We start from the raw sequence: 144179 nt of genomic DNA on the forward strand, positions 1-144179 counted from the left end.
AGGTAGATATTAGCACCACCAGTTTTGTGGATCTCTCACAGAAGTGTTGAGCTATCTTTTTACACCACTATTTGTTGTACGTATAGTGTTGGTATTAGGCGTTAACTTTGTTGTCTTAACTTTGCTGTCTTTTACAGAAATGGCAAAGTTTTACAATGTCTAAAAAAGGAACAGTATCTATGATCTATGCACCAAGACCAGTTCATTATGATTTAGTGCTTTTGGTGCTTAGAGTGTCACTATAATCTAGTAGTTTTTTTTTTCTATTTATGTAAACAAATTGTATCTACTCATGTTGTTTCTTTTTATTTATTCACACATTTATAAATATATATATCACTGATTTTATAGTATGTATTGATAAATAAATATGTAATATCTCTTTAAGAAGCTGTTGAAGATAACATTTCTTATTTTAATGTTTAATGGTTTTCTAATTTACCTGCATTCCATCTGTTACAACACTGCTCAGCTTTGTGAAGATAAAGCATCACTATTCCAAATGTTCTTTATGTAATGATTTCCTGTCATGTGTTATTACTATATACTATTTATAGGTCCATTGGTGGTGACATTCCTAAAATTGTGCCGGCAGTAGAGATCCGCAGGAGGGAACTTTTGTTTTGTTTCTTTTTGGATTGATTTGCTATTTTTCTAATTTCAGAAAATATTGATTTGGGAAAACATAGTTTCATTTTGGAAATTGAATTTTGGTTCCTAAATAAGTACATTTTTGAATTTCAGAAGCCCATTATTCTCTATGGGCAATGAATGAAGGTGACAGCCACAAAGCTTCCAAGATATCAATTAGGGAGTTTTCTTCTAAACTGTATATATCTAAAATAAGAAGCCTTTTTCCTAATTTTGATCTTAGCTGTCCATAGTCAATAACTCCCCTATTTGCTATCCTTATGGGTATTGTCATAAGGATACAAATTAAGGATACCAATTACAAAATAAGGGAGCTATCATCTAAATTTCTCCCTAAATGTGGCAATCCCATGTAAGGATGACATATTACTGAGTTATCTTCTAAACTAATACAAGAGCAAAATTAAGAAAAGGGCTTGTCTTAGTTTTGATCTTGTAGCTGTTCAGAAGATATTCTGTGCATATCACATACATTCTACATACATGCAGTACATACATTCTATAAACACAGTACATGTAGCACATATATTCTATATCCGTACGATTCATACATTCTATATGCACACAGCATATATAGTCTATAAATCTGCAACACATACATTTAGTATGCATGCAGCACATACATTCTATATGCATAGCTCTATTATTTGGCAAATATGGCAATTAGAGGGTTATGTACTAAACAGCTGAGAATTCTAAGTTAAGAAAAGCCCTTTCCTAAAAGGGACACTACACTATAGTCACCAAAACAACTTTAGCTTAATGAAGTAGTTTTTGTGTATAGAACATGCCTCTGAAGTTTAACTGCTGAATTCATTGTCATTCATGAGTTAAATAACTTTAGTTTCTGTTTATGCAGCCCTTGCCATGCCTGACCTGGCTGTGACTCACAAAATTGTTTCATTTCCAATCAGATGTTAACATACTTTAAAAGTTTTTAACTTCTGCTCTGTAAATTTAACTTTAAGTACATACCGGAGGCTCGTGCAGGGTCTAGCAAGCTATTAACAGAGCAGGAGATATTCTAAATGAAACAGAATTTGCAATAAATGAAGTGTAAACATTAGATGATTCTTTACAGAAAGTGTTTAGCATGACTGTGTTAGTTACATACAGAGAGGTGTGACTTGGTTTGTAGAAACAACATGATTTAACTCCTAAATGGCAGATAATTGAGCAGTGAGACTGCAGGGGCATGATCTATACACCAAAACTGCTTCATTAAGTTAAAATTCATTTTGTGACTATAGTGTCCCTTTAAAATTACATTTTCAGCTGTTTAGTAGAAAACTCCCTAATTTGCTATTGTTAACGTGGCATATTTAAGGATAATAAATTAGGGACCTATGTACTAACCAGCTGAAACATCAACATTAAGAGCCTTTTTCTTAATGTTGATCTTTCACCTGTTTAGCATATCTCGCTAATTTGTTATCCTTATCAAAACGATAAGGCAATTTGTTTGGTTTTTTTCTGCCAAAATACATTTTCAGTTTCTTCAGTTTTGGTCCTAATTGTTTATTTTTTTAATTAAAAATGTATTTTGGCAGAAAGAAAAAAAAACAAATTGCATATATCTAGTCTGTACTGTATGGTACTTACTTTAGGGTACTTTGCTTCTTCTTTTGTTACTGTTTATTTAACTTTTGATTATTTTTAACGTTTTTCTCTTTTCTTTTCTGCTATTTTGTATTTTATTTAAATTCTCAATTTATTGGTTTTTAATATCAATAAAGTACAATAACAGACAAAGTAGAAAGAAGAGCAGTGGGATAGAGCATTACCCACCTAACAGTCATAGAACAAAACAATTAACGAATGCAGTATCAAAACTGTGAAGATTGTAAAGAAATGTATTTTAAAGACATTCGGCTTTGTTGAATCGACGAATATAAGCAAGCTTTGTCAAATTCTGGCCTTGATTTCATATTTTTGGATACGCTTTTCAAAATATTTAGGTTTTTTATTAATACATTTTTAAGATGATTTAATATTATTGAAAACATTTTAATGTTCTAATATTATGATATTTTTTAATATATTTATATATTTGTTATGTTTGATATATTTTGATATGGTAATATTTTGAAAAAAAAAATACATTTGAAAAATGTATTCAAAAGTCTTAAATCATTTGGAAAGCTTATCCAACAATATTAAACCTAAGCCTTACATACGCTTTGAGTGGTGGTTTTCTGATGCAAAGGAGTGTTAAAAAAAAAAAATATCAGACATGGTCAAAAGTTGTAAGAGGAATGTATTGTTTTTTTTCCCAAATATATTAAACAATATGAAATCAAGGCTTAAATGGGATGAAAGTAGCATTTTAGAAAAATTGTAAATATCTGATAAGGTCATTATCATCAAAGTGTGAGGAATCAGACCTGTGGGAAAAGGTTTAACGTGCAGAGTTGGGGTAAAAGGGAATGGTGTATTTATTAGAGGAAAATGTACAATTAGTTTATCCCAAATGTATATGGAGGTATTTAGAGTTGGAGACATAGGAGGTGTTAAGGGTCGGGCTTCTTTTTGAAAACAAAGAATTGAGTGGCATGATAGCAATAGGGCAGACCAAGACCATCCACTGGGAACATATAACATTGACCATTTAAGTCTACGTTTTTTGTCTTAGCCCAAATAAATGTATCTATTTTACATTCTGCTAAAATTCTGCCAATCAATTAAATTCCAAAATCCTTCCAAGAGGCTAGGTCCTGGGAAGCTTTGTAGCATATGAAAGTGCAATTAAGAGTATACAGTTTGCTAAAGTTTGAGATTTATCCCTTAATATAAAATATGAGAGGGTATAAGTTGAAAGGAGTAAGTTGTTTGTATAAACGTGAGAAGAGTATTATCTAGATTTAAGAGGAGAACCTCTGTTTCATCCATATTTGCACTATACCCAGATACTGTAGACTAGAGAAGTTTCAGGAGTGGAGTGAGGGAAGTTGTGAGGTTGTTTAAGTGCAATAACAAATCATCTGAATAATGTTGGGATTTAATTGTCAGGCCAGTGATGTGAGAGTTGCAGCAGATTGCTTGCAACAAGTGTTCTAAAGATACCTCAAATAAAATAGGACAGAGAAGCATCATTGTCCCCTACCATTTTAATCAGTGGGATTGTGTGTGAGATAGGGGTCAAAATCAATTACTTGAAAAGCATTGATAAATGAGTATAGAAAAAAGTAATTTTTAGAGATAGTTGCTAATACTTAATAAAATGCTTTATCAGCAACCAGACATAAAATAAGGTAGGAATTATTTAATGGCCACGCAATGTCAAAGGATCTACAAGCTTGCCTGGTAGGGATAAAACCCACTTGGTCTGTGTGAATAAATTTCAAGCCGATTTGCAAGCAATTTAATAAAAATATGAAGGTCCTCATTGAGCAATTTAATTGATCTAAAGTGGCCAGGACCTAATTGAAATTCATTCAGCTTAGGTAGTAAACAAATATTAGCTTAAAGTATTTCCTTAGGGAGAGGGGGACCTAGTTGTATAGTGTTAAAGAATTAGCATTTTTAATAGTGTCAGCTATTTCTTCAACCTGTATTTCAGCGGCATTGGATTCTCCTGTCTCAGAGGTAAGGGATGGCCGAATATTTGGCTCTAAAAAGTTAGTGGTAAGGGAATGTAAAATGTTGGGGAAAGTTTGGGCCTGAGGGGACTGGTTTCATAAGCTCTTTAGTATTGCTCATATAAGCAGATAAAGTACTTCTGAAAAACAACCGCAATCTGAGATGGCAATTTTGTTTCTGACTGTATATAGTTTCTGTCTGTATTTAAATACCATATATACTCGAGTATAAGCCGATCGGAATAAAAGCCGAGGCCCCTAATTTTACCCCAAAAAACTGGGAAAACGTATTGACTCGAGTATAAGACTAGGGTGGGAAATGCAGCAACTACTGGTAAATTTCTAAATAAAATTAGATCCTAAACAAATTATATTAATTGCATATTTATTTACAGTGTGTATGATATATCCCCCCCTCTCCTACTATATTATACTTATTTGTACCGTCTATCTGCTGCTATGCCTTCCCTTCTCTTCCCTATCATAACATATTACTATGTTGGTACTACCATTATTGCCATAACCAATTAAGATTTTGTATATTTTAATACTATCCTAATTATTCAAATCACTTTGATAATTTTTGTTTATTAAATTATATGATTTTTATATTCCAATTGGTGTCTTAGATATGTTTCTATGGCAATTGTATTTATTCTTTAATGCTTTCAATTATATATATTATGTTTTTATGACTTATATTCTGTACGTTAGCATCCTTTTATTTATATTTTGCTCTCTCTTTTTTTCTGTTACCCTTTTTATTCCCATGTATGGTGTATATGGTGCTTTATGCTTGGAACGCAACGCACGCCATTTTTGATGATGCGTGCGTTCCAAGCAGAAGACACATGACCGCCGAGTTTCAGGCCGCGTCACTTCCGGTTATGACGTGTGCGGTCCACGGTGGTATGCACATCACGGCCGGAACTTGCCGACCGTCTCCTTTTGCCACATCACTTCCGGTATGCATTACGGAACCGGAAGAAGTATCCACCAGGTAGCGTTCTACAATCAACCCTCACATATTTATACAGGACATTGAAGAACCACCCCACACTTTTGATAAAGCCTCTGGAGAGGCGAAACGTGTTAAGTGGGACATTCTTTCTTTTATGGACATTTGTACCTATATTTTTATGTTATATTCATACAATAAATAGTCTATTTTATTCAATTTAGCCATATATTCTTTTTTATTTTAACCTACATTTTATGTCCTGTTGACTACCTGGTGCCACCATATCCTTAGGTGGGGATAGTACCACCCATGCTGTGAATACTAGAGCAGGTCTTGCTCTACAAATTGTGCAATACTTTTGTTTTATTATTCTGGATTATATTCTGGATTATAGTACTTACTACACTATCAGAGTGCTTCTCTCTTTTATTTACATTTGCATCTGGAGGACCAATACCACCCCTACCATCCTGTATCCTTAGATGGGGATTATACCGTCCACGCTGAACAAAGCAGAGCTCTTATATAGCTCTACTCTATGTGAGTGGTTTTCCTACAGTTATCCAGCACATATTTTGCACTTTAATATACTGTATTGCACTATTATTGTTTTTTTCTGTTTTATAACTTCGAGGTACCTACGAAATCTCCCTCCCTGAGGTGTATGTACGTAATACCTTTGGGCGCAGTATACGCCACATTTTTTTCTCTGTTTCACTAATACACAAGGTTTGGGAATCCTTGTATTGTATACAGCAGCCCTCACTGATCACATTATAGTGAGCGCCTATATACCCTGTTTTTTACAGTGTGTGTATATAATGAATGCAGCGTGTGTATGAGTACAGTGTGTGTGTATGAGTGCAGTGTGTGTGTGTATGAGTGCAGTGTGTGTGTGTATGAGTGCAGTGTGTGTGTGTGTGTGTGTGTGTGTTGCAGAGCCTTGGTGGGGGGTGGGCATTTTTTTATTATTATTTTAATAAATGTTTGTTAAATTATTATTTTTAATATTATTTTATTTTATTATTAATATATTTATTTTTTTCATCCCCCCTCCCTGCTTGTTAGCTGGCCAGGGAGGGGGGCTCTCACTCCCTGGTGGTCCAGTGGCATTGGCAGTTCAGTGGAGGGGGACCGGCAGGAAGCACTTACCTCTCCTGTAGCTCCTATCAGCTCCCTTCTCCTCCGCGCCGGTCCGGTCAGCTCCCCTGTCAGCTCCCAGTGTAAGTCTTGCGAGAGCCGCACTTTGACCCCGCGGCTCTAGTGAGACTTACAGTGGGAGCTGACAGAGGAGCTGACAGGACCGGCGCGGAGGAGAAGGGAGCTGACAGGAGCTGCAGGAGAGGTAAGCGCTCGCTGCCGGCCCCCAGTCTGTATTATGGCAATATAAATTGCCATAATACAGACATTGACTCGAGTATAAGCCAAGTTGGGGTTTTTCAGCACAAAAAATGTGCTGAAACACTCGGCTTATACTTGAGTATATACAGTAATCTGTTTAGATTGAATGTGCTATCTGAGTTAATGCCAGAAAAGGAAGTCTTCTTTGTTCGATTATTCCAAATAGATATGTTTGTCCATTGGAGGGTGTTTGCAGTTTCACTGTTCAAGAAAGATTGCAGAACTTTATGATAGGAAGAGATTTGGGTAGAGAGTTCTTAGGTTGTTTGCGTCAAGTCTCCAATGAACAAAGTGTTGTGAGATGTTTTTTCCATTTTATCAAGTGGCCTTTTGTTGTGAGCTGAAGCAATACTTATCATTTTCCCTATGATCACTGTTTTATGTACAGTCTGTAGGGTTGCTAAAGAAGAAACCAAGCCTAAATTATTAAAGTAATCAGATAGGCTGTGGGATTAACTACCAGGACCAAGAGTGGTCTATATCTACAACCTGCAAAACGTTGTGGTCACTATTCTATCCTAATTCTCCTTGACCTTTCCACTGCTTTTGACACTGTTGATCATCAACAGCTTTTTCTCATCCTCTGTTATCTCGGTCTATGAGATATTGCTCGCTCCTGGAGCTCCTCCTACCTCTCCCAGCACTCTTTTAGTGTTTCATTTTCTGGCTCTGCCTCTTCCTCCCAACCCCACTCTGTTGGTGTCCCTCAAGGTTCAGTCCTTGGTCCTCTACTGCTCTCAATCTATACTGCCTTTGGCTTTCAGTACTACTTCTATGCAGATGAAATGCAAATCTATCTGTCCTCCCCTGATCTCTCTTGCCCCTTTAGTGTCTCTGACTGCCTCTCTGCTATTTTTAACTGGATAGCTGCCCACTTCATTAAGTTAAACTTGTCCAAAACAGAACTTCTGGTCTTTCCTCCCTCAAGTGTTGCTACTCCCATATCTGTCTCCCTCCATGTTAATAGTGCTACCCTCAGCTCCACAACACAGGCTCGCTGCCTAGATATTCTCTTTCATTCCAACCTCTCCTTCACCCAGTCAATCACCAAATCCTGACGTTTCCATCTCAAAAACATTGTGTGCATCCACCCCTACTTAACGCCAGATGCGGCTAAGGTACTGGTGCATTCCACTGTCCTCTCTCGCCTTGACTACTGCAATCCGCTTCTCAGTGGTCTTATGTGCTCCCAAATTGCCCCATTGCAGTCTATAATTAATGCAGCGGCAAGGCAAATTTTCCTGTCATATTTGTTTCTTGCATTTTTCACACAAAAATAAATATGAACGCTAACTTTGGCCAGTGTTTGCGACTAAGTGGCAACTAAAAAAAGACTGGACATACCATATTGAATACTCTGGGTTCTCTACTTTCGCAAATGGTATGCCATCATGGGTGTAATTCTCATTCCTGGGCTACGATACGGTCTCAAAGGCAACATTACTAATCTGGAAAATTTCATTGAGTATAAACTGAAAAACAGAAAGTGCTTTTTTTGACCCTGTAACACCTGTTCATGGAGGGTACTGTGGTACTTTTTAGACATCGCTGAATTCAAATATGTGTATTTTATTGCAGTAAAACCTAACATTAACAGTTAAAATAAAATACCAAGCTAAAAAAATAACTACATTTCTTAATTTCTCACTTTTTTTACATTTTATTCATATAAAGTTGTGTTTGTTATATAAATATTTGATGTGGTGTGAAAGCCCTGTTTCTCCTTAACATAATGATATATAATAAGTGTGGGTTCACTTAATTAGAAAGTGGTGAATTACAGTTGAACAGACATATGAATTACATATTGAACAGACATATAGCACAAATTCCATTTTTTTGTTTAAATTTTGTTTTGATCAGAACTTGAACAACTGCCTCCATCCTTAAGGGGTTAAAACTAAAATATGTATGGATTCTTTCCATGCACAGAAAAAGTGAGCATGAAAGAGGATGTGCTACACAAAGAATGCTTTATAGTTTGCCAGAAATAGTTTGGAGCGAATTCAATTTAGACAGTACATGGTCAATTGATCGTGTCAACATGTGCGTGACAGGGTTAGCAGTGGGAGGGTTATTGCGAGAGCGCTGCTGGCGAATCGCGAGGGCATCGGCAATGGTCTGTGCGATGCCCTCATGGACTTATAGTACAGTGGTCTGCACGGATAGTGCTCTGATTGGAGCACTTGTCAGCAAGGGCTCTGTAAAGCGGGAAAACTGCACTATATAAGGCGCCCTGAGGTAGCCAAAACAGCTATAAAAAAATTGCCCACAGGAATTAACATTAATGGACATTTTGAAACCCGAGGAGGTGGAGGCTGCAAAAGGGGAAGACTCTGAGGAGAAGTCATAAATGTCCGTAAGCCTGAGTGATAGAAGTGTGCTTCAAAGAAGAAAGAAGAGAGTAGTTAAATCAAGCATGTTTTATTCCCCTCCACCTATCAGAGGAAGCAAGAAGATGAGGTTTGATGGAAAAGGAAGAAGAAATCCTGACAGCCTTCTGGAACTGGGCACGATGAAGATGGTTATTGAAGATGATGAGCAAGCTGGTACCTCGCTTTCTGTGCCGTCAGAAGGAGCGGATAATTCGGCTGGTGAGTCCTTTCCTGGGGTTTCTCAGCAGGCTAAGCTAGAATAGGCGCTGGGAGTGGTACTTCAGGCTTTACAGGGTTCAGGAAGATTTTGAGAAATTGTCTCAGTCACCTATGCCTAGGAATAATACAGTTAGTCGACCTATTATTATTATTATTATTATTATCGCCATTTATATAGCGCCAACAGATTCCGTAGCGCTTTACAATATTATGAGAGGGGATTTAACTATAAATAGGACAATTACAAATAAACTTACAGGAACAATAGGTTGAAGAGGACCCTGCTCAATCGAGCTTACATTCTATAGGAGATAGGGTGCTGCTGGGGGCCAATAAATACAATAACTTTTCCCAAGTGAGTAGCTCATTTAGTAGATAGTTGGTAGTGAGAGTAGGACCTGCCAAAGATGGGGTACATTGTGGCAGGCTTATGCAATGTATGATCATATAGTGTAACTAAACCCCCATTATTTTTTGCCTAGATTAGGTGTTTTTAATAAAACTAGTCAAATCTGTCAGCATCAAAGTAGCTGTTTAGTTGATAAGTGAGTGCGCTGGATTTCTATTTTTACTGTATTTATTGGCCCCCAGCAGCACCCCATTTAAGCATGTTTAGGTGAGTGCAGCCAGCCCATTGTTTTCCCATATATATTTAGGAGTCTAGCCAGCTCCTTGGTTTTGCACCGCCCCCTGTCACAGGTGTCTCATCTTAGGACCCTATTTAAGCCTTGTACTGCAGAGAACTCGAGATGGAAGGATTTCCCCAAGTGAGTAGCTCATTTAGTAGACAGTTGGCAGTGAGAGTAGGACCTGCCAAAGATGGGGTGCATTGACGTTTGTGGCAGGCTTATGCAATGTATGATCATATAGTGTAACTAAACCCCCAATATTTTTTGCCTAGATTAGGTGTTTTTAATAAAACTAGTCAAATCTGTCAGCATCAAAGTAGCTGTTTAGTTGATAAGTGAGTGTGCTTTATTTCTATTTTTACTGTATTTATTGGCCCCCAGCAGCACCCCATTTAAGCATGTTTAGGTGAGTGCAGCCAGCTCCTTGTTTTCCCATAAAAGTTGACATTAAGTCAACATTCAGATTACTCCCAATACAGCCTGATTGTTTTGGGTTATTGGGTTTCCAATTTGAAGGTAAATTTTACTTTGATAAGTATGTGCCTATGGGTTGTTCTGCCCCTTGTTTTTATTTTGAAAGTTTTCATGTTTTCTATAATGGTTGCTTAAAAGGTTTCAGGCTTACAATCGACTAATAGCTAACTAAATGAATTTCTTTTCAGCGGGAAAGCTGTATCCTCTGACTGCTTTCAGTTATTGAAAATGTTCATGTCTGTTGCTTAACAATTTGGCATTCCTTTGGCAAGGGAAAAAATGGTCTGGCCTAGTAATTGTCTGCAATTTTAGGTATAATTATTGACTCTGAAGGAATGGAATTTCATTTACCTGAAGAGAAAATAATTAAAACAAAGCAAGAAATTCCCAATTATTAGGCGTTAACAAAACGACAGTCTGTGTTAGGTTTTTTAATTTTGCATCAAGGGTAATGCCAGGGTTTGTTTCAGACGCATGTCTAGAGCGTTGGGGGTTTTAAAAAATCCATACCAGCATGTGCGAATATCTAGGCAGATCAAAGAGGATTTACAAGCCTGGAATGCATTTTTAAGTAATTTTAACAGTTCCAAGATTTGGCAAAGTAATTTTGTATCCAATTAGGATTTAGATATTTTCAATGATGTAGCTGGTTTACAAGGCTTTGGTATTTACTTCCAAGGGAAATGGGCAGCCGCTGGATGGCCTCAAAAAAAAAAAAAAAAAAAAGGACTAAAATGATTACACTTTTGGAACTCTCTACAATAGTGGTAGCTTTGGAAGTATGGGGCTCTGAGTTGGCAAATAAGAGAATTGCTTTTCATTGCGACAACTTGGGAGTTGTTTAGGTAATTAATTCTCTTCAAGCTAAATCGATCCCTGTCATTAATTTATTGAGAAGATTTGTTTTAATCTGCTTGGTTAAAAATATATGGGTAAAAACAAGATATGTAAGTGGCAAAAGTAATTGTATAGCTGAATCCTAGTCCCTTTTCGACTTTAAGTCTATTAGATCCCTCACACGTCTAGTGGAAGAATGTGGGACGAAGTTGCCCGAGCACATCTGGGATCTAAGTTCGCCCAGATAAGTCAATTGCTGGGTTTATCATTATCATCAATCACTTGGAAGCATATTTATTTGCATGGGAAGAGTGGAATCGGTTTATGGTGAATCTCAGTAAAGGCGCTACTGATCCCAACATACAGGATGCTATACAATTTGTCATCAATAAAATTCAGTATGGAGCATCTAAGTTTTTACAAAATAGATCGTTATTGGGTATTTCAATTTTCTTTAAAGTTTTTGGTAAAAAAAATCTACCTTTAAAGAATTTGTTATGCAGCAAATGCTAAAAGGGGCTTGGGTTAAGGAATCGCCTGTTCAAGTTAACAGGTCCCCTTTATCATTTCAACTATTTTTTGTTAAGAATGTGGGCTTCATTTGTAATGGTTCTTTTGGGAGTCAATTATTCACCACAGCTTTTGTTTTAGCCTGCTTTGGAGCTTTAAGAATTAGCGAATTAATGTCGGCTAACAAGTCTTGCCATTCCGGCATACAATTTGATGATGTACACCTTTAAGTGAAACTTTGCAAATCTTATTAAAAAGATAAAAAACTGATTAATATGGGAAAGGCAGATGGGTTCAGTTGGAAGCTACTTATCATGAGAATTTATTCCTAGCTAGTTCAGGAATTCCTCTTTCTAAGTTTCAATTTCGAAAAGTTCTCCAGTTATCACACAAATAGATATTTAAGGAAAAAGGATTAAATCTCATTCATATCACAAGGTTTGTCAAATGAGTTGGCTAAAAAAGTTGGGTAATGGTCATCAATAGATACAAAAGTTATGTTGGGCCTTAATGTTTTGTTAATATGCTTACTTACAGTTTCTCATTTCAGATGAAGGACCAATTATAGTGTGTGTGGATGGTTGGTCATTCTTTCATCCACTGAGCACATAGAAGAGCTGTGAAAGATCGTACGGAGAGAATTTGAGTTTTGCTAATGAGACTGTTTCAATATTTTGGGTTGGGGTAAGAGGTCTAGTAAGGGATGGTGTTTTTATGTTTTACAGGAATGTCAAAATCAATTTATATGGCCATATATTATTATTTTTCATTACAAAGGTAATGATATAGGTAGAGTCAAGTCAGTGGTGCTGTTTCACCAATTGAAAGAAGATATGTGGAATGTTAATAGGATGCTCCCAGACTCATTAATCATTTGGTAACTTGCCAGGTGTGGTTTGCGCAATGCAAATCTTAAAGCTTTAGAAAGATTTGGGCGCAAGCTGAACAGAGCCATGGAAAAATGTATGGCATCAATCGGTGGTGTGACTTTTCGCCATGTTGATATTGAGGGTCATTGTGAGATTTATTTTTTAAGGATGGTATTCACTTGTCTGAAGTCAGTTATGACAATTTTAACAATGATTTTCAGTGTATGATGGGTGAGGCCGTTGTCTGGTGGGGTGGGCTGTAGCATTAGTTAAATGCTACAGCTGGTTGGTTTATGGTCACCTGCCTATTTTAAAGGGGTGGGGAGAGAACTAGCTGAGATAGGTGATTGATTTGTTTAAGTTCTGGCTAATAGGGCGGAAATCTGATAATTCATGTGTTAAATCTCTGGGGGTTTAAAGACCAGAGATGTTTGGCTACAAGTTATATATTTTAAAGTGCTTAAGTTACGGTTTGTTATGATTTATAAACTAAATAAAAGACCACAGCCTTTTCCACCACATATCTGAGTCTGTGTGAGTTATTATTATTTAATTATTTATTATGTATATTCATGAAATGCTGATATGTTTGTGTATGTTAAGATTAACCCCTGCAGTGCACAAGACAGTACTCGGTCAATTGACCATGTACACATGAGCGCAGTGGGAGGGTTAATGCGCAAGTGCTGCTGGCGGGTCGCAATGGCATCGTCAATGGTCTGTGTGATGCCCTTGTGGACATATAGTGTAGAGGTCCGCGCGGACAGCACTCTGATTGGAGCACTTGTCCGAGAGGGGTCTGTAAAGCGGGAAAACTGCAATATATAATGCGCCCTGAGGTAAAAGCTGAGGCCAAAACGGCTGAAGAAAAACTGAGTGCCAAAATAGCTGTGGAATATTTGGATTAATGCTGAGTTTGATTCACAGGGCGGATTGCAACAGGTGCTCTATTTTGTCAGGCATTTGCAGCCACTGTTGGATAGCTTAATGGCTCACATTTTTTCAATCACTTCAGCCTTTCAACTTTATTTTGCTTGCAACCTATTCACCTGTTTGGATTCAGGCCTTCATTCTTCATGGACTCTAGTGCTTCAAATAAACTGATAGGGGTGTAGGAAATAAAATTAATGCCAGAAGATATCCAAGCAGCCATATCCGATAAACATGTCAACAGCTCAAAAAATAAAACGCTGATAAATGTGCATCGCAAGCCCAATTATTAGCCTTTTTAATGACTAACCCTGTTGGCCATTAAAAATAAAAATAAGCCTATGGGTTCAATATGACCTCCATGTTCAGTAAGCATGCCACCATTCACCATGCTGCAGGTAGGGGCATGTCTACTAAAGTGACACTGTATTAAGAGAAATAAGTCAATAATAAAAAACAGGGATGAACTGGCACAGGATCATAAAGTCACCCATCACTCACTGATAAGAATCGGGTAGTTGCTATCATATAATAACAACAAAGTGAGCTAGATATTTAATAATTAGCTCACACCAAAAGAAACGATGAATAATCAAAACTGTGAATAAGTGCAGCAAGTTAAAATGTAGCTTTCATTACAATCCATTCACAATATTCCTAATTAAAATGACACTAAACCTATATGATACCGTATATACGGCTCTCGCGAGACTTAGAGTGGGAGCTGACATAAGAGCTGAACCGACGGCGCGGAGCAGGAGGGAGCTGACAGGAGCTGCAGGACAGGTAAGTAAACTCTCTGACAGCCCCCCTCTCCCCCCCCCCCTGAACTGCCAATGCTGGACCACCAGGGAAGGAGAGCCCCCCCTCCCTGCCATATATCAAGCAGGGAGAAGGGACGAATAAAATATATATTAATAATAATAATGAAGTTAAATAATAATAAAAAAGTAATAATAATGAAATTAAATAAAAAATAATAATAAATAATAATAAAAAAAATTAAAATAATAAAAAAAATTAAAAAAATTGCCCACCCCCCACCAAGGCTCTGCAACACACTCACACTGCACTCATACACACACACACACTATACACACACACACACACACACACACACTGCGCTTATACACACACACACACACACTGCACTCATACACACATACACACAAGCTGCACTCATACACACACACACACGCTGCACTCATACACACACGCTGCACTCATACACACACGCTGCACTCATACACACACGCTGCACTCATACACACACGCTGCACTCATACACACACGCTGCACTCATATACACGCTGCATTCATACACACATGCTGCATTCATACACTCACGTGTCCTTCACTTCTCCTTCCCCTTCCGGTCTCCCTGAACGCCACCAATATACTACACCTCCCAATAAGCATTGGGACATACCATGTGATCGCGGTAGCTCGCGATCTCATGACTATTTATTTTATCCTTATGTACCATTAATAAGACTCGTTTTTACATTGTTTTTATAGTATTCAGTATATTGTTTTATAATTAAACCATGCTCCAGTTATTTTTATGTTATGTTTATGTTTTAAATATTTTTGTATTACTCTCATTGTACTGATGACGTCATTTTGGCGCCAAACTTCAAACAATTATGTATCCTCTAAGCTTATATAAGCTTCATCGTACCAGGTTAATGTATATTATTGCCAGTTGATAAAGCCCTGTGTGGCGAAACGCGTTTTGGCATATTTTATATATATATATTTTATTTGTACTAATGAAGGAATATTGGCTTTTTTCACCATACATTTGCCATATACCTTTTATTCTATTTTTTACCTTTAATTTTAAAAAAAATTTTTACGTTATACGTCAACCTGGTTATACGTCATTTTGGAGCCGACAATTGTCCAAAGAATCCTAGGTGGGGATCAAACCACCCACGCCATCAAAGTGAGCAGTATATCTTGCTCATTTAAATGTGAGTACGTTCTCTACTTTTAAGTTTTATTTTTATTCTATATACAGTGAGCACTATATTTTATCTCTCTTTTACATCGAGGAACTACCTACATCTATGTCCCGCCAGTGGGGGGTAAAACGCCACTGAATGCTGATTACACTTGAGCAAGTACATGCTCTTGCATAGGTGAGTAATATACCTCCCCTACATCTACTTTATTTTATACAGTGAGCACTATATTTTATCTCTCTTTTACTTCGAGGAACTACTTACATCTATGTCCCGCCAGTGGGGGTTAAAACGCCACTGAACGCTGATTACACTTGAGCTAGTACATGCTCCTGCATAGGTGAGTGAAATACCTCCCCCTACATCCACTCTATTTTATCTACGTCTATACAGCCTGCACTATTGGAGTCTATTTGTCTTTTTATTTACATGCTCATCATTGAGTCAAGACTACCTACACCATAGAAGACTCCGCCTTCCATCTACTACAGTATCAAGTCTCCATCAGCCTATTGGAATCCACTATATATTGGGACTATTACGCACACATTTATATTTATTTTTTGTGTATATATATGTGAGTAAACTTCATATTTATTTCTCTTTTTATTGGATTATTTTAGTATAGCGTGACCTATTATTCTGTTTTTGCCACATTCTTCCTTGAGGACATTAGAGGGAACCTCATACCCATAGGTTGCAGCGTTCTTTCTGTTTCTTTTCCTTTAGACCACCCAGCGCTGATCCTTGAAACCCTTTTTTTTTATTCATACACTCACACTGCATTCATACACACACTGCATTCATTATACACACACTGTAAATAAATATTCAATTAATATATATTTTTTTAGGATCTAATTTTATTTAGAAATTTACCAGTAGCTGCTGCATTTCCCACCCTAGTCTTATACTCGAGTCAATACGTTTTCCCAGTTTTTTGGGGTAAAATTAGGGGCCTCGGCTTATATTCGGGTCGGATTATACTCGAGTATATACGGTAAGTATAATCTTTCAATATACCAATTTTACCAAAATTGTAGTTATGGTGTAAAGTGATATGTAGAAACAAGATACTGAAATAGTGAATGAATGTAAAATTTCAAATCAATGTCACTTTTTTAAAAATAAACAAAGCTCATACAAAGTTGCAATTTATTCATCAACACCTTGCTCTACACAACCCATTTTACTTTAGGATGAAGATACCCAAACTTGGATCAGAGCAATCTAATAAAAATAATACAATATGTAACAGAAGGAGCGAAGGGGAATATATTCAATCTAGAGTAATGCTCATCATTTCCCTTTGCAATATAGAATGATATTCACCTAACATAAGTGCTTATTAGGGTAGCATTAATTAGCTATTTCCAACAGATCCTCAATAGATTACTAATGCACAAACCCAGAAAAACAGGTGATTAAAGTGTGAGTTGGGTGAAAATTAGACCATTGTTTGATCAAAACAATATACATCAGTGGAAATATAATAGGGAGAAAAAAGAAAAAGTCCCCAAAACTAGGTGATATAGCTGAAAATGAAAAAGATTTATATATTAATATTTTGGTCATTTTGATCCATGTAAGCTTTTTAAACTACTTCCAACAGTCAAATCAGATGAAGAAACTTATGACGGATTAGGTGCCTAATAAATGCAACCTAATATCCATATTCCATATTTTCAATGCAAAGAATCACTATTGGTTTCGAAATGATAATTATCAGCTTACGACAAGCCTTTAACGGCTGCTATTAAATCAATCCAAACTGTTGAGTGGCTTATCGGGGGCTGATAAACTGCCAATAAACATGATTGTTGCTAATTAAATTGATGGATTTGTGCTTTATTAAGGGAAACTATCATATCACATTTTTAAAAATCTGTGAAACGTGTTTATGGGATTAATAAAAAAAATACTTTATTTGCATTACAATGTCCTTATTTTTGCATTGTCGGTAATGTATTTTGAGCACACATTGTGTTAACCAAATATATACTGAATATTTTGATAAATAAAAACCAAACCTGTATTGTAGCTATACTTCATAGAAAAATCACTGAAAATGGTGTTTTACTGAAGACCCCAAAAACAGAGCTCAGAAAGGGTCTGTGATGAAGGTTTTTTTTCCCTTTCACATGAATGCTCCCATTGTTTTTACTGTTTTGTTGCCAGCCAGTTATATGGACTTAAAGAAACTCCACCAAATACTTTTGCCTGACTTTTGCATGGTCATTGTGTTATGCACAGAATCTATGAACCTTTTAGCAGAGACAGGGCCGGAATGGGGATACAAAGCAGCCCTGGAAAAAAAAATTATGCCAGCCCTATAAGTCACTGCGCCATATATTGTTGCGTGTAATATGTAAGGCAATGTCTTGCCATGACAGATGACTGAGTAATATATATATGCATGTCCCTACAGGCTTTTCAACGTAAACACTGACTTTTCGGAGAAAATGCAGTGTTTGCATTGCTTCAAAGTGACACCGCTAGTGACAGTCACTCAGACGGTCACTAGAGGTGCTTCCTGTGTCAGTGCACTTACATTCAGGGCCTCCACACTCTGTAGGTGCTGAACGTTCCCCATAGAGATACATTGATTCAATGCATCTCTATGAGGAGATGCTGATTGGTGTAACGTTTTGCAGCCAATCCAATGGCAAAACATTGGTTTGGCTGAGATCATCAAGCTTGATGATCTCAGCCATAGAGGCAGGGCCAGTCGAGGGGAGACCAGCACGCTGCGTGGGGAAAAAAAGGTGAGCAAAAACACTATTTTTAAACACACGTATACACCATGACAGACACAGAAACACACACACACACCATGACAGACCATGACACAGACAGACCCACACACATACCATGACACAGACAGACACACACATATATACCAGGACACACACACCATGACACAGACAGACACACATATATACCATGACACACACACCATGACACAGACAGACACACACCCCATGACACAGACACACACACCATGACGGACAGACACACCATAACGGACAGACACACCATGACACAGACAGACACACACACACCATGACACAGACAGACACACACACACCATGACACAGACAGACACACACACCATACAGACAGACACCATGGCATAGACAGACAGACACACACACCATGACACAGACAGACACACACACACACACCATACAGACAGACACCATGGCACAGACAGACAGACACACACATATATACCATGACACACACACCATGACACACACCATGACACAGACAGACACACCATCATGGATAGACACACCATGCCACAGACAGACACACACACACCATGACACAGACAGACACACACACACACACACCATACAGACAGACACCATGACAGACAGACAGACACACATATACCATGACACACACACCATGACACAGACAGACAGACACACCATGACGGACAGACACACCACGACGGACAGACACACCATGACACAGACAGACACACACACACCCCATGATAGACAGAAACACACACCATGACAGACAAACACACACACCATACAGACAGACACCATGACAGACAGACAGACACACATATACCATGACACACACACCATGACACAGACAGACACACACCCCATGACACAGACACACACACCATGATGGACAGACACACCATGACACAGACAGACAGACACACACACACACCATACAGACAGACACCATGGCACAGACAGACAGACACACACACCATGACACAGACACACACACACACACCATACAGACAGACACCATGACAGACAGACAGACAGACACACATATACCATGACACACAAACCATGACACAGACATACACCCCATGACACAGACACACACACCATGACGGATAGACACACCATGACACAGACAGACAGACACACACACACACCATACAGACAGACACCATGGCACAGACAGACAGACACACACACCATGACACAGACAGACACACACACACCATACAGACAGACACCATGACACAGACAGACAGACAGACACCATAACAGACACACAAACTCACACTGACACATATAACTCCTACCTGCCAGGGGGTTGTGCAGTGGCTGTCTGTGCTGGAGGCTGCTGGGGCACCCGTGCTGGCGGCTGCTTGGGGAGGTCTGCTGGAGGCTGCTGGGGCACCCGTGCTGGCGGCCGCTGGGGGTGCTCTTCTGGCGGCCGCTGGCTGGGGAGCTGCGTTGGCTCTGCTCTCCCGCCCTTGCGCGCTGCTGAATGAGACCGGGGCGGGAATATGATGTCATATTCCGGCCCCAGTCTCAATAAGCTGCACGCTGGGACGCAGAGCCAGCGCAGCTCCCCCAGCTGGCGGACGCCAGAAGAGCTCCCTCAGCAGCCTCCAGCAGACCCTTCCCCAGCAGCCTCCAGCAGACCCAGGTGTCTGCCCGGCCCACCGGGAAATTTCCCGGTATCCCGGTGGGCCAGTCCGGCCCTGAGCAGAGAGCGTAATCACTTGGGTCAGAAAGCCAAAAAACATTTTAGTAAAGTTGGAAGCAGGAGCATTCAGAGAACTCATACCTGTCTGTCTGTCAGAAGTAAGCAAAAAAGTGTCTTTGTAAACATGCTGTTGGGGCAAGCAGATGGATTGATACCTGCCCAGTAGAAGGAACAGACAGAGGGATTGATATCTGCCCAAAAGTTGGAGTAGTCCGCGTGGATGATACATAACCTCTTAATGGTAGAATTGCATTAGTAGTCCGTAATGCCAAAGGAAAACAGACAAATTTCATAGAGTGAAATTCCGGATCCTAAGACAAGATTTGCTCATGGCATTTTGGTTTGGACGAATTTTGTCCATGCAATCATTATAGGAAAAACAATTCAGATAAACCAAAAGTGTGCAAAAATTGGTCAATTAGTGTACTGCAAAATATAAATACTATGTGTATACAATGGACAACATTATAAACGCAACACTTTTGTTTTTCCCCCATTTTTTATGAGCTGAACTCAAAGATTTAAGACTTTTTCTATGTACACAAAAGACCTATTTCTCTCAAATATTGTTTACAAATCTGTCTAAATCTGTGTTAGTGAGCACTTCTCCTTTGCCAAGATAATCCATCCACCTCTCAGGTGTGGCAAATCAAGATGCTGATTAGATAGCATGATTATTGCAAATGCGTGCCTGAGGCTGGCCGCAATAAAAGGCCACCCTAAAATGTTAAAATTTGAAATTAAAAACACATTTCAAAAGGTGCAACCTGCAGAATTAGGCTTTAGTTTTTGTTTTTTAACAGGAAGTTGGTTGCTGAATAAAGTCGGAATTCCAAAGCAGAATCTGTAGGAGTTAGTACTGACTTCAATGCAAGCACTTCTTTCCTTAGGAAAGCCCTGATGTCTACTGTATTTATGTAACCATGATCACATAATGCAAACACAATGTCAGAATACTTGCACTCATGAGCATGCTCATGACAACATACTCAAAACAACACTTTACAGTCAGGAACAAAAACATGTATTCCTGACCCTATAGTGTTAAAACCACAATCTAGCCCTCCTTGCCCCTCCTTGGCTCCCTAACTATAGTGAAATCTTACTTGCATTAAAGACTGCAGCTGCCTCTGCCCCTGATCTGCCTGCTTGGCTGATGTCATCACAATTGATTCTGCCAGCCAATCACAATGCTTCCCCATAGTATTGGTTGATACTGTCAAGGGAGCAGATCATGGGGCAGAGCAAGCACAAGTCAAACACAGCCCTGGCCAATCAGCATCTCATCATAGAGATGCATTGAATCAATACATCTCTATGAGGAAAGTTCAGTGTCTCCATGCAGAGAGTGGAGATACTGAATGGTAGTGCTGCACAGTGTTCAGCACTGCCCCAGGAATCCCCTCTAGTAGCCATCTGAGGAGTGACCAATGGAGTTTTCACTAGGCTGTAATATAAACACTGATAGTGTTTACTGCAAAAAGCTTGAAGGGAATGATTCTACTCAACAGAAAAAATGCAAGAAGCTGTAGTTGTTCTGGTGACTATAGTGTCCTCTTAATGCTCCTCTCAGGAGAACAGTGACTAGATGACAACTGGTCTGCAATGTCCGAGTGAGCAGCAAAAAGGGAGACAGGCTGCAAAATTTAGTTAACCCCTTAAGGACCAAACTTCTGGAATAAAAGGGAATCATGACGTGTCACACACGTCATGTGTCCTTAAGGGGTTAAACCGTTTTTTTTCCCCCATTTTTAAAGCATTTTTCTATGCAAAGCTTTACAAAAAAGGCTGTAACGGATCGCCTGGCACCCCGACTTGGTACCTCCGTTAATGGATGCTCCTAGTGCTTCCTGAGGACTCCAAGCACTCTGGCAGACACCACAATCACCGAATCCGAGAAACCTTTTAAATTCTCCCAAGCATATGAATGCTGTAGACCATTGAATAGGAACCATACGAATAGGCTTGTACTCCTAGCAGTCAACTGGAACAGCATGCAATAAATCCTTCCCCCAATAATGAGACGACACATCACTTTGAGGGTAAAACAGGAACTCTGGACTGGCTCATCCAGCCTGGCTTTTATTACACTAATCCACATACAGGCCACACCCAGGGGGAGGCATAAAATAACCAATCACATACATGGTTCAGCCCACACATCCCCTCCCCTCAGATAACATTAAACTCAATTATCCGGTACACTTTTTCAGCCAAGTTCTGGATGTACCCTTAAACCCGGGGGTACACCTTTAAATCCAGCATCGCTGGATAGCCCTTATTCAGGGGGACAACATATCCAAAATTCAAGTAATTCGGATGAATGGTTCGTGAGATATGGGGTTCCAAAGATTTGACCGACCGCATGGGTAAAGTATCCGAAAACAGTTCCATGCATTTTGGCCCTGCGGTCGGTCACAAACAAGGGAATGAAAACAGGCGAATTGCCTGTGTTATAGAGCCTGGAGAGGGTTTGAATGAATTCCCTTGTTTATGGGGTTCTTTCTACCGAACGGCGGGTCATTCGGTAGTTTCCATACGAATTTCTGGAAGTATGGAGGTCTCAGCGGTGTTTGCCTAGTCAAGTGTCCGATTTTAGTTCCAGACACTCGACGGCAAAACACCGCTGTTCGGTAGTTTAAGATGGCCGCCGCCACGTGTTTGTTTCCCGAATGGCGGCCACCCAGAGGACAAAGAATACATTACATGGATTGCCAATTACCTGTTTGCAACATTGTTGCAAACTGTAATTGGAGGCACACTTATTCCTGGGTGGTCTGGTTGTTCGGTAGTTTCACTCAATATACTGAATGGAGTGATTCTACCGAACAATCAGTTGAATGCTGCATACATATAACCCAGGCTAAACTTAACACATGAATACATATACAATATTACAGGCAGCACACTAGAACATGCTTCACAGTCTTAAAGGGACAGTAGTCCCAAAAGTCCCAATGTGTCCATAGATGCTGTTAAAAGGGCCAGTAGCAGCAATATACAGTACAATATGCCCAAATATAAATCTTTAAGTGTACCAATTTTCCAGGGGCCATAGTCAGCAGGTAAGAGGCAGGCAGCCAGGCCCCTCCAATGTCCAGTGGCGAGGTGGGTTCCGCCACAAAGGCCATTTCACGCCTCTTTATGAACCGAGGGATATAAGATAAGTATTGCTTTACATGCCCATCTTGGACTTACTTACGTCTTACAAGTTCTTTGGTGTTTGGCTGTACTAATATAATATAAATACATGTTTGTAATATAACCCTAGTAAGTATTTCATTATCAAAGCATATATATGCAAATGGTCTTTAAATGCTTCTACGTTTTTATATTGTACGTTTTGCAAATTTCTACAGTAATTGAATAAAAAAGACAGATGAAGTGTAGTGATCGATAGTGTTTTATTGCATTTCAATTTTAAATCAATACATTTAGACAATACGACCTTGGGAAATATTTTTGCTATTACCCCTTTGACATACACAACTTCTCAGTTCCATATTAAAAGGAAAAAAATATTGTTTATCTTGTTGATTTTCTTTATTTTTGTTCCGTAGGTCATTTTTCTTATAAAATAATTTCAGAAAAAAATGCATGCCAGGGTAGCAGCGGTTTATTAAGAACACCTGTGCTTTATGAGGAAATAACGGCAGGCCTCTGAAGGATCCATTAGTTTTAGTGACAGTGTTATTGATTGTGTATTGCAATGTATATTTCATCAGGCATGAAAGCTGTAGCACCTTGTAATTGGTTTAGGTAAATGAGATTCTTTTCTCGTGTACCTGCAAAAGCTTATCTTTCTTGATATAACTATTACAGGGGCTGCTGAGGATCCGTCCTCCAGTGTGTGTGCCTTTGCATTTCTATTCCGCGACTTTGTGTTAATTGCAATGTTCATTGTCAGCAGTGTGTATAACTAATATGTCGGACAAAGAGAAGAGCAGAAAGGCAAGACAACTAATAGCAACCACCTCTTGCCATAAGGGATTTTACAAGACGTAAAGTTCATATCAGGCACTGGCAGACAACATTTCTAGCAGGTAAAATGTGATGGGTCCATTTGCATGATCTACAGATATATCTTTGTTGCATTGGCAGAGACACAAACGAGATATGATTTCAAGCTAAGAAGGACCTTAATGACTGATAGACCTCATTCCTAAAATAAATATATGTGAGCTAACAGTATGCATAGTAAATAGCAAGAATAGCTGGACCTATAACTCATAAGTTATAGCACTCCTAAATGAACAACAGCCATGGTAGCAATACATACTTTCCACAAAATGTTAAATATATACACAAATGGTCAAGCATTGGATGTGAGATATTATAGGCCAAGGGTCTCTCTTCACTGCTTAATGATAATACACTTGAAGAGGACGTGGGAGTGGCGTCTTAAATGTCCTTAAATGTGAAAGTTTGAAACTAAAAGAATGGGACAAAAGTAGAAACTAAAAGTGAAGTCGTGCATTAGTGTAGTAGATACTGCAATTACACGTTTTAGAGCTACAGTCTAGCTCCAGCCTATACACTTGAGCAGTATAACCCCTGCGTATGGTTGGAAGTACATTTCTTGTTCCACAATAAGGCTCTGTTAGATACGTAACAAAACAAAAGGAGGCCCAATATTGTGTAGTATCTTTTGGAGTGATGGATACAAGATAAGTTAATAAATAGAAATACATTTTTTGAGCCTCAAAATAGCTCCTTATGGTCAGCGTGGAGTTGTACAATACTCACTCGAGCATGTATGCAAGGGTAAGTGGCATCCTCACTTTTGTTTCGAAAGAGAAAATAAAACCATATACTACACGGAAATTCTAATAAATGGAAAATAACTTAGAGGATGCAGAGCAAATTTGATTTTTCAGTCCACAGGGCTTGGGTGGTATTCTCCCCACCAAGATAATAGTATCCAGAAGGCAATAGATGACAAAGGAAAGTTAAGGAGGATTTAAAAAAAAAATCCAATCTTTATTATGGATTGCAAAAACAGAAAACAAAAACAACCAAACAATGAAACAGCTCAAACAATTAATTTTGCAAGTTTGTATAGTGACCTGGTAGCCTTCTCTTTATCATCAAAAAATTTAGAAAATTTGAAGCAAAATGCTGTTATCAGATGACCGCGCATTAACTTTAAAAATAGTCATAGTAATACAGTTTATCAATTGAGCATTAAAGGGACACTATAGTTACCAGAACAACTACAGCTTATTGAATTTGTTCTGGTGAGTAGAATCATTACCTTCAAGCTTTTTGCTGTAAACACTGTCTTTTCAGAGAAAATGCAGTGTTTACATTGTAACCTAGAGATAACCTCACTGGCCACTCCTTAGATGGCTGTTAGAGATCCCTCCTGGGTCATGGCTTCCTAAAATGCATCTAAACATTCAGTGTCTCCTCTCTCTGCATGCAGACACTGAACTTTCCTCATAGAGATTCATTGATTCAATTCATCTCTATGAGGAGATGCTGATTGGCCAGGGCTGTGTTTGGCTTGTGCTGGCTCTGCCCCTAAACTGCCTCTTTGTCAGTCTCAGCTAATCCTATGGGGAAGCATTGTGATTGGATCAGGCTACCACTTCTGATGATGTCAGCAGACAGCTTGTTTTTCTGAGGGAAACAGAATGCAGATATACAGCTTCAGGCTTGAATACATTAAGATTTTGCTATATTTATGGAGGCATGAGGGGCCCAGGGGGGCTAGATGGTGGTTTAAACACTATGGGGTCAGGAATACATGTTTGTGTTCCTGACCCTATAGTGATCATTTAACTATTTAATAGGGGTGGATATTAGGTTTTGGAGTGTAAGTATACTTTTTGTAAAGATGGAAAGATCTGAACGTCAGATGGTGTCCCTAGCACTGTGAAGAAATGTAGTGCCTTGGCAGAGACATTATTGAACATTGCCATTTTGTAGGCTGACCTTCAGACAAAGGTAAGCTACAAGCTAGAAGATGGAAAGTCTGGAAAATGTCTAAATATTCCAGAAACGGATAAGCATAATTAGTTCATAATTGTTGGCATTATGAAGAGACCGAAGTGAAACCTAGGCAGAACAAAACTGTGCAGTAACAAATTAGAAACATTGTGGGACATCATGTGATAAGATGCTTTGATAAAAAGTACCTTATTTGACTAATTGAAAATCATATAACTTATAGTGCATGATGATGAAAGGCAATACATATTGCTATTGAAATATCATACACCAATTCTGGAAAATAAATATACTAATACCCACAAAACCATATGTATATACATACATATATAGATAGACAGATAGATAGATAGATAGATAGATATACTAATACCCACAAAACCATATGTATATACATACATATATAGATAGACAGATAGATAGATAGATAGATAGATAGATATATAGATATACTAATACCCACAAAACCATATGTATATACATACATATATAGATAGACAGATAGATAGATAGATAGATAGATAGATAGATTTCTTCAAGATTTCTCGAAGGCTGCACCGTTCCCATGGAACTTGCTTCCCTCCTCCGTTAGATGCTCACCCAGTCTCCACTCCTTCAGAAAATCGTTGAAAACTCACTTCTTCATAAAAGTGTATCATTTAAACTGTTAATAGCTCCCGACTGATTCCTCTTCTGCAACTGTCACTAGTCTAATACTATCCTTACATGTTTGTGTCATTTTACCCCACTCCCTCTAGCATGTAAGCTCATTGAGCAGGGCCCTCAACCCCTCTGTTCCTGTGTGTCCATTTGTCTGGTTACAACTACGTCTGTTCGTCCACCCATTTTAAAGCGCTGCGGAATTTGACGGCACTATAGAAATATCATAATAATAATAGATAGATAGATTGATATAAAGGCAGTAGGGACAGTTTAATTTCTCATGTTTCCTTAAAACATTGATGAGGAATTTATTTTTATCTACTAATTATATATATTTAATTGTACTCAAATTGCAACTCTTTTTAAACTTAAAAAAAGTTACTAAACTAAAAATGTATGCTTTGACTGCATGTTTTATGGACATTCTAGCTTTAATATCATCAAGTGTGCAGTATACCTACAATGCAGTTTGCTACTTAACAGTATATGCCATTCTTCTAAGCACTCAAAATTCTTTAGAAATATTGTTTGAACTCTTGTATAAGTCCATTTTCTAAATTATTGATGGATGTCTCTCTGTTGATATTAACTTTTGTTATTGAAACATTATACACCAATTCTGGAAAATAAATATACAAATACCCCCAAAACCATATAAAATATATTATATATAGTTAGATAGATAGATAGAGAGAGAGATGGAGAGATAGATAAGCTTCATTCTTATGGTTTTTGTTTTTTTTTATTCGAAAGATATTTCTTAACTGCTAAATGAAAGGTTGGTACAATGAGCTGGATTCACCAGCTACTGGTGGTACTGTGTTAGAAAACAACTCCCGTCCTGTCCTTGGTGATCAGTAGAATTATCTGCCCTGACCCTATAGTTCTATCAAGACCGAGCCAAACCCTTTTAACTCCAAACTTGGAGACACTCCATTGAAAGACATGGGATGCTCTTGGACTTTCCAGTCTGACAATGACCCCATAGTTGGCCAAGGCCAAGTTGACCCTGTCAAGTGCTTACAGCAGAAAACGGTGAAGGTTCTGGAATGGCCATCACAGTCTCCTGACCTTAATATCATTGAGCCACTCTGGGGAGATCTCAAATGTGTGGTTCATGCAAGCTCACCAAAGACTTTGCATGGCCTGAAGGCATTTTGCCAAGGTGAATGGGCAGCTATGCCACCTGCAAGAATTAGGGGCCTGATAGACAACTATTACAAAAGACTGCACTCTGCCATTGATGCTTAAGAGGGCAATACACAGTATTATGAACTAAGGGTATGCAGACTTTTGAACACGGGTAATTTCATTTTTTTCTTTGTTGCCATGTTTTGTTTTATGATTGTACCATTCTGTTATAACCTACAGTTGAATATGAATCGCATAAGAAATAAAAGAAATGTATTTTGCCTGCTCACTTGTGTTTTCTTTAAAAATGGCACATATATTACCAATTCTCCAAGGGGATGAACACTTTTGAGCACAACTGTATATGTTGATAAGCAGTGCTTTAGTTTACAATACATTTATTATCAATGTTAAGAAATTGATTTTTATTGGTTATGTAAAACTCTTCAACTCTTTTACCTTTTGCTTTGTTGTCATGACATGCTAGTGAATAACACCCAGAAACACATTGCATTTTTCCATTGCAGATTATAAACAAACAAAACATGTCATTGCCATTAGTATGCTTGGAGTCTTGGAGACATTTCACCATTAAGGAAGAAATATTTTGTCATAGGAAAATAGTTCTCTGTTATTTTCCTAACTCTTCTTATATACCATGACTATAAACATCAACATGCTTTTAAAGAGAATTCATCATCCACATTTTTGTATAGTCACACATTTACATTTAAACATAACTTTAAATAGAGTAATTTGCTGCTTCATTTAATGAGTAATTTAAATTAAAGTGTGTTTTTTATTAAGCATGTAACTCAGTTTTAACTACTTCACTACCTCTGAATATATCTCATTGTTTTACACTTGTGTCTATGTGCAGTTATGCAGCTTGGGTTATTTAAAAAAAAAAAAAAATATATATATATATATATATTTGCTAATTAAAAGTAAATGTTTTTAGACCACACTCCGCTGCAACTCACATATCTGTATGGATAAAAAAGGGATACCTATAGAAAAATAAATACTTACTGCTTAAACTGCTTCCAAAGACTCTCCTCGATTGAGGAGATTCTCTGGAAGCAGTTTAAGCAGTAAGTATTCCAATTACCGTAGCACATTTATCTCCCATGTTAAAATGTGTGTAGGGCATACCAATATTCGGGTACTGTGACATACTGGTGAGCTTAAAGGAACACTATAGAGTCAGTAGTACAAACATGGTTTAGATGTTCGACCCTCTTGAGTAAAAGGCATTCTGATTATCTTTTTCCTGTGCCGCATGGGTCTCCTCACTGCTGGCCCTTACAAGGTGTTACTAGAGTTAATTGCTGCACCCAATGTAACTTCCAAGTTCAATGCCCCTGTATTTCACCGCAGGAGATACTATGCTCTCTGCCATCATTGCACCTCAGATGCATTCCAATACTCTGCACCACTACTGCCACAGTTGAGCTACCTGCCTATGGCGAGGCACACCCCTACAACCCCCACACTATGCGACCGAGTGTCTCTCAGCGCACCTGTGCTCCCGGATGAGGAGTTGGACGGGGCATGCTGCCCACATGTTTGTTACCCTCTCCCCCCCCAAAGTTTTCCCCCTATGTGTCTTCCCCTACCCTTCAGATCCAGAAGGATATAGACCGTTTCACCCAAATGTCACTAGCCAGACGGGTCCACCGCAGATAAGCCCGCAATTGTGCACCATACTATACCAGGAAATGGCAGATGTTCTAGAAGCTCCCTATAGGAGCCTGCACTATATGCAAACCGCACCCAAGATTGCAACAACATGAAACTAGTCTCTCATAATGTTAAGGGGTTAAATACTCCCAGTAAACACAGGTTGCTCCTCAAAGATTTGACCAAACAAGGGGTAGATATCACCTGTATTCAGGAAACACACTTCAGAAAAGACCGTACCCCGGCCATATTCACCAAAAAATACCCCATACAGTACCACTCCCCAGCAAGTACCAAATCCAAAGGGGTATCAATTCTGATACACAAGGATGTAGCCTATACCTTCCAACGCCAATGTATAGATCCGAGTGGCAGGTATATCATACGGAATGTTCTAAGGCTCCGGACCTATGCAAAAACTACCGCCCCATTTCATTGCTGAACACGGACACAAAGATCTACGTGAAGATTTTGGCGAACAGGTTCAGTAGCATCTTGCCATTCCTCATAGGGGACGACCCTTTTTTTATTGTCCTGAAATAAGTTATTTTTTTCTGTCTCGGTGGTTCAGAAGAACCAAATTTTTTGACCCTGCACACATCTAGCAAGCACTCAGGAAAAGCTATAAATTACTTTTTCATCTTAATGATGGCACTCATAAATTGATTTCCTTTATGTTTTTTACCTAAACTGATTCCAAATTTCCAACACAAAGCTTTTTTTGCTCTTGGCAGATCATTCATTATCTTTTACACAAATAAATGCAAATCAATTGATGTCTAGTACGTGCTTAAGATCTCCACAAGGCTCAAAGACCTCAAGGTTTTTTCACCTTTGGATTCCACATCAATCAATTCTGGCCACTTCTGCGATATACATATTTTTGCTGGGATCAAGACTAAGATATATATTTTTTATTAAGAACCCTATTGTGTTCAACCTTAAAGCATCAATAGATAATTTGAAAGCAGAAAAAAAGTCTTTGCAAAGTCAGTCTTTGCAAAGTCTGTCTACGCGTTTCGCCGTCCGAGAACGGCGAAACGCGTAGACAGACACGTGACAGACACGTAATCACGCAAAAGAGGAGGCGGAGCCAAAACACGAGCCGGGAACACGGAAGTAGAGAACGAGCGTATACTCACCTGCCGACCCGACTTCAACAACAGGAGCTCCATTCAACTCGTGTGATTCAGGAGACATCACCCAGTGTGGGACAGTCTTGCTGTGAGCAAACGGGAACATATACCGTTATGCTCACCACCATTTCCAGTAAGCAGGAATTTGTTTTTACTGCTATTTAGCTATATTCTAGCCGTTTTTATGAATTGTATACAATAAATTGTTAATTTTTATATTATACATACGTATATGAATTTATATTAGTCCATGCAGATCTGTACTATGATCTCTTGTTGATCTTTTTTTGCATGTTGCATTTGAAATTTTAATCCTATCCAGCAAAGTCTAAGTATAAATTCATCTTTGTTTGGTGATAGGGGCTTATTCACTTCATATCGCTCCACTTCTTATACATCTTACTACAATATTTTATATCTGGTGAAGGGAACACCTGTAGAAGTGTGGAAGCTGCTTTATTTAAATTGTACATAACTATATGCTTAAATAGCTCTAAATCTTCACCCATATAGAGCTTGAGTACACTTAATTGCTCCAGTAAAAATAATTTTAGTCTCATATAAGGGCTGCATGCAAATTTGCTGTTTATTTTATTTATTTTTTAGATGCAAACTCTGAGATTAACTTTCAAGTAAACATTGATTTTTGCCTTCCTAAATTTTACCTATAGTGAAATTAAATTTTAATACCTGCCTGTCAAACCCCCACACTTTATAATGCTATGGTTCTTATTCCATTACTTTTAACCTTCATTACCCTCTCCTTCTGCTTCCTCTTTTGCAAGTTACATTTCTCATTGTCGTAGGTTCTAAGACATCCATTTAGTGTTTAGAACTTGGGGTCAAAGCATCATTGCTAGCCCATTTCACTTGCAAGATTGCTCTACTTTACAGAAAATCTTTTTTTTCACAGCATTAATAACCACAAGTCATATTGTATCCTATTGGCATTTATACACTCATTTAAACTAATGTCAAATCGGATAAACCGTTTTTTAATTTACAACATGCTAAAGGGTGTCTTTTATTCATGTAACCTTACTTGAATAAAATTGAACTTTTAAAGCATTTAAAGGTTACTTCTTTTTGATCATAGGAACTGCTCTCGTGTATCAGGATATTAAGTGCCTCTACGAAAGTGGACAGTACAGATTTTTCACCTCATGCCTTTCAATTATACCTGCTTACTCTGCTGTGAAACTTACTATCAGTTTTTGGACTTTGCAAAGATAAGGTTGTGATGTAATCAGCTGTTTATAAAACATTTTGTTTAGATTTAATAAAAAGTTAGTACTTTATAATGGAACAAACATCAAAGTGGATTGGTGCATATTATTAGACAAGGTACTTGGTATTAATTAAACTTGGGCAAACGTTTGTTTTGGATGGTTTATCCAAATCCAGTTCACACTTAGATGAATCAACCATCTGGAACTTACCTATAAAGTCTTTTGCCTAATATTGTAGAGGTCCCTCGTATGCTGCCAAAACAGCTCTGATGCATCACAGCAGGGACACCACAAGACCTCTGAATTCGTCCAGTGATATCTGGCTCCAAGACATAAGCAGTAGATCCTTTAAGTTCTGCAAGTTGTGTGGTGGGGCCTCTGTGGATTGTATTTGTTGTTCCAGCACATCCCAGAGGCTTGATTGGATTGAGATCTGAGGAATTTGGAGGCCAAGGCAATACCTTGAACTCTTTGTCATGTTTCTCAAACCATTCCTGAATCATTTTTGCAGTGTGTCAGGGTGCATTCTCTGCTGAAAGAGGCCACTGCCATCAGGGAACCCCGTTGCCATGAAGGGTTGTATGTGGTGTGCAACAATCTCTAGGTAGGAGATTGACATCCACATCAAAGTGACATCCACATGAATGCCAGGACCCAAGGTTTCCCAGTAGAGCATTGAGAAAACCAGGGATACTTGTGATCTGGGGAGATATTTACCAGATCGCCCTTGAATAATGACTTAGGTGCAGGCCTATGTCAAGCTCAGGAGGAGGCCCAAAGAGTGCAGAATACAGGATCCATCATCATGAAATGGGAGCAAAACAGACATCTGAATGTACCTTTCCTGGTTAACCCCTTAACGCCGTTACGGCGTTCTATGCCGTCCAGCATTTAAAGGGCTTTAAAGCCGTTGCGGCGGCATAGAACGCCGTAACGGCTTAAGCCCCCAGGAGATCAGAGGTACTCACCTCTGCCGCAATCCTCTTCTGGAGGGCTGCCTGAAAGCCCAGCCAGCCCTCTCCCGGCAAAAAAAGGAAATTATTCAGTTCTGCAACTCAAATTCTCAGATCTCATAATATAAGATATAGGTGGTTATACCCCTTAAAATTGTCTTTGACTCATGAAGAAAAAAGAGAGACTTTTGACTCGAATTTGGACTTACTTGATTGGCTGAAGGCCAAGAAATTATTATAACAGGTTTAAAGTGCAGGGAAGAATTGACCAAAAAAGGGGGTGGAAAGGAGCACAAAGAAAAATAATTTATAGGGTAGATGAAGAATAAGACCATGAAGAAAGAAGGGGGAAGGAAAGGGAAAGAAAGATGTATTGGGTTTCTTTTTTTATTTTTTATTTAATTTTTTTTGTGGTGGGGGTAACACGATGTGTGCAAACAAAAAAAGGTATATTACGTCAATTCAACATTAATATGGTCAATGCAGAGATACCTCGATAAAATATAATATTACATAGTGACACATTATTCTTTAACTAAGATATGACCCACACACTAATTGATATTCTTTGCAATAGCAGTTTGTCTATTGTTAGATTATATAAGTAACCACTTATTATGCAGGTTCACATTATTGTAAACTAATAGGGAGGGGTTCACCTAGATATACACTGATATAATGATATAATACAATACAACACAGTGACTTATTTATTTTGAAACACGATATGAGCTTTTAGATCCATGATGCTAATTAATATTTCTGGTTTGCCATGAATAATATATATTCTATACAATAGTTTCACCAATAGAATAACTCATCCAAGTGGTTCCGGTATAAATTTTGGTGTTACATAATGTATATATGATGTTACACGATTTTTTTATTTTTTTTTTATATATGGATTTTTGGATTTAGGATGCTAATTGACATTTGCTGTTAGCAATGAATAATATATATTTTACACAATAGCTTCTTTAAAAAATAACTTAAGCAAGTGAAAAATTTTGGTGGTAAAGAATGTATATAAAATGTTCATTTTTTTTTTCTCCCCTCTTCCCTTTAAAAGGGCCCTCTACCCAATCATAGATTACTAAATGGTTATTTAAATCTTATATATAATTTGCTGTTTTTTACCATAAAGCAACAATGGCTGTCGCAGTGGTTTTAGAATATGCTAACTGGATAGAGAGCCGCAAGGGGAAATAAGAATGAGAAGGAAATAGAGGGAATTATTTTTTTCTGATGCCGATTCTACTTATGTAGACTGAAATAATAGTAAAACAAAATGAATTAATTGTATTTTGAATATGATATGAGGTTCTTCTTTTTTCCATCTATCAGATATAGCAGATTCCGTTGAGGCTGTTGCCTGGGCCCCCTGGTGGGCTTGCCCCTCTTGGTGTAGTGATACTACATGGTCTCCGTTGATTTCTACTACTACCAGAAATCTACGGTCAAAAATAGAGTAGAAAGAACTACTTTTTTTTTTCTAATCTAGCTATATGCTGGATGATGTTGTTGGATCCTTTTCGATCCAATTTTAATTTGATAGTGTTTGGTGTAGTTTGGTTTTTTGTCGGTTTTCCTTTTTCTTTTGTTTTTGTTTTTTTCTCCTTTCTTAGAGCATATGAATTCTCTGATAAACTCATGACAACAAATGATATTAAAATTTCTATCTTTGGTTACTGGGGGTTTAAATATAAGTATACTCGACAAATTTCTGATAATTATAGATGCTAAAATTTCTATCTTTAAATGTTCAAGGTATAAATACTAATAAAAAAAGGAGCAGATTATATAATACCCTTAGTGAACATAATATTCAAGTGGCATTCTTACAAGAAACTCATTGGTTGCAGGATCTGAAGCAAAGATGGGGTGGGGACAAATTTGCTAATATTGCCCATGCTTCCTTAAGAGACAAGAAAAAAAGAGGAGTTGCAGTTGTTTTTAATAGTAATATAAATTTAGAAATTGAATATATTAGATCCAGAAGCTAGATTTATAATTATTGTTTGTGTAATGGATAAATTGACCTATACCTTAGTTAATGTTTACTTACCGAATGTCGACCCTATGACTAAATTTATATCCATAATGGACAGAGTTGACAAAGTATCTAAGGGATATTTAATTATAGCTGGCGATTTTAATTGTGTGGGGGACCCTAAAATGGACAAGACATATATTTCTGCTACTTTAATTGATAAAAGAACTATCAAACAGTCTAAGAAACTCCATAACATCTGTAAACAATATAATCTCCATCATATATGGAGATTATTACATACAACCGATAAAGATTATTCCCATCAATCTTGCGTGCATGGTTCATATGCACGTATTGACTTTTGTTTACTTGACGCAAACTCAATACCCTTATGTAACTCAATTGAAATTAAAGAGAGTTTATGGTCTGACCATAGCCTTATTCTAATGGACTTTGGTAATAAATCTCCTATGGTGCATACTACTTGGAGACTGAATGATGATCTTATCAATGATCCGAAGAATAAGGAACATTTAACCCAATTATTAAATTTTTTTTGGTTAGAAAACAGTTCCTCTGATACATCGCCGGCAAATAACTGGTGTACACACAAATCAGTTATGCGCGACTATTTAATTAAATTAGCCCATAAAATGAGGTCTATAAATGGTAAGACCCTAACTGATCTGTATATTGAGTTCTATAATTTATCTAAACTAAATAAACAAAATCCATCTGCAGAAATGAAAACTAAGTTAAATGTCTTACAAAAAACAAAGAAATATCCGGTGTAGCGCTCTAATGGCAGTGGATATATAGGAGTAGTGAAGGAAAAACCTTGCTATACCTTAATGGGTCATATATTTATGAGTAGTCCCAATGTTTTCAGGTTTACCTTAAATAAAAAACACAAATGTACAAAACATAGTGTAACCTGTATACAAAGAATAAATAGAAATAAAGTGCATAAATAACTAACTCACACTTTACTGAGCTAATACACTAGCTCAGGTATATGCGCCTTAGGGTCCGTAGAGGCGACCCTCACCCTCCTTTTGGTCCAAATTTTCTCCAGGTGCAGTATCCTAGATGATAGGTACAGGAGGGAACATATAGCGTAGTACAGTCTGTGTATATAGGATGTATATTATGGAATAATACCAATATACTCACAAACCCAGAGCCAGTATCTCGGCTCGCTTCATAGGACGTATGTGGTTAAGGACCACATTCCTTCTTTATAATAGCAGGTAAGAATAAAAGCCGTAAGTGTAGAAAAATGTATATATGTAATTTATTGTATGTAAAAAGTATAATATAACATCAATATAAAAATAGTATATAAATAAAATAACACTTGTGGCTATAGTCCAAAAGACAATTCTGTCTGCTCACTGTTCATCCAGGATGCGTTTCACCAAATTGGCTTCCTCAGCTGGAAAAAATGTTCACCTTTGAACATTTTTTCCAGCTGAGGAAGCCAATTTGGTGAAACGCGTCCTGGATGAACATTGAGCAGACAGAATTGTCTTTTGGACTATAGCCACAAGTGTTATTTTATTTATATACTATTTTTATATTGATGTTATATTATACTTTTTACATACAATAAATTACATATATACATTTTTCTACACTTACGGCTTTTATTCTTACCTGCTATTATAAAGAAGGAATGTGGTCCTTAACCACATACGTCCTATGAAGCGAGCCGAGATACTGGCTCTGGGTTTGTGAGTATATTGGTATTATTCCATAATATACATCCTATATACACAGACTGTACTACGCTATATGTTCCCTCCTGTACCTATCATCTAGGATACTGCACCTGGAGAAAATTTGGACCAAAAAGAGGGTGAGGGTCGCCTCTACGGACCCTAAGGCGCATATACCTGAGCTAGTGTATTAGCTCAGTAAAGTGTGAGTTAGTTATTTATGCACTTTATTTCTATTTATTCTTTGTATACAGGTTACACTATGTTTTGTACATTTGTGTTTTTTATTTAAGGTAAACCTGAAAACATTGGGACTACTCATAAATATATGACCCATTAAGGTATAGCATGGTTTTTCCTTCACTACTCCTATATATCCACTGCCATTAGAGCGCTACACCGGATATTTCTTTCTTTTCCATTATTTCTGATATACAGATAAGCACGGTGATACAGCAGCTCACGCATATTTATTTGGTATAACCTAGATCTTATCCTACACATATAAGCGCTTGTACTCTCCATTCTATTTGGTCTTACAAAAAACAAATCAATCTGAAAGTGGAACAAAAAATGTAATTAAATATTCATAAACTAAGATTAAAAAAATACTACACTGGTAATAGAGCCAATAAAAACTTGTCAAAAAGACTTCAAAATCATTATGCAAAAAATCGAGTGGAACAATTGATTGATGGCCAAAAGGTCTATTCGACACCCTCTGCAATAGGGGAGAGATTCAATCAATTCTATGAAGATTTGTATAATCTTAAATTGTCTCCTAACTTAAATGATATTCAAAACTATCTAGCCGACACTCAGATCCCAAACGTTACATCTCAAGATCTACTAACCTTAAATAGGATCATTTCGGTTGATGAAGTTAAATTTCAAATAAATAGACTCCCTATCAACAAAACCCCGGGCCCTGACGGTTTCACGAATCTATATTATAAACAGATGCAGTCCTTATTAATTAATCCTTTAACAGATATGTTTAATCAAATAGCTCTAAATAAAACTTTTCCAACTGAATTACTACAGGCTAATATTATCCCGATATTGAAACCTGATAAAATCAGCTCTAATCCTAGTAATTACAGACCTATAGCGTTGATTAACGTGGATATGAAGATCTATGCGGCCATTATTGCTGACAGAATTAAGACTATTATTGCGACACTGATTCATCCAGATCAGATAGGGTTTGTCCCAGGTAGGCAAGCGTCTAATAATACTAGGAGAATAATTGACATTTTAGACTGGGCCAATAGAGACAGGTTTCCCTTCCTGGCCCTGTCACTAGATGCCGAAAAAGCATTTGACAGGGTCGGGTGGGGTTATCTTAGCGAACTTCTTATTGCTTTAGGGTTCACTGGCTGGATACACGATGCCATTATGGCCTTGTATTCCTCTCCCACTGCTAGAACGGTGGGTCCTAATATTACAGCAGGGTGGTTTGCACTTAAAAATGGTACACGACAAGGTTGTCCTCTTTCCCCCCTGCTGTATATTTTGTCTATTGAGCCTTTGGCAATCAATATTAGGAATAATTCCCTAATCAAAGGTGTCCAAACGAACTCGATGGATGTCAAAATATCACTATATGCGGATGATGCGTTACTTACCCTTTCATCTCCAGAGTCTTCTTTAAAATCTTTAATGTTCGAAATTAATAGATATTCTAGCATTTCGAATTTCAAGTTAAATATAACCAAATCCACAGTAATGTTTTTGAATATGAACAACGATCTAGTAAATACCTTAGCCCACACTTATAAATTTATATGGACAGACTCAGAATTAAATTATCTAGGACTATTTATAACTGCTAAAGTGACAGGTATAATGGAGAGGAATATATTGTTCTTTATGAGAAATATGAATCATAAACTTAGAAGATGGAAACATTTAGAAACCTCCTGGCAAGGCAAAATAAATATTATCAATTCGTATATTTTGCCTAAATGGCTATATTTGTTCTCTATGATTCCACTTAAAGTCCCGGGGCCTTGGCTGGCTATGATTCAATCTAGTTTTAATAATTTTATCTGGAATAATAAAAAACCTAGAATCGCTCAAAAGATCTTAACTAAAAAACTGTCTAATGGTGGTTTACATTTTCCTAGTATTATCTATAGTTATCATGCTAATATTATTAGACATATATATCTCCTTCAGGACCCTGAGCAGGTCACTGAACCATGGTATATTATAGAGTCTGAAATGGCTCAAACAGACAGATTGCAACACTCGATGTGGGCAGTCACAAAGAACTTTCTAACTCTAATGAACTCGTTTAAGAATTCAACGATATTATCTCAAATTTTAGAAGAGTGGCTAGTAATTAAAAAAAAATTAGGTCTAAGTAACATGATACCTAAGTCATGTACAATATATATATTGCAAATTCTTATAAAAGATTTTTCTTTAAAGAACTGGGCTAATGCCGATAGAATCAAGTTTATACAAATTATGCAAGGTGATAATATTCTGCCATTTCAGAGCATCACTGATATTTTTCATATTCCACGCAGAGAAATTTTTACTTACTTGCGGATAAAAAATTTCATCCACAAAAATGTGCTCAAATCGACTTCTATTTTTGCTAAAAAGCTGGAAGTTATATTTAAGTCTCAATCTATTAAAAAGAGCATGTCTGTTGCTGCATCAATGCTGGAAGCCCTTAAGGAGTCTCCTTATAAATTGATTAAGACGTGGGAACTAGATTTGGAACTTCATATTTCTTTAGATGACTGGAACTCTTCTTTAAGCTGGGTGAATAAATTCATCCATTGTTTGAACTTGTCTGAATGCCACTTCAAAGCTCTTTATAGATGGTATTATACTCCTGCTAGACTAGCTAAAATGTTTCACTCTTTCGATCCAACCTGTTGGAGATGTGGCAGTCATCCAGGTACCTACATACATATCTGGTGGACATGTCCAGCTTTTAAATCTCTCTGGTCCTGGGCTTTTAATATTTTTTCATCTATGACTACAAATAGAATTCCGGAGAATGCTGCCTCGGCTCTCTTACATCTCAATCTGTCTTTCGATTCACAAAAAGATTTCTGTTTTGCCATTCATTGTTTAGTTGCTGTTAAAATTATTATTGCGAGACACTGGAAAGTATCCAAGCCTTTTAACAAACGACTATTGATAGAGCAAGTCAGGTTCCAAATATCAATGGAATATGAGATGATCAACAACACGATTTTTATTTCTAGGAAAAAGCAATGGTATTGTGAATGGTTAGACAAATATAGCCTATTATTTGGATAAGTTTCCCTTAGATAGTTTTTTCTTAACCTAATCTATACTCGATATATGGATATTTTTTATATAAATAGAGAAATATTTGATAAAGTGAAAATATAAGTAAAAAACTTCAGTCCAGGGGCAAGAGATTTCATTTTGATTATGTGCTCTAAGTTTGGTGTTTTTTTTGTTTAGTCTTGTTTTGTCGTTTTCTATGTATGTTAGTATGTTTATAATATATGCTGGTCTAAAAGTGAATATGAGATTATTATTTTTGATTATGTACAATGTATCATAAAACACATCAATATTGTGTATTTATTTGCTAGTTGAGCATACATGCTGTTGAGTTTTAGCTCCAACATATTTGTTTTATATGTAAAAAATAAGGAAACATTTTTCAATAAAGATTTATTTAAAAAAAAAAAAAAACCTGTAAATGCATATAAATAAAAATTCTACGTGTATATGTAAGTAATCTTTTAACATAATTATGTGATTAGATTAATTAAAATTTGATTGACATGCCTGACAACACAGGGAGAAAGTGCAGAGAATTTAATTCGCAAGCACTATATTTAACCCTGTAACTCTCCAAGACACCATAAAACCTGTACATAGGGGGTACTGATTTACTCGGGAGACTTCGCTGAACTCAAATATTAGTGTTTCAAAATGATAAATTGTATTACAACGATGATATTGTAAGTAAAAGTGACGTTTTTTGCATTTTTTACAAACGAACTGTACTTTTATGGACTATTTTATTGTTGTAATATGTTTTACTGTTTTAAAACACTAATATTTGTGTTCAGTGAAGTATCCATGTACAGGTTTTTGGTGTTTTGGAAAGTTAGAGAGTCACATATAAGGCTTGCATTTCATTTTTTTGACATTGAAATTTGCCAGATTGGTTATGTTGCCTTTGAGAGCATAAGGTAGCCCAGGAATGGAAATTACCCCCATGATGGCATACCATTTGCAAAAGTAGACAACCCAAGGTATTGCAAGCTGGGTATGCCCAGTCTCTCTTAGTAGCCACTTAGTCACAACCACTGGCCAAATATTAGTTTTTTGCTTTTTTCACACAAAAACAAATATGAATGCTAACTTTGGCCAGTGTTTGTGACTAAGTGGCTACTAAAAAAGACTAAACATACCCCACTTTCAATACCTTGGGTTGTCTACTTTTTAAATTGGTATGCCATTATGGGGATAATTCTCATTTCTGGGCAACCACACCGTCTCAAAGGTAACATTACTAATCTGGCAAATTTCAATTTGAAAATGGAACGTTCTATATTTGACCCTGTAACTTTCCAAAACACCATAAAACCTGTTAATGGGGGGTACTGTTGTACTCGTGAGACATCGCTGATTACAAATATGATTACAAGTATTATGACATTAACAGCTTACATGTCAGACGGAAATACAAATAAAAAAAAAATCTTATTTTCGAATATTTTTTTAAATTTTATTCATAATAAATTATGGTCCATATATAAATAGTTAATGATAAATTAAAGCCCCTTTTCTCCTGAACAAAATGATATATAATAAGTGTGGGTGCACTTAATGTGACAGCGGTGAATTATGGTTGACCAGACATATAGCGCAAATTCCAGTTTTTGTTTAAGTTTTGTTATGATCAGAACGTGTACTATTGACTCCGTCCTGAAGGGGTTAAATACTTTGTTATTATTATTATTATTATTATTATATATCCATCAATATAAATAAGATGTTACTGAAGTGACTCTGTGAGATCCTTGAATGCTCTCCTATGATGAAGGGTAATTGTTGAGAAGTTACATGCTTGTCCGGTTTCACTGTGCTAGCACTTATATTCAATTAGTTTATGTGGAAATAATGCATTCACACAAAACATCTTGGGGACGGATGGTATAAGCCATTTGTATTGGTTTGGCCACTCTGGGTACAGTCTAGCAGAAACATAGCTGTAGAGATAAATGGGGCAAGCAAAAAGATTGTGCAGGTAGGTGTATAAGATATCCTGATGGATGACTAAAGTATGCCCCGCAAACAGATATTATTCCTGCGAGATCTATCTTCCAGATCTATTAGTTTGATCTTATAAATTTCAAGTTGGGCCTCAATTCACTTGACATGTGAACCTCTAATTTGTTATAGACCTTTTTTTTTATCCATTTTAAATTCAACATGGGAGGTGCATTTTCCAAAGTGCTGGGTTACTTTAAAGATATCCCCCATCGATTAATGCAGCTTGGCCAATATAACATTATGTCCAGCAGAGATTTAAGGTCCATCTGAGAGATCCACTTGGTAAGGAAGATCCTCTTTACACATCTCCATCAGTGCATCTCCAGGATTCATATTTAGGGGGGGGGGGGGGGGCACATGAGGGGCCAGGGACAAAAATGTGTATATATGTTACATAGTTACATAGTTACATAGTTAGATAGCTGAAAAGAGACTTGCGTCCATCAAGTTCAGCCTTCCTCACACCTGTTTTTTGCCGTTGATCCAAAAGGCAAAAAAAAACAAAAAACAAAAAAAAACCCAGTTTGAAGCACAATTTTGCAAAAAGCTAGGACAAAAAATTCCTTCTTGACCCCAGAATGGCAGTCAGATTTATCCTTGAATCAAGCAGTTATTACCCTACATTGAAAGATTATATCCTTGAATATTCTGTCTTTGCAAGTATGCATCTAGTAGCTGTTTGAACATCTGTATGGACTCTGATAAAACCACTTCTTCAGGCAGAGAATTCCACATCCTGATTGTTCTTACAGTAAAAAAACCTTTCCTTTGCCTTAGACGAAATCTTCTTTCTTCCAGTCTAAACGCATGGCCTCGTGTCCTATGTAAAGTCCGGTTTGTGAATAGATTTCCACACAATGGTTTGTATTGGCCCCGAATATATTTGTATAATGTTATCATATCCCCTCTCAGGCGACGTTTTTCTAAACTAAATAGGTTTAAATTTGTTAACCTTTCTTCATAGCTGATATGTTCCATTCCTTTTACTAATTTTGTAGCCCGCCTCTGCACTTTTTCTAGTGCCATGATCTCCTTCTTTAGAACAGGTGACCAAAATTGCACAGCATATTCAATATGTGGTCTTACCAGTGATTTATAGAGAGGCAAAATATATACATTGTGAGAGAAAATGTGGCTTGGTTTTTGAGGGAATATATGTTAGACCCGATTTACTAAACAGCAGCCTGAGGTTTCTCAATTAAATGCCCCAGGGAGAGATGTTAGGTTTGCAAGATACATTGTTGGTACTCTGCAAACCCTGGGGCGGAGCATTTGGAGAGCAGGGTGGGCCAGTGCTCCAATAGCACTAGTTGCTATATAACAGCCAGATCAGATCTTGTATATACCTTAGGAGTTCCAGAGATGTGAACTCATTGATACTCACCTGTAGCTGGTCAATTAGCAGGCAGGCTTTTAAAAGAAGGGATCAGCCTGCTGCAGAGTGAGGGAGAAAGAGCCAGAGGAATGGTGTGTTTTGCAGCTATATTTTGCTATTGTAAATTGGTAAGTGGGAAAGCCACCCAATTTCAGTTAGTGTTTACTGTGTTTAGTAAGTGCTCAAACAAGAGCAAGGAATTTTGTTTTGTTTATTTTATTTTGAAACACCTGTATATTTTGCACAAAATAAATCAGAAAAACTGAGCTGGATGTGTCCTGGACTTTGATTACCCTAGAACAGGGATAGGCAACCTACGGCACTAGTGCCATGCACGGCACTCAAGGTGTCTTTGTACGGCACTCAAGGCTGCTAGAGCCAAACAGGCTCTGGCCTATCTGGAGTCCCAGTAAAACCTCAGATATCTGCTAATCCGAAAAGGTGGTGAAGGACAATCCTCAATTTATGCATCGCAGCACGTAGAGGTAGTGATCTCAGAGCACTTCCTCCCAGCACTTGTGAATAGGAATCCACACTGTAGTAGAGCAGCCTGCAGCTGCTGTTGCAGCCCCTGTCCTTGACATGTGCCTGGCCAGCCTGGCCCCCACTGGAACCCAGGGAAGCCACCCACACTGCTAGATATACACAGAAATGCAGAATAACCCTCCCCTCATACAAATAATACGGACAGCCCACACACAAACATACACACAATCCGCACAAACGAAACACCACTAACAATACACCTACATGCACACAACCCCACATGCAATACCCCAAACAGCCCCCACACACTACCAAACACACACTGTGACATATCCATCCACACACACACACAATTGCACAAGCGGCCCCCATACACAGCCCACATTCATATGTATCATACACAATACCATAAACTACTCATGAACATAAACAATATAATAGCTCATGTACGCAGGGCCGTCTTTAACGCGGGGCAAACTGGGCAGCTGCACCGTGAGCCCTGCTGGCCTCAACTATTTCTAACCCTCTGGCCGGTAATCTGCACACTAAGGAGGCCCACGGGGTGGCCCATGCACAAAGGACCACCTGGTGGGCTTCTGTCAGCAGGAGCCCGGTCGCACAGTGAGGCGCTTTAACAGCGCGAGCGTGCCACTTGCTTTTCGGCAGCAGGCTGGGAGGAAGTGATGGCCGCGCATAACTTCCTCCCACAAAGAGAGGAGCGCGCGGGAAAGAAGAGTAGGCAGATTGGAGGGGGGCTGGCGGAGAGCGCTAGACCCCAACTCCCAATACCTTCAACCACCAGCAGGAAAGGTAGGAAACTGGAGGGTGGGTTTTAAAGTGTATGTCTGTGTCAGTATGTCTGTCAGTGTGTGTGTGTGTGCTAGTGTATCTGTATGTGTGTGTGTGTGTGTCAGTATGTGTGTGTGTGTGTCATATCTGTGTGTGTCATTATGTTTGTGTGTCAGTATGTCTTTTTGTGTCAGCATGTCTGTCAGTATGTCTTTGTGTGTGTCAGTATGTCTTTGTGTCAGTATGTCTGTGTGTGTGTCAGTATATTTGTATGTCAGCATGTCTGTGTGTCAGTATGTCTGTGTGTGTGTCAGTATATCTGTGTGTGTGTATATGTGCATACATCTCAGCATTCACAAACTAACACTACACACAAATACACCTCTGCATTCAAATCTCAATACTATGTAACAAGTATGTCTGTGTGTGTATCTGTGTGTGTGTGCGCATTTCAGTGTGCATATATCTCTGTGTGTGTATATGTGCATACATCTCAGCATTCACAAACTAACACTACACACAAATACACCTCTGCATTCAAATCTCAACACTATGTACAAACACATGTCTGTGTTACACACCAAAATTATATGTAAATACACCCCTGCATTCAAAAACCAACACTACACAAATACATGCTTGCAATCACGCCAACACCACATACAATCAAATTCCATACAAAAACCTGTTAACATTCAAACAAACAAAAACTGCTTAGTGCTAAATACAGACCTGCAAACATGGGTAAATGATAGAGCCCCAGCTATCCATGCATTTCTGGAGTTGCACGACAGATGGGGGATCTACCGTTTAATCACTCGTGCAACAGGGAGATCCCCAAAAATTCTTGCACTTCTCTACTTTAGGTCCGCCACTGCGTTGAGGTGGAGGACGTGATTGCATGCCTGGGGAGGGGGGACAGGGTCCAGGGGGCCCTAAGCAAATGCTTTGCCCAGGGTCCAGTCACTATTAAAGACGGCCCTGCATATACGCACAAATACAACGATACAAAGCAATTACAGTAAAAATAACACAAGCAGAATACGGCAGCATACACACCTCGATTAATAAAAAAAAAAATAGGACCGGCACGCTACGGGACATCACAATCCTATATCGGCACAGTGCTGCTAAAAGGTTGCCTACCCCTGCCCTAGAAGGCTGTGGTTACCATAAGATCTGTGACAAAATCCTACCGGTAAAATAAGTGGTCTGTTACAACATTTATACACTTATATGCAGAGGCGTGCACAGCCTATTGTATAAAGGTGTGCACCCTAAAGCACAAAAACACACGCCGCGCATATATATATATATACGCAGAGGGAACTTGCTGGCATTTCGGATCTGGACTGCCCGTATGGGTGGGACCAGTCTGATATGTTTCAGAGATGTTCTCTCTGTAGTGGCACAAGATGAGCTAAAACCAGCTTAAGAACTGAGCGGGGACCCACCGAAGGGCAGGCTATTTCAGCTGCTGCCTGTTCTCAGTATTCTCTTGCGCCCTGTTTTTTGCTCTCCTCCTAGAGAGATATCAGCTATGCCTCACTGTTGATGCCTAACAAGGCTGAAACGATCATCTGGGGTTGCTGTGTCTCTCGTGCAGAGGGAACTTGCTGGCATTTCGGTTCTGGACTGCCCGTATGGGTGGGACCAGTCTGATATGTTTCAGAGATGTTCTCTCTGTAGTGGCACAAGATGAGCTAAAACCAGCTTAAGAACTGAGCGGGGACCCACCGAAGGGCAGGCTATTTCAGCTGCTGCCTGTTCTCAGTATTCTCTTGCACCCAGTTTTTTTTGCTCTCCTTTCTTTGTATCCACAGCAGAAACACATGTGAGAAATACTGAATTTCCTGGAACCATAACCACCATTGAGTGCTAATTTAAAAGAAATGTCTATGCACTAAAATAACTTAATCTTAACAAAGTGATTTTGGGGCATTGTTGTGGTCCATGCAGTCTTGCAGGTGTAAACAATTCAATTTCTGAGAAAAGGTATTGTTTACTTTTTGTAATTCCCAAGCCTCTAGAGACTGTCAAACAGCCAGCCACTTGGAACTCTAGGCTAAAGTAGCTACAGTAATTGATACATTGAATAGTACATTGAAACTGGACTTTGGGTCTGCACCCAGTGCTTTTATATTAAATGCTTGTCATAGACAAGTATTAGATTCAATGCTTGTCACCAAGAAGCATTGGAATGACAGAACGTGGCAATAGCCGCACATGCACCGTATGTCCGCATTGATTCCCTATCAGACACAGATCATCAAGCTTTATGATCTCACAGTAGGAGAAACAGGCTGGAGTGGGGAGTAAATATAACCTATTTCTCTAATAGCCAAGTATAATAGTGCTCTTTAATATATACATATATATATATATATATATATATATATATATATATATATATATATTTTGTTTTAATGGGGGCTCTAGTGAGCTGTACTCACAAAGGAACACGACTTATAAAATATCTTAAAGTTAAACTAAAAGCTAAACTGATTGGTAGTATCCCATTAAATGAAGTATCTATACCGCCACTAAAGGTGGTGCATCATGTTAACATTAGAATTTATTTTAAGGGTTTTTATACATTTTATTTCCCTCTGTTCACTAACAAAACTAAAAATAGTTTTGAAAACAAAATTGTAATAAACAAATGACTACCTTCCACAACAACATTACACTGATTTACACAGCCCATTCTTTTTATATATTTTTTTAAAACTACAAGAAGTGAATCAGTAGCCGTAATGAGCTATTGAGGGAGTATGGAATTCTGATTAAACTTCAAAGAATTGTAGATTCTTCTTCGAATGTATCTGTTTAAAATGAATAAAGAGGGCTCTAAAATGTTTAGCTTAGCTTGGCAGGATAACTTCTTTATGAAGAAGGCACTATTAAAAATACTGTTTCACAATTTTGCAAATGGGATAAGACAGTTCTCGTTTCTGAAAAGTGCCCAGACGCCTGTTCTTCTATTCATGACGAATTGATCGTTAATAAGAAGAGAAGCAGAATGCTTTGCAATTTTCCATTAATTAAGTGACAGAAGATTCATCTGAAGACAGCAGGGATTTGGTTTCATTCTCCACTAAGGTATGACCCTTTTTTTTTATTTTCTATGACTGCTCTGCTTACAATGATGGAATAAATACAAATAGATGCATGAAAAAGAAAGTGTATGTTCTCATGTTTTCAAGTTTTTTATTTTTTGTAGACTGCCAAGACTGGATTTCCCAATAGACTACCAATGTCACATCCTTGAAATGTCAAGTCTCAGTACCCTTTAACCCCTTAAGGACCAAACTTCTGTAATAAAAGGGAATCATGACATGTCACACATGTCATGTGTCCTTAAAGGGTTAAAGGAACACTATAGTGTGAGGAACACAAATGTATTCTTCACACTATAGTTGTAAAAACATAGTTTAGGTTTCCAGCCCCCCATGCCTCCCTTTAAAAAGGTTTTAAAAGTTTACTTACCTTTTTTACAGAGCTGCGCTGGTGTAGTCAAGGCTGGCCCCGCACCTCTCAGCTTCCTTGCCTGAGATCATCAAATTTTATGATCTCACCATTCATCTTGAGATGCATTGAAACAGTGTATCTCTATTGGGAACTTTCAGCATCTCCATGCAGAGTGTGGAGACGCTGAAAGTCAGTGCTGCACACTATGCAGCAGTGACCCAAGAAGCACCTCTAGTTGGTCTCTGAGTGACTGCCAGCAGGCGTGTTCCTTTAGCAGTAATGCAAACACTGCCTTTTATCTTAAATGGCATTGTTTACATAAAAAAAACTGCAGGGGCATGTTGTGGACACCAGAACAACTACATTAAGCTGTAGTTGTTCTGGTGACTATAGTGTCCATTTAAATGTTAGCGCACAGCTTAAGCAGGGTTAAGGACATGCATATGCTATATGCAAACAGGACTCATGAGCACCTCAATTGGAAAACATTGCCAAATATACAAGGTTATTTACTAAAGTGAGCATTCAAAGTAAATTCAAATTAAATTCCAAATTTAAGCCCAGATCAGCCAATCAGAAAACATAACTGACTTAGAGATTTTTTTCATTTTGGCTATTTCCACCTAAAAAATTAAATTCAACGAATTCACTTTGAGTTCTCATTTTAGTGAATAACCTTGATAGAACAGAAACATGTGTAGAATCACTGTAGGGGATAGAGCTGCAAGTGTTTTAATTACATGACAACCATAATAAGATGATCACTCACAGGGTTATTCACTAAATTGAGAATTCAATAATAATTTCAAATTTAAGACCAAAATAGTCAAATTGAAAAAAAAATATAATTGGAATTATGTTGTGGTAAGTAACTATAATACCATGGCTGATTTGGTTTAAAGCGGCACTGTCATGGCCGAATCCAGGTTTTTTTTAACCCCCCCTCCCAACTCTACTACATCTAATTGTCCCCCTAGTCACCCCCAAATGCCCCTAAACCCCCATATTACTTATTTTTTAATCTTTACTTTGTGCCCGGACCTAGGTCCTGGGCGCTGCCATCTTTGTGTGTCTGCCTGTGGCTACTCACTGTTGTAAAAATAAACCCCCCCTTCCCTCTATTAACTAGCAGGTGGGACATAGTGTAACCCCCGAGCCCCCACCCGTGGCCCGCGAGTGGGGGCTATTCAACTAAACGGGGGACATAGGTCCACCTTGGCCCCCACCCATGAGCATTGAGCATTGGGTGGGGGCCCTAAATTTCAGCCCCATAAAAAGACCAAATAAAAATCCATTATATCAAATAAAAAAAAACAAGAAATAAAAAAAAACAAGAACGCAAAAAAAAAATCCGCCAGAAAAAAAAAAATCCAGACGCTAAAAATTAATCCATCTTCACCCGGCGAGGGCACGGCACAGACTGAGCTCTGCAGGGGGGGAAAGGCTTATAAAGTCTTCCCACACCCTGCAATTTGACTCAGAACACTCTGATTGGTTGACTTGGAACGCAACTAATCAGAGTGCTAGTAATTTTGCACAGCGTGGGAAAGTTCTTTGGAATTTTCTTTAAATTTGGCTTTCTTTGAATTTGGCTTTGAATCCAACCAATCAGATTGCTCTGAGTCATTTTACACAGCATGGGAAAATTACAGGCTTTTCTAGCCTTTCCCCGCCCTGCGGAGCTCAGTAAGCGCCATGCCGGGTGAAGATGGATGAATTTTTAGCATCTGTTTTTTGTTTTTTTAGATGATTTTTTTCTTTTTGCGCTCTGTTTTTTTTTTTTTGATAAATTCGACGGGTATTATGTTTTTTTATGTGGCCTTTTTTGGGTTTTAGAAAAAAGAAGACTGCTAATGGTAAGTATGATTTTTTTTTCCACGTATTTAGTTTTATTGTCTCCCCCTCACTATTTTTAGGGTGATGGGTGTGGGTAGGTATTCGTTTAATTTGATTTGGGTGGGGGGGTGAGGGGTTTGGGAACCCCTAGTCATCGGAGAGGTGGTATTTTTACACTTAGCCCCCATCTGTCGCCCATGGGTGGGGGCAGGGGAGAGGACAATAGGTCCCCCCTTATTGTAATTTAGAGCCCCACCCACCGCTCATGGGTGAGAGCTGGGGGGAGGACAATAGGACCCCCCATTTTTCATTTAGGGCCCCCATCTGCCGCTCATGGGTGGGGGCTGGGGGGAAGACAATAGGACCCCCCATTGTCATATAGGACCCCCTCCTGCCGCTCCTGCGCTCATGGGTCGGGGCTGAGGGGTGGACAATAGGAACCCCCATTTTTCATTTAGGGCCCCCACCTGCAGCTCATGGGTGGGGGCCGGGGGGGAAGACAATAGGACCCCCCATTGTCATTTAGAGCCCCCACCCGCCGTTCATGGGTGGGGGCTGAGGGGGCGCAATAGGTCCTCCATTCAGTTTAATAGCCCCACTCATGTGGCGCATGTGGGGGCTCGGGTGGGGGGATACTAGGGTATTTTTTTTTAACAGTGATCAACCAGTAGACATGCTTTTTCATGTATTGAAGCTGTAGTGGGAGACCAATGGCAGTAGTGGGGGAATAGGGGCTGGAATTGGGGGGTTGCGTGCTTTAAGTGGGAGGTTGAGGTTTGTAATGGGGAGATAAGAGCTCTATTGGGAAGACGGGAGGTCCAGTGGGGAGACAGGAGCTCTGGTGGTGGGATATGGGCAGTAGTTGAGAGACAGGAACTGAGGGGAAAGGGGAAATTAATTTTAAAAAATAGCTGTGATAGGGACTATAGTGGGGAATTAAGGACTCCTGTGGGGGCTGTGTGGTGGTGGGGTAGGGGCTGTCATGGGTAGAGAGTGGCTGTAGTGGGGGACTTGAGTCTGTAGTGGGGGCATATGGGCTGTAGTGGGGGTAGTGACTGTAATATGGGCTTGGGGACATTTTTTTTAAAAATAGGGTCAATAATGGAGGAAAGGTTGTGGTATAGTAAATGCAGTAGTGGGAAAATATGGCTGTAGGGTTTTTTTTTTTTTTTAAAACACACATTTTTAAGTTAACAAAAAACTAAATACAGTTATAATCTGCTCTGTGTAGCTTACCTTGGGCAGGGACATGTGAATCCCTGGTGGTCCAGTGGGAGGTACACTTTATTTTATTCTACAATATTAAAAAATAGGAGCAGTAATGGAGGAATAGGGGCTGTTGTGGTATGGTAAATGCAGTAGTGGGAAAATATGGCTGTTGGGAAATTAAAAAACCAAAAAAAAAAACAAAAGCACATTTTTAATTTGACAGAAAACTAAATAAAGTTATTCTGGGCTTGTGAAGGAATACCCCATCACTTAGTTAGGTAACTTTAGTTTCTTTTCTGTTTGTTTGCTTGTTCGAACCCACATAGTTAAGTTCCTGAATGAGGACCACCCCAGCACCTCATTAGAACATGGAACACTAAGTATCCAGTGCGAAACCACAAGGGAAGCTATTACTAAAAGGCTCCCCCTGGTGGCTGCCATTTTGTGTAACCAAACTCACGTGATCCACAGAATGGATGGCGGCCATCTTGTCTCTCAAACACAGGCAGCGATACCTGGTCCTCGAGTGCCTGGAACTTATTTCTGCTAACACCGGTAAATATGGAACTGCTGCCTGTTCAAGTTCCCAACCACCTATACGAGCGGCGTTCAAGAGATATAAATTACCAAATGGGGGGAGCATTCACGTAAAGGCATTCAGATATTGTGTATGCCTTTTGAACAAAAATCCTCGAACTGAGACCAGCCATTCCCACAATTTCTCTGGAACAATTTTGGCTTCTATCTCGTGTCTGGCTGTTTAAAACTGTACCTCAAAGGAAATTCCAAACCACTGAACCGATCTGAGTGCTTTGTGAATATGTTAATCACTCAGAGCAGGGCTATCCGGGGATGTGACTCTTGAGGGGTTTCCATATGCTTTGGTGAGTACTTTTGGGGTTTTAATTTTTTTTTATATTTTCTGTACCTGGGAGATAATTTAGTTCTAAGTTTCCTGACTCATCTCTCAGGCACAGGGAGGAGCTTACTGTATGTATAAATTTAGAGAGCTTGCCTGCATTAAACAGATCTACTCCCAGTATTCAGTCTCGACTAATGTGTGGGGGGAATGGCGATACCAGCGACATTTCGTTTCATGAGTGATAGAGCTTTGTTATTTTGGAAAGGGAGTCTGTGGTGGCGATATACTGGCAGTCTGCCACACCTCTCCCTGTGGTTTACTTTGAACAGGGACAGGGGAATCCCTGGTGGTCCAGTGGGAGGTACACTTCGTAGCTTACTTGATGATCCAATGTACATGCTCTGGTGTTCGGTACGTTGCCACGGGATGAGCACTCTCCACATTTAGGATGATTTAAAATACCACGGCAGGCCAGAGCAGAGACGCCCCAAACCCGGGTATCCGAATGGTCAGTCTGCCCTGATATGCATGATGTTCTAAGGTAAATCTTTAATACACATGCTCCAGAACCAAAAATCAAGTTTTATAGAAGATATTTTTTCCCTGATAATATGTTGCCTAAAATTACTACTGTTTTCTCAATTGCCATAAAAAATTTAATTTAACCCCTTAAGGACCAAACTTCTGGAATAAAAGGGAATCATGACATGTCACACATGTCATGTGTCCTTAAGGGGTTAAAGGAAAACTCCTTGCCCCCTTAAATAATTAGAAAACTTACCTTATTTCTAATGCCGCGTGAGTTCGCCGGTGCTGGCTCCACCCCCAATCCTTGTCTGAAATCATCAGAATTGATTATGTCAGCCAATCACAATGCTTTCCCATATGAAAACATCAGATTGGGTGAGATCTTCAATTCTGATCATTTCAGCCAAATAGACAAGGCAGGGGTGGGGCCAAATGCCACCCTAGTCAATAAACATCTCCTCATAGAGATGCATTGAATCAATACATCTTCATGGGGAGTGTTCAAGGAGACACTAAACGGCAGTGCTGCACACTGTGCAGAACTGACCTAGGAATCACCTTTAGTGGCCGTCTCAGAAGTGGCCACCAGAGGTGTTACTTTTTCTCTGAAAAGGCAGTGTTTACATTAAAAGGCCTGGAGGGACTGACTATACTTACCAGAACAACTACATTAAGCTGCACTTGTGCACTGGTGACTATAGAGTCCTTTTAAAAAATCCTGTAGAAAATGTGTATTCATTTCAACTTGTGGAGAAGATTTACAAAATTGTCAGTTTGGCCTTATTTGTAGACTTCTTTGTTCAAAAGCAAAATACCTTTTTTCAAAATATGTTAATGTATCTTTTATGTCTTAGATTTCCATCTTTGAATATTCCTCTCAGAGACATAAAAGAGCCAGCATTTTACTCATTTCACTATTTAATACATTCACATTTAGAGCCAGGAAGTCCTTGCCATGCATGGAAGTCATGCCAGAGAATCAAGAAGCCAAAAACTATGACTATGCCGACATTTTATCACAAGTGCTTTCTTGTAGGTTCCATGAAACATTAAAAGCACTGCAGTTATAAAAATTCAAGATATTGTTAAATGAATGCCATGCCATTATATAATTACTCAATAAGTTCCTGCAGAGACAAAAAGGCACCATAGGTCACCTTCGATTAATGGGTTAAACTTGATTATGCTATACTGCATTAAAGACATTACCATTTAGAAAGAGTTATTCTAAGCAATTAGCTTTTCCTTTAATATAGCAACTCTTTGAAAGCTACATATAAAATAAATGATTTCTAAAATGTTGTAAAACAACAGTCATTAGTGTTTGAATTAAATCTAATAAAGGTTTCATACATTTTAAACAAGTTAATCTGATGTTTGCTCAGAATACCAGCTCAGCTCACTTACTCATGCAGCTGTAAAGAAAGAAAGTATAACTTATATTATATAGAACCAAACTACACAGAATTCTTTAAATCGCATGGCTGAGGCATATGGAAATTTGACATGGAAGATGATACACATTGATGATGCCATCTGTAACGGACCGTTTTGCACACAAGAGGTTAAAAACCGTTTAGGCGATATTCCCCTTTTCAGATGCACAGGCAGCTACTGCAATCACCAATCTCCCGAACTGCAAACACATGAATTCACCAATCTCCCGAACTGCAAAAACACGAATTCACCAATCTCCCGAACTAGAACCAGGGGAATGCTCCAAACTACCGAACAGGAAACACACGAATGCTGAAAACAGCTGAAAGGAAAAACCATACGAACAGTTTACACTCCTGGCAGTCGCACTGTAGCAGCATACAATCCAATCCCCCCCAAGAACGAGATGACACTTCATTTGAGGGTCACGCAGAACTGATTTACTGGCGCTACCTGCCCAGCTTTTATGCAGGTCTCCCACCTGGTGGACACTCCCCTAGGGGACCAGATGGGAAACTGGGAAACATATTGGACATTGACCAATCACAAGCTTACAATCCCACAATGCATCACAACCCCTCCTCTCTGTCCTGGAGATAATTGGGAAGTAATCCAATTATCTCCAAGGACAGAGGCAAAACTCCATTAGCCACATGGCAGACCAAGGACAATAAAAGACATAAAATTACATACTGTTACATTTATCACATATAACATACACATTATACCTATCCACAGATAGCTTAGATCTGAGCGCACATTATTACCGGATGGAGCTCAGATCACATACATACAGTTCAATCGCCATGGAGCCAAAGTCTTTCATACAGTCTTTCAGTATACGGCTGGGCTCTATGGCTATCTGGGGTAGCATGGCTTTAACAGTCCTCAGAAAGGCACGAACCAGCCTTTCTGCAGGGAAAAAGAAAAGTGTTAAACATGGGGCCATAGTCCAGTGGCAGGAGGCGGGTTCTGCCACACCATCACTGTTTATTTTAGGAGATACATACAATGAAAAATGGGTATGATTTTTGGATGGACTGGAGTGCAAGCTGAAAAAAACTGTTCTCCTTTAGCCAAAAAATAATATACAAATTTGTCATAAGATTACTTAAATATTATGCAGAATAAAGGAAAATAAATTTATAGGGAATAGAATATTGTGATAATACATAGGCATAGATCAATTAAAGTGATATTAACCATAAAGTGCAATAAAAAAAATAGTGAATGAGGAAAGTAAGAAGGAGTATGGAATTGTAGTACAGGCTTGGAGCATTCTCACTGTCAGCAGAGGCAAAGAAAATGAGTGGGGTTATTGCTTTCTATGATATATTTCCTTATGTGCAATTTGTATTGAAAAATAAAATACATTCATATGGATATGTATATTAACTAAAATCACTATATACAAAAGTGTCCCAATTAGGTAAACTTTTCTGGTCTTAATCCATAGGCTAGTGGTCCCGCGAGGCCAACATCCCCATCCTCATACTCGGAGGTACTACGCCCCTCGGGCCAAATCATAGCTAGCCGCCTCGCAACAATGCAAAGACAGGGCCTCACCTGTTACTCCCATTCTTTCTTATACTTTAATTGACACCGAGAGGCCAACACCCCGCCACAACATTCGGTGGCCTCAAACTTCCCCTCGGGCCCACGCATAGATAGCGCCTCTCAAGCCGCTTGGCAACTAGCAGGGACTCATCTGTCACACTCAAAAGTATAATTGTTTCACCGCTTGGTATTTAGCTAGCCCACCAGTACACACCCATTTCATTTCATGTACAAACCAACAAACCACTCAATTTTTCACCTAAACACTGACCCCTATCGATCATTCGGTGTACTACAGGCTTCTTGGACGTTTTGCTTTTCATGTACAAACCAATAAACCACTGCATTTTCACCTACACAGTGACCCCTACCGGTCATTCAGTGTACTACAGGCTTCTCAGACTTTATTGCATTTCATGTACAAACCAACGAACCACTGCATTTGCGCCTACACACTGAACCCTACCGGTCATTCGGTGTACTACAGGCTTCTCAGACATTATTGCAATTCATGTACAAACCAACGAACCACGGCTTTTTAGCCTACATGCTGACCCCTACAGGTCAAACGGTATACTACAGGCTTCTCAGACTTTATTTCACTTCATAAGCAAACAAACTAACTACAGCATTTTCACTTTTATACTGATTCCTATCTGTCACGGTAAACGGTATACTACAGGTTTCAGACATATGGTTATTCCCCTCATAACATTCCCACTATAATTATAATTACACAATAACACTTCCTTACAACTCATGCTTGCTATGATATAATAATTCCAGAATACCTGCCTACATAGGAATTTAGTTACATTTACTGACAATACGCATACATTTACCCAAGAATGCACATACTATTTAAAGCACTATGCAGGATTCCAGAGTCTAATACAGTATATTTGCATGGTGGCACGCTTAAATATAAGTCTTTCCAATTACGTATTTTCACATATTAGGTTATTCAGCTGCCAGTCATGGTTCACTACACTCATGTTTTGAGGTACAGTTGTATTCCATATCACACATGATATAACACTCCCGACAAGTTAATTCCTTCAAACAGGGACATTACAAGCATACAATAAACATTGGGATGGAGCACTTTGCTCTATTAAACTTGCATAACACACATATGGGTATACGCTTTTAAATGTCTATATTCAATTTTCATACATTGTTTTACCCGTCCGGGATACAGGTATTAATAACCCTTACGACCAGTAAGGGTACCTAATCATACTACCAGGTACATACACCTGCTCATGTGGTATATACATACATTTTCTGTTTCCCCCTGGGTATATCCTTAGCGTACTGGCAATTAGGGACTATAGATTTCCAATAGGTATTCTCCTTTCTTGGCATCTATGCCTGTCGTATAGTGGTCCCGCGAGGCCAACACCCCGCCTCAACGCTCGGAGGCAAACACCCATCGGGCCACTCATGAGATAGCCGCCTCGCATGGTATATAGAGAGGGCCTCACCTGTCACTCCCTTCCCCTTTTTTCTGGTTACAGTCACCGAGAGGCCAACATCCTGCCACTACATTTGGTGGCCACAAAATCCCCTTGCGCCATTGCATAGATAGAGCCTCTCAAGCCACTTGGCAACTAGCAGGGCCTCACCTGTCACCAAACAAAGGATTAATTGTTTCGCCATGCGGCTTTAGCTAGCAAGCCAGTAGTAGCACACTGTGTGTTCATATAATAATGGCTATCTTCATTTTAGTATGTATCAAGCAGGTGGTAAGGATATCTCTCTACCTAAACACTCGAGCTAGAGTCAACACACTTTCACTTGGAGAAGATGTTGCTAGTCCCACACGACAATTTTGTCCCAACACAGCGGACGATCACGTTTCAGGCTCTAGCACCTCTGGTAGTACGTAGAGAACTACCAGAGACAAATTGGGTTGTCTCATTCTCTTTGGCAAATCCCAGATTTGCAACAATTTCCATATTGGCACATGTAGTTTCAGTGCATGCAGACTGTTGCAGATATGTTCTCAATATGTCAGGGCACATGGAAAACCATGTGTCCCAATAAATGTACCCTGAACCTTCTTTCACGTCTGTAAACATTATGCATTTCCAGTACTTTCTAACTCATCACCCTTCCAGACATTTGGTTGATTTCCTAATCTCCGATTTTAAGGCCTTCCGTACAGGTATTGCCATATACTTTTGGGGGAATCTAGAATGCCCTAACTTGCAGTCATCACAGCAGCATCCAACTGCTGGCATTACACTCATGGCCCAAGAAATAGCAGAAAGATATCTACCTGGGCCTCTCCGATCTACACCATTTACAGCATGGCACAATCCCATTAGGATTGTCACAGGGAATCTTCCCTCACACTGTAACTGATCATAGACTTCTCTGCACCTCACGTCTCAGCTACCCCAAGTCTCAACTCCCTCATACCCTCCGAGGAGTTTTCATTACAGTATGCCACCATTGTTCATACCATTACAGCTATCACTCAAGCAGCGGGGGAAGCCTGGTTAAGTAAACACCAGGGTACACAAACACCGGTGCTGATCACTTGTCTCGATTTCGTTTTCAGGATTACTTCACAACACTACCCACCGCCTCCAGAGTGGCAACTCCAGTCCCAATTTTCAAAGACATGATAATGGATTAAAAGCTTTGTTAGATCACGCACGTCACATTTCTCACCTCGCACTTTCAGTAAACTCTAGAAACACATCCGATAGGGCTTTTCACATATTCAAGAAAATTATCACTGAATTCCACATCCACGACATGTTCACGTTATAATCAATATTGGGTTTCACTTCCTTTTGCCACATTAACCTTAAACTATAATTTAACACGATAAAACGGTACCTTACTGGCATTCAACATCACATGCTTATCCAACATCCCAACGCTACAGGTTTCCTGTCCTCATATCAAATTAAGACAGTACTTAACCCCTTAAGGACCAAACTTCTGGAAACCAGCGCCATAGGTCATACTATTACAATCCCCTTGTATCCTACTCATAATAAATGGTGCCCTGTACAAGTTTTGACGCTTATCTTCTTTCACTACACAAACAACCTTTACAACCTTTGCTCGAACTGCATGGTAACATTCTGATTACAACAAAGTTTATGCTTTATGTATGTCTACTATTGACTAGGCTCGGCCTAAACCCCAATCATTTCTCAGGTCATTCTTTCTGAATCGGGGCAGCATCTACAGCATCTGCTAATCACATACCCCCGCACATTACAAGACAATCGGACGCTGGAAATCCTCAGCTTACACACTCTACATACCTAATCCCGTTAAAGAATTAAGACAAGCTTTCTGTGACTTATCTAAATAAAGAAAGAAGTTGGTTACCGTATTACGTCTTATGGTATTTCATTTTTGCCCACTTTTATTACAGGCCTACTGCTTTGTCGGTTCCGGCACACCACAACCGACTGGTTCCAACTCATTGATGTTATGGTTATTATATGCTAGATTTCTGTATACGGCTATATTGCCCCGACTACAAATTTGAAGGCTTGGCCTGTAGTTGTGGGAGGGGCTTGAATTCCCTTCAAAAGGGCTGCCAAACCACTCCCACCTTATCGTTACTGGTCTGGCGAGTCATCCCACCCACCACTCCCTCTATTGATAAACACCCTCTAAGGTAGGCCCACTTTTATTACAGGCCTACTGCTTTGTCGGTTCCGGTTCCAACTCATTGATGTTATGGTTATTATATGCTAGATTTCTGTATACGGCTACATTGCCCCGACTACAAATATATACATTGCCCCCCCCCCCCCCTCCCCTCTAGAAAAAATAAACCCTAGGCCTACCTAAAAGTGAACGAACAAAGTAGCTATATATGGTTCTAACTGTGAAGTGTTGCATGGGTGAACATTTGTTAGTGAAACGGTTTCAGGTTTTGCTTCGTTATCAATTTATACATAAAGTTTTTCTTGTTTTTTCCCGGCCGTAGAAACACAGGGCCGGTACCTAGGCAATGCGGGACGGAGAGGTATACAGAAGCCCCCGCAGCCTCGACCAGGTAAAGGGCGCCCCCCAGGGGGGGAGCAGAGACGCTGAGCGTGAATTCACAGAAACAAAGCAGGTAAAGATAAACAAACCCGGGAGGGTTCTGCCCGTTCTTCTCTCGTTGGAAGTTCTTCTCCAGGTGAGTTACTCCCCATGACATAAAACAATGTACCGCAGGTGAACCGCAGGCAGAAACAGAACCCCATCCCCCTCCCAAACCAACGGCAAACCATCCCAAGCTAACCCGGGCAAGAAACTCACCGGTGACAGAGGAGGAAAGGGGCACTCCGCCGACCTCCCGCAACTGGAGGTAGGTGACCCCGCAGGCCCCAAGGAGAAGGCGGAACAGCGAAGCCAGGGGGGGGGGGGACTCGGTGAAAAAACAGGCCCCAAACCCACAACCTAGGGCTCCGTCCCATACCCCACCCCAATTAATTGAAATGGAAAAAAAAGGCCTTCAGCCTTCCGCAAGGCACTAGCCAGCAGGGCACGGGGAAACCAGGGAGACCATCGGTAAGGCAATACAATAGCAGCAGCAGTCAACGACGTCCTCTAGATCCTGCTTCCTTCCACTCCGAGGACAGACGAGGGAGATCCTCCGGGTACATCGCCACATCAGGTAGGTCAGAAGGTGGTTGTATGCCCAGGCCGCTAAGCAGGCGGTGGGGGTCCCCTCCCGGTGTGAGAATGTGCGCTCGGTCTCCCTGGAACACCATTAGCTTGAAGGGGAACCCCCACGCATACCTGATGCCGGCTGTACGCAGGGCCTCCGTGATGGGCCGCCATTCCCTCCTCCATTGCAGTGTGGAGGGGGCTAAATCGTGGTACAAGGTAACCACCTTTCCGGCACATCGTATGGGCCCCTCTCGGCTCTTCTTCATTAACGCCTCCTTAGTGCGGTAATAGAGGAAGCGGACAACGACATACCTCGGGGAATTGACGTCGTTCCTCAGGCCCCTGAAGGCCCTGTGAGCCCTCTCCATGTGCCACTGATCCTCTGGTAATTGCGGGAGCAGCGGCTTCAGGGCGGTAAGCAAGAGCCCCTGCAGGTCCTCATCAGCGCTCTCAGGTAGGCCTCGCAGGCGGTTATTATTTCTCCGGGACCGGTTGGCCAAATCTTCAAATGCAAGATCCAGTTGCGCCGCCATGCCATTTACCCTCTCCACCACGGCATTATGGGCCTGCGTCGAGGCCTCCACACGGTCCTCTAGCTGTGCGGTACGCTCTCCCAGGGCCCCAATCTCGGCCTGGAGGACCACCGTAGATTTGGCTATTTCGCCTGCAAGGAATGTCCTCACCTCTGCTAGCTTGGCCAGTACAGTGTCCCGGTCGTCAGGGTAGACCTCCCTGTCTGTACGAGGCGATGTCTGCAGGGTCATGCCGGCGCCATCTTGGGACCCCAGCCGGCCCTGTTTCTGTGCCGACAGGTCTAGGACTGTCTAGGACTGTACTGCCCGATTCAGCACCCCGCTTCTGCTGCTTTTTGGGGAGCCTCTTCTCCATGTCTGGAGGTATCTTGGGGTAATTAAAAGTGTAATAAGGTAATGTTTGCTATTTAGGGCACATTTCGCCGGGAGCTCAAGTGAGACACGTCTAGTCTCATTGACGGTCAGACCACGCCCCCCAAATATTAGTGTTTCAAAACAGTAAAATGTATTACAACAATGATATCGCCAGTAAAAGTGAAATTTTTTGCATTTTTCACGCACAAACAGCACTTACACGGACGATATTATTGCTGTGATACTTTTTGCTGTTTTGAAACACAAATATTTGTGTTCAGCGAAGTCTCCCGAGTACAACAGTACCCCTCATGTACAGGTTTTATGGTGTTTTCAAAAGTTACAGTGGCAAATATAAGGCTTGTGTTTCATTTTTTTTCACATTAGAATTTGCCAGATTGGTTACGTTGCCTTTGAGACCCTATGGTAGCCCAAGAATGAATATAACCCCTATGATGGCATACCATTTGCAATAGTAGACAACCCAAGGTATTGCAAATGGGGTATGTCCAGTCTTTTTTAGTAGCCACTTAGTCACAAACACTGGCCAAAATTGGCGGTTTTTGCATTTTTCACACACAATCAAATACTAACGCTAACTTTGGCCAGTGTTTGTGACCAAATGGCTACTAAAAAAGACTTGACATACCCCATTTGCAATACCTTGGGTTGTCTACTATTGCAAATGGTATGCCATTATGGGTGTAAATTGTATTCCTGGGCTACTATACAGTCTCAAAGGCAACGTAACCAATCTGGTGAATTTCAATTTCAAATGTAACGTGCTGGGGGGGCGTGGCCTGGACATCCGACGGAGATGGCTGACTGAGTTGTGAGCTCCGTCCCATGCAGCGATACCAAGCGCACGCATGGCAAAAAGCACCTCCTAAATGGGGCGAACTTAACGCCCACACACCCACCAAACACCAAAGGAACAACAGGGCACGCACCGACCCGGCTTGCTGGACGGCTACTTGAGAACGCCGAGCAGGTCCGCACGCGACTCCCAATATCCCAAGATGGCCGACAACCAGGCTGCGCAGCATGCACCGGAGGAACAGGCGCTCTCTCTGGCCGACATACGGGCCGATATTAGAGCTCTAACCAGCTCAATGGTCACCAAAACCGACCTTAAAAGCATATCTGATACCCTCCACGAGGCGATCCGCACAGAAGTGGCTCTGCTTGGAAACGACATAGCAGCACAGGGTAACCGCATCCAAGCATTGGAGGCCGCGGAACAGGCGACGTCAGGCAGATTGGAGGCACACAACACAGCGATCACCAGACAAGGTACCATTCTGCTACACCTAAGACGGCAGGCAGAAGATTTAGACAACAGGGGATGCAGGTCCAATATTAGGATACGAAATCTCCCTGAAGCACCTGGTACCGAAAATATTGACAACATACTAACTACCCTGTTTAAAGAGATATTAGGCCAAGATGCCCCGACCAGAATAATTTTTGACTGGGCTCACAGAGGTGCGAGGCCCAGAACCGCTGACAATATACCCAGGGACATAATATGCTGCTTACAAGACTTTAGGCTGAAGGAGCTGATCATTTCCAAGGCCCGCTGTAAACCAACATGGCGGTTCCAGGGGGCCGAGGTAGCCCTATATCAGGACTTTTCGCCCCTCACGCTGGAGGCATGCAGGGCCCTGCGACCCGTAACTCAGCTACTTAGAAGCCGTCACATTCCATATAAATGGGGCTTTCCCTTCAGCCTCTTGGCTAAACACAATAATGATTGGGTGCCTCTCAGATTGCCGGAAGAGGTGCCGACATTCCTCAGAAGCCTTGACTTGCCACACACATAAGTGGCTGACTGGATCTTGGGACCTTTGGAGCAGAGGCCGGGCCCCATGCAGCAAAGAGCAGCAAGACGTCGCAGGGAAGAGTCGCCGAAAAGACCACCGGCCCGCAGACACCTAAACCCAGCACTGCCGAATGCATAATACTGACACCTGTAAGCCGCTAACGAAAGAAGAGGTCCTCCTGAACCGCTGTGGGGGTACACAGAACCATGAAGATCAGCTGTTCGATCTATCCAGATAAGTACACTGGGACACTTAGACACTTGACAACTAACAGACTATGACTAACCGACATACTCCCACATGGAACTCAGCCTTTCATCGGAAAAGGAAGGCGAAAGAAATGGACAGATTCACTAGGACCAGCAGCTATGAGACTGACGAACCCACAATTGCATATTACCGAAAGAGACACTCTCAACGGGCCCACGGGAACAGCCAGAGGACTGAGACGACCATTGGGGTGGGGGGTAAAAGGGGGATGGGAGTGTTGAATGTGTTACAGGGGTCATGGAGGTAGAGGAGAGGGAGGGTGAGGGTACACGCCACCAGCTTAGGGTACTTATTGAAGAGATAAGGGGCTAGATGAGGGGAGAGTGAAGTAGCAGGGGAAGGAGAAGGGACAAAATGGGAGGCAAAGCCCAGCGAGGAGTGGAGGGAAAAAAACTGAAGATAGAGTAAGGGTAGACTGACGAAGATAAAGTATGCGTCCATACAACGCCCCCCCCCAAAAAAAGGGGGGGGGAGACGTAAGGCGCAACCAAAAGAGGGTTCAAGGAGGTGGACCCCCTATAACCATGAGCTCCTACGGCACCAGATCCAACAAACCCAGGCAGATATAGCAGGGTCGTGAGCACAGACCGGGGCAATATAAAACTCCCATCGGGGGAATGCAACACGGGCCAAGCAGACGCTTGCCAACGCGGACCCCAGACACGCACCAACGAGACCACTAGTAAAGACGTGGCATATTCAGACACGGCTTAACCTCACCCCCCACCCTCTGGACCGACAGCTCACTGAGCAACTGTACACCGCTACATATACCTGCGACAACACGGACAGTTAAAGATAGGTCCCCCCCGGCGGAACGGGAGAGGCCAACTCAATCCACTATAGACACTGATGACCTAGACCCCATGGGAGGTGCCCACGATAGCTCAGAACTGGCACTTATATAATGCACGCACATAGCAACACACCAAGTGGGCGGGGAGACACACCAGTCACGTAGAAGTAGACATTTATCACTTCTCCAGTTAAACACGGGCCACGACCTGACCTAGACCCGCGTATCCCAAGACTACTGGGGGAAACACGGCCGAAGCTGCCCCGGATAAAACCGGGAAGCGGTACGGCCTTGGTTATCCACTCAGTTACACGGGCCGTCCCCCCCGACTTAGGGGTGGGAACGAACACACACTAACCGACAAAACACACCCCTCATCCTCACAGATACCCGCAACAGACACACAAAACAGACACTAACTAACTCTAGCACGAACACCAGGAAACACACCTCTACAGCCTAACCGAACCCAGGGTAGACCCTAGCTTCCCCCCCCTGCCCTCGGATGCGGTGGCTCGCCGGGCGTGCTTGGGCTGTCCCTGGTGTTGGGGTCACGGGGACCCTGCCTTCACCGATCTTGGGACCGCATCACCCCTGCAACGAGACAACGTCTACATGGCATACACCTCGGCACCGCTGATCGCCGTAACACAGAACTGCAGGGGGCTGAACACCAGGGGCGTATTAGCCGCGAGGCAAACAAGGCATTTGCCTTGGGCGGCATTTTCCAGGGGGCGGCAAAAAAAGCCGCCCCCAAATGCCCAAGGCAAATGTCTTGTTAGCCTTGCGGCTAACAGACATGCTGGGCTGCCGGCGGGCTGGTGGGCGGGCTAGCGAGGGAGCACTTCCTCTGAGCTGTCTGCTCAGCTCCCTCGCGCGCCACACAGTGAGGCTGGGAGGCGGAGCCGGAATCTGACGTTTTCCGGCTCCCAGCCTCACTCTGCGGCGTGTGAGGGAGCTGAGCAGACAGCTCAGAGGAAGTGCTCCCTCGCCGCCCGCCCAGCAGACAGCCCAGCAGCCCGACCGGCAGCCCCACTAGACCCCAGGGAGATAGAGAACCCCCCCAGCATTCCCAAAGGTAAGGAGGCTGGGGGGGTAAATAAAAATAAATATATATATATATGTTAATGTGAGTGTGTGTGTCAGCCTGTTAGTGTGTGAGTGTGTGTATGTCTGTTAGTGAGTGTGTGTATGTATGTCAGTGAGTGTGAGTGTGTCTGTTAGTGTGTGTGTCAGTCTGTTAGTGTGTGAGTGTGTGTGTGTCAGTCTGTTAGTGTGTGAGTGTGTGTGTCAGTCTGTTAGTGAGTGTGTCTGTTAGTGTGTGTGTTTGTCTGTTAGTGTGTGAGTGTGTGAATGTATGTCAGTGAGTGTGTCTGTTAGTGAGTGTGAGTGTGTCTGTTAGTGTGTGTGTGTGTATGTCTGTTAGTGAGTGTGAGTGTGTCTGTTAGTGTGTGTGTGTGTGTGTGTGTCTGTTAGTGTGTGTGTGTGTGTATGTCTGTTAGTGAGTGTGAGTGTGTCTGTTAGTGTGTGTGTGTCTGTTAGTGAGTGAGTGTCTGTGAGTGTGTGTGTATGTATGTCTGTGAGTGTGTGTGTGTGTGTATGTCTGTTAGTGAGTGTGAGTGTGTCTGTTAGTGAGTGTGTGTGTGTGTGTCTGTTAGCTAATGTATGCATATCTGTCAATTAATGTGTGTGTGTGTGTGTGTATTTAGAAGGCGGGGCGGGGGGAAGGGTTGGGTGGGGGTGGGGGGCGCCTGAGTTTTGTCCTGCCTAGGGCAGCACAAAACCAGGATACACCACTGCTGAACACCCCGGAGAAGAGAACGCATCTTCTGCGAGACGTTAAGAGACAACATGTCTCCATTACCCTTCTACAAGAAACTCACCTAAAGGAGGAGGCTAATAGACTGCTTAAGGATAGATACTATCCGGTTAACCACTATAGCAACCACCCCACGTCCAGAAAGGCGGGAACGGCTATCCTGCTTGCAGCTCACCTGCAATTTGAAATGATAGAGGTACAGGGAGACCCTGGAGGCAGGTTCCTATTCGTAAAGGGAATGATCTCCGGGAAAATGTACACAATGGCTACCATATACACTCCGAACACGGGACAGGCCAGCTTCCTCCGCAGGACGCTCTCAAAACTGGCCAGATTCCTGGAAGGGATACTGATATTTGGAGGCGACCTGAATGTTCCTCAGGATCCCCTAGTAGACACATCCACGGGACAGAGCAGCATCCCGGGCTCAGCGCTCAAGACCATTCACAGGTCCCTCAGAGACCTGAGGCTAGTAGATACATGGAGAGCCCTGCACCCGGAGACTCGGGATTACACCTACTACTCAACGCTACACCGCAGATACACCCGTATAGACTACCTATGTGTACAACAAGAGGGCCTCATGTACCTGAGAAAGGCAGATATCCAACCCACACCCTGGTCAGACCATTGCGCGACGAGGATAACTATGACGTCACCACTTTACCGCCCGGCTAGAACATCATGGAGGCTCAACGATGCGCTCCTCTTAGACATGCCGACTCGGGACCAAATTATGACACACTTACACCAGTACTTTGAAGACAACACCACAGAAGGGGTGTCTGACATGACAATCTGGGAAGCGCTCAAGAGCGTCATTAGGGGACAACTAATACAGATCGCGACGCGAAAGAAAAAGGAAGCTGGCCAACAGCTCCTGGACCTTTCCAGGCAGATAGCGGATTTGGAACGGACCCAGGAGAGAACCCAAAGTGACCATACTTACAGGGAACTGACCACCAGTAGGAGGCAACTGATGGACATTATAGAACGCAAACATGTCAGATACCAGCACCGCTTAAAGGCCCTTTTCTATTTACACGCAAATAAAGGGGGAAGGCTGCTCACCCGAATGCTAAGGGGCCCACAGAATAGGGCACAGGTACGGACCCTGCATACACAACTAGGTAGATTGACGCAATTCCCGGAAGAGATTTCAGAGGAATTTAAGTCATTCTATATGAGGCTCTATAACATCACTCAAGAAGGGGAGAGACAGACCCCTGAGGGAAAACAAGCAGACATAGTCAGATACCTACAGGATTTTCACTCCGAGGCCCTTGATACACCCTAACTAAACATCCACGACTACAGGCACACAACCACCAAACACCCACACACATTAAAGACTGATGGACACACACTATTTCAGCCCAACTCACACCCGAGAGGGTAGCCCCTACTCACAACTCTAACAATTTCAGGAGGGTTCCCTATAAGATAACACGGATAAGCTAGGCCCAATACTGCCCTGCACTACCACACTCTGGAAGGACTCATGAGTCTCCTCTTCCGGACAACACTTATACAATTGCGATACAACACAAAGGGAGCTCTGAGAATAACAAAACACTATTGGAGGTAGTTAGACTAAAGTTAAAGTTACTAATGTCAGCGAACGACTGTCTAGAAAGTGAATTAACCATGCCCTGAAGGGGACATGCGTATCCATAGCCATTGGGGGTGTGCGGATCCTCAAGGGGACCAGGGAGCTATTGGGTATTAATATTCATAGATGGGAACCCTCGGTTAACCGAGCAAATTGAACAAGGGATGAACCAGTTTGGGAAAGGATCTATGTTTCTGGAAGAAGAGAAATTAACCCATTACTGTTGAGGGCCTGCGTGCCCACGTGAAAATTCAGTTACTAAATGTATCTTCGCGCATGTTGCGCTTTGAACGTTATGCTTGAAATACTGATAGAGACCTGCGAGTCTCATTGTATTCTGTTCTCATCAACATAAAACCAAATAAAAACCATGTTTACCAAAATGTAACGTGCTATATTTGACCCAGTAACTTCACAAAGCACCATAAAAACTGTACATAGGGGGAACTGTTTTACACATGAGACTTTGATGAATACAAATATGTGTATTTTATTGCAGTAAAAGCAAACAGTATTATGAAATTGACAGTTAAAATGTCATGTAGAACTAAAAAAATAAAAAAAAAATCTTATTTTCTCCCATTTTTTTCATAATAAATTATGTTTCATAGCTAAATATTTGATATTAAATGAAAGCCCTGTTTCCCCTGAATAAAATTATAAATAATTAGGGGGGGTGCATTTAATATGAAAGAGGTGAATTACAGTTGGACAGACATATAGCGCAAATGCCAGGTTTTGTTTTCGATTTGTTTTGTTCACAACGTGTACATTTGGCTCAGTCCTTAAGGGGTTAAAGGTTCTGCTTGGCAACTTTATGTATGTATCATACATAAATCTTCTGGTTTAAACAATGTCTACTAATATTTTTTTTAAAAAACATCTCATAGTCAAGCATCATGCCGGCACTTAAAACAAGTAATTGTCTTTGCCTACTCTTGACAAAGACCATTAAGTGGACAAAACCCAGCTGGAGCATCCACGTTCTTATTGCATCATGTTTCTGGTTTAGGTGGATGAAGTCTCTGCATCAAGAAATTTGAGTATTTAAATTTTTTTTATTTTTTTTTAAATTTAAAAATGGGGGAGTGCTCTTTGCCATTTGATTTCTACTTTCTAGATGACATCATTCAGGTATCCTTGGTTTCTTGAAAAACTGCAATTACCAGTCCTATAAAAAGCTTACCTTATTCTACCAACATCCAGCTTAATATGTTAAATGACTTTCACCTACAACCAAAGTTTTTTTTATACCCACTGGTCCCATCAACCTCTAGATATGCATGCAAGGTTGCTTAGAAAACCCTTAGGAATACTTAAGAATATTCCTGAATGCAGCATATTCCACAGTTCAATGCATTTTGCTTGTTTTAAATAAAGCCCTTTACTCCCATTTGGATGCTATGTACTTAACCTTCGTTGTTTCAATGATATGCCGACTCATGAAATAAGTTTGTAACAACATATCATCTTCGTCATCTAACATATTGGGAACGTATCAAATGATACCATGCTCCAGATAACTGACAGCGATGGAAACATGTAAAGTTTATGCAGTGATCAAAGATGTATCTTAATAAGTTTAATAAAAAAAAAACTATGTGAATTGCGAAAGAGAAATCATAAGGGACTTTTATGTAAAAATAGTTCTCAAGAAGATTTATAGATTGCTATTAATTTCACGCAAGAAGATAGCAAAACAATACTTTGTGTAAATATATCATGCTCTCTTAAACATGCATGTAAAGTACTAAAGGGATTATGGGAACTATTTATCAAACTTTCCTAGCATAAGCATGGTAACATTTTTACTAGTTTGCAAAATAAAGGAAAAACATTAAAATAAAATGATTCTCTGATGTGACTTTATTTATCTGTACTAGGAGGGGAATGTGCAAGTCACAGAGCAATGTTTCACTTGGCAGAGTTTTTAAATGCAATGAGAGATTAGGTGGTTATTCATTAAAAACCAAGCTTAGGTGCCTGTTGACTTCATATTCGCTCAACTACAAATGATAAAGATTTTAAATGAAACTAATCACCTTATGTTTCAGAGTTGTTTATCTGCTTAACGCAACTTTCTGCTTAGTAAATAAACCCCTGATTTTCAATGCATACAATTCACCCTTATCCCTTTGTTATAAATGTGTGCATTAAACAAACAAAATCCGGAGGGTGCAGGGGAAGCTGAGTTATACTTACCTGAGCCCTTATGGGCACGTCCATGCATTTCTTTTCCGTCCTCTCCATTCCTGGTGCTTCTGCTGCTTGAAGCATGTGCAAGAGTACAAAAATATTGTGGGTTCCTCCATAGACAGAGCCTTTTTCCCTCAGCCATCACTAGTGATTTGACGTGGACTTTTTATGAATCTAGTTAAGCAGAGCAAAAATACCAAGACAACGTTGTACCTACTTTGTCTCAGTATATCTTTTGACTGGGTTTGGATTTCAGTAAAATATCAACACACTAAATGTGAGTATTTCATAAAGCTTTTATCTTTCTGAATTTCTCTTTTTGGAGGGGGTGAAAGAGCCACTTTAAGCACTGGATAACTCTATACGATGCCAAATATTAAAATTATCGTTCGTTAGCAAAAAAGCAAGTGAACACTAATTTGCAAATATACATCCTACCAGATGCTTTTATTCCCAAATTTATTTAAAAGCAGTGCTTGGTAAATGTCTGAATTGTATAGATTCCATAGGATTTCAATGTGAGAAGCACTGATTTTAAAGCTGACATTGAATACCTGTGGCTGAATGGTGAAAATTCTGTCTGTTGACTGAATTCTGTCTGTAATTGTCTTTAGTAAATATAAGAATTGCCAATCTAGATGTAATTCAGCCATGTTCCCCCAATTTTGTCCAAAAAAAAAATCAGTGTTTAGTGAATAGACTCATAACAACTGTATTATAAAACCTAGGCCAAAATTGTCAAGTACAATAAAAAAAACAAAAAAAAACCCCTACAGCTATTTTGGTATATATCTGTTTAATCAAGTTGTCTGCATCGCAATAATATATAATGATGCAGGTACAGAATGCCATATGAACAACACTGTCCACAGTAAAAGTCAAAGGTTAGAGAAGCAGTTCCCTGTCTAAGGTCTTTTAAGACGCAATTCTTATTTGCAAGACTTTGATTTCTAATCTATAATGTTGTGTTTAAGTTTTTTTTTACAGTGAATGTATAACAATAATAAATTGACTGCTGTACATTTGTATCATTATTTTTTACTTTTATAGCCAGATGTGACACTAAGGATAGAAAAAGGTGTTTCATTTTTCCCTCACTTGCTACTTTTCTGACTGCTGACTTATTAAAACTTTGTCTATCAGGTGTTCAATCATTCAGCTGGATGTTTTGCAAATCACATCAATTTTTCGTGTCACCACACACCTGAGGATAGTGGCAAGCAAGATTTATTTCACAAAGTGTGCCACGATGCATTTACCACCGAGGAATACTTGAAGTTTTAATTCAAGTGATCTTTCTTCCGAGTACGCTCTTGTGAGGCTCATGGGAGTGTATCGGAGGCAGCGAAGCAACATTGCAATTTGTCCACAGCTGTCTATTCCTGTGGACATCTCATTTAAGTATATGCCAAGGCTGAAATTAAACAATGATCATAAGCTGTGTTCTATTAAAATCTTTATATAGCTTTACATAAAGCATTTTTTTTTTATCATTACTGTAAGTGTTTGTAATATAGGTCTGCTGAGAGAAATTGAGAGAAATAGAAGAAATAATAAGGAGAAAAATATGTATCTTTTTGAACACCATAAACATAAACATGTAAATTGGACAGTTGTTATAAACTATTTAGCCACACAGACATCCTTATTTCTGTCCTTATGACTAATAGAATTCCTCTAATACATCAGATAATATAGTCTTAGGATGATCTAGTTCTAATCTTTAACGTTAGCTCTGAGATATGTCTTGAGCTTTGAAAGTGAGATAATTATAAGTCAAATTGGAGTTGCCTGCATTGAAAGACATGAGGGCTGATATGAAATAGACAATATGATCTTCATCTATTTTACCATTCAAGAAAGCTCACTTTACATCTAGCTGCTCTGCATAAAACTTTTAAATGCTTCAGTAATTAGTAATTGTTCTGATTGTGTTGCACTTAGCTACAGGTACAAAGGTCTCATCATAAAAGGTTATTCACTAAGACAGAATCCAGTGACAATGGCTGAATTATGAATACTTCCTGTTGAATCAAAACCGAAAATGGGGGAATGAAGATAGGACTGACAGTAAATCTTCAGGACAAGAGTTTACATGAAATTATATTTTATTTTGCATGCTGATTTTTTTTTACTTATTTTTTTACTTGCTTTCTCTATAGCCAGGAATGACCTGGCTTGGTGACAAGTCAAGGAGCAAGATTTGTGAAGATCAAAGGCTAGAAAAGGACACAGAAGAGATCAAAAGATATCTCCTGACCTTCTCCTCTGACAGAGCTAGGGTGTCCACCTGGTCAGTATTTTACCAGCACAGCTGGTATTTGAGGCTGCCTGACTGGTGCTGGTATTGCAAAAATTTCAGGCAATACAAATGCTGGTAATTTTCTCAGTACAGACTGCAATACCAGTGCTGGCCAGTAGGGTTTGCTTTGTGTGGAGAGATAAAGAGAGACACAGATGGGAGTTAATAAGAGGAGAGACAAAAATTAGATTTTGGACAAGAGAATAGACACAGATTGAGTTTTGGACAGGAGGAAAGACACAGATGGGGTTAATAAGAGGAGAGAGACAGGCAGGGTTAATAAGAGGAGGTACACAAATGGGAGTTAATAGGAGAGACAGATGGGGGTTTGGACAGGAGGAGAGACACAAATGGGGGCTTGGACAGGAGAAGAGACACAGATGGGGGTTTTGACAGGAGGAAAAACACACATGGAGGTTTGAACAGGATTATAGACACAGAAGGGGGTTTGCACAAGAGGAGAGACACAGCTATTTAACAGATATATTTCCATAAAAACATTTATGATTTTTTATTTGCATAGCTGCAGACTTGCTGTCTGTAGCCTTTGCACGCCGTTCCCTCTTTCCTGGGTGCAGACTTTCAGTCTTTACTGGGGAATACTCTAATGAATACACTAATCAGAGGTTTCTCTAAATTCATAAATGCATTTGCACATAATGGCGGCTTTTCAATGCTTTTTGAAAACGGTAGGAATGCAGGCATGCTGTGCCAAACTAACAGAAGTAGAATAAAACATCCCAGCTACATGGTGTCCAATGATAAAAGTGCATATTTCTATTGAAAGCTGCACTTTTATAAACTTCTTTTTTTTTTTTTTTTTTTATAATAAACTCCATATACATAAAGCACTTCAGGAAGCTGAATTTCTGGATGTGTCTGGAGTGTGCCTATTACATGTCTTGTAAAATTCACTCCACATGCTTAAATACACAAATCTATTCACAAAAAGTAACATTAAAAGTAAATTGCATTATTGAAGCCATACATAGCCACACTTGGACTATAGCCGAACTGTAGACTTTTTTCAAATCCACTACTTTAGCATTCACTTCGTACTTTGATTTTTAATTTGCTACACTAAATTCTTTAATTTAGGGAATAAACTACAGAGGTTTATTCATTAAACTGTGAAATTTAGTGAATCAAAATATTAATTGCGAATTATAGACAAAAGTGATTGATTTGATAAAGTTCTCCAATTTAGCTTAGCTGTTGAACCTACATTTTGCAATTCAGATTGCAACGCATTACAATTTGGTGTTTAGTGAATGAGCCCATTGTATTTGTACATGTATATAATGTATTGATGCAGGCAGGGATGTGATGCAGACAGTATACTGCTGTGTCCATTGAGTGAGCACTCAGAAGGGCAGCCCACTCAGAAGGGCAGTCAAACCTACCCAAAATGCAGAGCAATCCCTCTATACATCAGAATCAAACCATAAGTAGTTTGTCTTTTTTTATGATTTACACAATTTTCCCCTTATGTCAGATTTACATCTTGTTATGTCATATCATGTGACATCACTCATATATAATTAATTATGCAAATTAGCATGGCCCGCATTTCCCCCCCCCAAGAAAGGTAACACATGATTGCTAATTTAATAATTAATGTATTAATAATTTAATTATTGTCCTTATTTCCTCCCTGCTACTCAATGCTGATGACAGTAAAGAAGAAGAGGGCATCTACAGTGCTAACTTTGCACTGTATTTTTGGAGTTAGCTCTGTCTTTGATACATTAGTGAAGTTTGCTTCTCTCTCCCTTGGCACTCTCATGGTGACTTGCAGTAACACGAAAAATTGTTTGACATCATCCCATAGTGCTCTGCCTTAATACAGTGCTTAGAAGGGCTAAAGGAGTTATCAAAGCAGCCTCAGCTACAGCATAACTAGTTAAGTCATGGCAATAGAGCTCAATAATGTTGGTAGATTATCTGGATCAAAACTAAAATAACCAAACCATAACTAAACCATAACTACAAGAAAATACTTATTAGTTGCAAGAATCATCCTAGAGCATTGAACATTTGTAGAACATGTTAAATAGTTCTCAAATAATACCATCAACTTATGTTAAATGCATTCCTATCAGGGCTATGAGTAAACCTGCAATGGAACCTATATTGCAATAAAGGGACATGAACATCTATATTAGGATAGCTATGATTCCTCAGTTACATAGCCTTTCCAATGAATTGAATATACCCAATCTCATATTTCTCATGGACATCAATGACTACACTATCAAGGATAACAGGAAAAGAAACACATTTATTGCAAGTATGTGATTTGATTCTGCAGGGTAGAAATCTAATTAGTGGTTACCCAAAATAAATGTAACTCATATCAGGAAAGCTTGTACGAGAATCATAGTGCTCAGATGAGTAAAACACTATAAACTTGGTCATATTGCATAGTTGGACATGCCTCTCAGCTAAGGGAGTTACTTCCATCACCCCTCCCACTTACACACCCTTCTCTGTTTCTGACCAGTATCATTGTGCACAGCATGAATGACACAAAAGGCATTGATAAGGGGGAGGGGCAATTGCCGCCACTATATTATTTATTGCCTCCTTCAAATGTATCCCCACCAAGAGTGCAAGTGCTGGGGGGCACCCACCACTAACTAAACTTGGCAAAGTTTACCCACATAGCAGCTGCCTATACTCTCAAAATATCTTGGAGTCCTGTGTGGGAGGAGTACAGGCATGCCCTGCAGTGTGACATCATCCCAGCTTCAGCATCACTACAGAGCACATATAGGATCTGTGCAGGGAGGTCACAGTGATTCCACCGGCAGGGCCGGTGCAAGGATTTTTGCCGCCCTAGGCAAAAAAATGTTGCCGCCCCCCATATGTCCAGCCCACCATGTGACATCACAATGCCCCGCCCATATGCTCTGCCATATGGGCCAACGCCAGTCTTCACAAAGTGTCTTATCTGAAAAGACAGTGTGTTTACATTAGAAAGCCTACAGGCACAGGCTATAGACACCAGAACCACTACATTATGCTGTAGTGCTTCTGGTGACTATAGTATCCATTTAATGTGAGGTAAATTAGAGATTAGTGCCACTAATAATATATTGGATTGCCTACTTACCACCAGATGAGGACAAGAGGCTGATGATGGGCTCAGTCTGGCTCCACAGGTCTGGTGTAGAAGAGGCTCTCTAGAGACTGTTTTTAACAGTGCTCAAAACAATTAACGAACAGGAAGCAGCTCCATTTTTTAGGGCCCCTTACACAGCTCAAGGTCTGGGCCCCCAGGGGGCATACGCCTACAATGCCCACCCATAAATCCACCTACATGGCCCATCCGTGAGTTGGGGATGTTTTATGTGTGCAATTTGTGTAAGGGATGTAGTGTGTTTATAGGGGATGTAGTGTGTTTTTGCTTGTAAGGAATGCATTGGATGTTTCTGTGTGTGTGTGTGTGTGTGTGTGTGTGTAAGGGGTGCAAGGTTTGTTTCTGTGTATGTAATTGAATGCAGTGTGTGTCTGTAAGGGATGCATTAATTATGTAAGAGAACGTAAGGGATGAATTGTGTGTTTCGGGTGTGTCTGTGTGTGAGTAGGAATGCATTGTTTGTTTCTGTGTGTGTGGGGGGGATGCATTGTGTATGTGTGTAGTGTAAAAGAGAGGGTTTGTGGGGTAGGATAGGGTCCTTATCCCCCCCTCCCTCCTATAGTGCTCCTTATCCCCCCCTCCCATAGTGCTCCTTATCCCCCCCCTCCCATAGTGCTCCTTATCCCCCTCCTCCCATAGTGCTCCTTATCCCCCCCCTCCCATAGTGGTCCTTATCCCAACCATCCCTCCCCTAGTGGTCCTTATACCCCCCCATCCCTCCCCTAGTGGTCCTTATACCCCCCCTCCCCTAGTGGTCCTTATACCCCCCCTAGTGGTCCTTATTACCCCCCCTCCCCTAGTGGTCCTTATACCCCCCCTCCCCTAGTGGTCCTTATACCCCCCCTCCCTTAGTGGTCCTTATAACCCCCCTCCCTTAGTGGTCCTTATACCCCCCCTCCCTTAGTGGTCCTTATACCCCCCCCCTTAGTGGTCCTTATACCCCCCCTCCCTTAGTGGTCCTTATACCCTCCCCCCCTCCCTTAGTGGTCCTTATACCCTCCCCCCCTCCCTTAGTGGTCCTTATACCCTCCCCCCCTCCCTTAGTGGTCCTTATACCCTCCCCCCCTCCCTTAGTGGTCCTTATACCCCCTCCCTCCCTTAGTGGTCCTTATACCCTCCCCCAGTGGTCCTTATACCCCCCTCCCCTAGTGGTCCTTATACCCCCCTCCCTTAGTGGTCCTTATAACCCCCCTCCCTTAGTGGTCCTTATACCCCCCCTCCCTTAGTGGTCCTTATACCCCCCCCCCTTAGTGGTCCTTATACCCCCCCTCCCTTAGTGGTCCTTATACCCTCCCCCCCTCCCTTAGTGGTCCTTATACCCTCCCCCCCTCCCTTAGTGGTCCTTATACCCTCCCCCCCTCCCTTAGTGGTCCTTATACCCTCCCCCCCTCCCTTAGTGGTCCTTATACCCCCTCCCTCCCTTAGTGGTCCTTATACCCTCCCCCAGTGGTCCTTATACCCCCCTCCCCTAGTGGTCCTTATACCCCCCTCCCTTAGTGGTCCTTATACCCCCCCTCCCTTAGTGGTCCTTATACCCCCCCCCCTCCCTTAGTGGTCCTTATACCCCCCTCCCTTAGTGGTCCTTATACCCCCCTCCCTTAGTGGTCCTTATACCCTCCCCCCCTCCCTTAGTGGTCCTTATACCCCCCTCCCTTAGTGGTCCTTATACCCCCCCCTTAGTGGTCCTTATACCCCCCCCTTAGTGGTCCTTATACCCTCCCCCCCTCCCTTAGTGGTCCTTATACCCCCCCCCCTCCCTTAGTGGTCCTTATACCCCCCCTCCCTTAGTGGTCCTTATACACCCCCCTCCCTTAGTGGTCCTTATACCCTCCCCCCTCCCTTAGTGGTCCTTATACCCTCCCCCCCTCCCTTAGTGGTCCTTATACCCCCCTCCCTTAGTGGTCCTTATACCCCCCCCCCTTAGTGGTCCTTATACCCCCCCCTCCCTTAGTGGTCCTTATACACCCCCCCCTCCCTTAGTGGTCCTTATACCCTCCCCCCTCCCTTAGTGGTCCTTATACCCTCCCCCCCTCCCTTAGTGGTCCTTAAACCCTCCCTCCCTCCCTTAGTGGTCCTTAACACCCCCCCCCCTTAGTAGTCCTTAACACCCCCCCCCCCCTTAGTGGTCCTTACCCTCCCCTCCTGCCCATGTAGCGTGGCCAGGCGGCGCGGAACGCGGGACAGGAACCATTGTTTCCTGTACCCGGCCGCCGGCGGAATGACAGGAAATGCTCACTGAGTGAGCACTTCCTGTCATTCCGCCGGCGGCCGGGTACAGGAAACAAAGGTTCCTGTCCCCGTTCCGCGCTGCCCGGCCACGCTACATGAAGACCGGCAGGAGGGAGTGCTCTGCGCTTCCCTCCTGCCGGTCACTCAAACCCGGCCGCCCTCACACAGCAGTGCTGCGCCGCCTGGGGCTTGCTAAAGCGCTCAGGCGGCGCAGCATGAGGAGGCGCACCGGGGACAGGGATCCGGCGCCCCCTAGTAAGTTGCGCCCTAGGCGGCTGCCTAGGTCGCCTTACAGGTGGCGCCGGCCCTGTCCACCGGCAACCATTTGCCACAAGGAAGAGGATCCCCTCCAGCCCTTCTAGAGAGAGGTAGGTGGACCTCTTAATAAGTAAAACAAATGTGTGTGTATGAATGTGCTTTGTGCGTGTATGTCTATAATTATGTGTGATTGTGTGTAGGTCTGGTTATGTGTGTGTGCCTTTATGATGATATGTGTGTGTCAGTGATTATGTGTGTATGTCTGTGAGTATACAGGTGATACTCGAAAAATTAGAATATCGTGCAAAAGTTAATTTATTTCAGTAATGCAACGTAAAAGGGGAAACTAATAAATGAGATAGACACATTACATGCAAAGCAAAATAGTTCAAGCCGTGATTTGTCATAAGTGCGATGATTATGGCTTACAGCTCATGAAAACCCCAAATCCACAATCTCAGTAAATTAGAATATTGTGAAAAGGTGCTCACAATGTCCCACTCTAGCTAAGTAAGTCATAACACTTGCAAATGGTTTCTAAGCCTTTAAATGATCTCTCAGTCTGCTTCAGTAGGAATCACAATCATGGTGAAAACTACTGACCTGACAGTTGTGCAGAAAACCATCATTAACACCCTCCATAAGGAGGGAAAGCCTCAAAAGTTAATTGCGAAGGAAGTTGGATGTTCCCAAAGCGCTGTATCAAAGCACATTAATAGAAAGTTATGCGGAAGGGAAAGGTGTGGAAGAAAAAGGTGCACAAGCAGCAGGGATGACCGCAACCTGGAGACGATTGTCAGGAAAAGGCCATTCAAAAGTGTTGGGGACTTTCACAAGGAGTGGACTGAAACTGGAGTCAGTGCATCAAGAGCCACCACACACAGACGGATCCTGGACATGGGCTTCAGATGTCGTATTCCTCTTGCCAAGCCACTCCTGAACAACAAACAACGTCAGAAGCGTCTTACCTGGGCTAAAGAAAAACAGACCTGGTCTGTTGCTCAGTGGTCCAAAGTCCTCTTTTCTGATGAGAGCAACGTTTGCATCTCATTTGGAAACCAAGGACCCAGAGTCTGGAGGAAGAATGGAGAGGCACACACTGCAAGATGCTTGAAGTCCAGTGTGAAGTTGCAACAGTCTGTGTTGATTTGGGGAGCCATGTCATCTGCTGGTGTTGGTCTACTGTACTTTATTAAGTCCAGGGTCAACGCAGCTGTCTACCAGGAGATTTTGGAGCACTTAATGCTTCCTTCTGGAGATGAACTTTATGGGGATGCTGACTTCATTTTCCATCAGGACTTGGCACCTGCCCACACTGCCAAAAGCATCAAAGCCCGGTTCAATGACCGTGGGATTACTGTAATTGATTGGCCAGCAAACTCACCTGACCAGAACCCCATAGAGAATCTATGGGGCATTGCCAAGAGAAAGATGAGAGACATGAGACCGAACAATGCAGAAGAGCTGAAGGCCGCTATTGAAGCATCCTGGTCTTCCATAACACCTCAGCAGTGCAACAGGCTGATAGCTTTCATGCCACGCCGCATTGAGGCAGTAATTGCTGCAAAAGGGGTCCAAACAAAGTACTGAGTCCATATGAATGCTTATACTTTTCCTTGTTTTATTGATTGCATGTAACATTCTGTGATGTAATTCCAGTAAAATACAAGTTTAGCAGGCTAAGATTGCCACAAGGCATATGTATGTATATGTGTTTGTAGTATCAGTTAGTTAATTACACGTAGCTAAGATACTGTTATCACTGTACTGACCAGGTGCAGGAATGTAAGAACTGGAATTACGCGTCCCTCTCCTTTGTATCAGATGAGCCACGTGGTTAGACCGGATGGATGAGTTTAGACTCTATTTATTAAATAGGTTAAGGGTATGTGTGGGTGTAGTTAATTGTGGGAGGAGCTACAGTGCTATATAAGGAATGTACTCTATGTATTCAGTACTCAGACTTTGCTGTATTTTGGTGACGCTAGTCCCTCTGAGTCCCGATCGGTGATCCAATAAAGAATCTCTTCCTTCCTGAAGAAACCTGTGTCCATCTCTCTGTGCTTGGCTTCCGTCAGTTTCTCCGGTATCATTTGGTGCATTGGCCGGGAAGCTCATCGTTCAACGGTAGCTGAGAGGCAGAGGCGTGAGACGGTCTATCTTTGCCCACGTTCTCTACGGCTGCACCCCTGAACTTCTGCGTGGACCTCCCTTCGTCTCGGCGCCACTGGTCTGTTGTCCAGGAGATCATCGGCCTCTACGTGAGAAGTGCTGGGGTGTCCCCGTCGATGAGTGTGAACTCAGGTTCAGGAACGAGGAGGTAAGACAACTGCTGTTTTAGACGGCAGGACCCACTAGGGGTATACCGATTGTGCGGTAGGCCCAAAGGGGTTTTGAATCTGTGTATCTGCCCCCTCTGTCGGAGGGAAGGAGCGAAGGCGCACCGCTCGATCGAACGCTCTTTAGTCAGACCGTTTGATTTGGTTAGTCAGGCGGGGTCCTGGTGTAAATAGCCCTAGCCGGACACCGGTGTCTTGTCTAGACTAGCGTTCTAGGGTGTATATTACGTTCGCTAGGTCGGAGGGACCGGGAGACTAAGCGGCGCCTGTGTAAATTCGGTTCGCTAGTTCTCATCCTATCTGGGCTAAGTGGGAAGGCGTGTAAATTTGGAACCCACTAGACTTTTGATAGTGCGACTAAGAGGCGCCTGTGTAAATTCGGTTCTCTAGCTCGCTATATATGTGGTGATTGGGCAGTGTGGCTAACCAAAACGGGTGTATATAGTTTTAGGTAGTCCATTCAAGGTACTGGCCAATAGTTTAGTTGGGAATTGTAAATGTGTTAACGATTGTTTTAGTAAAGTGTATATCTTGTTAGATAGCGCGAGCTCAGCCGTCTAGCGAGAGTGTTAATAGTGTGTTGCTGTATTATAGTGCACGGTACCATAACCCTGTATATTTACTGACATTATATAATAAGTACTAATCATTGTCGTCCATTGCATGTTTAACACCATAACCACTAATAATTGTATTGTGACCTTAACTTGTGCTTTGACCTATGCTAACCGTACTGTAACCGCTATTTGTAAAAGACGATGTTACTGGGGTGTGTTATAGACGGGTAATTCGTATATAGAGAATTATAGCGTGGGTGACTGTATAGTTACGCCAAAGGGCATAATATTGATTATATAGTGACTGGTGTAACAGCTGTGTGTGTACGGGAATTCCCTGAGTGTTTATTGTTATTGTGTACGTTTCACTTGGTAACCGTACCACGTGGTGCTGTTGCCAGAGGAAACGGGTGTGACTGTTGAATAGTACGCGTGTATAGTATTCGTTGTCGACGACGTTCCATTGTTAAGTATGGGTGCGTCGCAGTCAACGATTCCGGATCCCTTAGGATGTATGGTTAAGAATTTTAAAAAGGGATTCAAAGTTTGTGATTTTGGGGTAAAGATGTCTCCTGTACGTTTGGTCACTTTGTGTACTAGGGAGTGGCCTACTTTGGTTGCGGCATGGCCGCCACGTGGCAGTTTGGATCCAACTCTGGTACAGCGCTTACACGTGGCTGTATCGGGTAGGCCTGAACTTTACGGCCAGTTTCCTTATATTGACTGTTGGAGACAGGCCGTAAATGACTCGCCAAAATGGCTCCAGACATGCCACGAGGAGCAGTGTCGCCTCATGGTAGCTAGGACTTGCTCGTCCACTAGGACTGGTGTTAGGCCCATTTTGGACACGCCCCCTGAGTCCGAGATCCCTTTGCCGCCCCCTTACTTTCCGTTAAGAAGAAGTGACGCAAACGCAGGAAGTCCTGCACCCCTCCCCTCATTACCCTCATCCACTTCCGCTTCCTCCTCCAGTACAGGATCCACCCCCCCTCGTACTAAATCTCCCCTTCCGGAACCAGAATCCACCCCCATTAGAAACGAATATCCTGATTTGGCGCCACTTCAGACTTCCGGTCAAGCTTCATCTAGCTCGGCTCGAAGTGTTTTATTTACGACCTTTTCCCAAAACCGACCTCCCACATCCCCATACCCTATCTCTCCCCGACCGGAACCCATGACTGACGCCTCTCTACGTAGCCCCATCCAAATCCGACAGTTGACTGGTGCCCAACAATTAAAGCACTATCAGATGCCTCTTCGTCTGAATCCCGGGTCAGCTTATATCGATGCCGCAGGTCAAATGGCACACGCTGACCCAGTCTTCGTATATGTCCCATTTACCACAACCGATCTTTTAAACTGGAAGACCCATAATTCCTCGTATACTGAGAAACCACAAGCTATGACTGATCTGTTCACCTCAATAGTACAGACGCATAATCCGACATGGGCTGATTGCCAGCAGTTACTAATGACTTTATTTAACAATGAGGAAAGGACAAGAATAAATCAAGCAGCCATTAAAGCATTAGAGGATAGAGCCCGTGCTTTGAACCAAGCCAATCCAGCAGCATGGGCCGCGACACACTATCCCAACACCGATCCCGATTGGAACGTAAATGGTGCTGATATGGTTCAACTCAGAGCCTATAGAGACGCTATAATTGCTGGCATGAAAGCCGGAGGAAAGAAAGCCATTAACATGTCGAAGACAGTTGAGGTGATCCAGAAAAGCGATGAAGCGCCGAGTGTCTTTTATGACCGATTATTGGAGGCATACCGCTTGTATACCCCCTTTAATCCGGAAGACGCAGACAATTCCCGAATGGTTAACTCCGCCTTTGTCAGCCAAGCATACGGAGATATTAAGCGCAAGCTACAAAAGTTAGAAGGGTTTGCAGGTATGTCCATCACCCAACTAATGGAGGTAGCAAATAAGGTCTATATGAACAGGGATACAGAAAGTAAGAAAGAGGAAGAGCGCAAGATGCGTAAAAAGGCTGATATGCTAGCGGTAGCGATCGCAGGCGTAGATAAACGGGGCCCAGATAGAGGCAATAATAGATGGAGTAGGGAGCCTTTGAGTAGGGATCAATGCGCGTATTGCAAGGAAGAAGGGCATTGGAGGAACGAATGTCCGCAAAGAGAGCAGTACGAGAGAGACCAACCCAGGGCAGGCTACGGAAACTTTAGAGGTAGAGCGAGAGGTAGAGGAGGCCCCGGAGGGAGTAATGGTTATAGAGGGAGTAATGGGAACAGAGGAAGTGTTAGGGAAGACAGGTATATTCCAGCAGCGCAAAGGTCCCGCGATAGAGAAGGTAGGGACTTTGTAGGATTGGCTGACACTGTCATGGAGGACTATTGATACCGACCGGGCTCCATCCCCCTTGGTCGAGCGGAGCCTATGGTCGATGTATCAATAGGGGGGAAAAGGAGTGCGTTCATGATCGACACTGGTGCTGAACATTCAGTGGTGACTAATCTAGTTGCTCCTCCATCTGGAAGGACTATTACTGTGATAGGAGCAACTGGAAGAAGTGCTGAAAAACCGGTTCTTAAAAGTCGACTCTGTACATTGGGAGGCCACGTAGTAAAACACCAATTCTTTTATATGCCTGAATGTCCAGTCCAATTGCTGGGACGTGATATGCTATCAAAATTACAAGCGCAGATTACGTTCCTACCAAATGGAACAACATCCTTAAAGTTTAATGGACCTTCAGGTATTATGACTTTATCCGTACCAAAGGAAGAAGAGTGGCGACTTTATACAGTGTTGACTAGCCAAAACCCTAGGAGTGATGAGACATTGTTTAACATACCAGGAGTTTGGGCAGAGAACAACCCACCAGGACTGGCCCGCAATATTCCACCAATAAAAATTGAACTGAAACATGGGGTTTATCCAGTGAGCCTAAGACAATATCACATTCCGCAGAAGGCTAAGAAGAACATCCAATCCTATCTGGATAAGTTCATACGGTATGGTATCCTAAAATTCTGTACTTCCCCCTGGAACACCCCATTGCTGCCTGTTCAAAAGCCCGGTACAGATGAGTATCGACCTGTACAGGACTTAAGAGCAGTCAATGATGCGGTTGTTAGCATACATCCAGTTGTACCCAATCCATATAACCTGCTTGCTTTAATTCCGGGCGGGGCTACTTACTTCACAGTCTTAGATCTCAAAGATGCCTTCTTTTGCCTCCGAATTGCCGCAGAAAGCCAATGTATTTTCGCTTTCCAATGGGAGAACGCTGTAACGGGCTCAAAACGCCAAATGACTTGGACAAGACTGCCCCAAGGGTTTAAAAATTCACCTACCCTATTTGGTTCAGCTCTAAGTCAAGATCTACTGGATTTCGAGTCTATCCCAGGAGAATGTGTATTGTTACAATATGTAGATGACTTGTTGATAGCAGCAGTTACAAAAGAAAAATGTCAGCAAGCAACGCACGATCTACTACATATTCTCTGGAAGGCAGGATACAAGGTGTCCAGGAAGAAGGCTCAGTTGTGTTTGCCAACTGTCAAGTATCTGGGATTCCATATCTCTGAAGGTCAAAGGATTATGGGGCCAGAGAGAAAAGAAGCTGTCTGCCAAATACCAATACCCAAGAATAGAAGACAAGTGCGAGAATTCTTGGGGGCAGCAGGCTTCTGTAGGATATGGATTCCCAGCTATGCGATACTGGCAAAACCTCTGTACGCAGCCATCAAAGGTACAGAGCACGACCCCTTCTTATGGACCCAAGAACAGCAAACGGCATTTGAAGATGTGAAGAAGGCTTTGATGAGTGCCCCAGCATTAGGTCTACCTGATCACACACGACCATTCTACTTATATGTACACGAGCAAAGAAGAATGGCTGTGGGAGTATTGACACAGTACTTGGGATCATGGCAAAGACCTGTTGCCTACATGTCTAAGCAACTGGATGCAGTGGCCAGCGGACTTCCACCTTGTCTAAGAGCCGTAGCTGCAGCCGCCCTGCTAGTAGCTGAAGCCGATAAACTCACTCTGGGTCAAGAACTTTATGTACGAGTCCCACATGCAGTACAGACGTTGTTGGATTACAAAGGAAATCATTGGTTTAGTAACAGCCGTATGACCAAGTATCAAGCAATGTTGTGTGAAAACCCAAGAGTGCATTTAGAGACTGTAAACACCTTAAATCCAGCTACCCTTTTGCCGCAACCTACTGAAAGTCAACATGATTGTTTGGAAGTAATGGATGAAGTATTTTCAAGTAGACCAGATCTTCGTGATTTTCCCATCCAGAACCCCGATGTTCAATATTACACCGACGGCAGTAGTTATGTGAAAGAAGGGATCCGCTATGCAGGATATGCAGTGACAACAATAGACAAGGTGATAGAAGCTCGGCCACTGGCGAAAGGAACATCAGCACAAAAGGCAGAATTAATAGCACTAACACGAGCGTTACAATTGGCTGAAGGTTTAAGAGTAAATATCTATACGGACTCTAAGTATGCGTTTTTAACCACTCATGCCCACGGAGCTTTGTATAAAGAAAGAGGACTACTGAATTCAGAAGGCAAAGAAATCAAGTACGCAGCTGAAATCCTACAACTATTGGAAGCAGTGTGGGAGCCGAAAGAAGTCGGTATCATACATTGTCGAGCGCATCTGAGAGGAGATGGTGATGTAACCAAGGGAAATCGGATGGCAGATAGTGCAGCTAAGCGTGCTGCTGAATCAGGAAGACAGGAGTATGTGGGGCATATAGCTGCTCTTATACCAACTCCACTGTCCCAATGGACTCCAGTTTATACAGCTCAAGAAGAGGAGTGGTTAAAGACTGAACCGGGAAAGTATTTGGAGAACAAGTGGTATCAGCTAGAAGATGGAAGAATAGTCATACCAGCATCACTAGCGGTAGAAATTGTCCAAAATTATCACAACGGGACACATTCTGGGAGAGACAGTACTGAAGAATCTCTCAGGAAACATTTCTACATACCAAGATTGTCCAACTTGACTCAGGCCATTGTACGCAGATGTGTAACGTGTGCTAAGAATAATGCAAGACAAGGACCAGTAAAGCCACCAGGAGTCCAGTTTATGGGGGGACTCCCCATGTCCGATCTACAAATAGACTTTACAGTAATGCCTAAATCGGGTGGACATCGTTACCTGTTGGTAATTGTGTGCACCTATTCAGGCTGGGTAGAAGCATGTCCTACTCGTACAGAGAAAGCAGGAGAAGTTGTAAGATTCCTGCTACGAGAAATAATACCCCGATATGGACTACCCTGTTCTATAGGATCGGACAATGGTCCAGCTTTTGTTCATCAGTGCCTACAACAACTGACTCATATGCTTGGTATAAAGTGGAGGCTTCATACTGCATATAGACCCCAGAGTTCTGGTAAGGTAGAGAGAATGAATAGAACTATAAAGAACCAGTTGGCTAAAATGTGTCAGGAAACCCAACTTAAGTGGAACGTTCTCTTACCCATAGCTTTATTGCGAATCCGCAGTACCCCTACCAGAAGGATGGGCCTCTCTCCTTTTGAAATCATGTATGGGCGACCACCTCCCGTACTTGGTAACTTAAGGGGGGACTTGAGTCAGGTGGGAGAAGGAATTACCCGGCAGCAGGTTGTAGAGTTGGGTAAGACTATGGAGGAGGTACAGAAATGGGTACAAGATAGATTACCTGTGAATATTTATCCCCCTGTTCATAGTTATCATCCAGGAGACCAAGTGTGGATTAAAGAGTGGAATAATGTACCGTTAGGGCCCAAGTGGAGAGGTCCTTATGTTGTTCTTTTGTCTACCCCTACAGCGATAAAAGTAGCCGAAGTAACTCCGTGGATACATCACTCCAGGGTTAAACCAGCAGCAGTCGATTCTTGGCAAATTACAGCAGATCCAGAGAATCCCTGCAAGATCCGGTTGAAACGCACTACTCAGTCGGAGTAACGAGGAATTATTGTGGATTACAAATTTTATTGTTACAGGTGTGAGTGAGAAGGCCATAATAAAGCCTGTCCGCTTACCAACACATAGTGTATAAGCCAGGAAAGTCTCGAAGGGACACCTGTGAAGACGAGCAGAACTCCATTCCCTGCAGCCCTCACATCCTGGAAGCTGAGGTTCCATCGCACGGACGAAGACTGAGGATGACGGCGAAAGATGTGCTTTTGATTGTGTTTATTTATATGTGTTTTTATATTCAGGAAGGTAGAGGTACCGACACTCCTAGCTGTGAGGTATGCATTAAGACTACGAGAACAGGTAACCATATTTCCCAAACCCTAATTTGGCATTCACAATACGAATGTAAAGGAGAGGTATCAAGATGTAGATACCTAAATATAGACTATAGTGTGTGCCATTTAGGAGTAGGAGAACCTAAGTGCTTCAGTCCAGAGTATCAACCTCGTACAATTTGGTTGACTCTCAGGAATGGAGATCCTCAGGGGACCCTAATTAATAAGACGGTGTTAGAATCCGTACATTCTTCGGGTGTTCTGCTATTTGATGCATGTAAGGCGATATCAAGTGGTAGAAAACCGTGGAATGTATGTGGGGATCTTAGATGGGAGAGGACGTATGGGTCTAATGATAAATATATTTGTCCCAGTAGTAAAAATAAATATGTGAGTCCTAGATGCCCAAATAAAGACTATAACTTTTGTCCATATTGGTCTTGTGTGGGGTGGGCGACTTGGGGACAGACAGTAGATAAAGACATGATAGTGACTAAGTTGCCGACTAGCCCTTATTGTAAGTCTATGGAATGCAACCCAGTCCATATACTTATTAATAACCCCGACAAGTTCCTAGATAAGTATGGAAATTTATTTGGGTTTCAGATATACGGGACGGGTTTAGATCCTGGGACATTATTGTTTATAGGAATAGAGACTGATACGGTATCCTCCCAGACTCATCAAGTATACCATTCCTTTTATGAAGAGATGAGTATAGATAATAAGATCCCCCATAACGCTAAAAACCTGTTCATTGACCTAGCTGAAAGTATTGCCGGTAGTCTTAATGTTACCAACTGCTATGTGTGTGGAGGTACTAACATGGGAGACCAATGGCCTTGGGAAGCAAAGGAGGTAATGTCCGGTTCTGAGGCAGTTGACCAACTAATATCTACACAAGCCGATTATCATTTGAGTGTTAGAGGTAAATCTGAGTGGAGATTAAAGACCTCCATCATAGGTTATGTTTGCATAGCAAGGAAAGGAATAATGTATAATACTTCTGTAGGAGAATTAACTTGTCTAGGGCAAAAAGCTTATGATGATGATACTAAAAATACAACTTGGTGGTCGGCTTCAAATGTCTCAGAACCATCTAACCCGTTTGCTAGATATGCCAGTTTAAAGGATGTGTGGTTTGATTTATCCATCACATCTACCTGGAGAGCCCCAGCAAATTTGTACTGGATCTGTGGTAAGAAAGCCTATTCGGAGTTGCCACAGGACTGGGAAGGGGCATGTGTGTTGGGTATGCTCAAACCATCCTTCTTCTTGTTACCGATTGAAACAGGTGAGACTTTAGGTGTTAAAGTGTATGATGTGAATCATAGGAAGAAAAGGGGACCCTTAGAGATAGGCACCTGGGAAGATAATGAATGGCCTCCCCAGCGTATCATAGATTATTATGGGCCAGCCACGTGGGCAGAAGATGGTACCTTTGGTTATAGAACCCCAATTTATATGCTCAACCGTATTATAAGATTACAGGCGGTGGTTGAGATTATTACTAATGAGACCTCACAAGCACTCAATCTTCTAGCGAAGCATAATACCAGGATGAGGACAGCAGTGTACCAAAATAGATTAGCCTTGGATTACCTTTTGGCAGTAGAGGGAGGTGTATGTGGGAAGTTTAACCTGAGCAATTGCTGTCTTCAAATAGATGACGAAGGGCAAGCAATAGCTGAGCTTACTAGCCATATGGTTAAACTAGTGCATGTGCCTACTCAGGTATGGAAAGGGTACAATCCAAGTAGTTGGTTTGGTAGCTGGTATGAGTGGTTTGGAGGGCTTAAGGCAGTGGTAGGTGGAGTCCTACTGATTTTACTGTTGTGTCTACTCCTACCGTGTCTTATACCCTTAGTAGTTAGGTCTGTGCAAAGCCTGATAGGAAGTATAGCAGAGAGGAAGGCTGCTGCACAGATAATGGCGATATATAAGTATAAGGCTCTAGATCAAGGAGAACCAATGCAGGAAGATGAGTGTTAAAAGATTCACATCATAAGATAAGTCTGGTCTGGTTCATGGTAACCTGAGGTATATGCAAACCAAGGTTAAGTGATGCCTCAAGTAATTGTGAAATATCAGAGGCATCAAAGGGGGGAATGTGATGTAATTCCAGTAAAATACAAGTTTAGCAGGCTAAGATTGCCACAAGGCATATGTATGTATATGTGTTTGTAGTATCAGTTAGTTAATTACACGTAGCTAAGATACTGTTATCACTGTACTGACCAGGTGCAGGAATGTAAGAACTGGAATTACGCGTCCCTCTCCTTTGTATCAGATGAGCCACGTGGTTAGACCGGATGGATGAGTTTAGACTCTATTTATTAAATAGGTTAAGGGTATGTGTGGGTGTAGTTAATTGTGGGAGGAGCTACAGTGCTATATAAGGAATGTACTCTATGTATTCAGTACTCAGACTTTGCTGTATTTTGGTGACGCTAGTCCCTCTGAGTCCCGATCGGTGATCCAATAAAGAATCTCTTCCTTCCTGAAGAAACCTGTGTCCATCTCTCTGTGCTTGGCTTCCGTCAGTTTCTCCGGTATCAATTCTAATTTACTGAGATTGTGGATTTGGGGTTTTCATGAGCTGTAAGCCATAATCATCGCACTTAGGAAAATCACGGCTTGAACTATCTTGCTTTGCATGTAATGCGTCTATCTCATTTATTAGTTTCCCCTTTTACGTTGCATTACTGAAATAAATTAACTTTTGCACGATATTCAAATTTTTCGAGCATCACCTGTATGTGTGCCTGTGAGTATGTGTGTATCTGTGATTATGTGTGTGTCTGGTGTCTTTGATTATGCGTGTGCGTCTGTGAGTATGTGTGTGTATGTCTTTGATTGTGTGTGTTCGTCTGTAATTGTGTGTTTATGTGTAGGACTGTAATTGTGTGTGTGTGTGTGTGTGTGTGTGTGTTTGTGTATTGATTATGTGATTATGTGTGTGATTGTGTGTACATCTGTGGTTATGTTGGTATAGTTACATAGTTACATAGTTACATAGCTGAAAAGAGACTTGCGTCCATCAAGTTTAGACTTCCTCATGTTTGTTTTTTGCTGTTAATCCAAAAGAAGGCAAAAAAAAACAGTTTGAAGCACTTCCAATTTAGCAACAAGCTAGGAAAAAATTCCTTCTTGACCCCAGAATGGCAGTCAGATTTATCCTTGGATCAAGCAGTTATTACCCTACATTAAAAGATCATACCCTTGAATATTCTGTTTTTGCAAGTATGCATCTAGTAGCTGTTTGGCCATCTGTATGGACTCTGATAAAACCACTTCTTCGGGCACAGACTTCCACAGCCTTATTGTTCTTACAGTAAAAAAACTTTTCCTTTACCTTAGATGAAATCTTCTTTCTTCCAGTCTAAACGCATGACCTCGTGTCCTATGTAAAGTCCGGTCCACACAATGGTTTGTATTGGCCCTGAATATATTTGTATAATGTTATCATATCCCTACTCAGGCGACGTTTTTCTAAACTAAATAGGTTTAAATTTGTTAATCTTTCTTCATAGCTGATATGTTCTATTTCTATTAATTTTGTAGCCCGCCTCTGCACTTTTCTAGTGCCATAATATCCTTCTTTAGAACAGGTGCCCAACATTTCACAGCATATCATGTTTATGATTGTATGTGTAGATCTGTGATTGTGTATGGGTATCTGTGATTATGTGTGTATGTATGTGGTTATGTGTGTATATGATTGTGTGTGCATAAACATGTGTATGTGTCTAGCAAGACTAAGTGCCATGTTGCCGAAATACGTCAAGCTGTCTCCCTGGGATATGCTTTTTAAGTGGGTTTTTTGCTGCTATGTCCTTGAATTTGTAAATTTGTTAGACTATTTCAATAAATGTTATGTTTTATTTTATCATGGACTGCATTTGCTTTCTACATGACTTTGGGTGTTAGCCAGTGTCTCCCTTGTGATATTTGTGTTTAGCAGATAGCTCCCTTACTTGGGATCCTCAAATATGGAAATCGCACACAAGGATAACAAATAAAGGAATTATGTACTAAACAACTGCAAGATTACAATTAAGAAAAGGGCTTGTCTTAATATTGATCTTTTAGCGTTTAGTAGATAACTGTCTAAATTACAAGATTTTTCTACTATCATGATGTAAAGTCATGATTTTATTTAGATATGGAGACAAAAATTATGCTTAACTCTTTCTTTTATTCCCTCAGCAGTAAAAAAAAGAGAAAATATATTTTTTAACTTTAAATATGACAAATGTGGCATACAAATAGTTAGCATAGCTTCATAACATCTAAACAGAACATTCCATAATACATCTCATCAATATAAATGTGCATATGCAAATAAATCTGCCAAATATTTTGCATCCAGTCTGCCAACCGAGAATGATGTAAGGGTCAAGCAAGGAAAATTAAAGTCTGGTGCATAGCCAGACACATTAGAAGCCTCCTCAGATACCAACTCAGAGTCGACGTGTCAAAAAGAGACTTCGCTCTCTTCCTCACCGATTTTGCCCAATGGGAAGCTCTCAATGACAGGACATACAGTTTCCATCTTGTGGTTTTTGGAGGCAAAGTGGTCTTTTTTAAAAAAAATGTAATCTTAATTTTAATCTTTATTTGATTGTCTCCTCAATCAGCATTTGTCCCTGACGAAGTCCCTGGAGGTGACGAAACCCATAGGACTGTTATATCCGTTGTTTCTTACCTACGTGTGAGTAATAAAGACTTTTTGGGGCACTTTACTTGGCCTTTGTTTTACACGTTGCACTTTATTCCTGTTTCTCCCACGGTACATGATATTGAAGTAGAAGTGAAGTGAGGACCTAGGAGACTAACTTTCTGCAAGGATTATATGAAGGCTTAATTTTAACTGGAAAATAATGAGTGGCCAATTGGAATTTGCTCACAGAGTGGGTAATGTTCTTTTCCATAGAGGGATTACCCTCATACACTATACAGTTAAGAATAACGACCAGCAAATAAGCAGCACTAGAAATAAACACTATAACAGTGAATTAGCACCTAATCTGTGAAATAAGCATCACAAAATGGCTGCTGCTTTCCGCTCAGTGCAGCTGCACGAACAAGATGAGCATCACCACTTAGCTGTGTTGCTTGTAGGGTGGATGGCGCAGGGGGAGAAAACCAAAAGAAGAGTAGGACAAAACCAAATCCCCAACTTGGAGAAAGTGCAAGAGAAAGATGACAAGCATTTGAGCAGGGGCCTAAATCCAGCCAGTGAAATGGGAGTTAGAAGAAACAATAAAGTACCAGTATTAACTATACTAGTCTGAGAAACTGCTAAAACTATAGAAATGCACCAAAGCAAAAGGCACAATGCGGGTCTAAAAAGTAATAATCAATACCTAATAAGGTCTAAAGCGATATTGGTGGGCACACAACCCATTTCGGGATGAGTATCTTGAACTATAGGAAAGGGAAATCACACAGAGACCAAGTTGAATATAAGAATTCACATCACACTTTATTGTCCATAAAGGGACCCAATACAATATAAGTCGTACTCTCATTTAAGTTATTGCATGCATTCACCTCAAACAGCTTAAGTATCTAGATATCTATGTATCTTAAGTATACATCACCATTAGAGAAGTGTCACTCTGCTGCACATGACTGGGGGAGCTCAGGCAGTCAGGACCCAGAGTTGTAAGAAAAGTGTCCTCCCTGAAGTGGGTGTGGAAAACATAAGAGAGAAGAAGGTAAACATGCAGAGTGAGACAACTGTGTCATTCAAAACTAAAGCTTTTGAATGAATGAAACAGTTGCCCTAGAGTGATGCATGTCCCTTTAAAACAGCTCATTTATTGATCCAATGTAAAAATACAAAATGTACGCATGGTGGTCCTAATGTTGACAAGTGGAATTACATGCTTGATGTGCTTTGTACTAAAATAAGTGTTTAGTCATAAGTAATGTAGCATGTATAATGATGCACTGTTTAAATGTCACAGTTAGAATTTCAGTCTGTCTGTTGGGTTAGGCAGAATTCGGTAACAAAAAAATGATAGGAGCATTTTCCCACATTTAGTTCACAATCAAGTAAAAAAAAAAAGTAACCAATAGAGGGAAAAAGTGGAGGAGCAGCAAACAAAAAATAAATTAATATTTATATAATTATAAATATTCTAATAAATATAGATGTTATTTTACTGTTTTTCCCCTGTATTGCTCATTTCTCACTTAATCTGTGAATAAAATGAACATTTGGTGACTGTGTCCTAACCATCATTCATCTATTTTTCAATCATCTCTTTATGGATTCTGGATTCCAGAGGCGGAATCCAGAATCACAAATCAAATTGAACATGCTGGCTCATGTTTTGGTTGGTCTGTGATTTGGGTATCTTATGGCAACTGAAACTAATCTCCAAGTCTACATATGTGCATTTGCACAACATAATGTATATTTTATAAGATTGGTGAATGTACACTGTAAAATTTTCTGCATTCTATACTTTTTGGAGAAGAGGGACACCTATTAAATTCCTTCTGAAGAGTATCTGCAACTTATTCATCCTTGGCCTTATTTTCAGCTGTAGTGAGAGGGTAAATTCGACCACAATGAGGCATTTTATCAGACTGTAAGCAAAGTGCATTAACCTGTCTGTTTCGCTATCAAAAACTTGGGAATAGAAACGACAGAAGAAGAGGAGGCAGATAGGATATGCTATGTTATTCTAAGGCTGTTATTATGGCATTCCAGCCTCAATAAAGTAACAGAACAAGATTTTCAATAGTCAATATTAGAATAGTGCTGGGGATCAAAAGTGGGCCGCCAGGATGATAATACTCTGCAGCACCTGATTCTACAATTTCAGAAGTAGAACTAGATATTTATGAAGGCAACATCATAACCATACTGGCTCTGATGTGACATTGTGCCTTACTTGCCTTGATTATCTTAATGTAATCTTTGTATATCTCCTGTATAAATCACATGTGCTGCTTTTCTGATGCTCAGTGTCAATCCATTCCAGAGAATGAGAGTCAATCTATGCAAGTCCTCCCTATTTAAAAGCAGACCATTTTTCCATAGAGCCTTTGCAATAGGTCATATTTGCTTTTTTTCTGCTAACATTATAGCTCATTGATTATGTACTATGTACTAGAACTTGTAGTTTGGCTTTGCTTGCACAGCTTACTGGATATCCCCCTCATCTGTCACCTTTTATTAGATAAAAAGACAGATAGATAGATAGAGTGACGGACTGCCTGGCACCCTGACTGGGTGCCTTCACCAATCACTTCTTCCTAGTGCTTACAGAGTACCACAAGCACCGCACCAGACACCATCAGCACCGTAGTCCCCACTTCCAATGTTACAGCTTGGTTGGAGTCTCGCTGTCCTCCACCCACCCTGGACCCAAGACCAGGATCCAGCTTCCAGTGGGTAGACCTCTCCTATTCTAGAGAGTGTAGAAGGCTGCTCTTAAAAGAGCAAGTGATTATAACCCAGGGGATGATCGTGATATAGCAATCTCCAGAACAGATACAGCTGTTCCCCTCACACATGAGATGAGATTCTATGTTATGGGTAGGCAGGAACTTGTTTAATGGTAGCCACAACTGGTCTTTTATGCAAGTCCCCATGCAAGGGGCAGTCCCCCCTGGAGCTGAGTGTAAACCACAGTTAAAACAAATACACAACCACATTGGATGTCAGATCCTGGACACATCTCCATACATAATCAGATAATCCCTCCTCTGTACCAGGGAGATAATTGAGTCATGGACTGTACTAACTTAATTATCTCCAGGCAGAAAAACACACATTTTTATAAAACTTCCAAAATACCTTAAAACACACAAAGCCCCCACATAAGTTACATCCCCTGATAGCCCTGATCTGGGTGACCAACATATCCAAGTATCACCCAGATCAGTTCAGGGGTTCAGGAATTTCCTGGAAGTCATTTATTTGACCGACCGCACGCATGGTCCCGTGCTCAAAACAGTTCCATAGAATTAGGGCTTGCGTTCAGTCTAGTTCAGTAGTTTGGAAAATGAACAAACTACTGAACATAGTCAATGTTCTTATCATGGAGTGTGTTCCCCTCATCCAGACAAATGATTACACCGAACAGTGCCCTAAATTGCATAGAGCCGAAAACATTCGATGATGGAATTCCAGCGATGATCGGGAGTTTCTGTGTCCAATTTTAGTTCCATGAGATTCATGCCCAAACACCGCTGCCTGCGCTCATGCAAAAAAAATGTCCACCACCTCTTCGTTGTCCATAGGAATTGCGGCCACCCAGATGAACAATTAGAACACTGCGGTGAGAACCGTTCCAAGGTGTTAATAGGTATTAACAAGCTCCCGGGTGGTCCCTGGTTCATGCGGTTGTTCAGCAGCCGAACGGGCCAATGTTGGAATAGGAGGGGAATGCAAGCTACCGAACAGAACAGCAAACAGGCAAGAACAAGGTCTTTTATGAGCCTTTTTGTATTGCCCATAGTACTGAGGCAGGAGGCTGGCAAACAGGACCCTCCAAGAACCAGTGGCGAGGTTACTTTTGCATAGATAGATAGATAGATTGATTTACAATGCAAGGATATATAGGCTGAAAGGAGACATGTGTCCCTCAAGTTCAGCCTTTCTCACATCTGTTTCTGCTGTTGATCCCCCAAAAAAGCAAAACTCCCAGTTTGAAGTGCTTTCCAATTTTGCAACAAACTAGAAAAAAATGTAATCTCAACCCCAGAATGGCAGTTATTTTTCTCCTTGGACCAATAAACTGCTACTCCACATATTAAAAATTATATTCCTTACTGTTATGTTTTTGAGTGTATTCATTCAGTGTTTGTTTAATCATCAGTACAGATGCTGATAAAACCATCTCTTCAGGCAGAAAATTCCACAATCTTAGTGTTCTTACTGTTAAAAAAAACAAAAACATTTCCTTTTCCTTAAACTAAGTCTCCTTACTTCTAGTCAAAATGTGTGGCCTGGTGTCCTATGCATAACAAATATATAATTAGATGCTTTCAATGTGTTGTCTGTTGTGCTTGTCTGTTCAATTCTAAAAGATTCACATATATCCTACTCTTACCTACTATGTTGAAATTAACCATGACATTTATGGGGAATTGGCTATTGTTAACATTTTTGCACCAGGTTGGCATGAACTTTTTTGGGATAGTGGCAGCCACTAAACAATAGTGGCAGGATTGGAAACAAGTCGCTAAATGGAGCTAAGTGGCTCCCATAGAGAATAATGGGAGCCATTAATTGATACTTAGTGATGAGATTTAGTCTAGGAGGGGTACACGAGTATCATAAGTGTAATATCCATCTGTCTGTCCGTCCCTCAATTTATCTATCTATCTATATATCTAGCCATTGTGTACGTACTTCTAGTCCACTGTTTTTGTTGTTTGCCTTGTCAAGATCAGATTGAAAGCCCTTATGGAAACACTGAACAATAATGTAATGCCACCTCTTTTTATTAGCCTACAGGACATCTGACAGAACAAGTTAACATAGACGGAAAACACTTTAGTACAGGTACTCCTAACTTACCGACCGGGCTCCTTTCCTATGACACAGTCGTAGAACAAATTGGTCGGTAAGTGAGGAATGCAGGGATTCCCTGCTCTGGTGCTCTTGTTTATGTTCGGGGAAATTTCCCCGAACATAGACGAACGCACAAGAGCAGGGAATCCCTCTAATTCCCACAACAGCTCACACTTACCACCCCACAAGAGAGCTGGTCGTAAGTGTGAGCCATCGTAAAGCAGGTAGGTAACAAAACGAGGACCACCTGTATTGATCATTTTATTCAAGCAAACTTCTAGAACAATAACAGAGACAAAGAGAAACTGAGGTCTGTAAAAAAAAAAAAACTTACACTCTTGTTTAGTTTCTATTGTCTGCTTGCTTACATTCTATTTTAAAACACGATTACTGTTCAATTTTAGTTTAGCATTTAAACAACCCAGAATGAAGTACAAAACTGGTCAAGTGTCATACTTTTTAGAGCTAGAGCTGTGAACAGCACATTATGAGCTGCTGCTTTCCCCTTCAGAAGTGAAATAGGTATATATCTTCAAGAAATGTAATTACACATACATATCTTACACCAGGGCTACCTAAAAGGTAAATCCCAAGATGTTGTAAAACTACAACTCCTTTGATGCTTTGCATGCTTTTAGCATGCCTTTAGAATAACAAAACATCATGGAAGTTGTAGTTTTAAAACACCTGGGCATCTACTTTTTTGGGTACCCCTGTATTATACCCTCTTTGAAATATATGGCTTTATGTCTCAGGAGATAATAACAATCATCTGTTCCTTATCAGGTAAATAGAACCTCAGATGAGCAACAACACATAGCATATTATGACAACGTGTCATGATTTATTTAACAAAAATAAAGTCATAATGGAGAAGCCATGTGTTAAAAACAAAGTACACCCTAACTGCTTCCATAGTAAATAATAGGCTAAGAAGCAGACAGGTGCTGCTAATCAAATGCCCTTCATTAACTGATTACCAGCACATATGGCCACCTCTACAAAAGCTGAAATGTTAGCAGTTTGTGCTATCTGTCTATATATATATTTATATTTCATTGCAGTTGTATAATATAGATCATTTATGTATAATCATATTTTTTTTTTTTTGTGCTAATTTTATATATATATCATAAGATATATATCCGATCCGAGTCATGTGATTGCAGGACTTGCCTGGGTTGTCAGGCAGGTGCCCTGATCACGATTGGTGTGGAGGGTATTTGGACTGTGGGGAGTGCTAGATTGTTACAGCGTGCTATGCTGCCCTAACTGCATTACAGCCCTCCTTTTGATGGATAGCATAGCACGTCTGAAAAGGTTAAAACTGTAATCTGACACAGCTCTCATTGTGAGTAAACAGTGTACATTGCAATTTAAAGTAGTTTAAGCTATACTACTCATTTTATGTAACATATTGGTACATAAGTCTGACATATAGTCATGCTGGAGCTTGTAACATGCCAGAGATATTAAAGAGACCTCTGCAAATATTTTTAGAAATAGCTTACTAGCTTAATGATAACCTAAACACAATGACAACTTTTGAATTATTTGAAATATAGACATCCACCCTCTCTTAGATAGGTAGTAGGATTGAAGTGATCATTAATAGGGAAGATAGTACATGCATATTATGTATACTGATTGAATGGTGATGATAATAAAAAGTAGGAGCTAGAAACCCTCTGTATAAATGACTATACATGTGTGATTCTACAACAGACACCTAACGTGTGGAACTGTATAAACTTAACAATGGCAAGATATGTTTTATGTCAAGTGTTTCCATTCACATAGTAGGATTCATGTCCTTTGAGAGATGATTTTAACAAATAAATTAGACTTTGAGATACAAAGCATAAATCAGATTAAGTAGGATCAAAACGTTCACGTCATCAGATTCAAGAGACATACTATGCTATCTGATCCATTGTTCTGTGCTCGAAATATCAATCATCATCATGACACTAACCACATTTTCTGTTACTTTTAACCGGGGAGCCTTTTATTAAATACAGAGAGGAAAATAAATTGCCTTCTCTCATTTTGTGTAGCTCTATCACACATTTAGATTCACTGTGTGTCTTAAAAGCATGAAGTGTTGAAATCTGGTATAAAAGACAGTATTTTATTTGACAAATGGACATCTGACACACATCAGGTTGTTGAACTGTCCAATTTAAGTGGACAAAACCCAGCTATTACATAGTATGGGTATTGTAAAGGAAGGTAACCTGTAAAATAAAGCTTGCATCTTATCTATTCCATGGTTAATATTCTTCTCAAGGTATCTACCCAATCATTTTTAATTTACAGGTTTCCATAACATTGTATTTCTACATACCTCTTACTTTTATATTATTTTAATTTTATTACCTAAATTTATATTTAATTGATTCATATTTAAGTGAAAATACAACTACATAAACGGTCTGTAATTTTGCTGTGGATTTAGTTTATTGATTATTTTCACATTTAACTCTTTGGAGCATTGACTTTTGATGCATTTCCAAATTGTTTTAATCTATTAGATATATTGATCAATCAGTGCACCATTGTTCTCCTTCAAATATTTTATTTGATGGGGAAGGTGACTTTAATTTGAAGGGTAATCAACAAAAAATGGGAATTGAATAATATGTGTGAAAGCATGAACTTAATGGACTCGAATCCTTTTCCAACTCATATACTATGTTGTTATGATTACTAATCTTACTATAACAGCTGAAATCAGTTGGTTTAGATGATAAATCATTTTCTTAGAGTGCAGAGAGTAGTTGTAAATAAAATATTTTCCAATTTGAACAAAAGGGCAAAAATCTATTTTCAAAGTGGGGACATTGAAAGTCAAAACTAGGTAAGATAATATAGCCTGAACATTATATAACTTCTCTACAGAAGGATCTGAATACATTGAGAGACAGGGCAAGCAAGTGTGGCAGATGAGATTCACTACAGCTGATAACTTTGAATGCTCTTTGTGGCGAACTTGCCCTTGCCACGAGCTCCTGGAGGAGCCTGCTTGCTAGCCTCCTGCCTCAGGACTATGGGGCCTGCTAAAATAATATTAAAAGACATTGCTTCATGGGATTCCCTTGGACTGTTCGGGAACCGAACCAACCATGAACTGCAGTCCATACGAACAAACGCTACCAAGAAGCCAGAGTGTGCGTTCGTTTTTTTTTCACATGGAACCCCTGAAGTTGACCGACCAAAAAGCACAAAATGCTCTGAAACTATTTTGGGCATAGGATCATGTGTGCGGCCGGTCAGAACTTCCACACAGTGGCATTTCAGCTCTGTTTGTGGGATCTGAGTGCTCTTTGAATATGTTGGGCGCTCAGATCCAGGCTATCTGGGGATGTATAGACTGTGGGGGTTCCTATGTGGGAAATATGTATTTTTATGTGTTTTTATATGTCATATTGTTTTGCTGAGTCATGGTGACACTGTAATTCTTGGATATATTGTGGGTGTGTTTATGGGTGTGTACTGGGTGTGTCTACTGTACCAGATCCTGTATAAATGTGTGCCATTTGGCTGGCTATAAACAATTATTCTTCACCCTTCACTAAGCCTCGGCTCGTGTTTGTGTGATGCTGCGGTTACTCATTCAGTAGTAACTATAATCACTACTCAGCAATACCTACAATCACTGGCAGCTATAATCATTTTGGAGCTATCACAACCAGGAAGGGGTTACCACAGGCGGTAGAAAACTTCAGGAGGGTATACCGCCACACTCTTTTACTGATAAGAATTACAGTTAAGGAGAGAATTGTTCCACTTCTCTTTCAACCACACCTGGACAATGTTTTTCCAACCCTTAAAGACTTCTCCCTAGCTACTCAACAGGCGGTGACTGTGCTTCTCACTTCCTCTGTCCCCAACATTTGTCCACTTGATCCCATTCTATTTGAACTAATCAAATCACTCCCCCTTCTCTTGTGCCATTTTTAATACACATCTTCAAATGCTATTTATTCTGGAATTGTCCAAGCTCTTCTTAAACATGCTACTAGGGGTCTGTTACTCCGACTGAGTATCTCTGCCAAGTCAGCTTCCTAGTTGCTATCAGGGATCCTTGAACGCTTCAGTCCTAGTCGCCAAAGTTTGACTGGGGTCACTGAGGACTTATTCCACCCTGGACCAGGCTGCTGCCTTTCAGGCAGGTATCATTCCCTCTGCCTTTGCCTCTTCAACTCCTCCCCCAGGCAGGTATCTACACTTCAGCCTACACTATGACCAGCTACTGCCTTTACAAAGCTCTTTTTCAGCTTGTTCAAGGAATCAGGGATCAGCTAGCAAACATGTCTAAAGACTATGTTACTGGGATCCCTAAATAAACCAACCTGGACACACAGTTCACAATGGAACTAATATACTCAGCTTTATTTTTACTCAGGATTAGCCTGTTTGTGCATTACATTAAACTTACTATGACAAGCTAAATTTATTACAAATAACCAAACCATATGGGAAAAAACATACAGGAACTTATAATAACACACTATCATATTTATAAAGGGGTGAGGAAGTAAATAACTAACACCTGCCTGCAAAAATCATAATATGCTAATCTACCTGACTATGCAAACTAACGAGTCTTGCTTTGCAGGTAGTGTATTTAGCTGTTTCAAGATCCTCACAACCAATGAATGGCGATGCACAGGCTCCACAGCCAAATCCACCTAGTTGGTTGAGAGCATCAGCAGGACAGACTAACCAGGTACTAGACCAACCGGACTGTGCAAACGTTAATCAAGTAACCAGTCCCAAAAAGTCATTAAAACCTGGCAACCTTCTTGACAGTGTTCCACACCATAGCTGTATTGTGTCATTGAGGAGGGAAGCCGACTGCTTTCTCCCTCTGTAGTTTCTCCTAAAGCTCGGGAGGAAGGGGACTGCCTTTCCCTCCCTTGAATACATTCTGCCGCTGGAGAGTGAGGTTGCTGGCCTCCCCTACTAAAAGCTCACACTGCCGCTGGTGAATGAGATTACTGACCTCCCCTCCCTGCTACTGCTGCCACTGACAAAAGAGGTCAACTACTTCTGCACCCTGTAGCCCAATCTGCCACTGGGAAGTGAGTCTGACAACATCTTCTGCCTGGGTTGCACTCTACTGCTGGGGAATGGGGTTGGCTACCTCTACCTCCTTTAGCTGGGTTGCAATATGCCTATGGGGAGGAAGGCAGGTAACCTCCGCTCCCTTGGTTCTTATCTGCCGCTGGGGATGGAGGCCGATAACCTCCGCTTCCATGCTTGTGATCTGCTGCTGTGGAGGGAGGCTGACTACCTCTACCTCCTCTCACAGGGTTTCCAGCTTTGAAAAATGCAATTTCATCAGAATATTTTACACTGGAATACTGTTTTTAATTTATATTATTTTGTTATTTATTATTCAATGTGTTATGCGCATACAAGGTCAGGACAAAGTTAACATTAAATATGAATCAATAAATCTCCTCTCTAAGTCTAATTTTATACTGAAGTGGATGGTAGTGGGAGGAAATGGCTACAAAATTGCTCTAAAGAATCGGAAAATAAGAAAAACAGAGTTAGAGTGTGAAAACAAGATAAGAAAGGATATTATCCAAAGTTCATCAATCAGTTGATACACTCAGATACATGATACATGAAGCAACCCTAAGGCAAAATTGTGAAATCCCTCATTCATCACTTAGACATTATTAAAAATCCATCTACTTGCCTAATTTAGTAAAAATTAGAAACATTTCTATAAATGCTTTAATCAAGTGTGACTCATTCTCATACTTGTTTATTTTTGTTTTTAACAGAAATCGTATTTATATTGGTCCTTGTCATTCGTATCTTGTCATTATTGAAAGTGTTTTGACAACGCAGTTAAAAACTTCCATAAAAATCCATATTTATCATAAAATGTAAGCACACTTTGGTTTAGAACATTTCTAGCATTCAGCAACAAACAAGAATAATAGATTAGAATAAATGCTGCCATGCTCAGTATTTTTTTTCTTAGGATATAAATATTTTTCTTGAGATATTTAGAAAGACAGAAGAAACAGTAGAAGAGGAGTGCAAAAAATATGTTCCTGGTGATCTTTTGTCTTGTTTATTTATATTATTGTTAATGCAGTTTAACTGAACTGAACTCAACAAGTGTCTCAAAGAAGTAGAAGAGTATCAGTTGGTACAATGTTGCTGAGGATGACCGAAGTTCTCTTGTCTTGTATGATTAATGTTCAATGTAAGACAGGAAGAGGTCAGGTAAAATATTCACCTTGACTCTTCAGAGCATCAGAATGGATGTCAAACTATCTGATCAACACTATAAATGTACTGTTCTTCTGATTTTAATGTTTCTAAGGAAACCAAAGGAAAATAATATATATATATATATATATATATATATATATATCCCTGCTTCAGTGTCAGGAATATTTAAAGAAGTTTATTAAGACTATATTCAATTTTTATCGTTAACCATTGACTAGAACAACTCTCTTTCCTATCTTCCTGACATAATCTACTTTACTTTTTTTTTTTTTTTTTTTTTTTGGTCTTCTGTGTCAGTACTATTATTTCTATCAAATTCTCCAAAATGTCTGTGTATTTTAATGCTTAATTTAAGAGATTATAAAAAAAAGTTATAACATCTATTTGCTACATGTTCATCTTTGGATGGCATGCTAACATTGTTTATTGCAGGAAAGAACAATGCGGAAGCCTATACTTGGAAAGGGGATGGTTAAGAAAGAAGATTGGCTTTCAGGATAGAAAGGGGACTGGGGAGAAAAGGGGAGGGGGGGCAAGGGAGTCTTCAAATAAACATTGCGCAACCGGTTATGCCCAGGGTTATGTTCATTGTTATTTCTAAGGTTACATCTAAATCTCTGCAATAATATGGTATGTTGACTGCAGTTATTAGCAAAATCACTTCTAAAAGAAATTATGTTTTCGCAGCTCTACCCTTACTTCTAAAATATAATGCTAAATGTCATTCAGGCAAACAGTTTAATTAGACTTGGAGATTTGTTCTGGTCTAAATTGCAATGTGTCAAATCATGAACCAACCAAAATGTGCAATGGCCAAGCATATTTGTTTTGATTTATGATTCTGTATTCAGTATGTGGCACAAAACAAAAAAGAGGTGATTCATAGAAATAAAAAAAATATAATTGATGGCTAGTGTATATACTATAAAAAAAGTCTATGGATCCTTGTACTCAGTCTACAACTCACATAAATGGCCAGGTGCAATATAGCCAGAGCTTCAATATCCAAGCATCATGTAAAGGTGGCTGCACTCACAGATCTTGTTAAAAAAAAATCCAAGGGGGGCGGGGCCGGACCGCCAAGCCGAGTGGTCGCAGGGAAGAGCAGCTCCTGCATAGTATGGCTTCCCCACGTTATAAATCGTGATTTTCACGGACCCAGGCGACCAACAACTGTGACCGGCAACACAGATGAGCTACCGGAGCCAGGGAGAGGCTTGCTCCCGGAGTTCTAGTCCCCCGGAGGAGGTTTCCCTGAAGTATTTAACGGGATCCAGCCTGGTGGTGAGTGGAGTGGACGGCCGCCGCTCCACTATCCCGCCCAACGGAGCACGCCATGCATGAAACTCAACGGCGGTTTCGGCCCTGAAACCCCCCCCACCGGACCGGGGGTGTGATCCCGGTCCATGCCCCAAAACTGAGATCGGAGGCGCTACCAGACCACCGTGCAGGCCCAAGGCCAAGCTGGCAGAGGCCACATGGGCGAGGACTAGCCTGCTGAGCCCGAGCCAGAGAGCAGACACAACCTGACATGGCACACAAGGCTGCAACTCACACCACAAAGAGGTACCCAAGCCCAGAGAATCACCGGGCGCAAAGCCCCGCAGACCCTGCTCGATGCACAGCTCACGTGGATGGGGCTGCCCACGAGGCCGCTCGCCCTTCTTCTGAGCTGTGCGCTCAACGAGAGGAACCCCTCTACAGCCTGCCATACACCCTGGGAGAAGATAGGGATCGAAACCCAGGGCCCACGATCCTGCTGATGGGATCAATGGCATAAGGGCGCGAGCGCCTACAAAGGCCTCAGGCCGAAGGTTAGTGGCGTCCAGACGCAGTGCTACCACAACACATGGGAAAATGGAAGACGGACGGAATCCACCTCGAAGCACAACAACGTACCCGGTGGAGTGTGCAGACGAGCAGGGGGGGGGGGGTAATACCACGTAACCTGGACTTGGGCCTAAATCTCTGGAACAGCCGGACGCAACATCATTGCACATTGCCTTGGTCTGACCGCTAGACATGCCGCACACACCTTGGGACGCAGCAGGCGGGAACTTCGCTCATCGGGACATACGGGCATGCAACACTGGGCAGCCTGCAGCACCAAGCGGGACATTAATACTCGCAGCACTTACCATGTATAATTTCTTTGCCCATACCAAAAGGCAAGACTTTCATTTTTGCTTAACCTGTTGGCCCCCTCATAACCTTTGACGTTGGGCAAGATCTAACGAAGTTTCACCTGTACCAGACACAAGGTGCCGGTCTTAGCGTCCCTGCCCTACAAACGACACGCATGTGAGGCTGTACGAGTCTAAGGAGCCAGGTTATCTAGCCCTCATATCTAGCTTGTATTTATTTATTTTTTTTGTCAATCTTTCTTTTATTGAAGCATTTTTGATGGGGTACAGAAGAGAAGGAGGGAAAAGTATAGTTTGATTACAGTAGAGGGTTTAAACATTATCAGCTTTAAACTATTACATTTCTGGGATAACGATGCTTCGTTTTTTAAATAGTTAACTTGTCGTTCAGGAACAACATAATATATTCATGAGCACTGCATGACGTGTTAGAATGTCAAAGGAATAGCAAAATACAATATAATTTCCTAGACATGCAGTTAGTAAATATAGCACGATTCAGGCTGGATTCGCTCCAAAAACTACCGAACATATCACAACAGAATATAACCACTGTAGCGTAGCAGACAATCACATAACACATAAATTAAGCGGGTATGACCTGCGTATGGACTAAGTGAACTGTAACACGGCTTCCATTGGTGCCTAGCGCCTCCTGCCCCTTAGTATCACCCAGTTAGACTAACGCTTAAACGGTTTGGTTTTGGGCATGTAGACAATATTAAGGTACCCCTATGCACCGGTCCCTGTCTGTACAGTGTAATGCCTGTTTATAAATCAAATGCATGTGAGCATGTGTTCTCAAGTGTGTGTAAGGTCAGGTGGCAGGTATGTGTCGGTGTTGCATAACTGTCTAAGCTCTAAAATGCTTTTGCTGGCAGCATATAACGTGTATCTGTACCTGCCACTGTTTACCTACATAGCAAGGTATAAGATCAGTTAGATAGGCATCATATTGTCCAAAAGCGTGTCCGACCGTCCGGTAGGATCTACTAAGAGCATGTTAGTGCCCAGAGTATGCAGGCTAGCAGAGTGACAGTGTCCCGTACCAGCGCTTACATGCAGCCTCCATCCGGTTCTCTATCACCCGATGCCGGCTCTGCAAAGGCGATGTGTGTCCGACTCTCGGTAGTTGTGGTTAGCTGCAATTCCTGTGTCAGAGAGGGTGTCCCCCCAGCCCCAGGCTGGAGTGCAGGCCTGCATCTTCGTTCCACAAACTCGGTTGCCTCTGGGGTCCGGGTTTCCTCCTCTTGTGGGAGAGACGGAAGAGCGGGTCGTTGTCTGTCGCTTGCATTTATGTTTCCTCCGCCGATGTGGACGATGCTTACGGGCTCTATGCCCTACGGCCTGCTGCCCGGGTGGGTAAGGTTGCGCTTGGATGGGTAAGTGAGATGGGCTCTTACCCGGGGTTAGTTCCCTCCTTCCCCAGCATTTACAGTTCCGTTTGTCGTTCTTCTGTGGTGGAGGCGTTTTGGGTCGGGTCGCCTGTTGTCTCCCCTTAGGTGAGTCCCAGGGGTGGGACAGGATCGCCTCTGGGTGCCTCAGTAGTGCGGTCGGTGGCTGCAACATCCTCACCATGCGGGATAGTGTGCCGTCCGCCATTTTAGGTGGTCTCGTTAAGGGCCTGCTGATTAGTACGCCCGTGTCATGCTTGTGCGGTCTGCTCGGCTGCGTACTTTTGGAGCAGATTGCGGACCGGGATAACCCCCACCGGTCCAGGGGGGGGCGGAATAGAAATGGGGGCTTGAGAGGGTCGATATCTGGCATTACCATCCAGGAGAGCGGCCGTCTCTCCCTGGCTCCGGCACAGATAGGCCCCATACACGGATTTCGGGTTTCCGGGCGATTTACTACTCGTTTGTGGCTTCATTCGACGCCCCATGGTTACCCTGATTCGATGGGTGCACTCAGGCTCCAGAACGTGTCCGTTAGCGGGGTTTATACCCCCGTTTTCGTCGTTTTTTGTGGGAGCTGATTTACAGCACGTCTGGTCGGCTCGGTGGTTAGGCTCCGCCCCCATCTAGCTTGTATTTAAGCATGTATTCAGCAACTCGTACTAGCGTATGATGCCTGTTTGCTCCCCTTGTTATGTCTTCCTTGCCTCCCGGCCACTCACTCATTGGCCTCTGCATAGCATAATATATATTTTACCTATACTTAACTACAGACCAGACTCCTAGGGCCAATACTATAAACATGTGTACCTCCTATGTAAGCGACTAGCATTTCCACAGGGCCAACTGCATAATACCTAGCATGCACCCAAACAGATACCACATAAGTATTCGCAGTTGAACCCTGTCTAGCATGCACCCTACTCTTGGCTATCACCAAAGCAACCTTATCTTTAACAATGTTTAGCCTGTTTTACACGACCTATCCAAGTTTCGTATATGTCTTTTGTTTTGACTTCATAGAGAGGCTTTGGTGACCTGCTTAAGGCTCTCTACTTTATTATAAATGCTTTCCTCGTGTTCGTAATTTTAAAATATAAAATGAGGCAGTTTCTCATGAGAGATGATGTACTGTATTGATGTGACCCCAAGCTGTATGAAACGGTGCACCCCCTCTTTATTCTGTACCCCACTTAACCAATGCCTCAATAAAAGACAGATTGACAAAAAAAAAAAAATCAAAATTTTATTCCAACATCGTTAAAAAGATCAATGTTACAGTCCCTCAGAGGAACTTTCCTCAGGATCACAAAAATATCAACAACATACAGGTATATATAGGTATCTTAAATAAGAATATTCACTTAACCCAGGTGTACAGTGTTGTGACCGGCGTCCTGCCAGTTTCCGTGCGCATGCACGCACAGGCTCCACCCCTAATAGTGATGTAATTGCGTAATGCCGTTGCCGTCATTACCATGGCAACATGATGCATAAGTGATTGCTATGGAGCCAAAACTACATTACAGTGAATGCCTGATCACGGGCTTAAAAAGGTAGTGTGCTAAAAGTGAACTATGTATACAATTGGGCATCATGATCTATAAAGTGATCTATAAAATATGGTACGGAAAAGTACTAGTAAGTGCTAATTAATATAGAATGTCACCATATGATAACGTGCTCCTCTAAATATATTTACTATACATATACACATTGTAGAGAATTTAAATCTAAAGGTTGATTCCAAGTAATTATATATTGGACAGAACTATGGGCATCAAATCCACATACTACCCTGCTGTATATATGTGGATACTTAAATCCGCATCCTAACACATATATACAGTTGCAAGAAAAAGTATGTGAACCCTTTAGAATGATATGGATTTCTGCACAAATTGGTCATAAAATGTGATCTGATCATCATCTAAGTCACAACAATAGACAATCTCAGTCTGCTTAAACTAAAAACACACACATAATGAAATGTTGCCATGTTTTTTATTGAACACACCATGTAAACATTCACAGTGCAGGTGGAAAAAGTATGTGAACCCCTAGACTAATGACATCTCCATGAGCTAATTGGAGTGAGATGTCAGCCAACTGGAGTCCAATTAATGAGTTGAGATTGGAGGTGTTGGTTACAGCTGCCCTGCCCTATAAAAACACACACCAGTTCTTGGTTTGCTTTTCACCTGAAGCATTGCCTGATGTGAATGATGCCTCGCACAAAAGAGCTCTCAGAAGACCTACGATTAAGAATTGTTGACTTGCATAAAGCTGGAAAGGGTTATACAAGTATCTCCAAAAGCCTTGCTGTTCATCAGTCCACGGTAAGACAAATTGTCTATAAATGGAGAAAGTTCAGCACTGCTGCTACTCTCCCTAGGAGTGGCCGTCCTGTAAAGATGACTGCAAGAGCACAGCGCAGACTGCTCAATGAGGTGAAGAAGAATCCTAGAGTGTCAGCTACAAGACTTACAAAAATCACTGGCAAATGCTAACATCCCTGTTAGCGAATCTACAATACGTAAAACACTAAACAAGAATGGATTTCATGGGAGGATACCACAGAGGAAGCCACTGCTGTCCAAACAAAACATTGCTGCACGTTTACAGTTTGCACAAGAGCACCTGGATGTTCCACAGCAGTACTGGCAAAATGTTCTGTGGACAGATGAAACCAAAGTTGAGTTGTTTGGAAGAAACACACAACACTATGTGTGGCGAAAAAGAGGCACAGCACACCAACATCAAAACCTCATCTCAACTGTGAAGTATGGTGGTGGCGGCATCATGGTTTGGGGCTGCTTTGCTGCGTCAGGGCCTGGACGGATCGCTATCATCGAAGGAAAAATTAATTCCCAAGTTTATCAAGACATTTTGCAGGAGAACTTAAGACCATCTGTCTACCAGCTGAAGCTCAACAGAAGATGGGTGTTGCAACAGGACAATGACCCAAAGCATCGAAGTAAATCAACAGCAGAATGGCTTAAACAGAAGAAAATACGCCTTCTGAAGTGGCCCAGTCAGAGTCCTGACTTCAACCCGATTGAGATGCTGTGGCATGACCTCAAGAAAGCGATTCACAACAGACATCCCAAGAATATTGCTGAACTGAAACAGTTCTCTAAAGAGTAATGGTCAAGAATTACTTCTGACCGTTGTGCACGTCTGATCTGCAACTACAGGAAACGTTTGGTTGAAGTTATTGCTGCCAAAGGAGGTTCAACCAGTTATTAAATCCAAGGGTTCACATACTTTTTCCACCTGCACTGTGCATGTTTACATGGTGTGTTCAATAAAAACATGGCAACATTTCATTCTTTGTGTGTTATTAGTTTAAGCAGACTGTGATTGTATATTGTTGTGACTATTGATGGTGAACAAAAAAAGTGGGAAGTAAACCTATACCATGTAGAGCCGAAAAAAAATTGTGCTACTGGTACAGGGAGACTTACCCAGTACCTAATGGAGACTCCAGCAGTCTCAAGGGGCTTAACCCCAGGTTATATACAAGAGAAAAAAATGAAAAACACAGAAAGATTCAGCCGCAAAAAGCAGGTGTATCAAGCTGTATAGATCTGGAAAAAATAAAGTAGTCACACAAATATAAACTAATAAAAGAATATCTTACTCTCCTTGTGAAAAAGAAAGATAGATAGATAGGCACCATCTATCCCAGAACCCTGATATTAGATATGAGTCTATGAACAAAATGGAGCACCAAAGATGAGCATTAATGAATCATGCTCAGAGGTGTTCCCCAATATATATAAGGACTCAATATCAAATAGGGACGGAAAAAAAAGGGAATAGATATAGGGATACAAACCCAATAAACTACCACTATGGAAATCCTCTAAATCATATAGATACTAAAAAAGAAAGAGAAATCCCAGAAAAAAGTAATAAATGATGGGCTCGTATATTAGTATCAAATATATAGATAGAGCTAATAGGAGGATGTAGATATCGTGGAGCTTAGAATGCCCACGGCATATCTATAGACAGAACAGGTTAGTAGAAATTAATATGTAGAAAGAGAGTAGCACAAGAGCTGCTTAGCCGAATATGTAACAGTCTGACTAGCAACAAAGTTGAAAGTGCACTTGCTACATCTACTAACCATCTAAATAGTGGTAGAACAAAAAATAATAATACTATCTATATAGGCATTAAACAGGTGTCACCAAACCATTATTGTGCCATGTGGTGAAAAAAATGTGGGCAAAAATTGATGTCCGAAAAAACGGACAGTAAAAACGCCTGACACGCGTTTCAGTGCTCTAAGTAGCACCTTCGTCAGAGGCAAATCCCTATATCTATTCCCTTTTTTTCCGTCCCTATTTGATACTGAGTCCTTTTTTTAGTATCTGATTTTTTAGTATCTATATGATTTAGAGGATTTCCATAGTGGTAGTTTATTGGGTTTGTATCCCTATATCTATTCCCTTTTTTTCCGTCCCTATTTGATATTGAGTCCTTATATATATTGGAGAACACCTCTGAGCATGATTCATTAAAGCTCATCTTTGGTGCTCCATTTTTTTCATAGACTCATATCTAATATCAGGGTTCTGTGATAGATGTTGCCTATCTATCTATCTTTCTTTTTCACAAGGAGAGTAAGATATTCTTTTATTAGACTATTGATGGTGATCAGATCAGATTTTATGACCAATTTGTGCAGAAATCCATATCATTCCAAAGGGTGGACATACTTTTTCTTGCAACTGTACAGGGAGTGCAGAATTATTAGGCAAGTTGTATTTTTGAGGATTAATTTTATTATTGAACAACAACCATGTTCTCAATGAACCCAAAAAAACTCATTAATATCAAAGCTGAATATTTTTGGAAGTAGTTTTTAGTTTGTTTTTAGTTTGAGCTATTTTAGGGGGATATCTGTGTGTGCAGGTGACTATTACTGTGCATAATTATTAGGCAACTTAACAAAAAACAAATATATACCCATTTCAATTATTTATTTTTTACCAGTGAAACCAATATAACATCTCAACATTCACAAATATACATTTCTGACATTCAAAAACAAAACAAAAACAAATCAGTGACCAATATAGCCACCTTTCTTTGCAAGGACACTCAAAAGCCTGCCATCCATGGATTCTGTCAGTGTTTTGATCTATTCACCATCAACATTGCGTGCAGAAGCAACCACAGCCTCCCAGACACTGTTCAGAGAGGTGTACTGTTTTCCCTCCTTGTAAATCTCACATTTGATGATGGACCACAGGTTCTCAATGGGGTTCAGATCAGGTGAACAAGGAGGCCATGTCATTAGATTTTCTTCTTTTATACCCTTTCTTGCCAGCCACGCTGTGGAGTACTTGGACGCGTGTGATGGAGCATTGTCCTGCATGAAAATCATGTTTTTATTGAAGGATGCAGACTTCTTCCTGTACCACTGCTTGAAGAAGGTGTCTTCCAGAAACTGGCAGTAGGACTGGGAGTTGAGCTTGACTCCATCCTCAACCCGAAAAGGCCCCACAAGCTCATCTTTGATGATACCAGCCCAAACCAGTACTCCACCTCCACCTTGCTGGCGTCTGAGTCGGACTGGAGCTCTCTGCCTTTTACCAATCCAGCCACGGGCCCATCCATCTGGCCCATCAAGACTCACTCTCATTTCATCAGTCCATAAAACCTTAGAAAAATCAGTCTTGAGATATTTCTTGGCCCAGTCTTGACGTTTCAGCTTGTGTGTCTTGTTCAGTGGTGGTCATCTTTCAGACTTTCTTACCTTGGCCATGTCTCTGAGTATTGCACACTGTGACGAAACCAATCTCGCCACATTGTATTGGAGGAGCCTGGTTGCCCGCCTGCTGCCTCTGGACTATGGACCGGCAGCTAAAGGGTTAATTTTACTGTGCAGAAGGATTTATTTCTCCCTTTCTGCACAGCAGTTCGGTAGATTTCATCTACCGAACAAACAGCCGTTCACCAACCTCCCCAGAGCCGTGGGAAGCCGGCCGGCGTTGTTAATTGGCCACCCAGGAGCTGGAGTGTGCTGCCAATTTACCTCCCTGAAGCTGCGGTTAATTGCCTGTTAACGGTGTGGCCGCTGTTACACTTAGCGGCCGCTCGGTGGCGCTGTTCTGGAGCTCCCCGGGCAGCCAACACTTTTCTGCCCGGCTTTCATGCACCAAAATCGGACACTTTTACGTGCAGGCACCGCTGAACCTCCATCCCCTGGTTCTCATTCGTTTGAATTTAGTGAATGCAGGGAAATTCGGTAGTTTATGTTTTATGTGAACTGTAGTAACCCAGATAGCAATGCCATGGAGCCTGTTCGTATAATTAAAGACTTTAGCTCCATGGCAATTAAAATGTATTTGTGTGGTCTGGGTGCCATTCACCTAATAATGTGCACCCAGACCTGAGCTATCTGGGGATATGTTACATGTCTGTGTTTTGTGTATAAAATGTGTCTGTATGTATTTTAAAGTGATAGTCTGTTTCTGTGTCACCATGTGCATAATGGAGTCTGGCCTTTGTCTTAGGAGATAATTGAATTACTTCATTAATTATCTCCAGGGCAGGGAGGAGGAAACCAGGATGCATTATGGGACAGTATTGTGGCTGTGTGTACGAAAATGATACATGTCTGTCTGCTGTTTCAGTCTTCCATCTGGTCCCCTAGGGGAGTGTCCACCAGGTGGGAGACCTGCATAAATACTGGGGCAGGTAGCCCTGAATAAACAGACCACTGCTTGACCTTCAACACGGAGCCTTGGCTCATTCTTGGGGGGATTCACTGTAGAATCACTGTGGAGATCGACTGCTAGGAGTGTAAGCTGATGTCTGCTTTTCCTGTTCGTCTGCTAGCAGCTATTCGTGAGGTTCCAGTTGGAGTGCTACCTTATTCCCTTGTATGCAGTTCGGGAGTTTGATGCATTCACCTGTATCTAATTCAAACGGTCCGTAACAATTGGTGGCAGCGGTGGGATGGCGTCCTAGTGCGAGGTAAAGCAGCTCGGAGACACAGTGCGTTTGGATTTACAAATTGAGGGCGACGCTGGTGTGCATACAGCGTCCCTGTTTACATAAAGATTTGGGAAAATGGGGTTCGTAGACCCCTGGGCAACACACACACCTGAGGAAGAGAGTGAATTAGAATGGAGAGATAATGCCCGGATAGAATTATGGTACGATGCCCTGGAGGAAGTCCAGTATCAACGGCAGCAGCGCCTTCCTGGTGTCGCATACCGGTTGGAGGAACAAATGGCCTGGCGGATGCCGCTTCTGGGAGACCAACCTGGAGGGCAGCGGGTAAGACAACTCGAGTACCTCGTGGAAAGGGAACTGAGCCTGGACACCTCATACCGGGCACTGTGGTGGTGCACTGTCCAGCCAGAGACGTGGAGGGCAGAGGGCATCCAGCCAGAGGGGGAGAACTACGCTAGCCCTGGCCTGTTGTGGAAAGCCTTAGCGGAAGACGTCGACTTCGGCAGTCCAGCAGAGTCACGGTACTGGGCTATCTTGCATTACCGAGGTGAGATGATACAGGGCCCGAGATCTATTGGACTGGGAGAAGACCTCCGCCGTTTCGCTGCCATGGAACGAGAGCTGGAGATGGACTATGTAGAACTATTAAATTCCTGCCAGCCGCAGAGCAGGGACGCAGACCGGGAAAACTGGGTGGCAGACCCAAACCTGCTAGCCTACAGCTGGGAAAACATGGCCGAGGTACTCCCTGCTTCACTACCAGCTGCAGAAGTTGGGGACCTCATAGACTGGTCCTGGAGAGACCCACAGATGGCAGGTGGAGATGGGACCGAGATCTCTCTACCGGCCCTACAGGGATGCTGGGCAGTCGGCCCAGATCCCCAGCGGCAGTGTGCGTTACAGGGAGCTGAAGGTGTCGTTCTTGCTCCCCAGCGGCAGTCTACGGTGCAGGGAGAGGAGCCTGTTATCTCCTCTCCCCAGCGACTGAAGGTGTGTCAGGGAGAGGAGTTTGTTACCCCCTCTCCCCAGCGGCAACTTAGCACACCAAGGGGAGACAGTAAGCCCCACACCAGCGCAGATGGGACCGTGGTCTCTGCGCCCAAGTTACAGGGAGCTGAAGGGGCCGTCCTCCCTCCCCAGCGGCAGTGTGATTTATTGGGAATTGGGAGCCCAGTCTCCATTCCCCAGCGGCAGTGTGAATTGCAGGGAATTGGGAGCCCAGTCTCCATTCCCCAGCGGCAGGCTGAGTTACAGGGGACAGAGGTAGTTGGTCCTACTCCCCAGCAGCAGAGTGATATGCCGGGAAGGCAGTGTGAAGTGCAGGGAGAGGAGAGCAGCGTCCTCCTTCCCCAGCGGCAGGCTGAGTTACAGGGGGCAGAGGTAGTTGGTCCTACCCCCCAGCAGCAGCGTGATTTTTTGGGAATAGAGAGCCCAGTCTCCATTCCCCAGCAGCAGGACACTGCAGTGGGAGGAGAGACAGTCGGTCTCCCTCCACAAAGACCGAAAGTATGCATGGGAGAGGAGATTGTTACCTCCTCTCCCCAGCGGCAGCTTAATGTACCAGGGGGAGACTGTAAGCCCCACAACTGTGCAGATGGGACTGTGGTCTCTGCACCTACAGCACAGGGTGTAAGGACAGTCAGTCCTGTCCCACAGCCACAAGGCTGCTTAGCCAAAGGGGAGACAGTCGGTCTCCCCCTCCAACAGCGGAGCTATGTATCCAAAGGGGAGACAATCGGTCTCCAGCAGCAGAGCTGCGCAGCTAAAGGGGAGACAGTCGGTCTCCAGCAAGCAGGCTCCAACCAGACTACTCCCGTGGTAGTGCTGGCACCAGGGCAGAGTACCGCTGGTCTCTGCCCACTCAGCAACCCACCAAAACAGCCTACCAGTCCCCCACACAGCCGTGGTGAGGCACCTGGACCTGGACAAGTTTTTCCCTTACTCAGGTGTAGTAACCATTTATTGTGGGTGGGCTGTACTGCTGTTTCTGTTTTGTGGGTGGGCTGCTGGACTAACAAGGGCACTGACCAGCAGGGGGTCAGATACCCTGTTAGTCTGTTTGGAAAAGGGGAGAAATGTGGCGAAACCAACCTCGCCACTGGGCCCTGGAGAAGCCTGTTTGCTAGCCTCCTACCTGCTGACTATGGCCCCTGGGTTATTTGGGGCATATTGTACTTTATATTGCTGCTGCTGGCCCTTTTAAAAGCGTCAGTGGACATATTGGGACTTTTGGGACTACTGTCCCTTTAAGACTGTGGAAGCATATTACAATATACTGCCTTTAATATTACATATGTTATAATGTGTTCAGTTAACCTGGGTTGAATGTATGCAGCATTCATCTGATTGTTCGGTAGAATCACTCCATTCATTATACTGAGTGAAACTACCGAACAACCAGACCACCCAGGAATAAGTATGCCTCCAATTACCGTTTGCAACAATGTTGCAAACGGGTAATTGGCAATCAGTGTAAGGTGTTCTTTGTCCTCTGGGTGGCCGCCATTCGGGAAACGAACACGTGGCGGCGGCCATCTTAAACTACCGAACAGCGGTGTTTTGCCGTCGAGTGTCTGGAACTAAAATCGGACACTCAACTTGGCAAACACCGCTGAGACCTCCATACTTCCAGAAATTCGTATAGAAACTACCGAATGACCCGCCGTTCGGTAGAAAGAACCCCACAAACAAGGGAATTCATTCAAACCCTCTCCAGGCTCTATAACACAGGCAATTCGCCTGTTTTTATTCCCTTGTCTGTGACCGACCGCAGGGCCAAAATGCATGGAACTGTTTTCGGATACTTTACCCATGCGGTCGGTCAAATCTTTGGAACCCCATATCTCCCGAACCGTTTATCCAAATGAACTGATTTTTGGATATGTTGTCCCCCTGAATAAGGGATATCCAGCGATGCTGGATTTAAAGGTGTACCCCCTGTTTTTGGGGTACATCCAGAACCTGGCTAAAAATGTGTGCCGTATAATTGGGTTTACTGTTATCTGAGGGGAGGGGATGTGTGGGTGGAACCATGTATGTGATTGGTTATTTTATGCCTCCCCCTGGGTGTGGCCTGTAAGTGTACAAGTGTAATAAAAGCCAGGCTGGATGAGCCAGTCCAAAGTTCCTGTTTTACCCTCAAAGTGATGTGTCGTCTCATTATTGGGGGAAGGATTTATTGTATGCTGTTCCAGTTGACTGCTAGGAGTACAAGCCTATTCGTATGATTCCTATTCAATGGTCTACAGCATTCATATGCTTGGGAGAATTTAAAAGGTTTCTCGGATTCGGTGATTGTGGTGTCTGCCAGAGTGCTTGGAGTCCTCAGGAAGCACTAGGAGCATCCATTAACGGAGGTACCAAGTCGGGGTGCCAGGCGATCCGTTACACACACCTTGTGCTTTTGGGCACTCCAGTGATGTTGCTCTGAAATATGGCCAAAGTGGTGGCAAGTGGCATCTTGGCAGCTGCACGCTTGACTTTTCTCAGTTCATGGGCAGTTATTTTGCGCCTTGGTTTCTCCACACGCTTCTTGCGACCCTGTTGACTATTTTGAATGAAACACTTGATTGTTCGATGATCACGCTTCAGAAGCTTTGCAATTTTAAGAGTGCTGCATCCCTCTGCAAGATATCTCACTATTTTTGACTTTTCTGAGCCTGTCAAGTCCTTCTTTTGACCCATTTTGCCAAAGGAAAGGAAGTTGCCTAATAATTATGCACACCTGATATAGGGTGTTGATGTCATTAGACCACACCCCTTCTCATTACAGAGATGCACATCACCTAATATGCTTAATTGGTAGTAGGCTTTCGAGTCTATACAGCTTGGAGTAAGACAACATGCATAAAGAGGATGATGTGGTCAAAATACTAATTTGCCTAATAATTCTGCACTCCCTGTACATATATCCATATAGATAAACCAACTCGTTGGTACCTAAAACCAATAATATTTATAAAGGTGAGGAGCGAAAAAAAAGGGAACAAAAAATAATACAAAAAATGCAGATTGGCATGCTGGTCCCTGGACCGTACTGTCCATAATCTGTAGGCTGCAAACATGTATGTGCCCCTTCCAACCATTGTCTCCAAAAGAAATGCATCTTGAATAATTGCAGTGAGGTGAGATACCATCTGAAGAGAATTGTTTGTGCCAGCTCCATGTGATTCACACATCTACTGAGCACCAGATCATTATGCACCTCATGAATAAAAAGTAGAGAAGAGAAACCTTGATGAAATGAGTGATTTACTTGTGCATTCAGTTTTAAATGAACTTGAGTTTGTCTGACTTTAGGCCAATCGGGGAGTAGTTTGAATTCCGTAACTCTGAAGCACCATATGTATAATTGTATATGGTAGGTAGAACCCATAAAGCATGTCACTAAGGTAGCAGCAAAAGAAATGTACAAGGCAAACAAATCTATCGGGGGCAATCCAAAAGGTCTAAGCAGAACAGTACATAGTAAAACTGGGCTGCTATGGGTTAGATACCAGGAGACAGTGTTGCATGGAAATAGGCAACTGTAAACAGCCCAGCCACAAAACATAGGAGCAATGATAGTTTACCTGTTCTGAGTTTAATAAGGGTGCTTTTTAAAAAGTCACTCCCCCTCTGACATTCCTCCACACCATATCCTTTTTCTCTGACATCTTCTGTGGCAGGGATTTTCATGGGAACGTGTGGATCACATTCATAGAAACATAGAAACATAGAATGTGACGGCAGATAAGAACCATTCGGCCCATCTAGTCTGCCCAGTTTTCCAAATACTTTCATTAGTCCCTGGCCTTATCTTATAGTTAGGATAGCCTTATGCCTATCCCACGCATGCTTAAACTCCTTTACTGTGTTAACCTCTACCACTTCAGCTGGAAGGCTATTCCATGCATCCACTACCCTCTCAGTAAAGTAATAATTCCTGATATTATTTTTAAACCGTTGTCCCTCTAATTTAAGACTATGTCCTCTTGTTGTGGTAGTTTTTCTTCTTTTAAATATAGTTTCCTCCTTTACTGTGTTGATTCCCTTTATGTATTTACATGTTTCTATCATATCCCCCCTGTCTCGTCTTTCCTCCAAGCTATACATGTTAAGATCCTTTAACCTTTCCTGGTAAGTTTTATCCTGCAATCCATGAACCAGTTTAGTAGCCCTTCTTTGAACTCTCTCTAAGGTATCAATATCCTTCTGAAGATAGGGTCTCCAGTACTGTGTACAGTACTCCAAGTGAGGTCTGACCAGTGTTCTGTACAATGGCATGAGCACTTCCCTCTTTCTACTGCTAATACCTCTCCCTATACAACCAAGCATTCTGCTAGCATTTCCTGCTGCTCTATTACATTCACTACTTGACCATGCTCCTTGAGTAATCCTGGGACCCAACCCAAGTCTGTTTATCAATCTGGTGCTTCTGGTTGCTCATGAGATATCTCATGACCTTCATGACCATGCAGCTCCCTTTTTACTGACATACTGACAGGTTCGGAGGAGAAACAACCACTGACCAAAGATAAGTGGTGCAGGAAATCCCTCCTAAGACACAACCTTTGGAAGTGTCAAGAAGTATGGCTTGATGAGAGGCACAAACCTGAACAGGTGCATCAAAGTTAGATGCAATTTCCCAGTTCCTTTGATTCATATCCTTTCCAATTGATAAGATACTCTAAAGAGAGCTCCTCATCTTATACAGGCATCCAAGATCTGTAGAATTCAGTCTGCATTTCAACTGTCAAAAGTAAAGACAAATAAGTCAATGGAACCTGATGGGATACACCCAAAGTTATTAAAATAGCTTAGTGGTGTACTAGCAAAACCATTAACAGATTTATTTAACCAATCATTGTTAACATGAGTAGTCCCAGAAGATTGGAAGTTAGCAAATGTTGTGCCCATTCACAAGAAAGGTAGTAGGGAGGATTTGGGCAACTAGAGGCCAGTAAGCCTTACTTCAGTAGTGGGGAAAGTAATGGAAACCATGTTAAAGGATCGGATTGTTGAACATATAAAAACACATGGATTTCAAGATCAGAGACATGAGTTTACTTCAGGGAGATCATGCCAAACTAATCTTATAGATTTTTTGGGTTGGTTAACTAAAATAATAGATCAGGGTGGTGCAGTATACATTGCTTACCTAGATTTCAGTAAGGCGTTTGACACTGTTGCACATAGAAGGCTTATCAATAAACTGCAATCTTTAAGTTTGGATTCCAATACTGTTGAATGGGTAAGGCAGTGGCTGAGTGACAGGCAACAGAGGGTTGTAGTCAATGGAGTATATTCAAAGCATGGGCTTGTCACCAGTGGGGTACCTCAGGGATCTGTACTTGGACCCATTCTCTTTAATGTTTTTATTAGTAATATTGCAGATGGTCTTGATGTTAAGGTATGTCTTTTTGCTGATGATACTAAGATGTGTAACAGGGTTGATGTTCCAGGAGGCATAAGCCAAATGGCAAAGAATTTAGGTAAACTAGAAAAATGGTCAGAGTTGTGGCAACTGACATTTAATGTGGATAAGTGCAAGATAATGCATCTTGGACGTAAAACCCAAGGGCAGAGTACAGAATATTTGATAGAGTCCTAACTGCAACATGCCCCATTTTACTCTGCAGCCCATGCCCCATTTTACTCTGCAGCCCCTGCCCCCTTTCACCCAGCATCGCCTGTCTTCCCCTCTCACCCCCTGCATCCCCTGTCTCCCCCTCTCAGCCAGCAGTCCCTGTCCACCCAATTTAGCATCCTCTGTCTTCCCCTCTTATGCCCTGCAGCCCTTGACCCCCTCTCACCCTGCAGCCCCTGCCCCCTCCTACCTTGCAGCCCCTGCCCCACCTTTTACCCTGCAGCCCCAGCCCCCCTCCTACCTTGCAGCCCCTGCCCCCCTTTTACCCTGCAGCCCCGGCCCCCCTCCTACCTTGCAGCCCCTGCCCCCCTTTTACCCTGCAGCCCCTGCCCCCTTTTACCCTTCAGCCCCTAACCCTCTTTTACCCTGCAGCCCTGCCCCCATTTTACCCTGCTGCCATTGCCCCCCCTTTTACCCTGCAGCACCTGCCCTGTTTCACCCAGCATCCCCTATCTGCCCCTCTCATACCCTGCATCCCCTGTCTCCCCCTCCAACCCAGCATTCCTTGTCCCGCACCCACCCAGCACCCCTGTCTTCCCCTCTCAGCTTGCAGCCCCATGTCCCCTCTCATACCCAGCATCCTCTGCATCCTCTCTTATACCCTGCATCCCCAGTCTCCCCATCTCATACCCTGCATCCTCTATTTCAGCCTCTAACTCAGAAGCTTCTGTTACGCTACCCAGCACTCCCAGCAGGACTCCCCTCTTGACCTCTCACCCAGCAGCCACTGCACCCCCTCTTACCTTGCAGAACCATGTACCCATACACTGCAGCCCCTATATCCCCTTCTCACCCAGCAGCCCCATATTTCCTCTTCTCACACATCAGCCTCTCTTAGCCCTATATCCCCTCCACCTTTCACCCAGCAGCCCAACCGCAGCCACTGCCCCACCTCTCACCCAGCAGCCCCTGCCCCCTATCACACAACAGCCCCATGTCCCCTCTCACACCCAACAGCCTAATGTCCCCCCTCTCACACAGAAGCCTCTTTCTCCCTCACACCCAGAAGCCCCATGACACCATCTTTCACCCTGCAGCCCCATGTTCGCTTTCCACACCCTGCAGCCCCATGTCCTCTCTCACACCCTGCAGCCCCATGTCCATTCTCACACTCTGAAGCCCCATTTACCCCTTCCACACTTTAGATCTCTTATTACGCCCTCACACAACATCCCCAATTGTCTCGCCCTTACACACACTTCGCCTATCAGCCCCACGCTAAACGTCGACTGCCCTAAGGGGTATTAAACAAATGTGCCTACTTTGGAGAGGCATGAATGTCATTGGTGATGACACAACATGCACCCAATTTTTTTATTTAATCTTTTTGTTCTACAGCCATTGATCTGTATAGGTTTATATAATAGCTTTATTCTACTATAAGATTAGTCTTCTACAAGCCATGGGTACAGTCCTTTAAACTTGCAGATTTAGTGTCTACTGTCTGTTAATTTTTCATTTACTTACATTTAGACATGTTGCAGTCGGATCACATGGCCCATGAGTGCCAGAAAAACAACGTAAAGTGAGAAAAATCACCCAAAAAGAAGAAAAATGAGGAAAAGAAAGACAAAAGGACAGAGGGAAGGAGACAAAAGGACAGAGGGAAGAAGGAAAAAGTTAGTACAAATTGCACAAAACCAAATGCTAAAGACTCTTCACAACAGGTGCACCCTTGATGAGACAGCAGCATAGAAAGATAATTTTGGAAGGTGTTTATTTTTTTCTATGATAACAAAAAATAAAATCACTGAATAAACTCCTAGATCTTGTTATCTAAACCCGTTAGTCTTCAATCACTGAACAAATATGCCATCAGTATGTGCATTATGTCCAAAATAATATATAAGTAGATTAAACAAACTACATTTTTTCCTCACAAGTTTTTATCTTAACAAAAAAACAACAACAACACATGCAACATATTGTTGCTGGTAGCCAAGCAAGTGATTTCTTCAATCAATGCTTCAAATATCTTTCCATACCCCTAGATGGCAATTAGTATGAATTACATTAATGTACACAAATGTTTTGAATTACAAATTAGCTACATATGTATGAACAGCATCAACTCTTGTTTCTTGGGTCTTGAAAATAATTTGATAAAATAATATTAATAATATAAGAGTTATTGTATGTATGGCTAGTCAGATCTTCAAACAGATTTTAAACTTTTGGAATTCAGATTGTCAGCGTCATGGACTGGTGATTGATGGCCTAATCAGATGTTTAAGCAGCTCCTTCAGTGCAATTCTGGTTGTCTGAAACTGAATGCCTGCTTCGTTACACACACTTACTTTTATGACAAGAACATGGCAAATCACCTGAGAAAATATTTTAGGAGAGATACAAGCAATAGTTATTTTCACATATTGTTTTAATGTGCAGAAATCAATGTAATGATGGAAGGGCTGGCAACCTTTGACCGGAGAGGAAAATACAAACTAATGGCCTTTATTTGCACATAATTCATGTGTGGTTTGTCCTGCTTACACTGTAAAAATGATGTATGAGTTTGAAAGATGGAGGCTACTGAATTGTGAGGTGTAATCGCTGCAAACTCCCTCAGAATGACCTTCACAGCACTATGATGTATTCAAAAATCTCTGCGTATCTAAATCAATTTCCCATGATTCCATTCACTCCAATGTCTTATCTTACACTACAGCCACTTGCAACATTCTCCACAGAATACATGGAAATTGTATGGTGCATATAATACATAAATAAGAACAAACGCCAATAAATATGTTGGAGAAAGGCCAGGTCTTTATTGAACACAGGTAGTGGTTAACCGTTAACAAAAACATATATGAACCACAAAACCATATCATAACTCTTTTGCATAACTCTTAACATGTACCAAATTTCTTACCCCAAAAGCTGGAATTTTCCACATAAATGTCACCAATATCCACCCCTCTGTCTAGCTGACATGAAGGGTGACTTGTACACTCTCTTAAAAGATCACGACAAATGATAAACAATTAATTAAAGAGAGGGAGGGAGGGTGGGGGCTTCCTCACCTGGTCCGCCGGCTGACTGAAACTTAGACTCCCGCACATAATTTTTTTTAAATAACTGACGCACTACACATGTATTGCAATCATCCAATCATCCCTACACTTACATACTACACAGATAAATTAATTAAAGGGACACTCCAGGCACCCAGACCACTTCTGCTCATTGGAGTGGTCTGGGTGCCAACTCCCACTACCCTTAACCCTGCAAGTGTAATTATTGCAGTTTTTTATAAACTGCAATAATTACCTTGCAGGGTTAAGTCCTCCCCTTGTGGCTGTCTACTAGACAGCCACTAGAGGGAACTTCCTGGTCCTTAGCACAGATTATCTGTGCTAGAGCGTCGCTGGACGTCCTCACGCTGTGTGAGGACCTCCAGCGTCGCACTATTCCCCATAGGGAAGCATTGAAATTCCTTTTCAATGCTTTCCTATGGGGTGCGCCAATGCGCATGCGCGGCATTGCCGCACATGCGCATTGGGACTCCTCGGCCGGTGGGCGGGATTAGTCTCGCCCACCGGCCGACGGAGGAAGAAGGTGGAGCGGCGGGGGAGGAGCCGGTAGCGACGTGGGACATGTCGCTGCCTGAGGTAACCGGGGATTGGGGGGTGGGAGGGAGAGGGACCATCCAGTGCCAGGAAAACAGATTGTTTTCCTGGCACTGGAGTTTCCCTTTAACCCTAACCTACCTGACTCTAACCTAAGCCCTACCAATCTCCATGATAATAGATATTTGCTCTTACCATACTCACCACAGTCTGGCAGTTTGGTCAGTCTAGGTACTGCAGTCTCCTGGAGAATTAATCAAATAGGTCAGTTTAGGCCTGGAGCTCACTGGAGATGATATCAAACTGAATAGTATACACATCTAAATTGTGCACAAATCTAAATAATTTGGCCTAGCAAAGGTCCTACCCATTTCCTGCCTTTCCTGGACATTGGTCTTACATATAAATACTATGAATTAATTTGTTTCTCTAAAGTAAGCTTTAATGTTTGAACTGACTGCTTTTATTTAGTAACCAGTCACTGACTTTGATGTGTAAAACATTATTTTACTTACAGTTGATCGCTATTCTTTACACCTCTCCCGTTCCATCTGTTCACATCTATTCAGCTCTATGTTAGTGGCGCTCAGGTAAAAGCTTCCTTCCTTATTACAACGAAATCTCGGTTCAAAGCACTTTTATTTTCTAGATATTAAAGCTCATATAAAATCCCTTTACCTTTCAACTGCCTTAGAAAACATGGAATTGTACAATATGATAATAACTAAGTAATGCATGACAGGGGAAAAAAAACAGTTTTCTTAACACCGTCTAGTATCACCCCAAGTGATACAAACAACTATTGTTTTATAAATGTAGAAATTGGGATATAATTGCAAAAAAAAAAAAAAAAGACAAACAAAATCTAGCTATGTCCATTCTACTGTAACATTTGGTCATAAGCCTTTTACAATCACTCTAGCAGCTATACTATTTTAAATTATATTTCATGTTATTCCTCCATCAATAAAACAAAATAGCATAAGTCTACATGAATAGAAAAAAAAAAATCTAATTTACAAATGTGGGACAGAGCCTTAAGGGACACTCCAATTAACATAAAAATGACAGTGTATTGTTTGGATGCAATTAATGTTTGGATGCAATCTACAATTTTGTCAGACCATCTGCGAGCTCTCCTGACACCCAAATCTCTCCCTACTGCCAATCAGAAAATGCTTAATTTCACTTATCAGATCAAACTTTGATTGGCATTATGGGCACCCAAAGGTTGTTTTCATCTTTACCATTGCAATAATCTTTTCTGGAGTTCACCTAAACAGAATGCTTCTCAGGTGGTAATTACTCTTTAAATGGCATATCTTGTTCCGTTGTAATTTTCCCCTAGAAAATCATGTAAAAATAATGCCACCAGTAACTGAAATTTGCCAAACAAAAATCAAATAATATAGCAAAACTATAAAATAGCAATGTGTTAACTCATATGGACCTTATACCTTGTTCTGACTCTGGGTTAGAGAGCTGGGCATGCTTATGCTGTGACTGGTACCAAACATCCCCATCACTAGCTCCAAACTGTATACAAAATATAAACTCTCATAAGATAAAAACTCATAATTTGGGAAGCCGTTTGTCTTCTTGCTGGAGACATTGTTAGTTGACATCAACATGAACTGCAATCACAGCAAAGTGTGGTTTTGATGTAATTGTCTGTGCTAGCTATTTGAATTACCTTGAAGCTTCATTTTGACCAAGCAAAACTCAGTGAAGAAAGTGTTAACAATAGTTCACTGGCTGTATAGCAGATTTACATTTGGGAGAAGTTTCCCTTACTTGCTACAGTGCACTTTGAAAAATGTCCAGATTTCGCATTACTAAAGGCCAGTCCTAATGCAAATATTTATGATTTTGCTGACAATAATGTGTGTTCTAATATCACTTTGCAGAGTTTTTGAAAAGTTCATCCTTGGAATAATATAGCACTGAATATCTGCATGTAATACCTTCTTTTTACCTTTTTTATATTCTTGACATTTTAAAAGCTCTTCTGTACCACACTAATGCATTCCAGAGAAAATACTTCATTTTATCTAACCTTTGTTATTCATGCTCATTGATTTTCCACCTTTGCTTCCATGTTCTTACTATATCCCTGAGGTTTTTCAACATGTCTCTTCTAATCTGTGCCTTGTGACTATTCTCTTGACTGCATCTCCGTCAACCTGCGCAGTTTCCCTTAGTAGCACCTCTATATCACTTTTCTATGGGTCAGTGCTCTCTCTACTGAACTTAAGACATTGTTCTTGCTCTGTGTCTCAGCATATTCATATACAGTATAATGCTCCATCTGTTTCTGTTTCTCATACATTTTAGGCTTTTTTTTTTTTCTTTCAACAGAAGACTTATTATAGAGTTTCTGCTCTTTATTGCTCCTGGGTCTCTTCTTTGAGTCTTTTTCAATTATTGTTACAAAAACTCTCAGTTTCACTTTGTTTTGACATCACATTATCAAATACCCATGCCCATGTGGCTTAAATCACATCAAGTTTACCAGTTTACAGAGAATAATCTATAAGAGAAGATGCTTCATTGTGCTTGTACATTTCTGCACACTTTGAAGTTTGTTGATGCTGAAGAATATTGTTTTTTTTTTCGATATGTTAAAGCCTGTTTCAGTTGTTCAAATGATCTGTTCCAAAACAATTTATTTTTTAAGTGGAGCGCTATTTTGTACTAATAAATAAACCACAATAAACTATGCTTGTAAAGAAAATAGACTGAGTTCGGTATTTTCTTCTATGTTCGGGCTTTTCTGCAGTATTTTGTTCATTTTGGATCTATTAGACCACCGACCACCCTCCTGGCTTATTAACCTCAAAAGAACCATCTATTAAGCGCTCCCTGGGCGGCCGCTGTTCGTATAGCCGAATGCCACGTGGAACAGAAAACGGCGGCCATCTTGTTTGCACGAAAGGAGGCAGCCAGACTTGGTCGCCGAGTGTCTGGAACTAAAATCGGACACTCGACCTCCCGAACCACTGCTAAAACTACCGAACGCCTGTTTCCTTTATTTTCCGAACAGCCAGGAGAGCGCCATTCGGTAGTTTGGTTCATATGAACGAGGGGAGCAATCGCTCCTGTGAGCCAGGAGGATCCATTTGGGACTTTTATTCATTTTATGCCATTTACTGAATTGACCGATCACAGACGCTGAATTCGTGGAACTGTTTTGGGCAGGAGCCTCGTGTGTGGTCGGTAACTTATGACTTCCATACTCTTTGAGAACCCCTGAACTGATCTGGTTGAAATTTGGATATGTTGGTCCCCCAGATCGGGGCTATCAGGGGATATGTAATTTGTGGGGATACCTTGTGTGGAAGGGGGTGTTCTAATTTTTGGGGAAATTGTGTGCCCTCTGCCTGGAGATAATTGGGTTATTCCTTAACTTATCTCAATATCTCCCAGGCAGAGAGAGGGCGGGGGTTACTGTAAATCTGCATGTTGATTGGTTATTGTCTTTTTTTACTGTGGGAGGTCCTCTTGCAGGGGGATTCTCATAAAAACCAGTGTGGCCTCAATAAAAATCATTCCTGTTACACCCTTCATGAAGTCTAGGCTCATGTTTGGGGAATATTCTACTTGCTGGGGAGAATCAACTTGGAAGCTGCATTGATCTACACTATTCTTCTACCTCCTAACTGCAGTTATAATCACTTCTGCTCAGCTATCGGGAAAGGAATAGAAGACCGCAGTACCATAACCACTGCAGGTCTTAACAATGCCAATTACTGTAGTCTATATTTCTTTAGATATTCTCTCCAGATATCCATGTAAGGGGGAAAAAATGTATATAGTGTAATTTTGCTATATAAATGTCACAAACCTACCTTTAGCCGGCACCCGCGCAGCTCCTCTCCGCTTGGCCGCCTTGCCTCATTCGTCAGGCTTCATTGCCCGAATGCTCCACGTGGCCACTCAGTCTGAATAGATTGCTTACCTTTTGTCCCGCAAACGGCTCCCTCTGCTGATTCGTGGGATGAACGGTAGCCCCTATAAATAAAATATTGCTATGACGTCATGACCTTAAAGGAACCAGGACATCTAGGCCACCCAATAATGTTTACGGTTGCAGAGATGACATGGACCAATGGAACCTCTTATTGACATTGATAACCAGTTAAAGGAGAGAGCCCAACAGAGGAATCGTGTTAGACATCCTACGGTTGCTATACCTCAAAGGTCCTCAGTACCTGATGTTTTTTCATCTACAGATACTGAGCCCATGACACTAGGGATGACCAAACAGTCTGAGGTGGAGAAACAATATAGGAGAAAAGAGAGACTCTGCTTATATTGTGGCTGGAAGGGGCATCTCAGATTGACTGAAAACTGTCGCACCTAAGGTCGCTCAGGGAACCGGCCTTGGGTGTGACATCTGAATCCCCTATACTGCCTCATAAACATTTACTCCTTCTTATCACTTTAACTTGGGGAGAAAAGTCTATAAACATTCTAGCAATAATAGAATCTGGAGCAGCTAATCATTTTATAGACAGGGGTTTTGTCAGGATCCACTTACCACACCTAAGAAAGAAGGAGACACGCTTGGCCGTTGAGGCCATAGATTGTAGACCTTTTCTTGTGCAGGAATACAAGGGGATTAAACAGTGTCAGGCTCAAGGAGTTACAGGTGCCAGGACCACAACTAGATGTGGCCGGCATTGTCTGCAGACTCGCAGGTAGGGTATCTGATTTATAGGTGTCCCAACCCAAACAACTCCAGTAGGAGCAGTAGTTATACTCACCATCTATGCAATCCCTATTCTTTGGGAACATTTACTTATCATTTAATGTATAAGTTCTTTCCCATGCCACCTCAGTACAGGTGGACTCAGGTAATTTATTCAATATTAATACCACCATAAACTCAGGATGAGCAGATGATCCTGAAAGCGCTTTGACAGTGCGTTGGCATCTCAGCTTCCGAATGTGAGGGCTGCAGGGTAAGGAGTACTTCTGATTCTGTTCGGCTTCCCGAGGCCTCCTTTGTAGGGATGTGCATGGGCAAAAAAATAGTTGCCCTTCTGGTGGGCTCTGCAATGGATAATGCTTACTTGGGCAGGAGCCCAAACCGCTTTGAGTAGTGCCAAAATTTTGGATGAATGCTTGATGTCTTTTCCTCCAGAGTTGAGTAGGGCCTGTTCCTTGTACAGGGCCCCGTGGGCATGAGTTGTAAGGCATGCATACTTTGAGTCAGTGTAGATGTTGACACATAGGCCCGTGGCCAGTTGTAGGGCCCTGGTAAGGGCTATTAGTTCAGCCTTTTGTGCAGAGTTACCCTTTGGAAGGGGTTTGGGTTCGATGGCAGAACTGACAGTAGTGACTGCATATCCAGCATATCTGATCCCGTCTTTAACAAAACTGCTGCCGTCAGTGAAGTATTCGGCATGTGTTTTTCCCTGGGGGCAGGGCCAGATTAAGAGCCCAGTGGGCCTGGTGCTGACAATTATGATGCGGCCTAATTACAGAATCTTATCAACCAAAAACACAAAAACAGTCATACCTTTCAAGCGTCATTTATCTGATGGAGTTGGTGTTGAAGGGAAACTCAAAGGATGCAGCTTTAAGAAAACACATACTCTATGGTAATCTCTTTATCTAATTAATGCTTTCTTCTTTCAAGTAAATCCATACCCCCAAAAAGGAGGCATGTCTGTCCAAAGAATTGGAAGGCCAGTCTGGCATCAGTGTCCCTATGTATCACAGTGTCAGTGTCCCCATGTCGCCCAGTCCCCTAGTCTCCCAGTGTCCCCATGTCTCAGTGTGTCCCGTGTCACTAGGATACTAGGGGACACTGAGAGACATGGGGACACAGTGAGGCATGGGGATACTGAGAGACCCGGGGGCACGTGGAGACCCGGGGGCACTTGGAGACCCGGGGGCACTTGGAGACATGGGGGCACTTGGAGACATGGGGGCACTTGTGGATACAGACATGGGGAAACTGGGAGAAATGGAGACCCTGGGGGACATGGGGACACAGACATTTGGGGACACAGGCACTGGGAGACATGGGGACACAGACATTTGGGGAAACTAAGACACTAGGGACACTGAGCGACATGGGAAACTAGGAGACACTGAGACAATAGGGACACTGGCTGGGAGGCACGGGGACACAGACACTTGGAGTCACTGGGAGACATGGAGGCACTTGTGGACATAGACATGGGGACACTGGCAGACATGGGGACACTGAGACATTTGGGGACACTGGGAACACAGAGACATGCGGACACAGACACTGGGAGACATGGGGACACCGAGGCACTAGTGACACTGGCTGGGAGACATGGGGACACTGGGAGACATGGGGACACTGAGACACTGGCTGGGAGACATGGGGACACTGGGAGACATGGGGACACTGAGACACTGGCTGGGAGACATAGGGACACTGGGAGACATGGGGACACTGAGACACTGGCTGGGAGACAAGGGGACACTGGGAGACATGGGGACACTGAGACACTGGCTGGGAGACTTGGGGACAATAAGAGACATGGGGATAATAGGGGACACTGGGAGACTAGGGGACACTGGGAGACTAGGGGACACTGGCTGGGAGACATGGGGACACATGGAGACACTGTGTCCCTAGTGTCTCGGTGTCCCAATGTGTCTACCTTTGTCTCAAAGCGTCCCCACATCTCCCAGTGTCCCCTAGTGTCTCAGTGTCCCCATGTGTCCCCTAGTGTCTCAGTGCCTTTCCCCCATCCTTCACATACCTGAGCTGTAGTCCGTATCTGCAGGCTGGAAGCTCCTGTCTGGACTCTCTGTGCTGTGTAGCTGCTCCCCCGTGGATCAGTGAGTAGAGAGAGGCAGGGAGATGCTGTAACTTCCTATCCCTGCCTCTCTCCATACACAGTGACCCCTACTGGCCGGTGCTGTCATTGCAGAGTAATCTACGTTTATACTGAGAAAAATATTTGCATCTGTATTGCCGGTATTACTGCAATACCGTCAGAGCCAGGCAACCTCAAATACCAGCTATACCTTAATATACCAGTCAGGTGGCAAATCTAAGAGTAGTGTGTAAGAAAAAAAAGTAATTTTTTTAATGGGTCTTTTCCATGGGCCTTAGCCTGGAGCTGCTGCTCCATCAGCCCCTATGTTAATCCGGCCCTACCTGGGGGTAGTCTCGGAGGTCAGGTCTACTGGAGAAGATTTCATCCATGACTTCCATACAGTCATGTTGGGTCTTGTCAGGTTCTGGGAGTAAAGTGGCTGGGTTCAGTGAGTTGACAGTTTCAAGGTGGATCCTTGGGTTCTCACATAGCATGGCTTGGTACTGTGTCATTCTACCATTACTAAACCAGTGGTTTCCATTGTAGTCAAGGAGGGTTTGGACAACATATAGAACACGGACATAGAGTTCTTGTCCTATGGTCAATTTATCAGCTTCTGCAACGAGGAGGGCAGCCGCAGCCACTGTTCTCAGAGAAGGTGGTAGGCCTTGGGCCACTGGAACCAGTAGTTTGGACAGGTAGGCAACAGGACTCTGCCATGCGCCCATGTACTGTGTGAGGACACCTACTGCAGATTTCCTCTTGTCTTGGACATACAGGTAAAACACTCTTTGGTGATTAGGAAGTCCAAGTGCTGAAAGCCGTTTGTTGCTCTTGTGCTCATAGAAATGTGTCATGTTCAGGGCCTTTGGTGGTCACATAGAGAGGCTTAGCGATGATTGTGAAATTAGGTATCCACATGTGACAGAATCCGGCAGCACCCAAGAATTCACACACTTTCTGGCAACTGGTAGGTGCTGGGATGTGGCAGACAACTTCTTTGTGTTATGGGCCGAGAATACAGCTTTACTCTGAAATATGGAATCCTAGGTAATTGACTGCTGTACATCATATTTGGGCTTTACTTCCGGATACAATTTATCCTGCTTCCCACAGAATTTGCAGCAGTTGGTCTATAGCTTGTAGACACTTTTCTCGGGAGGTAGCAGCAATGAGGAGGACATCCACATATTGCAGGAGGATGCAGTGGCCTGGCTTCAGACGTGAACTCCCTCAGCTCTTGCCTGAGTGCTTCTCCAAACTTCGAGAGGGACTTTTTGAAGCTTTGAGGTAGTCTTATCCAGGTTAATTGTCTCTTGATTCCGATATTTGCATCTTCCCATTGGAAGGCAAATATATGTTGGCGCTCTTCTGCCACTCTCAGGCAGAAGAAAGCATCCTTCAGATCCAGAACAGTATAAAGGATTTGAGGCACGCAGGTTGTATGGATTAGGGACAACAGGGTGAATAGTGACAACAGCATTCTTAACTGCTCTGAGGTCCTGAACAGGCCTGTACTTATTGGTACCTGGTTTATGTACGGGCAGCAGAGGGGTGTTCCAGAGTGACTGGCAAAATATCAGGATACCGAAATGGATGAATTTCTCTCACTGGTACAGTCTCTGGTTGACGGGGGACATGCCTGGTTTCAGTTCAATTTGGACAGGAGGCCTGTTTACGGCCAGACCAGGGGGGTTATGTTCAGCCCATATACCTGGGGTGTCTACGATTCCTGGAGGTAGTGGGGGTGCATTCATGAGGGCCTAAACATCAAATAACCTCCATTCTTCCACTTTTGGGACAGATACAGACATGTTTCAGAGGCTATGTGGGAGGTCAAGAGCTGTGGTACCATTGGGAAGATGTGATCTTAGTTTGGAGGTTGGAGAGGATATCTCTCCCCAGAAGTTGAGTGGGATAGTTTGGCATGTACAGGAACTGGTGTTGGACATGACCTCCCAAATTGCAGGTCCTTTCTTGTAGCAATGTTCTGGTGGCAAGCTTACCGGTGGCTCCTACTATAGTGACAGTCTGCCAGATGCGGGGCAATGGGTTAAGTCATGACAGAGTGCTGGGCCCCAGTGTCAACCATGAAGAGGCTTTTCTTTCCCCCAACGGACTCAGCACAGGTGGTGAGGGTATGACAGATGGGTTATAATCAGGGGATTTAGAAGGTGTAACTGGGGCAGGTAGGTCCTCTGGCAGGTCCTCCAGAGGAGGAGGAGGCAAGGGTAGATCTGCCCGGTCGGGGTATATACAGAGGAAAGTAATGGCCGATGGAACAAGGGGACGGGGTAGGCCGGCGGGCTCTACAGGCCGGTGTTATGGGGGGGTGTAAAGAAGGCCTCTGCTGACAAAAGGTATTCTAGGTATGGGCTGTTTGGGTCTGGGGGTAGGCTGTGTTCAGGTAGACACAATGGTTTTTAATCTTGGAGCAATATGAAAATGCTCCTAATAGATGTGAGTGAATGCTAAATGCTCAGTACTAAACAACTTTTACAAGAGTGAGAAAATAAGGTGTCTTGATTTAAAGAGTATGTAGAATACAATAAAAAACGTTTTCTAAAAACCTTCACCCATAACAAAACCAAATGTGAAACAAAAAATATAAATCAACTTAACTTAATAAAGTGTACAGCTTCCCAAAGGTACCTCCCAAATGGTAAACTCTTTACATCAGAGAAGTATATATATATATATATATATATATATATATATATATATATATATATATATATCACACAAAACTGAGATGCAGATGTTAAAATAAAAATAAATAATATTTAGTGTAATATGTCCAAAATTATATCAAATGACATGTTTACTGGTAACACTCACAATATGATGGAATTAGTATCACTTTAAGAGTGCCTCCCCTGATGGTGGTGGGGGGCTAGTACCTCCTCTCCCTCTCTGGATATTTCCTTGCTGGAACTAGGATGCAACAGGAATGACATTCAGGAATCCTATGCAGGGTAAGTAAGTGTTTTATCATATTAACAATCAATAAAGATTGTAAAATTGATTAAAAGGTATACAAAATAAATATATATAATGGTCCTACATGTTTCGTCCTCCACCACGACTTCTTCAGGGACTCAATAATGAAGTGATAAAATATAATATACAAAAGTTAAATGGTAAAGAGATTCCCTACAGGAAAAAAAGCAATCTAATCCCTCCCCCGAGTTCCACTTTATATAGGGCTCTTTAGGTGCTCGGGCAAAAAATCTTCACTGCGCTTCCCCCTACCCCCCTCATCCATGTATAGGAGTGTAGTGATTGTATAGGGGACTTATAAAATTAATAATGATTTAAAAACAAATATTCCTCCTTCTTTCCTGTTGTTACCTAGTTGGGAGAGGGGCATGCTAATCTGAATCTGGTATGTCCCTCCACTGGGTACAGACCATGCGTAACTGTCTCGCAAGCTCAGGGACTTGCAGTGTCCTGTGGTAATCTGCGGCAGCACTCTGATTATCCCGAGCTAGGAAGACAGCTACTTATAGTCTGCAGCCAACAGAAGTACAGTCCAGAAGTGCCAGACTGCCTCCCCTACATTACAGAGGAGCAGACTAAGTATGTCACGTAATACTGTGAGTGGCTTTGCTTTGGAGCTCTGGATTATATTTATTTACCTTGACCTCATTGGAATAAAAGTTTCTAGTAATGCGCTAGTTCTCCATTTATTACAGAGCTCCAGAACAATAAAACTCCCAGTAATGTGGAGCTCTGTGACAAGATCATACACTACACAACAAGTAATGTGTCTATTCGTGTATCACCAAGCTCCCTAACTATAAAACAGAGTAGTTTGCATTTTATATACGAGAGCTCCACTGTAATACATCTCACTATAATATGATGTAATGTTTGTGTTGTCTGTGTATGTGATAGGTGTATTGAGACTGTGTGATATGTATGCTATGTGTTGGCTGTGTGTGATATTTGAAATGGGTGTGTTAACTGTGTGTGATATGCATGTATTGGTTGTATATGGTATTTGTGCTGGGTTTATTGGCTGTGTGTGATGGGTATTTAATTCAGATAAAAATATGCATTTAGGCCTATGTGTGAATGCAGTTGTATATTTTTGCAGCGTTAGGTGCACACAGTCAGATGCACACAGTTATATATTGTGGCAGGATGGCCAGGCTCTTCACAATAAACTTCAAATGCAACAGTCAGGATAAAATAGTACTGCAGTTTATGCAGGCCCGTCGCTACCCGACAGGCAAGCCAAGCAACTGCTTGGGGCCCCCGAGCTGGCCCGGGGCCCCAAGCAGAGCCAGGAGGGCCGCCATCAGGGCATGCGGTCCTGGGGGGCCCGGACTGCTCAGGTCGTCCGGGCCCCACATTCAGTGGGTACATACCGGGTCGCAGGGGGCCCGGTATGTACCCACTGGGCCAGCCTCTTCTCCTGGGGGGCCCAGCAGCCGGTCACCTCAGGGCCCCCCAGAGGCTGGCCCTGCTGACACCCGGCGGGCGCGCGAGGGAGCACTCTCCTCTGAGTGCTTCCTCTTCAGCTCCCTCGCGCACCGTACTGATGCCGGAGCCGGAAGATGACGTCATCTTCCGGCTCCGGCATCAATACGGTGCGCGAGGGAGCTGAAGAGGAAGCACTCAGAGGAGAGTGCTCTCTCGCGCGCCCGCCGGGTGCCAGGGAGAGGGAGGACATTTAAGTGAGTGGGGGTGGGGGAGAGGGAGGGAGAAAATTTGAGTGGGTGGGGGGGCGAGGGAGAAAATTTGAGTGGGTGGGGGGGCGAGGGAGAAAATTTGAGGGGGGAGGGAGAAAATTTGAGGGGGGAGGGGGGAGGGAGAAAATTTGAGTGGGTGGGGGGGCGAGGGAGACAATTTGAGTGGGTGGGGGGGCGAGGGAGAAAATTTGAGTGGGTGGGGGGGCGAGGGAGGAAATTTGAGTGGGTGGGGGGAGGGAGAAAATTTGAGTGGGTGGGGGGGAGGGAGGAAATTTGAGTGGGTGGGGGGGTGAGGGAGGAAATTTGAGTGGGTGGGGGGGCGAGGGAGGAAATTTGAGTGGGTGGGGGGGAGAGGGAGTGAGGAAATTTGAGGGAGTGGGGGGAGAGGGAGGGAGGAAATTTGAGTGGGTGGGGGGGAGAGGGAGGGAGGAAATTTGAGGGAGTGGGGGGGAGAGGGAGGGAGGAAATTTGAGGGAGTGGGGAGGAGAGGGAGGGAGGAAATTTGAGTGGGTGGGGGGGAGAGGGAGGGAGGAAATTTTAGGGAGTGGGGGGAGAGGGAGGGAGGAAATTTGAAGGGGGGAGGAAGGGAGGGAATTTGAAGGGGGAGAGGAAGGACATTTGGGGGGGGAGGAAGGGAGGAAATTTGAAGGGGGGGAGGAAGGAAATTTGAGGGAGGGGAGGGAGAGGTAGGAATTTGAGGGGGGAGAGGAAGGGAGGAAATTTGAGGGAGGGGAGAGGAAGGGAGGACATTTGAGCGAGGGGGAATTGGGAGAGGGAGGGGGGAGAGGAAGGGAGGAAATTTGAAGGGGGAGAGGAAGGAAATTTGAGGGAGGTTAGGGAGAGGTAGGAATTTGAGGGGGGAGAGGAAGGGAGGAAATTTGAGGGAGGGGGAGAGGAAGGGAGGACATTTGAGGGAGGGGGAAGAGGGAGAGGGAGGGGGAGAGGAAGGGAGGAAATTTGAAGGGGGAGAGGAAGGAAATTTGAAGGAGGGGGAGAGGAAGGAAATTTGAGGGAGGGGGAGAGGAAGGAAATTTGAGGGAGGGGGAGAGGAAGGAAACTTGAGGGGGGAGGGAGGAAGGAAATTGGAGGGGGGAGAGGAAGGAAATTGGAGGGGAGAGGAAGGAAATTGGAGGGGGGAGGAAGGAAATTGGAGGGGGGAGGAAGGAAATTGGAGGGGGAGAAGGAAGGAAATGAGAGGGAGGGGGAGAAGCAGGAAATTGGAGGGGGAGAAGGCAATGAGAGGGAGGGGGAGAAGAAGGAAATTGGAGAGGGGGAGAAGAAGGAAATTGACGGGGGTAGGGGGAGAGATTGACATAAATCACACACACACACACAATGCACCTCTTGCACACAGAAAAACACGCAATGCATTACACACAGACACACATACACAAGCAATGCATCCCTTACACACAGCAACACACAATGCACCCCTTCCACACACTCAGTGCATCCCTTACAGCAGTGTTTCCCAACCCAGTCCTCAAGGCACACCTACCAGTCCAGGATTTAGGGGTGACCCAGTTGTGTCTAAGGTGTTTTTTCTTTTTTTTTCTAAAAACACCTTAGACAAAACTGGGTAATCCTTAAATCCTGGACTGGTAGGTGTGCCTTGAGGACTGGGTTGGGAAACACTGCCTTACAGACACACACACTGCATCCCATACATACACAAACTCACCTTGCAGCCCTTACACATACAAACACAGATTCACACAATGCATTCCTTACACACATCAGGACATCCCCCCCCCACACACACCCCTGTGAACAAACTCATTGGTGGAACATGAAGGTGGACCCTGGGACCCAGACCTTGAGCTGTGTAAATGGCCCTCAAATAATGGAGCTGCTTTCTCGTTCTCCCAGAACATTGATTTTTGTGACCACAGTTACAAACCGCCTCCAGAGAGCCTGTTCTACACCAGACCAGTGGAGCCAGACGGCAGCTGAAGCCCATCATCATCCTCATCTGGTTGTAAGTAGGCAATCTAGTATATTATTCGTGGCACTAATCTCTAATTTACCTCACATTAAAGGGACACTATAGTCCCCAGAACCACTGCAGCTTAATGTAGTGGTTCTGGTGTCTATAGCCTGTCCCTGCAGGCCTTTTATTGTAAACACGGCGGCACTGCAGCACTGTGTTAGTTAACATGGCAGATCATATGGGTGCTGCACTGTGATGTCACATGAGGGGGTGGCAAACTTTACTTTTGCCTAGGGCGGCAAAAATCCTTGCACCGGCCCTGCAGACACTGCATCCCTGTGGGCGGACTCAGGGGGGGGGGGGGGTAAGGACCCGGGTGCAGGCGCCGGGGGGCCCAGACCTTGAGCGTGCATGTGGGGGGTGGAGGGGGGGTTGGAGTTTGGGGGGGCCTCCATGTCCATTTTGCTTGGGGCCCCCAAATTCCTTCAAACGGCCCTGAGTTTATGGTCACTTTCCACAATATATACAATTTTGTGCCCTCCCACAAAATAAAACAAAAAAGAAAATAAATCCTACTCCAACTTGGAGACTTACTAAACCACAGTGTTACTAACTATCCAACTGGCCAGCTAATCTGGTTCCCAGTTTTAAACAAAATTAAATACAGCACTTTAAGCAGGTTTCACACAGTACCTTTTTCTCAGAGTCTCAGGCTTAACTGCCGACTCACTGATGTCTTCAGAGGCTAACCTTTTAAAACCCTAGTACTTGTTAATTACATTCACCTGGTTGATAACATTCAAGGGGTGACTCCCATCAATTAACCCCATCATGCTGGGAATAGAGAGCGCTCCAATCTGTTACTAACATAGAAAGCCTCTCTGACCTTGCCACAATATATACATTGTCAAATCCATCACATGCACACAGTCGCAGGCATATAGTCACATACATAGGATCAGACAGAAACATACAGGTACAGGCAGTAACACACATACACAGTTACAGGCAGATAAACACACTTACACACAATTATAGGCAGACAGACACACACACAGGCAGACAGCCCCACACACAAACAGTCTTACCCCCACACTTACATGCAGACAGTCACACACACACACACACACACACACAGGCAGACACCCCCCAACCACACACACACACACAGCCATACAAACACAGGAAGACATCCACACACAGCGGCAGGCAGTCACACACACAGAGGCAGACAGCCACACACTACACACAAAGTCTTACACACACTTACATGCAGACAGTTACACACACACACACACACAGCCCCCCACTCCCCCTCACACACACACATACAGAGGCATACAGCCATATACACACAGGAAGACATCCACACACACAAAGGCACACACACAGAGGCAGACAGCCACACACTGCCAACACAGGCAGACATCCACACAAACACACACAGGCAGATAGTCACACACTGGCAGTCACACACACACAGGCAGACAGTCTCACACAGGCAGTCACACACACAGGCAGACAGTCACACAGGCAGACAGTAATACACACAGTGGCATATATACTGCGGTCACAGGGGTCATGGCTGTGACCAGGCCTGGCCCACCTGCGACCTGGTATGTACGCCAGTGTGGCCAGCCTCTTCCCCTGGGGGGCCCAGGAGCTGGCCACCTCAGGGCCCCCCGAGGCTGGCCCTGGTGTTACTGAGTGGTCCTGTGGGAGCGCGAGGGAGCATTCTCCCCTGAGCGCTCTCTACCCAGCTCCCTCGCTTGCACCGCAGTGATGCCGGAGCCGGAATATGATGTCATTCTGGCTCCTGCATAAGTAAGCGTTAAAGAGCACTCAGGGGAGAACGCTCCCTCTCGCGCCCGCAGGACCGGTCACCGGGCAGCCCCACTGGACCCCAGGGAATCCCATCAGCACTAGAGGCTGGATTAACCCTCAGTGAAACATAGCAGTTTCACTGAAACTGCTATGTTTTCAGCTGCAGGGTTAAAACTAGAGGGGCATGGCACCCAGACCACTTCATTGAGCTGATGTGATTTGGGTGTCTGTAGTGGTCCTTTAAGTGTATGTGTATCTGCATCCACTGGAGTACATACCGCAGTCGCAGGGGTCGCAGCCCTGCGACCAGGTGTCTGCCGCCATGTGTTGCGGCCCCGCAGAGTAAGCGCGGAGGGGGGCCCACGGATCAATTTTCGCACCGCGGCCCCATGGGTCGTGTGCATGCCACTGAATACACACACACAGGCAGACAGTCATACATACAGGCAGACAGTCACATAGACACACACACAGGAAGGCAGTCACACACACACACACAGGCAGACAGTCACATAGACACACCCATAGGCAGTCATACACACAGACACACACAGACAGACACACACACACACACACACAAGCAGACAGTCACATAGACACACACAGGCAGACAGTCAAACACACAGACACACACACAAACAAAGAGGCAGACAATCACACATAGTTACCTCTGTTCATTATGGACGAGTGGAGGCAGTGCAGCTCCTGGAGACTATTTGTTGGGGAAGCAGGGACTCGTTTTTTTTCTCATATAGCTTGGCGCTATCATGTTTTTCAAATTTAGATTTTTTTCTAAATACCAATTTGGGTCTTTTTGGTAACTCTAACCCCAAAACTGGATCTTTCAATAGAATAGGCAAGAAGTTGTGTATACTTTTCTTTGTTGATTTTTCAATGTTGTACGATGTATCATGTGGAAAATACACAGTTACAGTGTTCACCCATATCTTTTCCACTTAGTTTATCCATGAGGAGTTTGTTTCTATCCTTTTGCACCATTAATCCTATGTCTTTCTCTATGTTATTCCTATTATAACCTTTCTTAACTAGCTTGTTTTTAATATGTTCTGCCTGAATTTTTTTTTTTTTTTTTTTTTTAACTTTCTTTTTATTAAAAGTTTTCAACATTTTACAATATTGTATGTCATAGGTCTACAAGCAATATAGGTGCAATTGCAGGAAACAGTGCAAGTAACAATACACGTAATAGTACAAGTAATGATACAAATAATTGTACACGTAATAAGTAAAGATACAGAGAATAAGAAATAATACACAAATCAATAATGCTAATAATGATATTAATAATAATAAGAATAGTGATAATAAGAATGAGGAGAGCCTTTGAGCCAGAGTTGACTGTACCAAAATAGAGGGTGGGGTGGATTTAGTGCATGATGCGCGCTGTATACAGTACCATCCGCCACACTCCATATATGCATAGGATACCTGAGGAGACATCTGGAGTCTAGTAGCCGGAGAGTCTATATGCTAAGCTTTCTGTCCCTGGGTCCTTATATTAGTCCCACACCAGGGCATGCAGAAACAACGCAATGTAGTCCTTCTCCCGTGTACTCATGCTCCGCATACAATGCCAGTGGATGCCGTAATCACCTCTAAAGCTATCTGAGGGCCCACTAAATTATTAACATTTGTAGCAGACATATATTACAGATCTATCTATTTGTCTCTCGGTCATTGACTCTCTACGTTAGCATCCGTGCTGATCTGTGGCTCAAGTTAGTATTCTATATGATATCTGTTGCTAGTTCACATTTGTGTATTCCTGGTATAAGGTGTGCATTGTAGACCATTAACTGATCAACTTTCAACTTTCAACTGGGGGGCAGTGGGTGGGGGGGTGAGGAAGGGGGAATGTGATGTTCCAGAGTTAGCTAGATACGGATTCTTCTTGCGATCTTTTTCAGGTCTCATAGCTTTTACCGCTATGGCGTCTCATGTTTTTTATGGGATTTTTAGTTGCCACATTGTTTTGTTCTATTTTTGTTCTCCTCAGCTCACTGTACAGGGAGTGCAGAATTATTAGGCAAATGAGTATTTTGACCACATCATCCTCTTTATGCATGTTGTCTTACTCCAAGCTGTATAGGCTCGAAAGCCTACTACCAATTAAGCATATTAGGTGATGTGCATCTCTGTAATGAGAAGGGGTGTGGTCTAATGACACCAACACCCTATATCAGGTGTGCATAATTATTAGGCAACTTCCTTTCCTTTTGCAAAATGGGTCAAAAGAAGGACTTGACAGGCTCAGAAAAGTCAAAAATAGTGAGATATCTTGCAGAGGGATACAGCACTCTTAAACTCGCAAAGCTTCTGAAGCGTGATCATTGAACAATCAAGCGTTTCATTCAAAATAGTCAACAGGGTCGCAAGAAGCGTGTGGAGAAACCAAGGCGCAAAATAACTGCCCATGAACTGAGAAAAGTCAAGCGTGCAGCTGCCAAGATGCCACTTGCCACCAGTTTGGCCATATTTCAGAGCTGCAACATCACTGGAGTGCCCAAAAGAACAAGGTGTGCAATACTCAGAGACATGGCCAAGGTAAGAAAGGCTGAAAGACGACCACCACTGAACAAGACACACAAGCTGAAACGTCAAGACTGGGCCAAGAAATATCTAAAGACTGATTTTTCTAAGGTTTTATGGACTGATGAAATGAGAGTGAGTCTTGATGGGCCAGATGGATGGATTGGTAAAGGGCAGAGAGCTCCAGTCCGACTCAGACGCCAGCAAGGTGGAGGTGGAGTACTGGTTTGGGCTGGTATCATCAAAGATGAGCTTGTGGGGCCTTTTCGGGTTGAGGATGGAGTCAAGCTCAACTCCCAGTCCTACTGCCAGTTTCTGGAAGACACCTTCTTCAAGCAGTGGTACAGGAAGAAGTCTGCATCCTTCAAGAAAAACATGATTTTCATGCAGGACAATGCTCCATCACACGCGTCCAAGTACTCCACAGCGTGGCTGGCAAGAAAGGGTATAAAAGAAGAAAATCTAATGACATGGCCTCCTTGTTCACCTGATCTGAACCCCATTGAGAACCTGTGGTCCATCAAATGTGAGATTTACAAGGAGGGAAAACAGTACACCTCTCTGAACAGTGTCTGGGAGGCTGTGGTTGCTGCTGCACGCAATGTTGATGGTGAACAGATCAAAACACTGACAGAATCCATGGATGGCAGGCTTTTGAGTGTCCTTGCAAAGAAAGGTGGCTATATTGGTCACTGATTTGTTTTTGTTATGTTTTTGAATGTCAGAAATGTATATTTGTGAATGTTGAGATGTTATATTGGTTTCACTGGTAAAAATAAATAATTGAAATGGGTATATATTTGTTTTTTGTTAAGTTGCCTAATAATTATGCACAGTAATAGTCACCTGCACACACAGATATCCCCCTAAAATAGCTATAACTAAAAACAAACTAAAAACTACTTCCAAAAATATTCAGCTTTGATATTAATGAGTTTTTTGGGTTCATTGAGAACATGGTTGTTGTTCAATAATAAAATTAATCCTCAAAAATACAACTTGCCTAATAATTCTGCACTCCCTGTATTTGCCCTGGGTTCTACGTCCTGCCTCTGGGGGCGGTTGTACTCATCCCACATTTTCCAAGCCTCTACCCAAAATGTTTTGGGAGCTCTGTGGGCCCTCGTGGCACACTCGTATAGTTTGATCTTGTCTACTTGTGCTATACTCATTTCTATTGTAGGTGGTAGTTTTTGTAGCCAGGCTTTGGCTATAGATGTGAGCGTTGCTATGGAAATATGGAAGACGAGGTATTTGTGGGCTTTAGAGATATTCGGTGGAATGTGTTGTAGGAGAAATATTTCCGGTTCTAGAGGGATAACTATATTCCCCGTTTTCTGTATGAGGGCTTTGGCATCTTCCCATAGTTTGGTGATAGCGGGGCATGTCCACCATATGTGCATAGTATCACCTTTAGCCTGTCCGCATCTCCAGCATGCTCCTGTTTGTTTCGGGTCTATATGTTTCAGTTTGGTTGGCACCATGTGCCATCTATAAAGCATTTTCCTAGCCATCTCTATGTGAGATGTGCAAAGTGTAAGCTGGTTATTAGCTACAAAGCTTCTCTCCCACTCATCTTCTGGTAGCTGTTTCCCAATATATTTTTCCCATTGTCTAATGAAATTCATCTGCCTGATATCCCTAGTGGGTTGTAAGCTATCATACAGTGTAGAGATAGTGCCCAACGGCCGTTTAGTCGACCCACATAGTCTTCCCAGAGCTAACATATTCCTTCGTATAGTCTGTGGCATGTTTGGGTCTCTATGTTTTCCTATCCACGAGCTTATTTGCCGGTGTGCGAACTCAGCTGTGGGAGGCAGGCCATATAGTGTTTGTAAGGCGTGAAAGGCGAGGGGTTCTTCATTGGCCATCAGTTGATGTACATGTGTTAGGCCTAGGTTGTCCCATCTGTTAATGTTCAGGTGTGGGATAAGTAATTCAAAGGAACGGCGCCTCATCATTGGCAGGATTTTTAAATTGGGGTTTAGGGTACAAATGTATTTATCCCATATTTGTAGTGTCAAAGAAGTTATTGGGAGCATATTTTGAAATTTTCTTCTATGTTGTTTAGGGATCCCAGCTATTATCGTAATGTCGTACCCCTCTGTGTAAGTTGCCTCTATATGTGCCCAGGTAGGCGGAGAGGCATGAAGATGGAACGCTGTTATGAGTGGACTAATAAGTGCTGCTTTATAGTACAAGTCCAAATTCGGGAGTCCCATGCCCCCTTTGGTTTTCGGTAAATAAAGTATGTTCGCTGCGATTCTAGGTCTCTTGTGCATCCACACAAAGGAGTTGAGAGTTTTCTGTGCCTCATTGATGTATGACGTTGGCAATTGTATAGGCAGTGTGCGGAACAAGTATTGGAGTTTGGGGAGTATCATCATTTTAACGGCCGCTATTCTGCCAGTCCATGAAATATATTTATTTTTCCAGCCGGATAACTGGTTTTTGATAGTGTGGAGAAGTGTATGATAATTAGTTTTGAGCAGTTTATGTGCGTGCCTTGTAAATTTGACCCCCAGAAAAGTGAGGTAATCGTGTCTCCATTCGAAGGCATTGGAATGTTGTAATGTATTGGTCATACCTGGTGTTGCGTGGAGGCACATGGCCTGTGTTTTTGTAATATTTAATTTATAATATGAGCATGCGCTGTATTCGCCTAAAATGTCAGTAAACGCTGGGATGGACGTGAGCGGGTCAGTTAATGATAGCATGACGTCATCCGCGAATGCAGTGAGTTTGTATTCTTTCCCTCCTCTTGTTATACCTGTGATTTTATTGTCATCTCTGATTTTTTGGAGCAGCGGCTCCAGTGCCAAAATGTATAGGAGCTGCGACAACGGACAGCCTTGTCGTGTTCCATTTGATATTTTAAAGGGTGCCGAGGTGAAGCCACTATTCGTGACTTTGGCCAAGGGTGTGGAGTACAGTGCCGCAATCAGGTTTAGGAATTGGTTGGGAAAGTGGAATTTCTGCAATGTTTCACGTAAGAAGCCCCAGTGCAGCCTGTCAAACGCTTTTTCAGCGTCTAGTGACAGGAATACACTGGGCTCCCCCCGATGGTTCTTGGAATACAGTAGGTTATATAGTTTCCTTGTACCATCCGCTCCCTGCCTCCCTTTTACAAACCCCACTTGATCTTGATGGATAATGGTGGGTATCATATCTGCCACTCTCGTCGCGTATAGTTTAGCTAGAATTTTGGTATCTGTATTTAGCAGAGATATAGGCCTCAAGTTTTGTGGTTTGATTGGCGGTTTGCCCGGTTTCGGCAAGGTAACTATATTAGCGGTCAGCATTTCTGGAGGCATATCACCTGTGGTAATTATATGGTTGAATGTATTTACAAGATGTGGACCTATAGTGCGACTGAATGTTTTATAGTAAGTATTGGTAAGGCCGTCTGGGCCAGGTGATTTGCCTTTGGGTAATGATTTGATCGTTTGTGTGATTTTGTTCAGGGTTATAGGTGCACTAATTACCTCTTGTTGTGCTAGTGTGAGGTTAGGTAGCTTTACCTTGGAGAGGAAGTTTTGTATTTCTGTTGGGGTTGGCTGATGGGAATT

The sequence above is a fragment of the Pelobates fuscus genome, chromosome 1 (assembly GCF_036172605.1).
Source record: "Pelobates fuscus isolate aPelFus1 chromosome 1, aPelFus1.pri, whole genome shotgun sequence".
In the NCBI taxonomy this organism is placed as follows: domain Eukaryota; kingdom Metazoa; phylum Chordata; class Amphibia; order Anura; family Pelobatidae; genus Pelobates; species Pelobates fuscus.